Source organism: Dendronephthya gigantea, unplaced genomic scaffold (genome assembly GCF_004324835.1).
Source record: "Dendronephthya gigantea isolate DGI-Jeju-01 unplaced genomic scaffold, DenGig_1.0 000164F, whole genome shotgun sequence".
Lineage (NCBI taxonomy): Eukaryota > Metazoa > Cnidaria > Anthozoa > Malacalcyonacea > Nephtheidae > Dendronephthya > Dendronephthya gigantea.
Window position 1 is genome coordinate 150,732 of NW_021163174.1, and position 143,620 is coordinate 294,351.

The 143,620-nt window shown below is 36.7% G+C and overlaps 13 protein-coding genes and 1 pseudogene across 14 annotated transcripts; 10 read left to right on the plus strand and 4 right to left on the minus strand.

Moving 5' to 3' along the window:
* The first annotated feature begins 7,398 nt into the window (after window positions 1–7,398).
* On the plus strand, window positions 7,399–14,565 carry LOC114537791 (nuclear factor NF-kappa-B p105 subunit-like). The gene is made up of 12 exons (XM_028558883.1): window positions 7,399–7,589; window positions 8,619–8,741; window positions 9,797–9,831; window positions 10,153–10,251; window positions 10,644–10,795; window positions 11,103–11,287; window positions 11,644–11,802; window positions 11,937–12,041; window positions 12,351–12,383; window positions 12,561–12,625; window positions 12,756–12,894; window positions 13,244–14,565. The coding sequence occupies exons 2-12, from the start codon at window positions 8,627–8,629 to the stop codon at window positions 13,594–13,596; spliced, it is 1,440 nt and encodes a 479-aa protein (XP_028414684.1). The 5' UTR covers window positions 7,399–7,589; window positions 8,619–8,626; the 3' UTR covers window positions 13,597–14,565.
* Window positions 14,566–31,478: 16,913 nt separating this feature from the next.
* On the plus strand, window positions 31,479–38,720 carry LOC114537753 (6-phosphofructo-2-kinase/fructose-2,6-bisphosphatase-like). The gene is given in 20 exon segments (XM_028558845.1): window positions 31,479–31,800; window positions 32,478–32,602; window positions 32,604–32,622; window positions 32,938–33,034; window positions 33,427–33,493; window positions 33,746–33,820; window positions 34,087–34,146; window positions 34,492–34,610; window positions 34,939–35,000; window positions 35,280–35,353; window positions 35,543–35,614; window positions 35,813–35,866; window positions 36,042–36,134; window positions 36,281–36,385; window positions 36,792–36,833; window positions 36,928–36,969; window positions 37,200–37,245; window positions 37,711–37,773; window positions 38,191–38,258; window positions 38,457–38,720. Coding segments are annotated over 20 exon segments (1,467 nt in total). The 5' UTR covers window positions 31,479–31,664; the 3' UTR covers window positions 38,505–38,720.
* A 237-nt stretch (window positions 38,721–38,957) lies between these two features.
* On the plus strand, window positions 38,958–47,247 carry LOC114537793 (sphingosine-1-phosphate lyase 1-like). Of its 2 annotated transcripts, none has more exons than XM_028558885.1 (21): window positions 38,958–39,131; window positions 39,892–39,966; window positions 40,219–40,312; window positions 40,563–40,630; window positions 41,065–41,145; window positions 41,802–41,865; window positions 42,192–42,271; window positions 42,381–42,435; window positions 42,702–42,775; window positions 42,874–42,965; window positions 43,177–43,213; window positions 43,297–43,404; window positions 43,824–43,886; window positions 44,091–44,170; window positions 44,358–44,424; window positions 44,620–44,803; window positions 45,542–45,596; window positions 45,791–45,937; window positions 46,215–46,335; window positions 46,938–47,068; window positions 47,174–47,247. In XM_028558885.1, the coding sequence occupies exons 1-21, from the start codon at window positions 39,039–39,041 to the stop codon at window positions 47,196–47,198; spliced, it is 1,794 nt and encodes a 597-aa protein (XP_028414686.1). In that variant the 5' UTR covers window positions 38,958–39,038; the 3' UTR covers window positions 47,199–47,247. The 2 variants fall into 2 exon arrangements, with proteins under 2 accessions (XP_028414686.1, XP_028414687.1); XM_028558886.1 differs by having other exon boundaries at window positions 46,938–47,073; window positions 47,174–47,241.
* A 3,809-nt stretch (window positions 47,248–51,056) lies between these two features.
* LOC114537758 (fibrinogen C domain-containing protein 1-like) lies at window positions 51,057–53,307 on the plus strand. Its single transcript, XM_028558851.1, has 5 exons — window positions 51,057–51,144; window positions 51,566–51,777; window positions 52,068–52,107; window positions 52,303–52,686; window positions 53,034–53,307. The coding sequence occupies exons 2-5, from the start codon at window positions 51,736–51,738 to the stop codon at window positions 53,291–53,293; spliced, it is 726 nt and encodes a 241-aa protein (XP_028414652.1). The 5' UTR covers window positions 51,057–51,144; window positions 51,566–51,735; the 3' UTR covers window positions 53,294–53,307.
* A 1,745-nt stretch (window positions 53,308–55,052) lies between these two features.
* LOC114537783 (UDP-glucuronosyltransferase 2C1-like) lies at window positions 55,053–56,789 on the minus strand. Its single transcript, XM_028558877.1, has one exon. It carries the CDS (start codon window positions 56,771–56,773, stop codon window positions 55,151–55,153), a length of 1,623 nt encoding a protein of 540 aa, XP_028414678.1. The 5' UTR covers window positions 56,774–56,789; the 3' UTR covers window positions 55,053–55,150.
* A 964-nt stretch (window positions 56,790–57,753) lies between these two features.
* LOC114537784 (UDP-glucuronosyltransferase 2C1-like) lies at window positions 57,754–59,518 on the minus strand. The gene has a single exon (XM_028558878.1). It carries the CDS (start codon window positions 59,382–59,384, stop codon window positions 57,771–57,773), a length of 1,614 nt encoding a protein of 537 aa, XP_028414679.1. The 5' UTR covers window positions 59,385–59,518; the 3' UTR covers window positions 57,754–57,770.
* A 3,634-nt stretch (window positions 59,519–63,152) lies between these two features.
* On the plus strand, window positions 63,153–68,758 carry LOC114537773 (STAM-binding protein-like A). Its single transcript, XM_028558867.1, has 12 exons — window positions 63,153–63,186; window positions 63,314–63,462; window positions 63,777–63,841; window positions 64,038–64,113; window positions 64,460–64,561; window positions 64,687–64,967; window positions 65,722–65,765; window positions 66,080–66,201; window positions 66,452–66,589; window positions 66,705–66,817; window positions 67,278–67,380; window positions 68,056–68,758. Exons 1-12 carry the CDS (start codon window positions 63,153–63,155, stop codon window positions 68,113–68,115), a joined length of 1,287 nt encoding a protein of 428 aa, XP_028414668.1. The 3' UTR covers window positions 68,116–68,758.
* Window positions 68,759–69,686: 928 nt separating this feature from the next.
* Window positions 69,687–74,665, plus strand: LOC114537774 (putative leucine-rich repeat-containing protein DDB_G0281931). Its single transcript, XM_028558868.1, has 5 exons — window positions 69,687–69,750; window positions 70,266–70,397; window positions 71,320–71,696; window positions 71,818–72,927; window positions 73,877–74,665. The coding sequence occupies exons 2-5, from the start codon at window positions 70,295–70,297 to the stop codon at window positions 74,663–74,665; spliced, it is 2,379 nt and encodes a 792-aa protein (XP_028414669.1). The 5' UTR covers window positions 69,687–69,750; window positions 70,266–70,294.
* Window positions 74,666–77,747: 3,082 nt separating this feature from the next.
* LOC114537775 (putative leucine-rich repeat-containing protein DDB_G0281931) lies at window positions 77,748–81,384 on the plus strand. The gene is made up of 2 exons (XM_028558869.1): window positions 77,748–78,122; window positions 78,664–81,384. The coding sequence occupies exons 1-2, from the start codon at window positions 77,748–77,750 to the stop codon at window positions 81,382–81,384; spliced, it is 3,096 nt and encodes a 1,031-aa protein (XP_028414670.1).
* Window positions 81,385–82,766: 1,382 nt separating this feature from the next.
* Window positions 82,767–96,037, plus strand: LOC114537756 (TPR repeat-containing protein DDB_G0287407-like). Its single transcript, XM_028558849.1, is given in 26 exon segments — window positions 82,767–82,830; window positions 85,133–85,582; window positions 86,196–86,264; window positions 86,400–86,506; window positions 86,826–86,959; window positions 87,110–87,243; window positions 87,788–87,904; window positions 88,119–88,211; window positions 88,419–88,475; window positions 88,975–89,120; window positions 89,321–89,429; window positions 89,794–89,898; window positions 90,116–90,289; window positions 90,437–90,624; window positions 91,045–91,178; window positions 91,181–91,372; window positions 91,550–91,709; window positions 91,824–91,929; window positions 92,021–92,149; window positions 92,590–92,705; window positions 92,793–92,925; window positions 93,366–93,482; window positions 94,394–94,522; window positions 94,918–95,007; window positions 95,173–95,331; window positions 95,557–96,037. Coding segments are annotated over 26 exon segments (3,465 nt in total). The 5' UTR covers window positions 82,767–82,824; the 3' UTR covers window positions 95,668–96,037.
* A 774-nt stretch (window positions 96,038–96,811) lies between these two features.
* Window positions 96,812–110,068, plus strand: LOC114537766 (enhancer of mRNA-decapping protein 3-like). The gene is made up of 16 exons (XM_028558861.1): window positions 96,812–97,006; window positions 97,295–97,440; window positions 97,588–97,645; window positions 97,780–97,838; window positions 97,968–98,021; window positions 98,141–98,188; window positions 98,315–98,423; window positions 98,727–98,831; window positions 99,017–99,094; window positions 99,386–99,507; window positions 99,885–99,920; window positions 100,043–100,106; window positions 100,363–100,527; window positions 100,742–100,782; window positions 100,885–101,020; window positions 109,757–110,068. The coding sequence occupies exons 1-15, from the start codon at window positions 96,889–96,891 to the stop codon at window positions 101,011–101,013; spliced, it is 1,332 nt and encodes a 443-aa protein (XP_028414662.1). The 5' UTR covers window positions 96,812–96,888; the 3' UTR covers window positions 101,014–101,020; window positions 109,757–110,068.
* On the plus strand, window positions 104,114–106,268 carry LOC114537767 (transcription factor Sox-21-B-like). The gene is made up of 2 exons (XM_028558862.1): window positions 104,114–104,747; window positions 104,860–106,268. Exon 2 carries the CDS (start codon window positions 105,063–105,065, stop codon window positions 105,837–105,839), a length of 777 nt encoding a protein of 258 aa, XP_028414663.1. The 5' UTR covers window positions 104,114–104,747; window positions 104,860–105,062; the 3' UTR covers window positions 105,840–106,268.
* Window positions 110,069–118,961: 8,893 nt separating the features above from the next.
* Window positions 118,962–121,240, minus strand: LOC114537765 (uncharacterized protein YdhS-like). The gene has a single exon (XM_028558860.1). The coding sequence runs from the start codon at window positions 121,202–121,204 to the stop codon at window positions 119,279–119,281; it is 1,926 nt and encodes a 641-aa protein (XP_028414661.1). The 5' UTR covers window positions 121,205–121,240; the 3' UTR covers window positions 118,962–119,278.
* A 2,940-nt stretch (window positions 121,241–124,180) lies between these two features.
* LOC114537776 lies at window positions 124,181–126,190 on the minus strand (annotated as a pseudogene).
* Between the last annotated feature and the right edge of the window lie 17,430 nt (window positions 126,191–143,620).

A 143,620-nucleotide genomic window follows, 5' to 3' on the forward strand; every position in this document is an offset into this window, starting at 1 on the left:
AACTTTCGCTTTCCGAGGAAACTTGATGGAATCACGCCAACCACGACATAGGTTTTTGCACCCATACCATTTTGCATGGCAGCTTCTTGACAGGCTTTTGCCCTTTTCATTAACTTACCCTCGGCAACCCTCCACAGGTCAGAATTGAAGGAACCTTCCTGTGGCACGGCATTCGTGTAGGCAAATGTGGCATCGATGCCATTTTGTGTTCCGTGGGTTTTTCCGTAACTAGCGGCGATCATATGACCTTTGTGGATGGCTATGAAGGGTTTGGGGTTATGGCATGGTCCCGTACCATCCCAATTCCAAAGCATTCCATTCTGATCTTCATAACAGTGATTGTGTTCACTTGCACATTTATAGTCGTCATTTTTTGGCAAGTCCTCTGGGTGCATTGACAGTGTCGTATCCCTTGTTGTTTTCCAAATGTCCTTCCGTTTTATATTTGGGTTGGCTATAAAAAGTTAGCAAATTTGTTTTGACCACTGATGAAACCCGAGTTAATAAATCTAATAAAATTTTTCGGTATAGGACCACGTCAAGCGATATGTTTTACTTTGGCAATTTTCAAGTGTTGGGGAAACTATTTGCTTGCTTAAATTCGGAATTTTTTTCGATAAGAATCAGTGAACTCAAAGAAGACTGGAACGCTTACTCTCCGACTTTTTCCCTCATTAATAAGGAAGCTAAAGGCCGGCGCACACTAGAGCTATGTGCTTAGCAAAAAGTCATTCGTGGCCATTGACGTAAGCCAGTTGCTCTCGTGTGCGGGCGACTTTTCCGGCGACTTTGGTCATTCATGCCACTTACGGCAAATATCTAGCATGTTTGATAATTTCTGCCTCGTGTGCCAAAATCTTTCCGTGTGCGGCAAACTGAAAGCTATCTACTTATGAATTGTCTTAACAGCGCATGCGTAAGATAAGAAAGTAAACATCCAAGATGGCGTACGGACGCTATTAATGGCGCTATTAATTATATTACCTGTTTGAGAAAGTTTACTAGCTTTTTTTTCCAATAGCGCATTCCCGTTTCTCTCTGTTTCTAAAATCTGTAGAATTCACATCGTATAAACACCTGTATTCTGGCCAAAGATCAACCAGTTTGTCTTCCAATATGGCCTCAGCCACCAATTCGTTTTGCTTTGTTTGCACCGCTATCTTGGATGTTTACTTTCGTATATTACGCATGCGCTGTTAAGATAATCCATAAGCAGATAGCTTTCAGTTTGCCGCACACGGAAAGATTTTGGCACGCGAGCCAGAAATTATCAAACATGCTAGATATTTGCCGTAAGTGGCACGAATGACCAAAGTCGCCTGAAACGTCGCCCGCACACGAGAGCAACTGGCTTACGCCATTGGCCACGAATGACTTTTTGCTAAGCACATAGCTCTAGTGTGCGCCGGCCTTAAGATGGCGGATCATGAAGCCTTTCTTGTAGGTATGATCCAGGTCTCTGGCGCGGAAATTTCAAAGGAAAACTCATAATTGCCGCCATTTTACCTACGGAATTTCCGCGTGGAGGCCTGGATCATACCTACAAGAAAGGTTTCAGTGTCCGCCATCTTAGCTTCAAACTTCCGACAGAGTGAGTGTTCCAGTCTTATTTGAGTTCACTGATGAAAACTCGCCCCGACTGCTCGTGACCACTTTTTTGTTCTTATCACAAATGACGCCATACGCTGATATAACTCAACAGACAACGGTTCAATGTTATCTATTTTTTAAATTGAGTTATTTCATAATATATAAACTAATGAATATACCTCCTGTAAAATAAGCGCCGTTGATCACTGTGGCAGCATACAATGCTGATCGCGCATTGCAGTCGTACAGAACAGCAACGGTTCCTCCTTCGCATATTGTTCCAACTCTTGGTATTAGGCCAAGTGCTAAAACGTCAAGGCCCGTTGGTGCAATTCCATTTAGATTTCGCGGATCAGCCTGTGCAGCTGGCAACACCATATTCGTCCCCGGATCACATCCACCGGCGAAATTACATGCGCACTTCGACGTGGGTGAATTGAATCCATCAGTTAACCACACTTTTTTTGCTGAATATAAATATAGACGTACTTGCATGACCATTCTCAGCACGAATTTATGAAAATGTAATTTTGCACTTTCTCGAGGGCGGGACGCTGAGTGAAAGTGACCGCGCCGTATTGATGTAATTCAAACATTTTTATGCATATTTATAAAATAACATCTATAAGACGCGTGTTCTGATTGGTGAAGCCCGTTTTTGGATCAGGCCATCCAGACACGGAAATTTAATTCGCTTTTTGAAATCAAACTAGGAACACCACCTTCAGTTGTTGTTATTTTATAAAACAATCAGTACCTAATGGTTTTCTGTCTTCAATGGTTTCCTGGTCCACTGAATTCCAAAAACTTGGGAATGTTGTTAGAGTTAAGAAATGCTCGCAAAGTCACGCGTTTCGCGCGCTTTTGTTAACTCTCGCAACGTCCCCGCGTCTGCATCAGACCATCCAAACACGGAAACCAGTAAGTGATTGTTTAATAATGCCATATATAAATGTCATTTGGTTTACGAAATACTATAAAGAAAGTTCTCAATACAATATAGATATAGAAGTATTTGCTTACCAAAAATCGTCACTACATTCTGTTTCATTCGTATAGGATTCCTCAGGTGGTTCTTATACGGATGAACTGATGGACTGTAGTAGACGACTTTTGATGAAGAGCCTTGACCTTACCATTGACCTTGAGCTTGGTTTTTGGCTTGGTGATAACCTTATTTACAGTCGGCAACTGCGCAGGTGGCTTCTTAATTTTTTTTCCACGTAATTCTGCTTTTACATCAAGCCGTTCACTGAAAACAATGGTGGATTCAGGGTACGTCATGGCGTAATTTAAAATACCTTAATAACAACGCTGTGGGTTACTCATTTCTAAAGAATATTTCCAGATCTGCCACTGACTTACCCTGGATCCACTGCTGCACTAGAAGTGGCATTTCTGACGATCCTTGTTACTGCAATCAAGGTTATTAGAACGGAGATCTTCATAGCTCTGTGACTGTGAGGCAAAATATTGTGCATCAAATAATTAATAAGGCACGATAAAGCGACAAAGGATCCTGCTTGGGATCAGTTGTTGATTATTGACAATTTTTTATGCCTGACTGGTCAAGTGACTTGTTAGTTTTTTTGTCACAAAAATAAGTAATTTCAAAGAACATGCTGCCTGCAATTTTATTTTTACTAAACACTTATTTACCGCGACCGAAGAAAACATACTTTGTAGACCGATACTTTTTTTTATACTTGTTCCGAGTCTTGATTTTGATCGATGTAAGCGAGCGACATCAGAATTTCGTCATGCACTCTCACGTGATTCGCCCTTGGCTTTGGCGAATTTTGGTATTCTATTCAAGGAAATGTCAAACGCGTCATTGGACCGCTTCTTTCTGACGAACATTTCGATACTATTTATAAATTTGCAATTGTGTCATTTGTGTGGCTTTGATATTTCGCCAATCTGATAATCTTTTCATATTCTTCATGATATACCCGTTCACTATTGCGATTAATGGGGGAAACTCGGAACTCCTAAAAGTCACATCTTGTACATTTTGATGTAGAATGATAAAATTATATGGATGACTGAAAGGATTAAATGGCTCAAAGTCAATCGATAGAATATACTAAATAAATACTCGCTTTTATTGCCTAACACTGCGTACCACTTGTTAAAGTTCGGTGTTCGTAGCGTTTCATTGGTCGAGATATAAAGCTGCATTGTTCCGAATTGGTTGATTGGAATTCTTTATGCATGCTTTAGCATCGATGCTGAATTCAGAACGTTTCTATTTAAAGGATTATTATTTAATATATAATTCCTGTTCGATTTCCACAGCATATCCGGCACCGGCTGCTGACCATGTTTTCACTCTTAATTCGTGACCACGCAAAAACACGCGTGTTTTAAGAAAGGCTTCAATTTCCCCCATCTTGGCTTCACTCAACAATCCGGCAAAATCAGGTCGCTGGCGATCCAGTGATATTTAAGTTAAGTACACTGGACTGAAGTTGCTACTTATATGCATAATGCCCATGAATAGAATTTCATTAAATTCCAAGCTTTAGTATATATAATATCAACCGTTATAAAGAAGTTTAACAACGTGATAAACTGTATATAGGTTTTGGTGTTCCGAGTATTCTTGTCGTGAGCATTGAACGATTTAAAACGCTAGGTGAACTCAACCTACTCCTTTCATGATCGCCCGTGAACTGGTCAAAAATAACGGTAAATTTTGAAATTCTTGAGTTTGCCTTTGTTGCCGCTTTAGCTTCAAAAATATATTATTTAGTTGCTACCTGCTGACACTCAAAATACTTCTGAAAGTTAGTCTCACCTACATCATTCCCTATTGCCATTAACTGTGATTATTCCTATATATACAGGTTAGTCACACCTACTTTAGGTTCGGAACTGTTAACGTTAATTATTTCTTTAATTAAAAATAATTAAAGATGCATATGAGAAATGCTTTTTTGGCTAATATTTTTGGGAATATTATAATAAATTACTGCTACACATGTTTGTATGAACCTTTCACTTTACATGTCATCTATATATTACCATCTTCTTACCTCAAAATTTGTGCGAGGTGAGACTTTTAGAAAAAAGAGTTTCCCTTCTGGCCAACTTCAGTAATCACAACCGTCAATTGAAATAGTTACAACGTATACAGGTTGCATGTTTTTAAATATAAAAGATTTTGGTGCTCTATTCAAGGAAATGTCCAACGCTTCATTGGACCGATGCTAAACCACGCAGGGACCAGTTGTTCAAAGCTGGGTTAGCGCTAATCCTGCATGGATCTAAAACCTACAAAATATGGCTTTTGTTGGTCCAGAAAATATCAGTTATGGTAAAAGATATTCATGCAACTTTGTAAACTAGCGATTAAAAAATTGATTGAATGATTTACTTTAACCCAGGGTAAAGCTAACCGGCTTTTGAACAACTGGCCCGGGGGAGGTTATCACAAGCTTTAAACATTCCAATCAGCCAGTTCGGAGCAGCGCAGCTTTATATCCGTGTATAAAAATAAATGAATTCGGAATTTCAAAACTGATAATGACGTTATTTTAAACCATCTAATGTCCTTCCTATACGACAGTCTGTTGTCTGTGATTAATAAAAATGGAATATTTCCTACAAAATAATCATTTCATGCATCAATGTACACCGACAACTGTCATCACCGCTGAATAACGATATATGAAAAACAGGCTTTTACACAATTTAATTCACATGTCGTAACTCGCTGTACTTCATATGATTCGTTGTTGTGCGAAATCAGTCGGACATATGAAAACCGAATTACAACGAATAACGATTAACGCTTAAAGCCTTAATGACGAATAATCGTTTTATCACTACACTCACTAACGCTACATTGCAATTTACAAAAATAATAACAAACTACATATAAGTTATAAAATCAATAAATATTTCTTAGAGCAATAATCCTCAGAGCCGACAGAGGCAATGCTTGTCTTCTTGGACTATGTTACCATAAAATAGCACAGACTTCAGTTGTATACGCCACAGAGAAAATAATAAATCATTATTATTATTATTAAAAATCATACTGACTTTGTAACTCTAAAGGTTAAATTACACCTGTAGTACTAAAATCGATCAAAAATTAGAACTACTTAATACTACGTACAGTTGAATACAATAGATATAAAATTAACCTATTTATTATTAGTGTTCCGGCTTATTAAGATACTTTGGGGGAAAAACGAATTCCTAAAACATTCAGTTCTACATAAATGATTACGATACTGATTTACATATTGGTAATATTGTAAATCGTATCCGGATACAATCAGTGTTGGTGGTAATACTCGAATCTCTCATCTCTGAGTTTTCGTTAATTATATGTCATACCTAATTTTAGTGTGCGGTGATAACTAATTTGTGCAGTGATAAAAGTGGAATGTGCAGTGATAAAGTGAGAAATGTGGATTGCGAGGTGGATTCATAAGTTGTTGATCCCCAAAATGCTGGAAATCAAGTCATAGGGACTCAAAAATACAGAAAATTTGCTGCAAGAGATCCTGTAGACCTCCTACAATTCCCGGCCCATCTTTAAATTACCAATTTCCAGTTAGGACCATTTTCATCATGCCCCTTTCCACTATACTATCGTGATGATATGTGCAGTGATAAAAAATTCTTAAAATTAGTTATAAATTATGTACGTTTATTGTTGTTCTCAAAGAACTTCTGTTGTTCACATAATTTTTCTCGGCGATCCCTCAACGACTTTGTAGTCAATTTTAGCAGCGACAACGAGTACGACTTAAGCCGGTTTTCAACTAGCGATATTTTTCGCGCGAAGCGACTTTATTCCTTTGTATTTGAGCAATCTGTTCCAGATGGTTGCAGTTGAGAGCTCTGAAACAAAAGTAAAATGTCGATTCGCGCGAAAAATATCGCTAGTGGAAAACCGGCTTTACTCTGTCGAATATTATAATGCCCAGACCTGGCACGCGTATTCATACCATCACTAATTCTAATTTGCTAGAGGTTTGTGAAGGGATAAATTCCAGCAAATTAAAATTCAGTCTGCGTAGAAGCTACTTTCTCGAACGTTCCTGTGAACGAAAATTAGATTCGCTGATAAGGCCAATTACACCAAAATATTCGGGAATATTCTCTTCATCATAAACACATTGTTGGCAGCCTGCCGGGGGGGTGGGGCAGAAGGTAGGGGGTGTTGAAGAACGAGGCGCCACCATGGTTAGCACCAGACGAGAAAATATTTGAAATTTAAAAATGGCTATTTTAGAGTACAGGTACATGACATATGTTACTATCCGACTTTATTATTTAACGTCGCTGAATAAAAATGTTACCGCTTAAAACCTTTTGTTTTCATCCCAGGGCCGTAACTAGAACGATAATTGGGGGGGTGTTTATTCATATATTCAATTCTGCCCGACGGATTTCCATTGTGAGCTATTGCACTTACAAAAGAAATCCGTCGGGCAGAACTGAATATATGAATAAACACACCCCCCCCCAATTATCGTTCTAGTTACGGCCCTGTTTCATCCTAATTGACAATTTAATTAATTCAAGTTACATTTTACTTCATTAGTATTACGTGAAACTAGAAATTTGTAAAGCTTTTCTACATGAAATTTTCAAAAACGACGTCGTTATGCAGCATATCAGCCGACAGGAATTAGATCGACGAGGCCCGCCACGCTCCAGTTTTTATACAGAGTTCGGCGTCTAAATTTAGACTTGGCGGTAAAATGATGTAATTATATCTGCGTCACATGATTATTTCGAACTTTACTAACTTTTACTAAATGAAACGTGTGGGAAAGCCCCACTTGATTTTGGAAAGCCCCTTCTTATGCTCCTACCAAAATATACAGAGCTTTCGAAACGAATACATCATCTATATCTGTACTTAAAATGTAACCGATTTGGTCTCACTTTTTCGTCGCTTTCGCGAGGTGCCGTAGTGGAGAAATAAAAGACAAATCGACTAACAATTTGGCGGACGTAAATTGATTATTCAGGTACGGTAGGTTTCATTTCTTCCTTAAAGATTTGAGCTGAAAATGTGAAAGTCTGTCTTCAAAACGAACAAAATAATATCTTTCTATTGTACTCTTCGCTTGGATACAGATTGTCTCTACTTGTTGATCACAAAATCTATTCTTTAAGGTGTATATTGCCTTGAATATATGAAGTTTAATATGGTGTAAAATATTGCTACGAATTTCATGATTTCAGGACTCTATATATATGGCTGTATTTCACATATTTGTATTACAAACATGCGTTCTAACTTTTTGTCATCCAAATGCCAGTACATTACCCCAATGTTGAAGAAACCATGATTTATAAAAGGATTTTTTAAATTCTTTCAGTTTCAACTAAACAAATGTACACTTTTAAAAATATTAAATATTAGAAGAAATAATGTTAAATGTGTAGTAGTTTATTATGTACTTCTTGCTTAAGGATAGGTATGTTTTCCACCAAACACATATTTCACCTGACTTGCAACAAACTTGTCAGAAAGTTGCAAGTTGCATTTGTGAACAAGTTGACACTCCCCTTATAAATTATTTCTATCCAAGTCCTAACCAAAGTCTGACATAACCAAAGTTATATTCACTCCAAATCCAAACTTATTCTGGCACATGTTAATGTTTATAAACTCCCTGCCTGTTAGCGAATGGGTCATTTATCCACTTATGACATTTACCACTGAATGAACAGTAGAACTAAATGGCATTGATACGTAGGATAATAAAATTATATATACCGGTATAATGGATGGCATTGAATGGCAATCAGATTGAAAAAATAAACTAGGACAAACTTGTGCAATTAGATGGACTAGAGTAACAATAATTTTTATGTCTTAGCAATTTGTGTTCCAGCTAATAGAGTAAGATGGGTTGGGAAAAATACATATGCTTAATTCAAATATAATCATAATTTTCATTCATTGATTAATAAATTTTAGTAATAATTTTCATCATTTTCTAGCTAATTTGCCTTTGCAAGTTAACATTTTGTTTCTATTTCTTGGTTAGGCTCAAACATGGCCGAAGGGTCAGATATCACGTTGCCAAACATAAATACAACAGATTTGTTGAGTATGTTTGGTGGCGAATCCTTGACTGATATATTTCCTGGGAGTATGGGTGACAGTATTGGTATGTTACAATTATTGCTGTGCTTGTATGCAGCATTCAGTTAATTATTTACTAATATTCATATGCCTAGTTCAGTATCAATTAACGTCCAAAGCAATGAGATATTCCGATGCAGACAGATTGCATCAGTTAGTCCTTGTGAGTTTTTATAGTTGACAGAAGTGCCGGAGTCCTTGAAATTGACATCATAGCTTATATTTGTAGCCTTGTACATTACAACCTATCTCAAGTTTCAAATGTACATTGAAGTTATATTCACTCCAAATCCAAACTTAATGTATAAACAAACAATGTGTTTACATATCGCATTGCTATTTTTTAAAATATTCTGTTCTGTCAGAATATTTATCACCATTTCAGTTTACTAAATTTCTAAATGAATAAGAGATAGAGTTTATGTTCAAAGAGATTCAAGACATGCTAAATTTGGGCAATTTCTAAATCATGGAGTCCCCAATGTTATAAATGAGCAGAACCGATGCACAGAAGCCACTGTAATCTGTCTTTAATAGATATACCTTAAACACACCCACATGTCTAATTGATGCTACTACTGCTATGGCAGATTGTGTGTTTATATTAATGATACAGTAGAAAGTTTTACTCAAAGAACAAATAAACATGACAATGCCACTCTGATAATGAAATATCTAGTAATTCCTAATCAAGCACTTACAAACCCAAAAAATGAGTCTTGATAAACCTTTTGTGATACTAATTTTATACCTAAAAGGTGGAAATAAACAAAGCAAGAATGGAAAACATTTGTTAAATTAAAGTGTGTCATGGCCATAGCTATAACTATCTTTATATAGTAAACCAATTTATGCTTCTATATATAATGGCTAAGATTATTGCTCAGAATCGAAGAACACTGTCATAAAAATAGTTTAATAGCATTATAACAATATAATAAGAAATACAGATGTAGTATTGCCAGTAAAATATGTCAACATTGTATTTTTGTTTATATTGTCTGTATTTGTCATCATGCTAGCTATGAAATTTTTTTCTTGATTTTATTAACAATCCTAACATATTTCTACTATGCTTAGGAGCTGAATTAGAAATATTAGAGCAACCAAAACAGGTTTGTTACACACTGTACATATCTACTTAAAAAAGTATGTATGCATGCAACAGATTTTTCGTTGGTATATAGGATTATACTTTTTACTTTTTACATGCATTAAATATTAAAGTCTAATGTATGTAAAGTCCAATGTTTAAAAAGATACTTTGATTTATTGGTGCAAAAAGTGTAAGGGCTTTAACTATATTTAAATTTACTTCTAATTTAAGTACATAGAAAAAAGAGAAACTGGCCATATATATAATTTTTAATTTTATTATATATCTCAACTATTATGTACTGTATCATATATTTAATCAATTCTTATTCTTTCTACAGCGAGGATTCCGATTCAGGTATTCGTGCGAAGGACCATCTCATGGTGGTCTTCCTGGAGAACGTTCAGCTAAAGGAAGAAAATCCTTCCCTTCTGTGCAGGTATGATGTAATGCATGCGGAAAAATTAACCAAATTTATTTTACTTCAGTGCGGGAGCAAGTTCTATTGCACTATTTAGGAGTGTTTTGATTGCACATGGCTCAGAAGTATTAAATACTTTTTTACTGCTATTGGCTATACAATAGGAATGGCAAATTTTTGCCTTATTGGTTTGTGTCTGGGTTTATCATGGGGCCTGAATCAATATGAACAGACACAACAATTAAGTACCAGCACTTACTCATGCCATGGATAATAAAACCACAATTAGTCTTTTAACTACAGTATCCATGTTCACACTTACCAATCTTCAAACCATTTCTGGCATATCTCTGACATGGTGGAGACCTTAAGCATTGGCCTTAAGTAAACCAATCTCTACTTTCATTTAGATCATTAATTATTCTGGTAAAGCGAGAATTGAGGTGACGCTTGTGACAGTTTCAGACCCGCCGCAACCCCATGCACACAGTTTGGTTGGTAAAAATGTCCGAGACGGTGCATGCATTGTTGAAGTTGGGCCAGATTGTGGCATGACAGCCAGGTAAAAACAACACAGAATATTGTTTAAAACAACTTGCTTGCAGCACTGGAGTGAAATTAATATTTTAATTCCCTTGGAAATTTTGGTCAAAACAATTCTGTGAAATTTGCAGAATTTACATTCACAGAAATATCACTTAAAAAAATAGCACTTATTATAAAGTGTCTAGGAGGAAAGTTTCTGGGGACAGATGTATATCAGAACGCTGACCGTTACAAGTTTCGCCACTTTTCCTAAATTTCTCCTTCGGAAAGTTGAAACAAGTCGATATACCACAATATTTAGTGAACATTGTTTTGTTTTTCAGCTTTCCAAATTTGGGAGTTCAGCATGTCACGAAAAAGAATGTTCTCCCTATTTTAAAAGAGCGATACCTGAAGAAACATCGCCTGGAAAAATCTTTCAATTCAGGCGTAAGCAGCGGTGATCAAGTGATGCACGTGGATTTCCACGATCCCGCCAGCAGCGGCGCGATCGCTGAAGCTATCACAAGTAAGAATTCGGAATAAAGACGCTGTTACAATATGCAATTAACTTTCCTTGCAACTTGCAATGCAATTCTACTCCTGAGGCATCTAAAGTTGTCAAAAACGAATATTTCTTGATGTTTCTTACGATCTTCTAACGTTTCTTAGCATTTCGAACACTCTTTACAGATTAACATCCCTCAAAATTATAATTGTATTGCAAGTTCAAGGGAAATTGCATAGTGTAACAGCGTCTTAAGAACCTTTTAAATGGAAAGTTTTTAAATCCAAATTAAAGTAGTTGGCTTTAATTTACCGTTTTTTGGCGAAATGAGAGTGTTTTTTAAAATATTTACCTTTATTTCTTTGCTTTGTTTTCAGATGAAGAAATGAAAAGTATCGAGGTCATCGCCAAACAAGAAGCAGATAAAATGAACCTCAGCACGGTCCGGCTTTGTTTTCAAACATATTTACCCGACCAGGATGGCCGGTTTGTCATTTGTCTCAAACCAGTATATTCGCATCCTATCTACGACTCAAGTAAGTTGATAGCATTGTTTTTCGAATCAATAGAATCAACCACAATATGTGAATCAGTGTTGGAATGAATCAGCTACAACCGTCGGTAAGGTGAGGATAAAATATAAAATGTTGTCTATTATTTTTTGCTACAGAGGCTGCGGCAGCATCCGAATTGAAGATTTGTCGCATCGATCGACAATCCGGCTTTGTGCAAGGCGGCGAAGAGATCTTTTTGCTATGTGATAAAGTACAAAAAGGTACGAGCTCAATCGATAATTTTTGATAATTTTCTAATGGAGTGTTCGCCACTGATGCCTGAGAGTTTGCCGACAAAACTGAGTTACATGCGGAGTCGCTGCGAAAGCTCATCATACGCGGGAAAAATTGATCATTTTCTAGAGGATCTTGCTTCTGATTTTTGTACTCCGATATCTAGGTCTCAAAGAAATAAACATAAACATTTAAAAAGCTTGGGTAAAATTACCCTTGCATTGCCGATGGATGCTAACAGCCTAACTTGAAAACAACCACAATTAACAGCTTGTATTCTCTCTTGTGTATTTCAGAGGATATCGAAGTGCGGTTCTTTGAAAATCAAGGTAACTATTGATAATGCATGCAGAAAAAAAGATATAGCCCTTTCTTAATCGATGGAAAGATTTAAGTTAAAACACTTAATTATCCGAGTGGAAATACTACAATGAGCTTTTAGAGCTCATTTTAGAGCTCAGCCACGTGGAGACCACTGGATGACCGATATTGTTTGTCGTTAATAGAGGAAGACCGCCCTGAACCATGGGAGGCATTTGGGAAGTTCTCCACCTCCGATGTCCATCGTCAGGTGAGTTTTAGACGATTGTGATAATCTGCATTGCAGTATATCCTCAAAAAACGGAACCCGCGTAATAGGGTTAGGGTTGGATTTGATTATATTTTCACACAAGTAAATATTTGTCTTTTTTCCGCCATAGTTTGCCATCGTCTTGAAAACGCCAGAATACTGGAATGCGGCGATTGAAAAACCGGTCAAAGTGCTTCTTGAACTAAGACGAAAGAGCGACAAGGAAACGAGCGCCCCGGTGGAATTTACTTATAAACCTCAAGAGTTTGGTGAGTACATCTTATATTGTCACCTTAAGAATTACAATAAATATTTGAAATCATCAAATCCGAGCGTTGAAAATTTCTCACTCCAGTTGCGCTTTCAGTTCAGTGTCATTGTTCAACGTGAGTGAACTTATATCGCAACTGGAGTGACTAACTTAAACGCTCAGATTTCATTATTTCAACTATTTGTTGAGATGTGTGTTGTCGCTTAGCAACTAAAGCACTTCGCTCAAGTGTGGGCAAGGCCAATACCCTGGGAAAGAGGTTGTCTCCTTGGTCAGTTTGTGTACATAACTCACTCGGCTTTCCAGGCTAGAAAGCAGGTCTGAATCAAGAGTTGTGTGTTTTTTAGATCCCGAACAGATCGGGGCAAAAAGGCGCAAGAAAATCCCACGAGGTTTCAGCGAATTCGAGACGACCAGCTCGAGTGGTATGCAGGGCAGCGATCCCGGGGCTGGACCCTCGACGGCCGAAGGTAGTGCCCCTGGTTTTCCTATGTACAACCCTGGTTTGTTCAATCCAAACTTCCTCAGTTCGTTTCTCAGTAGTGGCACTGGTTTTCCCGCTGTGCCGATGCCCTCACTGTTCCCCGGATATTCTAGTTTTCCAGGGGGCCTATCTAGCATGGGCGGTGGGGCTGACGGTAGTCAACAACAGCCCCTTCAACCATCCGATCAAGATCCTTCGACCAGCAATATATCATGATAGTTTACTCTGTTGTATTATATAAGTCGTGATGCCTGCGGGCAATACCGGCAAATGATCCGCGCGTGACAAAAACCCGGTGGAGGGAAGAATCCCCTGGATTTGTCCGAAATAAGAGAGGCCCCACGTTTCACTTTCTGGTGAAACATTGGAAATTAAGCATTCGTATTGCTTTCAGGAAGTCGAGATTTAAATGTGCGGTGACTTTATACCTATAAGGCCGTGACTTTACCTAATATGCAACACACAATCAATCTCTCAAGGTTGGGTCTGGAAATTGTCTAAAATCTGTGGTCAACTTTTAATCGATTTAGGGCATTGTTGTTTTGCCACAGCACTTATCCAATAGTATCTTTTAATATCTAACTTGCGGGAAAACTTTTAAAAGATTTGTCTCAACGATCGACGGTCAAAATTTCTCCACATCAAATTTTAGCTCCTTACGGCCCGATTTCCAGACTAGATGTTTATCGACTCTGCTAGAACGCATGCATTATCCACTGACGTTGTCATTTCTTTCTATTTATTGTTCTTTTCACAAATCTAGCAATTTCTCAGCGAATTAACGATAGACCTAGTTTGATTGCGATCAAAATTGCCCCGTGAGCAATGGCCTTTCTCAAGAAGTCTTTCAATGTTAAAAACTCCTCAAAATCTGTTCAAAAACCTCACTGGCACTTTTTTGTTAAACAAATGATATCAGTGCATGTGGTTTCTTTGATGTTGTAAATGTGGGGTGCATTATACTCTTTTATGCTGGAGTTTTGTCATCGCGGTCCGTTTGCCTCAAATCAGAACTAAATTCTTTATAAAAGGCAGCCGAAACTAAGAATGGTTGACATTTTAAAAGAACTAGAATGTTGGACTCGTCTAAAATACTGTAACGCTTCTGTTCCAATACCTAATAATTTCTGCATTATGATGTTTATAAGTGCCTCATATATAATAGATAACTGATTCTATGAGATGCCTCCACGATATACGGTATAATATATAATTACATGCATCTATGTAATGTATATCTAAGCTCACGTTATTGAAATTTTTCCTCGAGGCTCGAGCAAGACCGATACAGGAACCTAAGACAAACTACTTTTTCGTCAAAAAAAAATCTCGGAGAATTTCAAAAAAGTGAAAAAAGTAAATTTTTTCAGCCTCGAGAAAATCACCCTGTCAAATTTTCGTGAAAAAAAAATTATTAAGGTAAGTAAACATTAGCATTAAAAGCGGAAAATTTTTAAAGTTTTTTGTCGGACACTTTTAAATTTTCAGTCCTTTTAGAGGGCACATGTTTTTAAAATTTTTTTTGACTTTTGTTTTTTTTGTCAATTTTCAAGTACTTTTTTGAAGCGAAGAATTGTTCAAATGTTTCTCAATTTTTTTTTACTTCCAATTTTTTTTCAATTTTACAGTCCTCTTGAAGACTGGCAGTCTTGACTATTTTAAGTTCATAAATCATACCGAAATTTCTAAGGCTAATTTTTTTTTGCGCTTCCAGGATTTGAACCATTTGTCCTACGATTGAGAGACTAAGATCTTAAACACTAGACCACTGCTTCATTTGTAGACTGAAGCCTATTGTTCTTTAAGAATTTTAAACTGCTGCAGTAGAGCATATTTGGTTGGTTTTTTGAACATTGAAAAAATCGTCAAAATTGACCAAAATGGTAGGGCTTACCTCTTACCATTTTGGTCAATTTTGACGACTTTTTCAACTGTTCAAAAACTGTCTTAAAATGCTAAAAGTGGCTTCCTAAAACTAATATCTTTCATTTTAGAGCATATTTGGTTTGTTTTTGGAACATTGAAAAAGTCGTCAATTTTGACCAAAATGGTAAGGCTTACCCCTTACCATTTTGGTCAATTTTGACGACTTTTTGAACTGTTCAAAAACTGTCTTAAAATGCTAAAAATGGCTTCCTCGGACTAATATCTTTCATTTTAGAGCACATTTGGTTGGTTTTTGGAACATTGAAAAAGTGTTCAATTTTGCCTTGAGGTATTAGAATTTATTATTTTATGGTTAGTATCAACACACTATGCGGTGGCGTAGTGGTTAAGGCTACCCCTACCAGGTTGGGATCGTAGGTTCGAATCCTGCAAGGGAGAATTGCAATTTTTCCCACCTAAATTGCTATTTAATTCAAAATTCTGCGAATAGGTTATAACTCGAATAAAGCACACGAGCTTTTCATAAATGATGCTGTGGCCTAGTGGTTAAGGCTACGGCCTACCATGTTGTAAGTTTAGGTTCGAATCCTGCATGGAAAAGGTTCGATTTTTCCACCGAAATTATTCTTTAATTTAAACTTCATCGAAAAGGATTAGGTCAAATAAAGAACAATAGCTTTCGACAAATGATGCGGTGGTGTAGTGGTGAAGACGTTCGTCTCTCAATCCGAGGACAAACGTATCAACTCCGGGCAATGCAAAAAAATTAGCCTAAAAATTTCGGTGTGATCTGGATGCTGTAAAACAGTTAAAAGACTCCACGGTCTTTAGTAAGGACTGTAAATTGGCAAAAATTCGAAATTAAAAAAAAAAATTTAAAATTTCTCGCGTGCAAAAGTACTTGAAAACCGAAAAAAAAGCATAAGAAAAAAAGTTTTAAAAACATGTGTCTTCTAAAAAGCCTGAAGAAAGTCGGAAGAAAAATTTAAAAATTTCCCGCTTTTAAAGAACTCATGTTCACTTACCATAATTTTTTTCACGAAAATTTGACAGGGTGATTTTCTCGAGACTGAAAAAATTTAATTTTTTTCACTTTTTTGAAATTCTCTTAGATTTTTTTTTCGACGCGAAAGTATTTTGCCTTGGGCTACCTGTGTCAAGCCAGACACAGGTAGCCCAAGACAGACACAGTAGCCCAAGACTGAAAAATTAAAAAAAAAATTCACTTTTTTTTTCGACGCGAAAGTTTTTGTCTTGGGCTGCCTGTGTCTGTCTTGGGCTACCTGTGTCTGGCTTGACACAGGTAGCCCAAGACAAAATACTTTCGCATCGAAAAAAAAATCTAAGAGAATTTCAAAAAAGTGAAAAAAATTAAATTTTTTCAGTCTCGAGAAAATCACCCTGTCAAATTTTCGTGAAAAAAAATTATGGTAAGTAAACATGAGTTTTTTAAAAGCGGGAAATTTTAAATTTTTCTTCTGACTTTCTTCAGGCTTTTTAGAAGACACATGTTTTTAAAACTTTTTTTCTTATGCTTTTTTTTTCGGTTTTCAAGTACTTTTGCACGCGAGAAATTTTTTAATTTTTTTTTATTACAAATTTTTGCCTATTTACAGTCTTTACTAAAGGCCGAGGAGTCTTTTTTAACTGTTTCGAAACTTCCAGATCACACCGAAATTTTCAGGCTAATTTTTTTGCATTGCCCGGAGTTGATACGTTTGTCCTCGGATTGAGAAACGAACGTCTTACCACTACACCACCGCATCATTTGTCGAAAGCTATTGTTCTTTATTTGACCTAATCTATTTCGATGAAGTTTAAATTAAAGAATAATTTCGGTGGAAAAATCGAACCTTTTCCATGCAGGATTCGAACCTACACTTACAACCTGGTAGGCCGTAGCCTTAACCACTAGGCCACAGCATCATTTATCAGAAGCTCTTGTGCTTTATTCGAGTTATAACCTATTCGCAGAATTTTAAATTAAATAGCAATTTAGGTGGGAAAAATTGCAATTCTTCCATGCAGGATTCGAACCAACGATCCCAACCTGGTAGGGGTAGCCTTAACCACTACGCCACCGCATAGTGTGTTGATACTAACCATAAAATAATAAATTCTAATACCTCAAGGCAAAATTGAACACTTTTTCAATGTTCCAAAAACCAACCAAATGTGCTCTAAAATGAAAGATATTACTCCGAGGAAGCCATTTTTAGCATTTTTAGACAGTTTTTGAACAATTCAAAAAGTGATCAAAATTGACCAAAATGGTAATGGTAAGCCTTACCATTTTGGCCAATTTTGACGACTTTTTCAATGTTCCAAAAACCAACCAAATATGCTCTAAAATGAAAGATATTAGTCTTAGGAAGCCATTTTTAACATTTTAAAACCGTTTTTGAACAGTTCAAAACGTCGTCAAAATTGACCAAAATGGTAAGGGGTAAGCCTTACTATTTTGGTCAAAATTGACGACTTTTTCAATGTTCCAAAAACCAACCAAATATGCTCTAAAATGAAAGATATTAGTCTTAGGAAGCCATTTTTAACATTTTAAAACCGTTTTTGAACAGTTCAAAAAGTCATCAAAATTGACCAAAATGGTAAGGGGTAAGCCTTACCATTTTGGTCAATTTTGACGATTTTTTTAATTGTTCAAAAACTGTCGGAAAATTCTAAAAATGGCTTCAAAAGACCAATATCTTTCTTTTTAGAGCATATTATGTTGGTTTTGGGAACATTGAAAAAATCGTCCATTATTCCCAAAATAGTAAGGCTTACCCCTGACAATTTTGCTCAATTTTGACGATTTTTGAACTGTTCAAAAACTGTCTTAAAATGCTAAAAAAAACTTCCTGAGACTAATATCTTTCATTTTAGAGCATATTTGTTGGTTTTTTGAACATTGAAAAAGTGGTCAATTTTGACCAAAATGGTAAGGCTTACCCCTTACCATTTTTGTCAATTTTGACGACTTTTTGAACTGTTCAAAAAATGTCTTAAAATGCTAGAAATGGCTTCCTAAGACTAATAGCTTTCATTTTAGAGCATATTTGGTTGGTTTTTGGAACATTAAAAAATCGTCAAAATTGACCAAAATGGTAAGGCAACTGCAACTGATGTAACAACTAAATCAACAACTGCTGCGACTGGAGTTAAAACGAAACCTGCAACTGGAGTAACCACGAAACCAACAACTGCTGCAACTAGAGTTACCACCAAACCTACAACTGCCGCTTATGGACTAACCACTGCCCTTACCATTTTGCTCAATTTTGACCACTTTTTGAGTAAGGTAATTTTGACCACTTTTTCATTGTTCCAAAAACCAACCAAATGTGCTCTAAAATGAAAGATATTTGTCTTAGGAAGCCATTTTTAGCATTTTAAGACAGTTTTTGAACAGTTGAAAAAGTCATCAAAATTGACCAAAATGGTAAGGGTAAGCCTTACCATTTTGCTCAATTTTGACGATTTTTCAATGTACCAAAAACCAACCAAATATGCTCTAAAATGAAAGATATTAGTCTTAGGAAGCCATTTTTAGCATTTTAAGGCAATTTTTAAACAGTTCAAAAAGTCGTCAAAATTGACCAAAATGATAAGGGGTAAGCCTTACCATTTTAGTCAATTTTGACCACTTTTTCGTTGTTCCAAAAATGGTAAGGTAAGGTAAGGGGTAAGCCTTACCATAATAAAAAATTGGCCGAAGGCTTAGGCTTAGTATATATGACATTGCTTTTTGTGTTGACTGTGAGATTATTATTCGTTCACTGCGACTGCGTGGGGTTTCTTTATACTAAATTTGACTTTCTCTCGTTTTCAAAAAGCGTTTAAGTATGTTTAATAATCGTAAAGTGTCCTTTTTCACTCACTGCATTTACTATAAGCTAAAACAGGTTGATTTAGTTAAGAAATGATGTGCGCGTGAGTAAAGAACATTTAAAATTTTGTTGATTGAATGCAATAGTGCAAATAGTGGGGAATAACCACGTGCACACATCACAAACGTAGATAATTTAAGATAGTACGCGTGTCTACAAATTTCTAATTAGCATAAAAGGATCAGCTAGTAAGAGCATCAGCGCTTGGTGTTAAAGGCTACATTTATTTATTTCTACCTAAATCCCTTTTCAAAGTCATAATGAAAATATATCCGTCCCAGCATTCGAATCACCGACCTAAAAGTTACGAGAGCATTTTCTTTACCACTGGACTAAGACTGATAGGACAAGCATTTGACCATTAAAACAGCGTGCGTGGTTATCCACTTCAAAATATTTGATATCATAACCAAGGTTATCTTGTTGTTTAATGTTTGTTATGAACGCCAAACATGCTTGCAACTTTACATAGGACAAGCATTTGACCATTAAAACAGCGTGCATGGTTATCCATTTCAAAATATTTGATATCATAACCAAGGTTATCTTGTTGTTTAAATGTTTGTACATGAGCAGGAAACATGCTTGCAACTTTACATAGGACAAGCATTTGACCATTAAAACAGCGTGCATGGTTATCCACTTCAAAATATTTGATATCATAACCAAGGCTATCTTGTTGTTTAATGTTTGTACATGAGCAGGAAACATGCTTGCAACTTTACATAGGACAAGCATTTGACCATTCAAACAGCGTGCATGGTTATCCACTTCAAAATATTTGATATCATAACCAAGGTTATCTTGTTCAGTGTTTAATATTTGTACATTAACAGGAAACATGCTTGCAACTTTGCATAGGACAAGCATTTGACCATTAAAACCGCGTGCATGGTTATCCACTTCAAAATATTTGATATCACAACCAATGCTATCTTGTTATTTAATGTTTGTACATGAGCAGGAAACATGCTTGCAACTTTACATAGGACAAGCATTTGACCATTAAAACAGCGTGCATGGTTATCCACTTCAAAATATTTGATATCATAACCAAGGTTATCTTGTTGTTTAATGTTTGTACATGAGCAGGAAACATGCTTGCAAATTTGCGTAGGACAAGCATTTGACCATTAAAACAGCGTGGTTATCCATGTCAAAATATTTGAAATTCTTAACCAAAGCATGGTTAGCGCGCAGCAAAGCCGGGCAACGGTAATTCTTAAACAATCACAATTTTCTCCGCCGCTAATTTATAGAACTTCTTCAGATCTCCGTATTTATTTGGAAATAATATGCTCTTTCAAACTGTATGTAACATGGAAGTGGATTGGCCGTAGAAATATATAAAATTCCTTCTTGAAATCAAACATATTTGCAGGCGCGTCTCTTATAAACTAATTAATAATACCTGTTAGCGCGCAGAAAAGCCGGGCGACAGTAATTCCTAAAGAATCACAATTTTCTCAGCCGCTATTTTATAGAATCTCTTCAAATCTCCGTATTTAGTGTAAAATAATATGCTCTTTCAAATAGTGTGTAACATGAAAATGGATTACGTAAAAAAAAAGTGAAATTACCTTTCAAATCAAAAGTCTCGAATGCCGTGCGTACTTCACACTTTGGTGCGATTGAGTTTGAGAACGAATTTCATACATTTTGAAAGAAGAATCACTTGAACATTGCAAACTTTTTAAAAGAGTGTGTCATTCTGTACTATTTACGAAAGTATAGTGAAGTTCCACAGAATAGAGGATGAGAAAATTGCGATTGTTTAACGAGTAGTCTTTTCGCGTTTTTTAATTTATTAATAATGCACAGGCATGTCTTAATATCTCCCAATTTTCTCAGCCGCTATTTTATAGAATTTCTTCAAAACTCCGTGTTTAGTTGGAGTAATATGCTCTTTCAAACAATGTGTAACATGAAAGTAGGTTACGCCAAAAAACGATGAAATTTTTTACAATCATGTCATTGTTTTTATGACGATAAAAAATAATTTTTCTTCTTTTAGATATTCATGACGTAGTGTATATATTTATTCATATAATTTCTACAGCTAGAGGTATATATTGCATTCTCAAAATCTGCACCTTTTTTGCAAGTACATCATTATTGCTTGCATATTAAGATGCTGATGATAAATATGACAAATTAAGAAATAGAAAACATTTTCCGTGTTTCTATACAGTTATAGTATACACCCGACCATTGTCTATTACAAATCCTACATTCTGATTGGCTACTCAACCATTGTCTATTCGTGATGGTGCACGCTTGGGAAAATTTCGCTCGCGCGACCGTATATAAAATTGAATTATTTTTCGGTGTATCAATTATTTTCTCGAAATTAATATATCTAGGCAAAGGGTGTATACTAAAACAATTAGACAACTCGCCTTCGTTGTCTATGAGCGAATAGTCAACTCAGGCTTCGCCTTCGTTGACTATTCGCTCATAGACAACTCGGACTCGTTGTCTAATTGTTGAATAGAAACACGCGTGGGAGTTTGGGAGAACGAGAAATAATCAGTGGGAAAACGAGCCCGTAGGGCGAGTTTTTCCACGTTATTTCGAGTTCTCCCAAACTCCCACAAGTGTTTCTATAACTGTATAGAAACACAGGAAAAACGTTTTCTATTTCTTTTATAATATAACTCAATAAAAAGATTTTTTACAAATATTATAATTCGATTCAATTACAAATTCTTATTACATTACTTCGCTTGACAAGTTCGGCGGGAAAATTCCCGTGTTTCTATACAGTTATAGAAACACGCTTCTCGACCAATCAGCACGCGCGTACTATAAATGTTATATTATAATGTAAGTTGTATAATACACAAGAATATATAGCTTGATTCATATACCCGTATATTGTTAGACAGCTTTCATGTTGCCTGTAGCAGTTTATACCAATTGCTGCCATTGACGAGTCATTGTCATATGCATCTCATGCCAACTTGTCCCGGTCCCCTAAATATACAATTTTCTGGTATACTCGAGACAGGCGTTCTTCATTACTGTTTCGTATGTAAGTTGTGACCAATATGAATTTTTGTTTTCAATGATTGCTGCCACGCATTTTCCATGGAAGCCTTAAGGGTATTTTCGTTTCAATAAACTCCGCGAAGTTTTCATGATTTTCATCAACAATTACGCCGGTATTTTTTTTCTAAATCTGCCTATATAAAATACTTCTTCACAAGCTACGGTTTGCATTATTAGTGCATTTTTTCCTCCTACATGCATTAATCATAATCTATAAGTATTTTCCCGACTTCTGCAAGTGTACAATGCAATGCAATAAGTCGTTAAATAATAGTAAATATAAATAAAGATTTATTATGATACATGCATGTTTGAATTGTATTTAGGTCAGACCAATACAAAAGTGACGTTCATGCATCAGTGCAAAACTGGTATTTGATAATTATTTCGTAAACATTTCGCAAATCATGCTCTAAATTTTTGTACATTTTTATTTTCAATATTTGCTTGTCTTATGTTGCATATTATACATCACTTTTCTATGGTCGGTCCCATTTATTTAAGGGTAGAATTCTGATCGTTTATTTAGAAGCATTGTTGAACTGCAGGTCAAAGCACTCATGAATCCTCTACGCCATGCAGTGTTTACTACGGGGAGAAAGCTAACGCGTGGTAACGACTAACGAGTTTTTAAGAAGGTATGTATTTATTAAAACAGCGAGATTTTGATTATTGTTGATTAGATCTTAAAGATTAAACCGTTCAAATTTGTACGAGAATACGTGAACAGCGTAAGTCAGAATAAAGGCTAGGGAAAAGTCTATTTCTTAAGCAAGACGAAAGAAAAAATTCAGTTGCTTTTTTATATTCTTTAAACTAGATAGTTTACAAGTAGTTAATAACAAATATTCGCCTCAAGCTTTTTTAAAATTTGGCTTATTTGTTTATTTTTCTAACAACAATACAGTCAACTGCAGAGTGATGATTATTTGAAAATCTTGAGTCAAGAGGAACCGGAGTACCCGTTAAACCTCGCGCACAAAAACATTAAACACACGATTCCCGTAAACAATGACATAACATTCATATCATCTTCAGAATTAACTGGGCTGCTTGTCAGATTTCGTCCTGGAAGACTAGCACGGCAGCAACAGAGATCGTGAACATAAGGAAATAAGATGCCATATACCAGTACAAATATCATCGGTTTAAATAATCACAATTACCGTCCAGTTTTTCTGCAGTCATAGTTGACAACATAAATAAAGACAGAATTTGATGTGACAAAACGGACTAAAAAGAATATTTATCTAATAAAGTTAAAATCTAATCTCAGTGCATCATGCGCTGGTTCTAAAAGGAAGCACCTTCACAGTAAGTGCAGGAGGTAAGGTAAGGATTTAACAAGCTCGCATCATTTTGTCGCTAAGGAATCGTCAGCATCACTTTATAGCCATTGGGATTGTCTCTTCGTTCTCACTGATATTCAACGATCTCGTCTTAATCTTGAGAATTAGCCAAATGATACGGATGAGGTGGTGATTAACAGAAAATCTTGAAGTCTTGAAGAACACTTATTCCACGTTTAAAGTCATGTATCTAGAGAATGTGGTCGTTCTTTTATAAGCACCAGGATGAGGAAGTATTGCATTTCCATTTGGCTGTATCACGTCTTTCAAAATCAGTAAAGTGCTCATCAACAACTCGTGAAGTGAAATTATAGTCTAAAGACTAAGCTTTGCATGCTTTAATTGAAGAACACGAAGCTTATCGCAACAAAGAACAGTGTTCCGGGAATTGAACCCAGTAACCGTGTGTACAAGTCAGCTTCCATTAGACCATATGTTTTCTATTCTGAGGGCGCTTACCGTCAGAAATTTAAGTCTACTGCATGGGTTGCGAAAATATTCTAAACTTTTTATCGAGTATAACGAGACATACCAATTATGCGGATATAAATTGTCAACAGAAATGTTTAGCTTTCATGCAATTTTGCTCGTGAAAAGTTCAATTTTCGTATGGAAAACCAACCGTAAACACGGTTCCGAACACACGGACACTGTTTTTTTACGAGGGAAACCAGAGTGCCTGGAGAAAAACCCTCACCGAAAGCCGCGAAATCAAACACAAAGTACACAAGTTTGAGATTTTATTAAAACAAAGAAGTCATGTATTACAACAAAGTGTGTGTGTGTGTTAAGATATTGAAATCAAGAGAGAGGAGACGGACAATTTTGGTCCTATTTTTATTAATACTTCACTAAACATGTATTACAAAGCGTGTGTGTTTTCTTTACATATAGTACATCATTATTATACGAAGACATTAAACTATTATATCTAAAACCGGTTACAAAGTAGGTGCGTTCAAGATCATGTCATTTAAATTTATAGAACAGTGCAGGTTAAATGTTTGGCATATTTTAGTATAAAATTGTGCATGTCTTTTACAGTGTGCTATTGTGTTTCTTAATGCTCAAGTCTGATCATTAAAACATGCATTCATGTAAGTAAGTGTTTCTAAAGTTATCGTGTATTTTTTTTGTTCTATTAGACTTAACCCACTAACTCTGGTACAGAGCTGAATAAAGCTTATGAGATCGATGATCTAATATTGTAATACATAAAAATGCCTAAGTTTCAGAGCACTTAGATTCAAGTTACTTTCGTTCAAAAACTGAAATTATTCTGCTGACAAATCATAGGCAGTGTTCCTAATATTTTCGTTTTAAACTGTCAAACCATAGGCGGCCCAAAATTGGCGGCGAAAACTTTTTCGGCAATTTGTCAATGGTCAAACTGTGCATTTTCAAGGATCGAGTTAACTTGAAGATATTTCATGAGCCCTTATAGAAACAGCATGAAGGTATACACAATTGTCCTTGAAAACTTCATTGCACATTTTAGAGCTGAGGCATATAGCCAGAGTATGCTGCCCTTGTAGAAACAAGGTTTAGAAAAAATCCAAGAAATTGACTTTATATTTTTGAGGCTGAGGCATATAGCCAAAGCAACAAAGTGTCGAAACCAAGTGCAGCATCGAATGTAAATATTTTTTTCTCAAAAAATTCAGTCAACATTCTTTAAACCAAGGGATATTCCCAAAGCAAGCTGCCCTTATAGAAACAGCACCAACTCCAGAGTACAATTTTTTTCAGAGAAACTGGACTAATACTTTCAAAGCCAAGGCGTATAGCCAAAGCAAGCTGCTCTTATAGAAACAGCCCCAGGAGTACATTTTTTTCTTTGAAAAACTGGTTTAAAAACTTTTAGAGCTAAGGCATAAAGCCAAAGCAAGCTGCTCTTATAGAAACAGCAATGAAAATAACACTGCAACGTTATTAGATATCCCAAGATACCTGCTAACACTTCGAACCACATAGCAAAGTCAAACAGTACAGACAAAAAGTGGCGCCTTACTTTTCATAAGCACTGCTCGACGAAGCTAAAATGATTGGAAATCTCACAGAGACCTTGGAAAAATAATAAAGTTACAATGCCACTGCCAATGTTCGTCTCGTAATTGTTTCTAACTATAGTAGAAATAAAGCATATATATCGTTTCAAGATAACAGCATGCACCCCCCACCTTTCCTCCCCTTATTGTCTTCACGGTAAATTCAAATTCATTAATTGAGAGCATGTGTGTGTGTTAACTTTGATTGCATAAATTCATGTATTTCAGAATAGCAAGACAGTATGAGATATGCCGTATAAAATCAATGTTTCTGGCTTGAATATTAACTGCATGTAGCCTTAAGTGAATGCAAGAGATAAGAGAGATATAAACTAGAAGCCATTATATAGGCCATGGTTTGCATCAATGTGTTTCCTCGTGTGCGTGTCTACTTTATGTGCAGCTACAAGATCATAAGGTATAGTGCATGATGTTTTGTATCTGTTCATATTTTGATATAAATCATGTTTTTTCATAAATATACATACACAATATTACAGGTTCAATTACAAAATATAGTAAAATAAGGCAAGATATAATCGTATATTTACAATGTTTGCTGAGAAATCAAAAACGTATTTACATACAAATAATTTTACAACCAGACCGAATGGTGACCCTATAGTTATCATTTTACAATGTTAATTCCGAAAGCCGCAATTGACCGGATTTCAAGAGCCGAAGATGATTTCAGTCAGGACAAGATAGAAATAGAAGAAAGAACCTACGGGATTATGTCTGCCATTGGTGGCTGTGATTTGTGTTAGTGCATGTGTATGGCTTTTTAGCCATTTCTTATGTGAAATATGGGTATATATAACAGTTGTGATGTTTTAAGTTTTAACAAGCAAATTATCAACCTAAACCTTAGCGCAGCCCTAAGCACAAGCGAGCAGTCCTAAGCGCAAAACCGATTAGAATATTTAACCGAATTTAAGAAACGTTTGCTCACATGCATCATGCATTAGCTATGTTCCTGGTGGCCAGAACCTAGTTAACTGAACGTAAAACTTTATTTAACTTAAGTTCGTTAACTAAATTAGTTAACTTCGTTAAGTTAATCATGCACAGACTAACCCCTGCATGCACATTTTTTGACCACCAGGCTACTCTAACCTGTACGATGCTCGGGCATCGCTGATGCGTTGCTGTTTGGCGTCGATTTGGCGTAGTTATGGCGTAGAATTGGCCTACATTAGGCGTAGATTTGCCGTCGAGTTGCCCTACATTAGGCGTAGATTTGCCGTCGAGGTTGCCTACATTAGGCGTAGATTTGCCGTCGAGGTTGCCTACATTAGGCGTAGATTTGCCGTCGAGTTGCCTACATTAGGCGTAGATTTGCCGTCGAGTTGCCTACATTAGGCGTAGATTTGCCGTCGAGTTGCCTACATTAGGCGTAGATTTGCCGTCGAGGTTGCCTACATTAGGCGTAGATTTGCCGTCGAGGTTGCCTACATTAGGCGTAGATTTGCCGTCGAGTTGCCTACATTAGGCGTAGATTTGCCGTCGAGTTGCCTACATTAGGCGTAGATTTGCCGTCGAGTTGCCTACTTTGACGTAGATTTGCCGTCGATTGGTTGTCGGTAATAGCTCAACACAGCCCATCAACCTGAAATAAGATTAAAGAAATAAGCAAACTTTTTCTTATTGAGAAACACGCGTAAAATCGGGATTGTAAACAGACCCAAAACAAATCTATAAAACCCTCTGGGATTTCAAGTATTTCCTTGTCGTTATTCATATTAAATTATCATGCGGCCGTTGTCGTTCTTGACCTGAATCATGCATAAACTCCCATTGTTCGGTTTATCTAAAAATGTTAATTGCTTAATACTCACGTTTTATTATGAACAGGTTTTGTCGTCGTTTCAAATAGCTTGACCCGCTAAATCGCTACCTGCAATAAAACCAAAGAATGCTTGTTATAGACAGCGATTTCAAGGATTTACCTTCGATGAAGGGAGCTTAAATATCGGGAGAAAACTTGCGTGTGATTATTCAGTTGAGAGACGCATGATGCCTGATCAAGCGTTTCAAGTTTTCCCATCCTATTTTGAATAAAATAGACCCAAAATTACCTGTTCATTTCAGCAACAAGTGTTGAAGAGCAGCTTTGGACTTGCGTCTCTTTAAATGCGAGTCATCTCGGGGAATTTCAGCATGCATGGGTTTTCTTTCCCAGCTCATTTCTATATTCGGTTTGGTTTTGCTTTTAAACTCCACCTGAAGAACAAAAGGCAATGTAGTTTACTGGTTTGGTCTTTAGAACTAATTCAAAGGTAATTGCGTGCGATTAGAGCATATGATTGAGCAAAGGTTAGCGTCTCACATACGATTTAGCGTAATTACCTTTCTCATATCATCAACTTGTCCCCAGAGAAAGCTTAGACGTGCTTACTTTTCGAAGGCGAAGTTATCTTGAGCCATTTCAGCCACTATTCTTCGCGTCAAATGCAAGTCGTCTCGAGCAATTTCAGCGGCTACGGTAACGGACTTCTGGCTCACTTCACTTCATTCAGTTTGGTTTTAAGCTCTCAAACTCCACCTGGAAGAATAAAAGGCACCATTAGTTCACTGCTAGGTCTTTAGAACTCAATTCAAACGTAACTTGCGCGTGGTTAGAGGGAAAGTTAGCGGCTCAACGGTAAGATTTAGCGTATATTACCTTTCTCATATCATAAATAAATCCCCAGAAAAAGCCTAGACTTGCTTTCTCTTCAAAGGCGACTTATCTTGAGCAAGTTCAGCCACCATTCATCGGTCGCCAATCTCTTGTTCACAAATTTCATCGTTTAACTTTAATTTCGCTTTAATTCATCAAAATTCTGCATGAAAAGAATATAAAGCAACGTTAGTGTTATTTAAGTTTGTATTTGAAGCTGAACACAACAAAAACTCCACGAGAGAGGCATTACAAGACGTGAACTAAAGACACGTGGAACCACAGCCCAAAAGCTCACGATGAAACAAGCTGATAAAACACGCAAAGGGAAAGGCATATTACCTGGTATAACACCAACGACAGTCTGTCAGAGATAGTAAACTTCTATTAAACCTCTCTTCTGCTGAAGACGATAGCAATCTGATAGAAATTTCTGTTGAAATTTTCTTGGCATGATGAAGACTCATCTTTATTCTTCGAAGACCAGCGTTGAAATGATGTCTCAAACTGGAATCAAAAGCACATATTATTCATTTCACCCGCTCCTCGTGTCTGCAAAATAAAGTCATCCTATTGGATGAACACTCCCGGCCTGACAGCTCAACAACGCCTCTGATTGGATGTTCATAGTAATTTAAATAATATGATTAATTCTCTCCTCCTGAGCCTGGACATCAGAAATGAAAGGAAAGAATTAATCATATTATTCAAATTACTATGCTCGCCCAATCAAAAGCAATGTTGAGCTGTCAGGCCGGGAGTGTTCATCAAATAGGATGACTTTATTTTGCACGAGGAAGGGGTAGAATAAATATATAGCTTTGATTCTACGCAGCGTTTCCACAACTTATTTGCACAAGGCTGTCCTCATGGGGAGATGGTAATGAAAAAGAGAGAAACAAAAAACGTTTGAAAAGAATGCATAATATATCCTATTAAGACTAACCCTCCCTCCCTCATTGTTGACATTTTGAAGGAAATTTCCTTCAATTGTGGAAACGTAGAATTTCTACGTTGCCACATTGCTTGGGCGCTGATTTTCAGAAACAAAACCTTCTGAAATTACCGAATGCTTGGATATACGAAGCATAGTGATGGAGATTTTGGAATAAAATATCAACCTATAATGCAATATATTTAATAACCATTCGCCGACGATTAAAAATATGCTTGTAAATTTTAGTTTTAAATGTACTCAGCATAAAGGCATGGTTTTAAAGTCGAACAATATAAAAACGAAACCGGGACACAATTTACAGAAATATTATATTATATAAATTCCACACAAAATATCAGTCGCTAATAGTTAGGCAAAATATAGCGTCATATTTGACGACGTTATCTTTTGTCGTTTGGCTGAACGTTCTTCTCGTTCACGTGACTGTTAGCTGCGTCCCGAGGGGAGGGGGGAGGTGGGTTTATGTTCACAGACGCGGACGATAGTTGACGCAAACGGTGAGGTTTTGAAACGTGATGTGCTTCTTGCATCGCCGAAACTGTTCCCCTTTCGCTCGCCCTTTCCTCTGTATCTCCTGCTATTCCACCCTCAGCATCATCTCTTGGAGTCGCCCCTCTCTCCTCTGTTTGCTTGTCCCCCACACCTTTCGAGACGCTTCTCTGATGCTCCTGTAGAATGCGCTGAAGTTCCTTTGGCCTCGGGGCTTGAAGCTGAAATGTTTTTCCGTCACGATGTTGCTTGAGATTCTCTTCTGTCGTTCCCAATAATATTTCATCAATGTCGTCTATGGCTTCCTGAGGCATGAAGAAAGAATGGGCAAATCTGAGTAGGCCTGTGTGGGAACAAAAAGAACAGCCTAGACCAGATCCTCGTAAGAATTATAAGTTTCCTTGGCAGTAGGAACTAAATCGAGTGTTCTAGAGCTAGAGGCGCACCCAACGTAATTTTATATCAAATAATTGAGTCCACGAAAAACTTACTTGAAAGTTACTTCTTATTTAAATATTTGGAGCTGATATTTCTTGATGTATTACAGACAAATTGCGTGCAAAAGTCGATAACGAACCTTGAAGATCATCACTCATTACCCTGGCAAGTAAACGAAGCAACAATTTTACCGGTTCTCTAAACACGCTATCTATACAGCCCTTGCTATAGGTTTACTTAGACGCTTGGTGATTTTTTTGGTAGTGCTGATATTTGGAAGACATGAACTTATGAAAACTATACTAAACACTTACATCATCGTAAGGAATTCCTTTTTATAACTATCTACCAAACAAAACATTGTTCCCGCTTTCTCCTAAAGAAAAATATGAACAATTTTAGATATCTATTGTATTCTTAACTGACACAATAAAAGGGGCAACCTTGGTTGGATCCAGGCCCTACCTTCATGTCTAATCCGATACCATGTGCTCGACACATTTGAAAGAAGACGCTGTAATGAATCACACTCAAGTTGCTGTGTTGGAGCCGGGAACTGAATATCGCATAACGACATGGACTTGGTGAAGGCTGGAAAAAAATGTCGACAAAAGTCCGTCAAAAATTCAAAAAAGAAGCCAAACTTATTGAAAACTAAGTCAGAAAATACCGGAAAGTAAATGTGTTAAAATGCAACGCAAAACAAGAGATAGAAAAATGAAAAGTTGAAATGGAAACTCTTGGGTGGGGGTTAGATTTTTCTCACCGTCTCTGGGTCGATGAAAGTGACAAAATCTATGGAGATATATCCATAATGATGTCCCGTTGTCGACACGCACTGGCTAATTGGAATTAGTAATTACTTTTAAGAAACGCGCGAGCAAATATGTTTCATTTAAAGACGGAATTTCATCGTTTTTTGGCGTAACCCACTTTCATGTTACACATTGTTTGAAAGAGCATATTACTTCGAACTAAATACGGAGTTTTGAAGAAATTCTATAAAATAGCGGCTGAGAAAATTGGGAGATATTAAGACATGCCTGCGCATTATTAATAAATTTAAAAACGCGCCGGAAAAGACTACTCGTTAAACAATCGCAATTTTCTCAGCCTCTATTCTGTGGAACTTCACTATACTTTCGTAAATAGTACAGAATGACACAAGGTATAGAGTTTAAGCTCCATTTGATCGATTTAGTACATTATTCTTTTTAATAAATGTTTGGAAAGGGTTTTACACAATATTTGAATTTCGAACGTTTGAACGATGGAAATGAGTCATATGGTGTTTTTGAATGCGTGTTGATTATCATGTTGAATGTCGTGTTGAATGTGGTGCGTACCATAGGTGCGTACTTCACAGTGGTTCAGTGGTCGTAATAAATTGTTAATTGTCAACTGCACAATATTGATAAGTTCGTTGATCTGGTTTGCTGAGAATTGATAATTAAAGAGTGAGAAATATCTCTTTCATGTTGGTGTCTTCAGCGTTTCTTTGCGAAATCGTTTAGTATGTCGAATCAGCAAGCTCAGGCAGGAGAGAAAGAGCCGGGAACGAGTCAGCCAGATGCATATTTCGACGAAGTTAGCGGTCTAAGGGAGAAATACGACTCGCATATATTACCGGCTGACTATAAATATAAAGTTGGTATGTGGTCATTTTTGATGTTTATGTAGTATTGAAGTTATCTAATGCTTATTACGTAGCTATGCTGTGCTTATGCAATGCAGGAACTCGATTGTTCAAGTTGACCAAGTTGTTTCAGCACTGTCATGGCAGGTAGTCGCCGTATTAACATATATACAGGCATTTTTCACAGCGGGACATCACATGCCACTGTCTTCTACAAAAAGTGCTTCATCTGAATTATAGTAAAATAAAACTCTGATGAGAAATCATTTTGCCTAAACGGATGCAAGCCATGCAGTGTTCCAAGCCATGCACTGTTGCAGGCCAATTCTACTTAAGGTGTTTGGAAGCTAGCCCATGGCAATGTTATGGAAAAAATTTGAGTGAGCTCTTCTGTCAGAAATTGTTATTATGAGAGCTTTCAGCTGTGCAACCATGATGTGTATATCAAGGTACATTGAGACTTATACCCAGCCTCTATGTTCCTTATTGTTGTACCACAGGCTAAATTCAGCATAGTTAGATCTGGAGTAGCCTGCTTTGTGGACACTTCTATTTTTGAAATGAAGTAGGTTGTAGGTAAATAAAATCTTGCTATCATTGTTATATACAAACTTACCTACTTATAAAGTATTAGTATATATCCTTATTGGCACAGCCAATCATCATGCACTAAATCATTTCATCTTTTTCAGAACACCATTACCCAGACTATTACAATCCCAGATTTGTGAATATCCCGACTGTCATTGTTTTGGTTGGACTGCCTGCAAGAGGAAAGACATATGTTGCAAAAAAATTGGGACGATATCTAAACTGGGATTGGGATTAAAACAAAAGGTTTCTGCTTAGATATTGCATGTTGGAAATTATTTACTTACATGCAGTGCTGTAGAAGCTTTAGGGAGGGCGGGGGCAAATATTCATCCTATTCCTGATTGTGATATTGATTGCTTTTACCCTGAAAATGAATATATGAATATACCCCTTCCCCCAATTAAGCTTCTAGCTACGGCCCTGTTTGCTTTGAACCAGAAAAGGTGCTTCAAGTAAACAGAGATTGTGATTTCATCAGTTGACCTGAATGTACTCCAAAAGATTGATTTTGTTTGCAATATATTATGCGTTTGCATAAAGTGTATTTTTTTCCATAAGTCTTCAATGTCGGGGAATATCGAAGAAATGTTGTTGGAGCTGATAGAAAACATGACTTCTTTCGTGCAGATAACACTGAAGCTATAGAAATACGCAGGTATTAAAGATAAATCGTTAATGATAATATGAATTAAGTCCATGCAGTTTACACTGTTGTCTGTGTCACAGCTGGAATCCTTTAGGGGTTAAATACATTTATATTTAAAGTTTTTAAAGGGTCTTAATTTTGAGTGGAAGCATTACACAACTCAATTCAAGCCAGGAAAGTTATTAAGACCCTTTAAAAACCTTTAGAATTTACCTACTTCGAGTGAAGTGCCACAAAGTGTAACATTTATATTTAATTATATTCAATTTATAATTATATTTGGAATTGAGGTATGCAGAATAGTCTAGGAGGAGTACGGTATGCACCCCACTGAAAATCCGTCTATGCTACGGTAGTTTGAGGTTTTAATCTGAAAGTAATACACATGTTTCGCGTACTAGAGGATGTGCTATGGACGCGTTAAAGGATGTCGCTCGGTGGTTTTCAAATCGTGAAGGATTTGTTGCGGTGAGTTATTAAATGCATGCAAAGGTGCAGATTTTAAATTGGAGTTTGATTTCCACTGTATCATATGATTGCAACTGGCAAAAAACAAAATTTTGATTATAACCTGCGATAAAAACAAGTAAACAACAGCTTTCACTTTCTGTTTAAAAAATCTGCGTGAACAGCGGGTGTTCCACGGTGACATTGCCTATATTTAATAGCTATATACCACGACGGGTTTAATGATTGTTTTTAACAATTTATTTACGTAAGATATTCGATGCAACGAACACAACACGGGAAAGGCGTAAAATGGTTCTGGATTTCTGTGAAGAACGCGGTTATAAGGTAAGGAAGCGCGACAGAAAGACGCCAGGCGCGACCAAAAGGCGCCAGGCGCCACGAAAGAGGCCGAACTAGGCTTTTGGCGCCAAGCGCGAAAGAAGAGCTTGTTCTAATTACTACCGCCCTTTTGTTGTTCTAATACGCTCGTGATTGGTTATTCTGAAAGAGTTATCGCACTTGATTGGTTCATATTTTCTTGGAGGTGCGGTGGTGGAAGTAGCAAACTAGCAATCTCCAGCCAATACTATTTTGTTTATAAATTTTTTTAGGTTTTCTTTATCGAATCAGTTTGCGAGGACGCCGAGATTGTCTCCGAGAATATAGGGCAAGTTTTTGATGCCGACAGCCTACTGACGTTTTTCGCTAAATTATTCTCAGAATTAATCACAGAGATAAAAGCTTGCTTCGTATCCTCTGCAGTGTCGGATCATTTTTAACTTGGTTTACGATTTCGGGAAAAATTCCATGTGCAGTAAATCGTAAATACACAAATTTAATCCTGATTGATTGACTGATTTAGGTTAACCCTAATCCTAAATCTAACCCTAATGCTAACCTAATCTGAGAGATTAAATTCGTGTATTAAGGATTTACTGAACGTAGAATTATTACCAAGATATCTGTATCTTTAAGCATGAGGACGATTCTGAGGCAGAATAATTAATGTTTAGGAGGTGAAGGTTTTCAGTCCGGACTACAAGACAATGCAGAGTGACGAGGCGGTCGAAGATTTCAAAAAACGTATTGAACATTATAAAGCAACATACGAACCATTATCAGTGGAAGCAGACGAGTAAGGAATCTTTCACCGATTTTCACCGTTTGCTCTGTAAAAAGGTATATCCAACCCTACTATATACCCAATACCAACACCTTCAAACTGCCGTATCTTCATACGAGGACAACTTTATTGTACAAATATCTCGGAAATGTGGACATCTTTCTGAAAAAAACAACTTTTGACAACAAACATCACCTATGTATCGCACACATGCAGCACATCTCACGATCATGCACCCATTCTCAAAGTAGCATGCATGCTCTCTATTATGATATCCGCTATTATACACCACATTTGGCATTAACCACCTGCATTAACTACCCTGCTCTGTCTTATGTAGGCAGTTATCGTTTATAAAGAATATAAATTGTGGTCAACAGTTTGTCGTTAACAGGAGCCATGGTAAATGTATTCATGGTTTAATTAGAATATATACGCAGAATGTTGTTTTCAGATTTCCAAATACATACCATGCATAAAATCTTGCCTGCTTACCACTGCTTACCAATTTTGTCGGGTCTGTTTCGCATTGCAAGTGAGCAGACAATAAAGCATCCATCAAAAGTTAATAATTCTATCCGACAAAGTGGATAAAACACCTTTCTACGATAGAGTGGAAATCCGGCGAAAACTTTGTCTTGAGGATGCTTCCGATTTTCATCCCTTTGCATACTTTTCTAGGCTATGTCCAAAGTCGTGTCGTCTATTATCTCATGAACACTCACGTTCAACGAAGATCTATATATCTTACAAGGGTATGGTAGATTTTTTTGGTGTGCTGCTGGTTAGTGGCAACAGAGGTCTTTGGCGAGCAAAGCGCATTTACTCTGGCTAATTAGAATATGACCCTGTGAACCTCATATATAGTATATAAACCTGGGTAAGGTCTTTCGTAACCGTTCACAGTAAGGCTCTGTATATAATGATAAAACTTCTTTCTTAAGCACGGAGAAAGCTTGTATAATCTTGAACAACGAATTGGGGGCAATCCAGACCTAAGTCCAGGTGGTAAAGAGGTACAGTAAACTAGCTTTTTAATCATGGCAGCATTGAGCATTGTTAAAATCGTGAGTGCGGAAGTGGTTCAAATTTTGGTATCAATTCAAATTTGGGGAGATCATGCATGTGTATGAAAAATCAGTGCCCATTATGTGTGTGGGGGGGTGGTGCTCTGTATCTACCCGTGGTGCTAAATCCTTTTATATTGATTTCAGTTTGCGATGAGACTTGGTGAGTATATGAACAAGCAGAAGATTCCAAACCTTAAGGTATTGTAGATTGTGATAAGATTTGCCAATCAGAATGGTCTAAAGTACCCAAATTGTAATCCCCAATCCCCAAAATACCCAAATCCTTATTATTTTGTTTCTTACTTACGTGGTCGTTGTATAATTAATTGGGATTAGTCCAAGTTGTCACTCCTGGATTCCTTGATGTTTTCAGGTGTGGACAAGTCAACTGAAGAGAGCTTTTCATACGGCTGAAAGTATCGATGCCCCCATTGAACAGTGGAAAGCCTTGAATGAATTAGAAGCGGTACGTTTTATTTTCGTCAAACAAGAGTTTTGAAGAAGCGAAGGGCTATGAATTTTAAATACCCTATTGCTACCAGAAGACCCCCGAAAGAGATTTCCCCCCACCTCCGAAATTGGCTGGCTAAGTTTCAGATATTATTTTCCCAGGGCATATTTGACGGTATGACGTATGACGAAGTGCAGGAGAAATATCCCGAGGAACATGACCAACGGTATCAAGATAAGTTTAAATACAGATCACCGCGAGGAGAGGTTTGTATAACAACTTTTGAAGAATGAGGTCTATTATAGTTGAACCAAATGCTCCTTTTTCGCGGGCACTGCTGATTTTTGTTGTACTTGCTCTAAAGGCTGTTTTCACCAATCAAAACGCTTTCTCCAATGTTTTCATCCAATCAAAATGATTCATACATGTAGGCTCTTTTCAAACAACTTGTGTTGTTGCATGTCACTCGGTTTATTGTTCACGTCTTTGATTAAAACAGAGCCTTGATTGGCTCTTAGTAGAACCAATCCAATTGCTCAGAATATTTTAATAATTATTCTTTGCTACAATCAACGTGTCAGAGCCTTAGAAGAGCTAAACCCACTATATTTGAGAAAAAACATGTCTCAATTTGCAATTTCTTAACTTTGCAACGTTATTAATTGTATTTAGTCGTACAATGATCTGAAAGTGAGATTGGAGCCAGTTATTATGGTAAGTGCATCTGTGCATTTCCAGATTTTTGACCGGTTGGATAGCGTCAGAAAGGGCTGCTGTATGTAGCTATTTTGCTTTTATTGTTCTTTAGGAGCTTGAAAGACAGCAGAACATACTTGTTATTTGTCATCAGGTGCGTTGAATTTTTCAGATTTGTTTAGGGAGTCTTAGGGCCAAACGTAGATCTGACCCTCACCTCAACCCTCCATATATTATGTCGGTGTCCAAATTAAGAACCCCGCACCCCACCCATGCAAGAATAAATATGTCTAATCACGTACCACACATTAAATACCATTGTAAACAAGAAATCTCTTTGGGTATGAATGAGGAGACGATTAAAACTTTTTTTCCTTTTACCAGGCAGTTCTTCGAGTTTTACTTGCATATTTTTTGGATCATCCCTCAGGTTAGCCCCCGTACCTCCGCTGTCACGATCGTGGCGGCGTGTGTTTTGCAGTCAACCATCCAAGTATACCATATAAAATTCCAAAATTCAGTCAAAAGCTCATGCAGTTTAGACTATCTTCGATTTTTTACTACGGCTGTCCTAGGTTGCATATGTTGTCATAATAATTTCGCTCAGTGTTCTTTTAGGACCGGTTTTGTAAGCCTTCTTCTAGGACAAAACCGGTCCTAGAAGAACAAAATCGAAAGATTGCCATAACTTGAATTGCATTCGACGCGGCCAAAATTCGACGTATAAACTAGGCATGAGGTTAATTCATATTATACATTCATATTCATTCTTTCGTTGTTTGTTCAAGAAATAACCTAACCTCACAGTACTTTTGATTTGATCGTGTTTATCCTGATAAGTTTAATCCTTGTTTTGCATACAATTCATTCCTTATTTCAAATTATTTGTATATAGATCAGTTGCCTTACATGAGAGTCCCTCTTCACACTGTATATAAACTTACACCCATAGCCTTCGGTAAGTTTTGGATATTAGAATTAGTATATGGTAACCCCCCTTGCCTTATACCAGCAGGGGTAACCCCCCTTGCCTTATACCAGCAGGGGCAAGGGGGGCAAAGATGCCCTTTCATTTTAAAGGTTATATTCTATATCCGAAGTAGAAGCACAGAAACAGAAATGCGAAGTTCAAGAGACGGTGTTTTTCAAATATTCTTCACCGTTTATCTAACCATAAACGAGGTTTAATATAAACTTTTCTGGCCCCCATATTACCAGCTCTCTACTGGGAGTACTGCAACTTATATATTACGTTTTAAAAAATATTTCAAAATGGTGCATAACTTCCTCTCACTTTTTTACGCGGTTTCGGGGTGATTTACGTGAATGTTGTGATGTTTATAATGTGAAATCACTGAAATGGTTGTCATTTCAGGATGTCGTGTTGAAAAAATTGCTATTGACGTTGATGCTGTGGACACACACGTTCCTCATCCCAGCAGGGTAAACACATTTTGTTACTTATGCATTGTGAAGCGTTAATATAGGTATATGCACAGGGTTTCTCATCAGTCATACCTTAGGATGTGTTGAACATCGCCGGGTTTACTGCATTAATGCATGCACAAACATCTCCTCTAAAAGATCGACCACTAGCTAAAAAACACAGACAACCATTTCTACATTTCTTCCTTTTTCAAGGCAAGCAAGGGAGAAGAGTCGCCTCTTAGCCAGAGCCTATCGACATAGACTGAAGTTAGCTATCCACCGTGCAGTTATACGGATCATGTGAACTAAACGTATTTAACCAATCTGTGCTTGTGTAAAATTAATGCTATTTTATAAAATATAATCCGATGTCTCTAAAAATACACAGCAAGACAACTATATAAAACATTTAGCCCTATTTATCAGAAATATATATGAACTGCCTGATTCATCGCGTGTAAAAATTACATTTTAAAATAAAATTATTTTTAAGCACTAAAACATAAATGTGAGTTAGCTTTTAAAATACGGTAGTAAATAATTATGAGATGAATGGCATACCTACTTAAATGAAAATGGCACTGACCTATACTAGAAAATGGTCATCATCATCATCCATTTGTCATCATCATGAGAAGACTATCCGTTTATCCGATCAGTGAATTGAACTTTGCCCTTTGTCTCTTGTTTATTAAAAATTCTGTAATTGTCGTAATTGTCTTTGGTTCGAACGTCACATAAGAGTTTCAAATTTTGACATTTTTTCACTTGCACATGTTACCGTTTTTGTGAAGCATGGCTTTGGAATATTTGGAAGCCTATTGGGAACGATTCCTAGGCATCGTAGAGCCTCATTTGCCTGAATATTTACACTGGAATGAAATATGTGTAAGTATATGTACATCCTATATATAAAATGATTCCATATAGGCATACTAATGATAATACGATTTTACTTTTTTTCAATACGTGTACATCAACTGTTTAAATATAGTACTTTGACACAAGGGCCGCCAGCTTTGTGTGATAAAATTTAATTCGACGATCGTAATGCGTAATTAAATAAAAACAGGTTATTTTGCAAATTTTGGTTAACCTGTCATGTGATGTTCTGTAACCATTTGATTAAAGTTGAGTTCACCCAATCGCTCTGGTTTTTGTACTTTTGAATTTCTTTTTGTTGAAAACAAGTCAGCTTGGCAAGCAGGCCATTGTGTAATTGTTTTGAGAATAACCCCATATGGGCAGCACATTTACATTGACAAATATTCTGGATTTTCTATCTTTATACTTGCTTGTGCTGTTGTGCAACAAGTTGAAAAATTAAAATTTGACTGGTTTTCCTCTCAGGGTTTATTTTTTATCCTATAGAAGCATTCATCCATCCACTCTGATTTATTAATTACATTACAACAACATATACCCAGGGAAGCATTACCAGATTTTGAACAAACCTCTCATTAATGGAAATTTCAAATTTTTTTGCATATACATAAATAAAGGGAATTTGACTTGGCAAGGCAATATGTTGATTGGCAGTTTGAGCCTCGAATTTTTTTTCCATAATATGTGTATATAGTTTCCCATTTTTGACTATATATCTTACCCTAAATGATGCTCAATTTCCTTACACTTATTAAATTTGTAGTGGACATTTGTCTTTTATCTTGCCGAAGCCAGGAGACACATACACCGGTGGTGTCGTGGCTTGGATTCCTGGGAGGTATAGAAATTTTCATATTACAGCAGGTTTTAAAATTTGCAGAATTAATGGTGCTGGATATCATATCATGTGCATGAGCATATAATACACTGCGAGTCTATTGAGTAACTATTCGACATACATTAAAATAATTGATAGTAAGATGTAATAGTAAGATGCTGTGCTATGCAGGTAGAGGTGACTTAATGCCTTATGACAGTTATGTATTTTTGATGTTATTTAATATCATACCATTTGATTGTTCTTGTCTAGATTGTGGTAAACACTGTACTTGTTTGTCTGGGTGTCTGGTTTACTGTTGAGATATTACGCTGGTTATATTCCTGGATATTTTGTCAAGATGAAAGTAAGTTTGCAGGGCCGTAGCTGGAAACTTAATTAGGGAGGGGGTGTATCTTCATAAATTCATCTTATGTGGCTTAAAAGTTTGATGACATATTTATTAAAGGGGTCCCTGATATTGGGAGATTGATGATCCTCACCTAATTCTGCTTCATGATGAATTCTCATCTTGGAAATATATTTCTCAGTTTTTAATATATCCGAATGACATTAATCATTCAATTAGGTGCTCATCAAGCATTTATCTCTGTTAGGTTTTTTAACAAGAGTCAAAAAAGGTTTTTTCAAAAATGTTCGCCGTATTCCCATCATAAAGGATAAGGTACCAGTAAAGTAATTATACAAGTTGTAAAAACACCTTTTCTCTCCGAAGTTTAGTTGCTCTGATAATGGAAAAATAAAAAATATCACCTATAATAACTGCAAAGCAATGATACCAAACCAAGTAAACAAACCAGCTGCAAACCTGCTCCCAACAGCAGCTTCCCTCCTCCTGCATGCTGCTGAATATTAAGCCCTATGCATGACGTTTCCACATTTTATTCATTTTTGTATTTAATATGTATGTAAAATTGATACCACTCCTGGAATAAACTCGACACTCGTCCATTTCTTTGCTTATTACGGGAAAATACAAAATGTCATATGGACTGTATTTTCCTGATATTTTACAAAACTCAGGGTGATGCTTCCAGCTCTACCAATTTAAACTTTTCTCAATACATAACCAGTCCATTCACTGTGCTTTTCCCTCAGATAAATGCAGAATTGGAAAAGACAAAGGGAGAGATGCGCCAAGCCCTGACAAGCGGTGATTCTGGTAGCTATTACACTAAGGTAAGCTCTCGCTCCATTTTTGTTAGGCAAAGTCGCTATATATAATATATTCAGTGGGATGCCCGGATAGGCGGATACTGCTACAGACTCTTTGTATCAAGAAATTTGAAATAAATAAGATATTCCCAAAGATTAGGCATAACTTTAAAAATTACAGCTTATAAATAATTTGCAACCTACAGAATTTGGTTATTGTTTTTCTGCCTGAGAATTCAGAGTGACAAAAGTACACGTATAAAAGACGACAAGTAGAAGACCATTATAAAAGCGAATATTTTTAAATTATAGCCTAAACATTAAAGTAAGAATAAATTATACTTATCTAAAAATGTCTTTCAAATGTTTTCGTTTGTAAATCCAACGTTATTTTCGTTTTATATACGAACCAAAGACCATATGTATTTTCACAACAACAACAATGAAAATGGCGGGAAAAACTTGACATACGAAAAATATCCGCACTGAACCCGGATGTAGTGCCGTATGAATTCTACGAGTGTTTTAGTTCTCAGTAAAATACCCCCATCCATATAATAATTCGATATAAGAGACCCTAGACTGTCAGTACAGGTGTAAAAGTATTATATATTATAATTGTTCCCATACATGAATGCATGCATGATATCTATTTTATCAGGAAACTATTTTTTAACTAGCTTCCAAATAAAGGAATGGGCCAAGAGGCCTTGATGAAGGAAATAGACAAATATGAGAAGTTGGGTAAGATTTTGCGTGTAGACACCCGGCCTCTATGCATTACCTTCTAATTTGGCAATTCTCTAATATAAACATATTAAGAACATCTCCATAGTTCTGATATCCCCATACGATCATCTTTCAAATATGAACCTCTCTAATGCACACACCTCTCTCAAACACAGACCTCTTTATTGCACACCTGTCTCCATCACCGAACTCTCTAATGCATGAATCTCTCTAATACACACCTCTCTCCAATAACACGGCACGGTCTACTTTGATCTCTAGCAATAAAGAGTAAAAATACTTATTCCATGATAACTAACGATGTGACTACCTTGCTTCAGGCAAAATTGACTGGAACGCGGGCAAAGTATCTGGTACGGTTTATCATGGCGGGAAGGAACTGACTGATATTTTGACAGAGGTGAGTGTACATATTTATACCATTACCGATTTTCATAGTGATTTTAGTTCTCTCGATTCCAGATGCTAGTGCTAATTCCCAGAACTGTTTTTTTCTTGCTTTTTTTTAGGCATACAAACGTTTCACATGGGCAAATCCACTTCATCCCGATGTTTTCCCGGGAGGTATAAACTATTGATAATTTCCAAAAGTCGGTAACAGTTGTGGATGGATGTTAAGTTTAGGAATTTCTTGAAAATTTAAATAGCAAGCAACAATATATAAATTATTAGTTTGTAGGTACCACCCATATCTATATCACTGAAAAACGTTCTAAATGAGCCAAAATATCTATTTTTCAGTAAACTCAAAGATCCCCGACGGTTTAGGGTGTTACCACCTAACCCAATCTAAGAGCTTATAGTATAAACCAGCAACCATATCGTTTTAGTTCGTAAAATGGAGGCAGAGATCGTTCAAATGTGCGTGGAAATGTTTAACGGCGGCCCTGACGCTTGTGGCACGGTAAGGATGAGTTAGTCATTTGCCTTGCAATAAACTGGAGTGGATTATAGAACTTGTCTGTACCAGTAATTAAGAGAACATGCGCGTTTCTTTCGCAGACCACCAGTGGTGGAACAGAGAGCATTCTTTTAGCTTGCAAGACATACCGCGATTGGGCCAAGGAGGAAAAGGGAATAACTAAACCAGAAATGTAAGGGATTTCGTCAAGATATAATCATACTGCATAGAAAATTATTTCAAAGTACGCTCTTTCTCGCGAGTGGTGCAAACTTCAAAATAACAGGGCGGAAAACACGCAAATTTTGCAGGAAAGTCAATTTTTAATACTGGAAACGAAATATAGCGATTTTCAGACCGAGAGATGAGATTTTGTAGAATTTTTTCATTTTTCTTTTTTAAAGCGTTGCTCCTGTCTCCGTTCACGCTGCATTTGAGAAAGTAAGTAGATGTGTTTGAAATATATTTTCTCTTTCAAATTCAGTGAACAACAGGTCTAAATTGAAGTTTCTCCATCCTTTTAGGCTGCAGCTTATTTTAAAATGAAACTCATTTTGGTTCCAGTGGATGAAAAAACACGAAAGGGTGATGTCCGAGCAATGAGACGAGCTATCACAAAGAATACAGTTTTAGTAAGTGATGTTTGATAAAAATAACATTTTGGTGATTGGAGGAAAAACCCTGCAACCTCACATTGGCGGTTGATCTTTAACTCAGACCGTTTGACCATAGAGCCAGAGCTTAATCCTAGCCAAAAATAATCTTGATCCTTACCTAATGCCAATCTTAATCCTTTGAACCTAAGAGCCTTCGTTCACCTCAAAAAACCTTGAACATTTTAGAAAATACATGTGCGAAAATGTGATTGTTGTGAAAATGTGACTCTTAATCTTAATCCGACTGTAATCTAAATCTTACCGTAATCCTAATCCTACTGAATCCTAATCTCTTCGTAATCCTAATCTTAATCCTACCGTAATCCTAATCTTAATCGTAACTTTCTAAAATGTGACGCATTATTGTAAATTGTAATTTCATTGTTTTTTCGTAGTTGGTTGGTTCATGTCCATCCTTTCCTCACGGCATTATTGATTCTATAGAGGAAATTGCTAAGGTGTGTTATCTCGAATCAACTTCAACAAAAATGATCGTAATATCCTCTCTTGTAATTCCTTTCTTCGAAATTTGTATCTAAAAAGCGGGCTTACATTGTTGAAAAAGGTTAAAAGAGGTTGCATGTATAGTAAAAAAGATTTTCAATACAAAAGCTAAAGCTAAAGCTTTTCTTATTCAATCAGAATATATTCTTTTGTTCCAGCTCGGTAAAAAATACAACACTGGTGTTCATGTCGATTGCTGTTTAGGCGGGTTTCTTGTTCCGTTCATGAAAGAAGCAGGGTAAATACAATCGGTTTTTAGTTTATTACGAACACGAAAAGTTGTTTGGACAAGTTGCATTTAAAAATCTTACAATTTTGTCTTGATGCATCCACTTTAAGAACATTCATTCGGGAGGATTTGTTTTAAAAATTTTGGTGTCATTTTCAAAGTATTTTTTCTTGAATTTCCTATGTTTATTTTTCAGTTTTCCGTTGTCGCCCTTTGATTTCTCAGTTGATGGCGTGACCAGTATTTCTGCCGACACTCACAAGGTAACTCAAAATTTTAACTCTAATGAGGAATGTTTCTTTTATAAGCTTAAATATTTCTTCAGTGAAGAAAAAAACATCTCTTTTATAATGAAAGTTATCTGAGTATATGCTTCAGCGCCAAACACATTTACTAAAGTGTTTACACGCTTTGAGTTCATCATCTTTGTACAAACTTTATTTTCTGGCATTTACCAGTACGGTTACGCTCCCAAAGGATCATCGGTCATTCTGTATCGTTCGCAAGAATTACGTCATCACCAGTTTTTTGTTTCCACCGATTGGACTGGCGGCATCTACGCATGTCCCACAATCCCTGGCAGTCGTTCTGGCGGAGTTATCGCCGGATGTTGGACGGCTATGATGTACATGGGTCAGAAAGGTGGGTGTTGTGAAATTGGTAAATAATGTTATTTATAATATAAGTATGATATAACGAGCAATTTGATTGGCTACCGCGCGTGCATTGTGAGGCCATAATGCACGCTTCTGGCTTTGAAGTCTTTGTTGCTAAGCAACATCTTAAATAACATGTAAGAAGAATTTCATTATTGATCAAATAAATAAACTTTGTTGTTGCCCTATAATTTCTTCTTATATTATAAAAGAATTAAAAAAGCTCGTCGCGTGCCTTTATGGTGTAATAATGCACTCGGGGAAATGTTGGAAGAATACTCGAGAAGCTTGTAAAACACTCGGCTACGCCTCGTGTTTTACAAGCTTCTCTCGTATTCTCCCAACATTCCCCCATCGTGCATTATTACACCATAAAGGCACGCGACTCGTTTTTTAATTCTTAAATCAAAGGACTAACAAGGAGGAATTTCGTTATAAACCAATCTGCAATTTTTTTTCCATTTTCAGTTACCCAATCAGAAACTATAAATATTGATTACTTCCAGTAAAAAGGTACATTATTGACCGTTTTACATGAAGTATAAAAAAATTAGGAATTTTGATTGGCTTATAAACAAATAGGTCAATTAGTTTAAAACGAAATTCCTCATTGTTCAAGGGACTGCTGGTAAGGAAAGTCCACATTTAGCGGCAAAATCTAGCGATTCGTGGAGTCCGCGCGTGTGCTTCTTTCAATATAGATCTATTTGATATTTATGTCTAGGTTATGTTGACTGTACCAAGAAGATTATTGAAACACGTCAGTATATCGAGGAAGGGTAAGACTGTAATATATTGCATGTAATTTATTTTTTTTGGGATTTTCTCGATTCTGGTTGGGTAAACACCAGAAAATTATAAATATCATAAAAATACTCTCTTGCCCTTTTAGTGTCTCATTTTTCTGAAAGCGAAACATGATTTTAGAATGAACAAATGAATCAGCATACAATAATCTTGCTGTTTATTTCAGACTTCGCAAAATCAACGGCGTCTTTGTTTTTGGAGAACCTGAGGTGTCTGTGGTCGGCATTGGATCAAACGATTTTGATGTATTTGCTCTGGGTAACGAGCTCACGGATAAAGGATGGAATCTGAACTCATTACAATTCCCCTCCGGGTATGACGACTTTTGCTTCCATTTTGGTCGCGACTTAGGTTATATTTCCCCCCTGTTACTCCAAAGCTCGCATCTAAATTCCAAAGCATGAAACTTAGCATCCATTGTCAAATATTCCCCTTCGTTGTTATAATGACGTCGGAGGCAACTACAATCTATAGATTTAGCAGATTTTCTTCCTTTTAAACCTGACGTATTAAAACCTTTTCGGGTTTTATTGTCTTCAGCTATTGTGATGAACACGCAATGCAAGCTGTTTGTTCTTTTTCCCCTTTAGCATTCATTTGTGCGTGACGATGCCTGTCACCCAACCCGGAGTCGCCGATGAGTTTATTAAAGATGTCAAAGAAGCCGCCGAAAAGATATTAAAGAGCCCGAAAAAGAAAACGACTGGAGGGGTAAAGTATATTTTAGTAAAATATTATTGCTTTGCAGTTCGCTCTTTAGTGTATCAAAACAACTTCGATGTAAGTTGCAACTCGAAGTTTTTCGTTCGAAGGTTTGTAAGGCATTGTTTACACTGTCAAAGTTCATGTGTTAATTCACAGTTAGAAATTTTCTTTGGTAAATCCCAAAATATTTTAGTTCTTAATATTTTGCATTGAGTACATCACGATAAATTAACTACCCATCGTTAACCACGCGCTGTTTTAGTTTCCTAGAATATTTTTTACCAATTACTTTGAAACTTAGGATTTGAAAACGCGAACTGTGGTCACAGAGTTTGATGTAAACCGGGCCTAGCTTAAACATTGTTCTATTTTGTAATCAAAATTCATGATAAGAATGTATAGTAATAGACCTGGTTCAACACTGCCAAATTTTCTGCGATCACAAGTGGCATTTTTAAACGTCAATTCCTAAGTTTCAAAGTGCTGTGTCAAAAAAAGCTGACTGTACATCTGTTTTTTGTGTATACGACTACATTCAGTCACAATATTCTCCATTTGTATCGATGTATAGGGAATTTTGTATAATGTGACGTATCGTGTATTGTTAGGGAGCTATTTATGGTATGGCGCAGCAGATTCCAGACCGTTCTATGGTTGCCGAATTGGCTTGCAGTTTTATTGATAACCTGTATGCGACGGAGAAACCACCGCAGCTCGTTAAAAATGGACACGCCAAGCAGTAGAGTATATTGTATATTTCCAATCATCTCCCAGTTTTAATATATATAATGAACTATTTCTAAGTCCAACAGTCGCATTTTAAGAAGAATTAATATCTTGTTAGGAATCATGACGAACCTCAGCAGTAGCGTGCAGGTTTTGAAAAAAGTTGCTCAATTGGAATAATTGTTAAAAAAAAATTATTTTCTTTTCTATTAAATTGTCTAAATTAAAGTGTAATAGAACTTTTTTACTTACACGTCTTTCTGTGAATAAAATTGTCATGCAAGAAAATGGCTCTGATTAGACGATGACATGCTCACTCCCAAGGATCTAGAGCAATCGATTTTCAGAAATATTCTATGTCCATAAAATTGAATTCTGCTGCAACAGATAACTGTACAGAAATAATTAGGTTCCAAAGGATTAAATTTGAAAAATGTTTCCAGCTTTGGCCACTCAATAGATGGGCACTCGTACGAATGCGATGCCAAAGTCTCTCAATATCAATCAACCAATAGCTTTGTTAGTATTTCATATAAAATCTAGTTTAAAAGGAACAAAATTATACTACTAGCACTGATGGCCGACTGTTTAAGGCACAAGAATGGTGGTATAGTGGTTAAGACGTTGGTCTCTTAATCCAAGGACAAATGTTTGACTTTTCACATACACGTTTGACATATCTGACTTTTTTATTTTACTGCAAAGCTGCAGTTTTAATGGCACTCTTGCCAATTTGTGTTTACAAGCTACATGCACCTACGCTGAACAATTGCATCGAATTGCAGAAAGGCAACAGGAACATATGTCTATACTCTATACTAAGACAGCTCGTCTATAATAAGAGCTAAAATTAATATAGGTTTAAAATTTTTGAAATGCTATACATCGCGCAATTATTTGAGCCGGCTGGGCTATATGAACTCATTAAAAACTACCTTAATGGGCTAATGGAAAAATATGAAAATATCATAGGAACCGGTATATATAGTGCTCAAAATTGTCGTTTCCCACACTGAGTAACCAATTATTATGCCTTAATATTATAAGAGATGGGATTTCTAAACACTTGCCACATGCTATCATGTCCTTCTCGACATGCATTTATCTACGCGTTTCTGTATAAACTGATTTAAAAATGAAAATATGCATGTATATATACAAGTAGCAGATGTACAATTAGTTATTCTTCGCAAAATAATGTATACATTCTCATTGCGTTTTTCGTCTCCTCGTTTCCTAACCGATCGTATCGCTATGTTTAAAAAAATAGGGGTGATTCACCCTTGTAAGGCAGTTAAAGCTACATGTATACAAACTATATTCATGTATTTCCATTATAGGCAAAAAGCACCTTAGCCTACATGCGACTTATGGGAAATGAATAAATTTTTCCCTCCGAAACACTCCGGCCTACTAATATATGCTATAGCTGCAGTGCGCACATGCATTTTTTAACTAAAAAATTAGAATGCATTATTCCCCTCCAGCTGATCTGAGTATAAAGCTCAACCAATCAGAAGCCAGATCTTCGACAAAACTGAATTATCATTTCCTTCATTGCATATGACTTCGACACTCGAATATATCAAGTAATTATTTATGTCAAAACACGTTTATTTTTTCCCAACTGTAAATTAGAATTTAAATTTTTTACCCTTTATACTATTAGTTGGAAGAATAGGGACAAATAACACCAGGAACGTGATAACTAAGTTTTGTCGAGACGCTTAACGACGTCATTATCTCAGATCAGCTGGCTGCTCTAATTGAGATTGGTTGACTAACTTAATAGACCTTTTTCATAATGGCGTCAAACGCGGAAAGTCTGATGTTACACGAAGTTTGATTGGCTCGATAGTTTTGTGGAGCCAATTAAATTTCGTTTAACATCAGACTTTCCGCGTTTGACGTCATTATAAGAAAGGTCTATAGGGTCAATTAGTTGTGGATGAAAATATCGTTAGACCAGGTTGTGTTTATTTACATTATAGTCTTTTTTCAGTAGCCAATCATAATGCTTTGTATTTAAGAGATGGGATTTTTAAACACTTTTTTCTCCATTTGCATTTGTCGGGACACCTTATTGAATGACAAACGAGATCCAGTGAAAAAAGCATACTTTATACGCAGCACTCTGGTGCCCGGCGGTCCTGTTAGAGAATAAACATAACATAACCTACAAGTAAGTTACCTATATACGCGTATACAATAATCTAAATGAGTGAAATCTTCAGTCGTGTTTTCGCATCGGTTCTGCTCAGAGAAACAACGCTGCATGCATGTCAATGCAGGGTCTGCTAATCTGAAAGTTAGCGTGTTTCTGATATTTCTAAACACGAATATATATATAGATAGAAAGGCAAAAATGTTCTCCGTGTTTACCATACTTACCCTTGACGGGCATATTCAAACCTAAGAATGTAAATTTGTCCCTTTCCCTCACCAGATCACTCATTATACGAGTGCCTAGGCCTTGGGACCCTAAGATACTCACGGAGGAAAGCTTTTATTTAAAGAACGTGTAGCGAACGAGCATAAATAAAACCGAAGTTAGCTGCATGGCACACTTTAGACCTGACGAGAGAGCACTCGCTAGAGTGCTGTCGTAACAAACATATCAAACTCTTTCCCTATTGAGATGAACATTTGCTCAAACTAGTGTCCAGTTTTTTTCTTTTACAAAATGCGCGCCTTGTAAAACAATATGGTGTCTAGACCAAAGCGCACATTATGCAAACCTCAACGTTTTGTCCACGAATTTGCGGTTCGATGTGGAAAAAAATCATTTAAACGGGAGGCGAAAGACAATAACCTCTACGAGGTTGAGATTAAAGTGTTGATCAAAAAATAAACGTGTTCGTACGCATTTTAAAGGATACGATTCGCGTTTTGATGAATGGCGACCCTATGGGCTATGGCAAAGATAATATATTTCCCGTTTCTTCAGTATGAAAAGCCTCGTGTTTTGGCCGCCGCGCCAATATAGACGATAGAGCCGATAATAACAATAACAATAAAACCTTTTGATTAAAATTCGCCCTTACACGCGCAGGTAGCCGATGTGAACGATATTAATGTCCCTTATTCCAGCATATTATATATATACACAATATATCAATAAGAAAATCACTGTAGCAGCGTAGGCTATTGCCGACGCTATTTACAGTATATACTTAGACAGCATTTGTCAGGCTTAAAATTTGTCAGAATATACACAACTGTGGTATTAAACAGTACTATATTAAAGCATACAAGGAAAATATAAAATTCCCTTGCCTGCTTATCTCGTAAGTAAACGGCGGGCCTCCATTCTGATTGTGTTCACATCACCAACAGCAGAGACTGCATTAATGCGTGAACAACATATGTAAATGCCGACCAATGTCGCAAAATACCTACAGTTCATGGCCATCGGTCCGAAGCTAATTCACGTTGGTCGTTGAATATGTACGAAATTCATATCAAAATACGCGCCAAAACATGTAGATTTCAATTCCGAATGTAAGGAAAAGAAATATTGTATAGTGGAAGCAGTACGAGAAGTTTTCCCGCAACTTCCGCTCTAAACGGCGATTTTTGACCAATATTCTTATACAGCCCGCAACATTCAACCCCCAAAGTCCGACTCCGGGATACGAGGAATCTTTACCAAAAACAATAAAGAATGTGCGGCATAGGTCTAAATTTAATAATCGGTGTGTAAGTGAAAGATAGCTTCAGTTTCTAAGGCACACGAACAGAAAAAGCGCTTATTTTGGACGAGTTTGTATTGCGCACTGCTGGGGGTATCCTCGCTTGTAACGCGATATAGACTATTTGTATAGCGAGAGTTTGATATGTTTGTAGTTTTTCATGTGTAAATTTTTTATGTGTAAATTTTTTATGTGTAAATGTGTAATATAGGCGTTTTGTCATTTCGGCGATTTATATATTTATATTTAAACATTTTTTATGCATTTAGAAACGAAATTGCTGTCTGCTGTTGTCATGAATTACCGTAGAATTCTGTCTGTCTTTCTGCTGTTGCACTATACAAGCAGATCTGTATTTCCTTGGTTTCACACGCTGTATTCCGATTGACCTTGTCAGGCAAGTGTTGCAGTCGTAATATTAAAATTCATTATACATCTATATTAAGAGCTAGTTACTTGTTCCCTTTTTTTCTACAAGGCTTAAAATTGCTTGGTTAGCTCGTTTTAATTAGTTTATCTCCATTTCCAGTTAAACTGCATGACATTTTCATTGTTCAAAAAATTTACCTGCAAATAAAAGCATAATTTATCCTTTTCAATTTAATTCAGTGTGCATAAGGTTTAACAGGAAATTTAGCGAAGCAATTTGAACACAACTAATTTACAGCAAAAAACATCATGCCGTGAGCAACAGCTGCAATGCGCGCACCCAGAGGAATCGTTCAATCGTTGCCTGCGTCAGTGGCGTAACTAGAACGATGATTGGGGGGCGATAACAGACGTTCTTCAATATGTTCCTTATTTTAAATTTGCCGCAGGTCATCGCCTGGGTGGAAATGTCATCAATGAGTTTGACACACATGATGTTTTGGAATGTTGTCTACACTGTCTCAAAAAATCATCTGTGTGCAAATCAGTCAATTTTAAACGAAATTCAAAAAATTGTCAACTCAACAACGCCACGAAAAATACGCATTCTCACGAATTAATGTCCGATGAAGACTACGATTATTATGAACCGCTGAAAGAGGTAGGAAAGATATATTTGTGCGTATATTTACAGTATATTACTGCATGAAGCATTTCTTCAAAATATGTATGTATGTATGTGTATATATATATATATATATATATATAATTATATATATATATATATATATATAGTTTTTCGAATAAATATAAAAGTGGCTGTACAGTGTAGAATACAGTATATATATATATATAAGGAAAACTATTTACGGTCATTTTATTCTTACAAAAACATGCAAGTGCATGGTGACACGCCGGTGAAATTTCTGCCAATATTTTTTTTATTTTTAGTTGCAGAGAACAATAAAACGAGATTCTACGTTAAATAACGGTAAGATTAAATACGATCAACCGAAGTTTTAATGAATGTCATACCTGTCATACTAATTTACTTTTCTATCTCTTTAATCTCGTCTAAACATGCATATACCACTACATGTCGTGACAGTGAATTTCCAGCTTTGTATACGGATGTGCCTTCCATGCCAATTTGCAATATTTGAATTTTTTTTCATATTTTTCCCAGAATCTTGTGATACTTTGTACAAATCAGGCAAGGTAACCACTGGCACTTATACAATCAACCCGGATGGTTTGGGAGATTTTGATGTTCGCTGTGATATGACAACCAGCCCAGGAAGAGGCTGGACCATTTTCCAGCGACGTGTTGATGGATCAGTCGACTTCCACAGAAATTGGTCTGATTACAAAGTTGGTTTTGGCAATTTGACTGGTGAATACTGGTTAGGTCTTGACAAGATCCATCGTCTGACAGCTAGCGGGCAGAATACATTGAGAGTTGATCTCGAAACATTTGAAAATGAGACAGCGTACGCAGTTTATGAATCGTTTACTGTGGCGAACGAAAGTCACGGTTATCGCCTAAAATTGGATAATACTTCATTCACAGGTAAAACACACAGATATATAAACAAATAATGTAAAAATTTACTTCATTTATATTTTTCATTGCATTTATACAACGACGGATGAAATACACAAGAACAATGAATAATTATGTTTCTCAGGCTAAGCTAAACATGCAGAATGCCTAAATTATTTATAAACTTCATGTAAACTGATCGTTCTTATTCTCACCTCCGGAGTTTGAATAAGGTTCACAATTGTAGAAATATACCATCATGACAATGTTTAATTACTGTAAATCTGATATAATCAAGCAATGACAGTTCATTCAATCTCAGAATTACAATGAAAGTTTTAGGATTATTTTGAAGAATTTTATTTCACATGCAGGTACTGCCGGAGATTCTCTCGAAGGAAACAGTGGGATGAAGTTCACCACTCAAGATGTTCACAATGACTTTTTGCCGAAAAACTGTGCTAAAGAGTGGAGTGGTGCTTGGTGGTTTCGTAGGTGCGGTGCTTCAAACCTGAATGGGAAATATTCAAAGGCTCCGGAAGACGAGTTGGCTATTGGTATCCGTTGGAGGAGATTTAAAGATAATTTTTCTTTTAAAGTTGCTGAAATGAAAGTCGGACCTGGTGATGTCTAAAATAAGGGTCATAATTCAAGACAATTCCGGCTAACCGGATGTTATATACTAAAGTGATGTTACATAAATATAACATATTTAATCATTATCGTTTAATAATTTACTCAATGGATGTAGTTATCATTTCATAATTTACTCAATCAGTGACATATGATACATAGCATATAGTTTTATAGTATAGTATAGTATAGCTTTATAGTAAAACATTTGATAGCTCTTAGAAGTAATGTATGTATAGAAGTAATGTATGTATAGCTAAGTCCCCTAAAGTTTGTAATAAAATTTGATAAAAATCAAACTTTAATATATACTAAGCTTTGCCTTTGTAATGTAAAGTTTACTTATATATTTAACGTTCGTTTTCAAATGCATGAGTGAAATGTTTATACGGTAACGCAGTTATGCCTGCATGTCGTGAATACTTATGCATTCAGACCATAAACATTACATGCATGGTGCTAAGTGCCTGAACCGGTTTCAAAAGAGGTCCAATTTTAGACGTATGTGTAGATCATGATGCTCTTCAAATTATGAAAAATTTATATGAAAATATAGCTTTTTTATAACTGTAACTTCTTTAGTAGGTATATATCTTTATGTGCTTGTCCCATGATGTACTGTTGACAAAAAGCAGCGAGTGGCTTTAGCACAGCTAAAATTTGAGGGGATCTTGAAGACACCTAGCCTGCAACGCAGACTATATATTGGGGTATATATAGAAGGCAAGAAGACACCCTATGATTGCAGTGGTGTGATTCACTCTATCCAATCAACGTTGTATGTTACAAGTGTGAGTTGGAGTTAGAAGTTCGCTCCAGCTCTCGATTTTGTTTACTTAAGGGCGTTGACGCACTAGTCGAGTTGGTCTTTTGCTTAATCGATCATTGTTAAAACTTGTTCACAACTTAAAATATTTATCATCAACTAAAGTATAATTACCAAATTATTACTCTGTGAACCATATTTCAAACTTATAAACTATTTTACTAATAATTTTGCTTAGTGTAAGTGCTTAACCGAGCACTGATATAACAAAGAAATGATCGTTTTATCGTTATGAGTAATAAACGGTGTAATAGGTTCGTATAAAACTGTTAAAGTATTGGATTCCCTTGACCTAACACAATTTGTTTTGCGAGAACAATATACATGGTGTCTAAAAAAAACGCAAAATGCTAAAAGTCATTTTAGATGAACTATGGTGCAAACATGAACAATATTAATATTCTTGCATATTTAAGTGGTTGCGTTTTTTTGAGACACCCTGTACAGTATGATTATTGACATTATATGCATAAATTAAGTGGAAACACGGACCAGGCGACAAACCTAAAAATAAGAAACACGTTGTTGTAATTAAAATCAGGAGTTTTACGATGTAGAGTATTAGGCCAAAGAAATCAAATAAATACTTAGATATTATATGATATTTGGAAAGTCTGTATGATGATAGCTCTGCATCGCTGGTTGTTTAATTCTGGCGAGCCACAATTAAAATCGAGAGAAAACTTCCATTCCATCGAAAAGTTTAGCCTGGTACGTGAAAAACACAACGGGCGTTCTGTTTCAATGTGATATATTTCAGAAGTATCATAAATACTATTACTACCAAAACAAATCGATAAAAATTGGAAGTCGCATCTGATATACCCGAATTTCAAAATTTTCAGTTTGAAGCTTGTCCCTATAACCCCCCAAAAATGCTTCATCCCCGCTCTCTTTTTTCAATTGAAATCCAATGAACTCGTAGTCGTGGTATTATTTTTATTTAATTATCATCTACTTATAATTTATTTAAATCAACATTAGAGGTGACTTTTTACACTTTTTGTCTCATAAATTGCTAGAGTTATTATATTAGGCTTGTTTCTTTTTAACCTGCATCCTTTTGGCACAAGCACCCAATAAACAGTAGCACAAACGTAGTAATAAATAAACTATGAGACATACTACAAGAATAAGAAAGATAAAGACATCAAACATGTGCAATTTATACTGTGGTAAATCAATAGCTTCGCTTGTGAGAAAAGAGGCTCCATCATGACGCAAAGCATATTCGATCCAATCCGCACCTTCCTGGCTTGGGCTCTGCTTTCTATCTTTCATTATTGTTGAGAGTCCTTTGACATTCTCCACATACACCTTGTTACTCAACACCTCGTTGATAGCATCTCCCAATATTTTGCGATTGGCGATTATATCCGTCCATTGGATAATCACACCAAGCCCTTTATGTTGTATCAAGTCTGCCTGTCGGTATTGGTCAGCCATCATTGGTATGACAACCATTGGCACCCCATGGTACACACTTTCCTGATAGCTATTCAACCCACCATGGGTGACAAAAACCTTGGTGGATGAATGCCCTAATAAGTCGTTGAACGAAAACTCGTTTTTAGAAAACCATTGAATTATCTTGATATTTTTACCAATATTTTTCGGCATTTCACCAGAGTATTTCCATAAAACAGCAGTACGAACCTGGCTCAATTCATCAGCGATAGTCTGGGCAAGGCCTGGTGGATAGTTCGAGTAAATTGTGCCAAATGAAACTATTACAACGACCTTATTTTCATTCATAAACTTATCCAAATGCTCCGGAAGTCTCCGAGCAGGCTCCGATAAAAGTGCACCGATAACTTTGATATTCGCCCCAAGAGGGCGCGACTGTTCGAGTGCAAAATCGTGTGGGACGAGTTCAATACCGTGCGTTCGGCGTGCGATTGTGGAGCTCGGGAATTTCGAGTTCGCTTTGCCGTACTTTTCCCAGAGATCTTCTATTCGAGAGTTATAGTAGGTAAGAATATTCCAAAAGCAGACACAGGTCACAAAACCTTTCAGACGGTTCATAAATGAAAATTTACTCTCGCTTGGCAAGTGTATTGAAGCTCCCAATGTCACATATACTGATGCCTGAGGATAATCAGATAGGTATACGCCAAACAGATTAAAAAATCCTAGAATGGACACGTCTACGCGGCTTACATTCAACATATCAGCCAGAATATGGCAACATTGGTTTGTATTGTCACACAGCACTAAATCAACGGATGATTTGAGTTCTGAAATCAAGCTTCCGTGTTTTAAAAAGTCCTCACAAGCCTGTCGATGAATCCGCTGGATTTCTGACGCTATCGTGGTCACACCTTCAAACAGTCGGGAAAGGTCCTTGCCGAAGTTTCCTGCGCTCGCGTAACGTAAACACAGAGCCATATTGTCCTTGTTGGTCACTGACGAATTAAACATTACCACGTTAACATCATCGAAGGTTTCCTGTGCAAAATTCGGTAAAATGTGAGAGTATTTGTGGCCCCTTGTCTGGAGCTCTTTGCCAAGTTTCCATAACATTCTGTGATGACTGACATAGTTCAACGATGCGAAGCCAACTATATGTGCACATTGTGTTTGCATGATGAACAAATGTACGCATATTAAGATTAGGCAAGGTACACGGACAGATAGAGTGTAGCTGTAATTCATAATAAAAACCTGCGCGAATTGACGAGGACCAACTGCACATATGTCTCTCCTATTACCGTAGGTAGATAAAGAAAAGTATGTAAATTAACAATCAAGAATAACAATATTGCAGTATAGATGTTCGTCATACAATGCCATGGTAACAAAGCCATACGCATGGCCCGAGTACACCATACCGGATTCGCTGGTCACGACATTTTCGTTTGCTGCCGAAAACAGCAATTGGCAGCAAATGCCTTTTGGTGTAACATTTTTTTGGTACATTTCTTTGTTTCTCCGGCATTTAAAACTTCATAGCTTTTCATTTGCGCACAGAATTTTCTTGAGACGAGAGAAATTAATTTTCGGAGTGATGCTAAATGTTATAAAATCACAAGTGGTACTAGAACACTATATATTTATAGATGTCACTGATCTGCTGAGCGTAACTTTGGAATGTAACTTTGGAGTTTCGCAAGAAACCAACATTGAGCTCAAGCCAAAGTACATAAGATTTTAGTTCCCCAGAGCCAATCGTATTCAACGGCCGGTTTTACAGCTGTGTATCGATCCAACAACACATTAAATATTCCGATCTTTTGTGAGCGAATAGGAAGCCAATATTCATGAATATTTACTGTTGCGTTTGTTTATCCACCTTGTATAAAACTGTTAAAGCTGGTCATTTAGTATACAAATTATAGGATTTTAGAGACCCTATCACTGTATTGGAGTTCACTGAGGCAAAGCCGGTTTTCCACTGGGCGAATACATCGATCAAGGGAAAATGTTTTGTCTAATTTTCTTTTGAATTGTGACAAGTCAACGGAAGCGGATTTTGAATGACAAACTAGTATATGAATAACCTAATGAAGCAACAAATTTGGATAGTGGCGACGAGAAATACTTAGTGGGGGGCTAATATTCATTTATTCATGTTAGCAGACTGTAAAATACATATGATATAAAGACATCAATGTATTCTAATTTGAACAGATGACATTATTTGCCAGGGTTATTAGGTCTGCTTCTCTTTAACCTGCATCCTGCTGCCACAAGCACCCAATAAACAGTAACACAAACGTAGTAATAAATAAACTATGAGACATACTACAAGAATAAGGAAGATAAAGACATCAAACATGTGCAATTTATACTGTGGTAAATCAATTGCTTCGCTTGTGAGATAAGAGGCTCCATCATGACGCAAAGCATATTCGATCCAATCTGCACCTTCCTGGCATGGGCTTTGCTTTCTGTCTTTCATTATTGTTGAAAGTCGTTTAGTATTCTCCCCATAAACTTTGTTATTTAGCACCTTGCTAATAGCATCTTGCAATATATTTCTATTGGCAATTAAAGACTTCCATTTGATAGCAACACCAAGCTCTTTATGTTGTACCAAATTTGCCTGTCGGTATTGGTCACCCATCATTGGTATGACAACCATTGGCACCCCATGGTACACACTTTCCTGATAGCCATTCAACCCACCATGGGTGACAAAAACCTTGGTGGATGAATGGCCTAATAAGTCGTTAAACGAAAACTCGTTTTTTGGAAACCATTGAATTATCTTGATATTTTTACCAATATTTTTTGGCATTACACCAGAGTATTTCCATAAAACAGCAGCATGAACCTGGCTCAATTCATCAGCGATAGTTTGAGCAAGGCTTGATGGATAGTGTGAAAAAATTGTGCCAAATGAAACTATTACAACGACCTTATTTTCATTCATAAACCTATCCAAATACTCGGGAAGTCTGCGAGCAGGTTCTGGTGAAAGTGCACCGATGACTTTGATATTCGCACCAAGAGGGCGAGACTGTTCAAGTGCAAAGTCATGTGGGATGAGTGCAATACCGTGCACTCTGCGTGCGTCTCCCGCGCGCGTAAAATTCGAGTTCGCTTTTCCGTGCTTTTCCCAGAGATCTTCCAGTTTAGAACTGGCAAAAAAGCTCCAAAAGCCTGTACAAGTCAAAAAACCTTTCAAACGGTTTATGAATAAAAGTTTGCTTGCCCTTGGCAATAATAGTGAAGCTTCTAGGGTGATATATATGGATGCTTGAGGATAATCGAACAAGTATACACCATGTGTACTTGCAAATCCTACGGTAGAGACGTCAACGCGGCTTACATTCAACATATCAGCCAGAATATAGCAACATTCATTTGCCACATCACACAGCACTAAATCAACGGATGATTTGAGATCCACTATCAAGCGTTCGTGTTTCAAAAGATCCTCACAGAATTGCCGATAGAACCGCCAGCGTTCTGGAACTACTGTAGTCAGTGCTTCGATTAATGCGAAGATGTCTTTGCCTACGTCGCCAAAGGTTGATAAATTCAGATACCAATCCAGAATTTCCTTGCTGGTCACCGATGAATTGAACATCTTCACGTCAACGTCATCGTAGGTTTCCTTTGCAAAATTTGGTAAAATGTGTGTATATTTGTGCCCCCTTGTTTGGAGCTCTTTGCCAAGTTTCCACAACATTCTGTGATGACTTACATAGTTCATCGATGCAAAGCCAACTATATGTCCACATTGCGCTTGCTTGACCAAAAATAGGCATAAAAGAATAAGGTAAATTATAAGAAATGGCAGTGTGTTCGTTCGCTCCATTCTGAGAATTTTCCCAGTGTTTCCACCAGTGTTTCCACAACACACTTTTCAAACTTCTATAATTTCGTCAATAATTTCAAATGATGGGATGTGCTCTATCTTAATCTCGAAAAACCGTCTCAGACTAGGTTTGCACGGATTGTCTTTGGCTATCTTTAAAACCAGGAACGGGGAATCGAGGAAGGGAACGGGGAAGGGAACGGGGAATGATAAAACCAGGAATGGGAAAAGCCGGAATCTTTAAAGCCAAGAATGAGAAAAGGCGGAATCTTTAAAACAAGGAATGGGAAAAGCCGGAATCTTTAAAACAAGGAATGAGAAAAGCCGGAATCTTTAAAACCAGGAATGAGAAAAGCCGGAATCTTTAAAACCAGGAATGGGAAAAGCCGGAATCTTTAAAACCAGGAATGAGAAAAGCCGGAATCTTTAAAACCAGGAACGGGAAAAGCCGGAATCTTTAAAACCAGGAATGAGAAAAGCCGGAATCTTTAAAACCAGGAATGGGAAAAGCCGGAATCTTTAAAACCAAGAATGAGAAAAGCCGGAATCTTACGGCCGGAAGTTTGTAACTAAATTAGCTACAATTTCCGCGCGTAGTACAAAATATGCTAATTTGACATATTTTGCTATATATTATGCTATATTTTCCGTATTTACCAAATTTCGCAGCCAAACTTAGCATTTCCACTCATTCAAGTACGCTCAATTCTTTTATCTGTTATATGGAACATAAACTGCATTCTTTTGTGGGGGAAGGGATCAAATACATATATAATTATACAAACGATGAAACGAACACAAGGACTGACAATTAAGGTTAGTTTGTAAACAGTTAAATTTGTTGATTTGGTCTCATTCATAAACCTACAAAGTGGAGCTTTGCGCGTTGCTATCTACCGTTTAATATCTACATTGGTTTTGAAATTGAATAATGTTTGGTTGGAAATGAAAACTTTTTGGATCCAAATTTGAATTTCCAAATTTTCATATGAATTGCATACTGCATGATATAAAATATGCAAGAACAACTTCATTAAATACACAATATATTTTATCTTTTCTATATTCAGTACATTGTATTTACAGCTACTTAATATATCAGTATAAATCTATGCGAACAACAATTTTTCTCCATTTAATACATACATATTAAGCTTATTTTGCAATATATATTTGTCATAGTTCATGGTAACAGCTTTTCAATATTGAATCAGATTACCCCTGAACAATGCACTACACTTTTGTTGTCCCAAGTATAACATAATTTTGCTTGTAAGTAAAATTGTATAGAAAATGAAAATATTTTAGTGCATTTTGTACCTTAATTAACTCAAATTATAATTAAACAGTTACCATTCTCACCCAAGGTTTTAATGACTAGAGGCTGATTAAAAATATACAATAATAATCTGTAAGTAAGTAACAGTTGAAATAAATTAAAATCTTGGCTCTTTGAGAACTACTTTGTGTTGGGATGGAATTTTGGAATATATCCTAGGTCTTGTTTAGAAAAGTATAGCCAACCAGCATTTACTTTTACAAATAATTTATTCAAATAAAAATGCTTTAGAAGTTGTGTAGGGAAAACCTAGCTGTGGTTTTCTAGGCTAGCATGATTCAATATATGAAAAGCTTTTACTATGAACTATGACTATATAGTGCAAAAAAATGTATTAAGTGCAGCAATATTGTTGTTTGCATAATTATATATGTATTTATTATATATTCCATCAATAACCTTCCTCCACAAAATAATTCAGTTTATGTTCCATATAACAGATAAAAGAATTGAGATATGTTGTTAAATTTTGGAATATTACCAGTACCTTGTATTTGCTCCTACTTAATATAAATCTACTCTACAGTATGTAAACAACCATAGGATATATTCCAAAATTCCATCCCAACACAAAGTAGTTCTCAAAGAGCCAAGATTTTAATTTTTTCAACTGTTACTTACAGATTATTATTGTATATTTTTAATCAGCCTCTAGTCATTAAAACCTTGGGTGAGAATGGTAACTGTTTAATTATAATTGAGTTAATTAAGGTACAAAATGCACTAAAATATTTTCATTTTCTATACAATTTTACTTACAAGCAAAATTATGTTATACTTGGGACAACAAAAGTGTAGTGCATTGTTCAGGGGTAATCTGATTCAATATGAAAAGCTGTTACCATGAACTATGACAAATATATATTGCAAATAAGCTTAATATGTATGTATTAAATGGAGAAAAATTGTTGTTCGCATAGATTTATACTGATATATTAAGTAGCTGTAAATACAATGTACTGAATATAGAAAAGATAAAATATATTGTGTATTTAATGAAGTTGTTCTTGCATATTTTATATCATGCAGTATGCAATTCATATGAAAATTTGGAAATTCAAATTTGGATCCAAAAAGTTTTCATTTCCAACCAAACATTATTCAATTTCAAAACCAATGTAGATATTAAACGGTAGATAGCAACGCGCAAAGCTCCACTTTGTAGGTTTATGAATGAGACCAAATCAACAAATTTAACTGTTTACAAACTAACCTTAATTGTCAGTCCTTGTGTTCGTTTCATCGTTTGTATAATTATATATGTATTTGATCCCTTCCCCCACAAAAGAATGCAGTTTATGTTCCATATAACAGATAAAAGAATTGAGCGTACTTGAATGAGTGGAAATGCTAAGTTTGGCTGCGAAATTTGGTAAAATACGGAAAATATAGCATAATATATAGCAAAATATGTCAAATTAGCATATTTTGTACTACGCGCGGAAATTGTAGCTAATTTAGTTACAAACTTCCGGCCGTAAGATTCCGGCTTTTCTCATTCTTGGTTTTAAAGATTCCGGCTTTTCTCATTCCTGGTTTTAAAGATTCCGGCTTTTCCCATTCCTGGTTTTAAAGATTCCGGCTTTTCTCATTCCTGGTTTTAAAGATTCCGGCTTTTCTCATTCCTGGTTTTAAAGATTCCGGCTTTTCCCATTCCTGGTTTTAAAGATTCCGGCTTTTCCCATTCCTTGTTTTAAAGATTCCGGCTTTTCTTATTCCTGGTTTTAAAGATTCCGGCTTTTCTCATTCCTGGTTTTAAAGATTCCGGCTTTTCTCATTCCTGGTTTTAAAGATTCCGGCTTTTCCCATTCCTGGTTTTAAAGATTCCGGCTTTTCCCATTCCTTGTTTTAAAGATTCCGGCTTTTCTTATTCCTGGTTTTAAAGATTCCGGCTTTTCCCATTCCTTGTTTTAAAGATTCCGGCTTTTCTTATTCCTGGTTTTAAAGATTCCGGCTTTTCTCATTCCTGGTTTTAAAGATTCCGGCTTTTCTCATTCCTTGTTTTAAAGATTCCGGCTTTTCCCATTCCTGGTTTTAAAGATTCCGGCTTTTCCCATTCCTTGTTTTATCATTCCCCGTTCCCTTCCCCGTTCCCTTCCTTGATTCCCCGTTCCTGGTTTTAAAGATAGCCGATTGTCTTTGGATTAGTCTGAAAACGGTGTAAAAGGTATCAAAACGGAGTTGCGTTTACACTGCACCGGAGCGGATATGTTACGCGGATTTCTTCGAAAACGTCCAGCTTCTGCCACACTTTCTAATGAACGCAATCTGCATTCGTTTCGGAAAACGTCCAGCCTCAAAGTTGGAAAACGTCCAGCCTCCTTCGGTAAAGGTTTAACTTTAACACACCCCTCGGTGCGTAAAAACCTTACACTATACTAGGTTTCTATTGGGAAAACGCTTCAACATTAACGATTCGTTCAACCAACATGGAAGTGAAATTTCTATATACGCGAATATGGAGTAAGCACACACAAGTTAATGACTGACAATCGTGACTGTCTGTATGAAACGTACCTTATTCGGGATTTTTAGTTTTTTTGCTGACGTTGCAAACATTAGAAAATGACGTAATGTTTTGATCGAGAAGACAACAAATATGGCGGCCATCACGGTACCGCAAAACATCGATCCGCTTCGAAACTTCGTAATTTGGGTAAATTAGGCTCAGCCGTTTCTGTTGAGAATGATGTGCCGGCAAGAAGATATTTAAGATCCGGTTTAGAGATGGAAAGAATGGTAAAACTGATAAGCAATTTTTGTATTCTTATTATTGTAGCATTTTATTGCTTACAATGTTTTAATAATAATTATAAACAGTGGTTGAAGTTTGTTCGTTTAAATGTGTCGCCAGTTTGTTCACTAATTCTGGTACTATAACGATAAAGTTTAGCTTTCGTGGTAAAGTTTAAGAGAGATAGTGAAATGATGTGCTAGATTTTCGGCAAATAATATTGGTTGTCAAGTTGACAACGATTCTTCATAATACTTCATACAGAATTTATTGCAACATTATATTAAATACTAATATAAATCTCGATTTCTCACTTTAGGCGAATATTTACTTGGAGGAAGGGAATCTTGAACATGCTTTTATTTTGTACACCAAATTAATAACGTGAGTTTGTACAAAGTCTTAGGATATAAAGTAAAAGTGTTGTACATTAGAACAGTTTCAATTGTGAATTTATTTGTAATATTTATTTGTTACAAACAATATATTTGAAATAAAAAGCCTTGAATCTGACCCTAAGCTCCAACGTTGCAACTATGTATATACTGTACAATTTATTTTTATTGGTCGTGTTTTGTAGATTGTTGGTAGAGAAACTACCACACCATTCTCAGTATAAGCAAATAACAACTGCCAGCATAGCTGATGGGAAAAAGGTACTATGATCAGATTCCACAGATATATACCAGGGACTATAACTGGATCACACATCTACAGTGATTGTGAATAAACTAAGTCACATATATAAATCTATATATATATATATATATATATATATATATATATATATATATATCATTTGCTTTTGTCAAGATGTCTAAGATAGAGTGTTAATAATTGGTGTCTGGTATTGCAATAGACAATATATATAATGGTAATACAGTACTTCAAAGTATATAGTACATACATGATACATTACTGGTATACAATCAATTTTATGTGGACTAAGTACTAAGCTACCATACAATATTGCATGAACTGAAACTGCATGGTGGTTTACAGAGAGTTAATAGAGCGTTTAAAAGAGCTGAGGAACTAAAGGAAATCTTGAAAAAACGATATGGAGAAGAGCTAGAAATCTGGAAAGTGAAGGAAGCTGAACGGGTAATTGCTTTTGATTTCAGTTAAGTGAAAAGAGAGTAAGATTGATTCATAAACCTGTTGTCTGTAAAGTTCATATGTTAACCAGTGGGCTAATTTCTATTAAAGTACTGAAATGTTCTGTTTAGATACAATTGGAAAAAGAAAGAGAGGAACATGCCAGACTTCTCCAACAAGAAAAGGAACATGCTGCACAACAGGAGTTAGAACGGCAAAAACAATTTGAGCAACAAAAAGATGAAGAGAGAAAACAAAGCGCACAGGTGGCAAAAAATAACTTACCTACGGTCATGCCTAGCGCACCTCCGCTCGAAGTTAAAGATTCTGGAAAAAGTTCAAACACAACCAGTAAGGTGTATTCAAGCCTAAATGATGACTTGTCGCAAGTTCAGACATCTGAAATTGAAAGGTGATCCACAATACTTTTAAAATCCTATAGAGTGCAATACGTCACAAACATTAAAGAAATACCCTCTTTTAACTTCCTATGCATTAATATTCATCAAGTAAGATGTAGAAAAGAAACCACTTAAGATCTTGAATATACGTGCTAAACGTTTTTCTTTTTTTACTGATATCTTGATCAGTTTTAATCTGCTCTCTCCAGCATTTCTGTAAACTCGGAAGTTGTTCTAAATTCTTTAAGTTCGTTATTACAATCGATAATTACGTCACAACATTATCGTTTCAAATTTACTTCAACACAAATTGCATGAAAAATATTTTTTGTTTTGACCAATAAATGTGAAAATAAGCCGTAACACTAATACAAGGCTATCAGGCCACGACCAGGAGCCTCGTTCTCGAGTAATGGCTAATTTCCACACTGATTTGTCAAAATGAGAAATTCTTTTTCATGCATGTGTTGAAGAAGGATGTTTTGCATCTTGCACCTGGCTCATGAGAGTAAAACTTGAAGCCCATCTCAGTTAAGGTGATCCTAAATTTAAATCGATAATTTTGTGACGTAATTATCGAAAGGGTCTATTGGTTCAGAAATCAAAAGGATCCAAAGAAGTGCATTGTGAATTTTTGAGTTTTGTCACAAACTTGCGAATTTTCAAAATTCCAAGTATTTGTGCGTAAAGTTTGACTGTGAAAACTTATCAACTTTCGCCAGGCTACTTTGACAGGGGCTTAACAATGGAATATTTCTTTTTTAGAACTATTCCTTCTATTGATAGAACTACAAAACCAAGCTGGTTAGGTTGGTTTTATTTCCCACGTTATTTCAAACGATTTCTACTATCTATATATCGCCATTTCCTATGATGTTGAGAATGGAAGTTTTTACACTTTTTATAATCTGCACTCTGGTGGTATGTAAAATGGAGGAAACGCTCGGTACACTGCAGGAAAGACCGTCTTACAGTCTCGTTTATCGAGCCCACGATCGTTGACTCGAGGAACGAGGTTGACTGTTTCGGCTACTGTAGAGAAATTTTAGAAAGCATAGTAAGGATTTTTGAGGGAGCTTTTAAAAATAGTTTCAGAAAAGCGCATTTTTATTACTTCTTGTAGATTTCGACAGCGGTTTGCGAACTGTAAACGTCCCAACGGAATTAATGAGGAAATTTATTGATGTTGCATCGCCAAATACCCGTCAGAATCGGGAAACCTGTGGGATATTAGCTGGCAAATTGGTAAGATTAAAACTAAATTGAAGCTACCCTCGAGGCTCCCCCTTCCTAGGTTGTCGCGGTTAACTGGTCCGGCCGAGTACCCGGGCGTTATATTAGAATATATCCGGCCGAGTACCCGGGCATGAAAGATCGGATTCAGCTGCTAATATGGATATCTGTGCCCTTCGCACGCCAGGATATCTATATTACGAGCTGAACGCGATATATATCCCGGTACACGTGTACAATTTGTCTACTCGCCTTCATTTAGAGCCATCATGCGTTCTATATATCTCATCTGGTCATTCCAAAGCAAACGTCAACGTCCGACTCATGTACGACACTCGGTGAAGAAGATATATTCACATACCTAGATGCGCATGATTTGAATACGCTTGGCTGGATTCACGTAAGTGCATAATCATTACTCAAAGAGAAAATGGCTTAACTGCCTCCTGTGAGTCAGCTCTCCAGTTTACTCATAGTTCAGCAGTTACAACAAATATTCGTGTACTTACATTTAGACTCATCCATCTCAAACGGCGTTCATGTCCAGTATCGACCTTCACACGCATTGTTCATATCAACAAATGCTGCCTGAAGCTGTTGCAATAGTCTGTGCTCCAAAACACTCACAGTAAGTTGAATATCTTGTTCCCAACTCGTTTTATAGCTCGTGTGGGTGTCACTGAACTGTAATAACAACTGGAGCGATACGTGCCACATTTTCCCGAATTTTAATACTTTATCTTAAACGTTTAACTGTGGAGAAACAATTGTCAGGTTGCTTCTTTATCAAAATATTCCGCACTTTCTTCAGGTGCCAATTTAGCACTAGCATACTGAAAATAAGGGGAAATTTGACAGTTAATATGCGATTCCATGCGTTGAGATAAGTTTATGCGCACAACCGAGGGCCTACACTTCGCAGTTGCCCTTTTCGCTACAGGTTCCTTTTGGGTCCAAGATATACAATGTCATCAAAATTTTGTATTTACTCCCATTGGTGACTGATTCCATCGACAGAAACGTTGCATGGAGTGATGTATATCTCTGAACCACGACTGAAAAGTCTTGTTTTCGGCTCTTGACTTTAGAATCGGAATGTACTCCCTCACGAGGGAATATGGTTTGAAATTTATCCGCGCGTGTAAACAAGAAGGATTCCATCCCCATCCCAAGGAACCGCCGATATACGAGGTAAAATGAAATGTCATAGTCAGTAGAGACTCGGCTAAGCCTCATACTTTCTCTAAGCTTAGGCCTGTTTCAGACGTCGATCCTTTCATGTGCCAAATTGAACCTAAAAGACTTTTGTTCATTAACATTAGGTTCTGCACATGAAAAGTTCGACGTCTGAAACAGACCTTAGTTCTTGTTTGTCGACATCATAAACAATTGATGTCTTGCATCATAAAACATCATTCCATAGCATCACCTCGCCAAACACGAAGCCATATACTGATATATTTTAAAAGTAAAATCTCAAATAGCTATTATATATATAAATGATGGCAGAACTATATGGGCTTGAAATCCATTTTTCGAAAATATAAATCATTCCATTCCATTCTGATGAAAAAACAATTTAGAAATATTTGTCATGTCACATCAATTTGACTAAAATCTTTTTGATTTCGAGTTTTGTTCTCGGCATGCCGTCATATTTTTGCCAAAAAAGGCGTAATTATTCTCTCTAAGCTGAAAGATGTCAATATCGATATCAATGAACATGCTTTTCTCGCGAAAAGTAAATTTCATTATTAGCATAAAGCAATTCCTTTCGGACACAAAAGTTCATCAAAAGTTACTCGATCCTAATTTAATTTATGTGTTTTGGCGGGGTATCTAAATGTTTTTGTACTCTTCCTTCAGGAAAGTGGTCATATCAAGTTAGATGCGAACATGTCAGCCATAGTAGCCGATTTACGGTGAATCAATTGAATGGTAATAAACTACTAAGGAAAAATATACTTCTATGACGAAATAAACTAATATACCCCGACAAAATATCAACTGTCCACAGGAAGATCGACAAGGACAATTTGACGAAGGGAAACTGAGAAAGTGAGAATGTTATCCCTTCGAAGAGATTCTCGAAGAGGCCACTCATTTTATACTCTTGTAACCAGACACTCTTGTGCTTCGTCTCAATTCAGACTAGTCCCTAGTCCTCTTTTGCGCGCTTTGTATTCTTCTGGCTTCTTTTCACTCCCTGCACAATTTCCAGCGCGTTAGACAGACCTGACACAAGGCTGGTCCCGATTGGTTTACTCTTTGACTTGTCTGCCCGACTCTGCCACTCAATCTGTCTTACTGTCTCAATCTGTATAGGCCTAATATATACGAGCCACAAATACACTGTACATTTGTAGCGGGTTGAAGGGGACAGTAAGAAGGCTTTAAAATATAGTTAAAACATTACCTTAATATGCCGTTATCCTGATCAGACTTTATCGATTTTAAGATAAAGAAAAAAAACCACATTTTGTAACACTGACAGGTCCATGCATTGCGAATTATGCAACGAAAAATTTTGTTCAATCGGAATAGTTTGCGTCGACAGCGTCGTGCATAAAAAAAATTTGGAATTCTGTCGTGGTATTTAGCCCTGATTTTTATCTTTATCCTGCGTGGAACACCATTCTTCGCAAGTGATTTAACATTTTGTAATTTGAATATTAATGTGGTATGGGTGACCTTTCAGGCATTAGGGAATACTACAACTCGTTTGCGCATATGTATACTGTAGTTAATCTAGGGGGAAGTTAAAGAATATTTAGCACTTTAGCCAAGCGAAAGGAAGTCCTAAACGTCAATATTATAAACGACCGAAAAGGAGCAAAATACAGGAAAGCTAGTAAGTTGGAATGGTATGAACCACAATATTTAAAACTAGAGGGAGCAAGGCACGCTAAGACCGGTTTTCCACCAACGATAATATTCGCGCGAAGCGACATTTTCAATTTTATTCGCTCTCAAGTGGAAAAAATTGCTCAAATACAAATAGCACTTGTGGAATATATCTAAAGTAAATACTTCGTTGGGGGAATGTGTTTTTCGAAATTTTTTGACACGGACCAGTAGTAGTAGAACATGATGTGGGCTTTATTATCAACGAGCTACCAATATTCCACAAAACATGTATATTTTGCGGAGTCTTGGTCATGTTTTGAACTACCTCAATTACGATTACTTGTGTACAATTTTCATTCTGACGAATGCTAAACAGGGTCTATGCCAAAAACGTTTTCATTTTTTTGAAGAACAGAATTTAAAATGTTGCGTTTAAAATGTGTCACATACTCCAGGGTAAGAATCCTATACGATAAGTCGCCTTTATATTTAGTCTCAGCAGAAGCGGATGTCTCGCATAATAATAGCAGTTCAAAGTTTAACAGAAAAGGTCATGTATCAATATGAGTACCGTGCGGATATATAAGTGGAATTATAATCTTATATTTTTTATAAAACAATCGAGTTATATGATAAGTTAACCAAGAACAAAGGATCATTTGTTGTTTCATAAAGAACAGAGACCTTTTCAAGAAGGGAAATAATGTGACTCAGGTATATGAGTTGATGTTGCTACTTTGAGTAACCAACTGAGCAAGCTAAAAAGTTAGTTGATGACGGTGGGAATTGAACCTTGCTTGTCCAATGCCTTTTCAACTGAGCTACCAGGTCAAGACTGTTCGAGTATCGAACTCCTTTCTCATCCAGGAACTCAATACAGTTCCTTGCATATATCTGTGCGTCTTAGAGTGATAGTGATGATGCGTGTAGATGACTCAGGGATATGAATTAATATTGTGATTCCGGAGTAACCAACTGAGTAAGCTGAAATTTAGCTTGACCACCGTGGAAATCGAAACCGCGACATCAAAATATGAATTTCTTTACCCGTGAGACTGAGTGACACGCATCATCACTAATTCCCTTAAAGACGCACAGATATAGAAAGGACTATGGATTGGGTTCCGAAATATCACAAACTCGAACCGTCTTAATAGCTCAGTTGAATCATCTGCAACATAGCACAGTATCACGACATGCCTTTTCAAGGAATTGTACTTCATTTCCAGTTGGCCGCGTTACAGTCTTATCGGGCGAAATGATTGGGCGACTCCATTTGATGATTAAATGTGGTTTGGTGGTATTATGCCTTGGGAAATACAGTATTGTTTTTGATAAACAGACATTTAGTCATGTGAATGGTAGGTTTAATTAGTATTCAAACTTCAGGGGCTTATCTGCAATGTAACCTAATTCTACTAAGATCTGTCCCCGCTTTGCACTTTGACGTACAAACCCATGCATCTGTATTCTGTACATTACTAGATATACATTTAACAGTTATTCTGCGAACTCGAGTCGTATATGAGCTGATAGCCGACGAGTTGGCTATCGGCCATATACGACGAGTAAGTCAGTAAATATTGCCCTTTCGGTGCATTTTGGCGTGCTATTATCAACTAAAGTTTGGATTTCTATTTCACTCAACTCCCCAAATCTTTCAGCCATTTTGTTTACTTTCTCTACTAAACAGATATGAGCTAATATCTGTCTAGTAGCCAACCAATGAAATTGCAGCATACCTTATATCTGGCGCTTGTGTATATAATACTATATATACAATACTTTATACTTCACTAATTCAACGCGGAATGCTTCCTGGGTTATTTATGATACATAGAAAATAAAGCCGGAATTTTGACCCGACTTCCGTTATCACGTTTCCTGGATTTCTAGCAGATATTAGAATGACTTTCACGAAAGTACCACTCTTTGAAGGTATACATTTCAGCTTCTATTCGGTAAATCTCTTGGAAACTATTTAGTAGACATTTTATGTGCGGTAAAACTTAATGGTTTTGCGATATTGATGCCCCTCCTCTCCTCAGAGTCCATATAGAGCCTGGTCTGAAAACACAGCAGTCGTACACATGTCATTTTGCATAAACATGAACAAAAAGACAGAAGCAAGACTTTAGTAGAAGGTCAAGACAGCATGCCTACTAACTGTATCCTTATGCAATCATTAGTTCAGGCATCTGCTATCCAAACTAGTGAAACAGCTTCATTCCTTGTAACAGATATGTTTATATACACCGTCCTTTCATTTTTATTTTCCCATAGATTCCACTGAGCAATCATGGGATACATTAAATTATCCCCACGAAGTAAGATTGTGTATGCACGATCTTCCAGTTGTCCCCAAGGAACCTTTGATTTTGAACAGCACTTTTAATGCCACCGTCGAGCGGGGCATCCTTTTGGAAATCTACCGATTGACCAATGGGCTGAATTGGACGAATAGTTCAGGCTGGGGAGGTTCAGGCTCTCATTGCCAGTGGTATGGAGTTGGGTGCAGTAATATAACAAATGGACGTGTCACAGTTTTGACTCTTGAGGCCAACAGACTACAAGGTACACTTCCTTCGACGCTATGGATGCTGAGAGATTTGCAAGGACTTTGTTTGGATGCAAATCCTGGGCTCTATGGAAAAATGGGGGTGAGTAAGTTTGGACGAAAGTAAGAAAGTTCGTTTTAGCTTGAACAAACTGCAATAATTAATTAATTTCAAGATACTCTTCTTTTTCTGGCTGTGGTGCAATTGTTTTTTTCATTCCTAGGATTTTCTTTCTTCAAATATGACGAGGTTAATGAGGCTCGATCTTGCTAGCTGTAATCTCGATGGTGTTATTCCAGATGAAATCATTGCAGGTTCAAAGTCTTTGGTAAAACTTCAGTTAAGCGGAAACAAGCTTAGCGGAGTTATTCCACCATCTATAGGCCAGCTGACCGAGCTTCAGGTATTGAGCCTAGGAGAAAACACCCCAATTACCGGTAAAGTTCCTGAGGGAGTCGGTAACCTTTCGAAACTTTGGTTTCTCGACCTTGAATCTTTGGGAGACCTTGATACCACAATAAAACCGTTTCTGGGTCTTTCATCTTTGAAATTTCTACACATGTCAGAAAGCGGTATACATGGAACATTGCCAGATGACTTCGGATCTTCATTTCCCCTTCTGTGGGAATGTCTGCTAAGCAGAAATTATCTGCATGGAACCATTCCAAAAACAATGGGAAAATTGACTGCTCTCGCTCACTTAAATCTGGCCGGGAACAAGTTCAGCGGACAGGTACCAAAAGGTTTGGGCGAACTTAATAATTTGGAGGTCATTGATCTGTCAAATAACTCGCTCAGTGGATTCGAAGAAGGATTCAGCTTCAATTCTAGCAAGCTCGCGCTTTTAACTGTTGCGCAAAATAGAGATTTTTCTACCCAGTTGTCTCGTGTTTTTAAAATACTGCAATCTGCAATCAATTCTCTCAGAAGGCTCGACTTTGGTGGGTGTCATCTGACTGGAGATATTCCACACGTAATGTGGTCGTTTATGAACTTAATTGAATTCAATGTCAAAGACAACTTGCTGTCTGGATTCTTACCGTTGCCAGGCCAAAACATGTTGTTCCTTATTACGCTTGATTTCTCAGGGAATAAACTTATGGGAGATATTCCCGAATATTACGCCGATCTGTTAGGTCTTCAAACCTTTGACGTGTCTCGTAATCCATCACTCAGATATGCCGGGGGAGATTCGCCGAAAATTCCCAGATTTGCGAAGACGGACAAGAGCACGATGATACGGGAAAACAAAAACGATCATTACACGTGTCCTGTGATCAGGTTTAGGTACAACAGTGGCATTATTAAGATGGATTCGACGTATTACGACAAAGTATTTTGTGAGTGTGACGAGAATTACTATGGAACCAAAGGACGTTGCCTGTTGCTGCATGTCCGGAGGATCGTGTGGCAACCGTTCTGTCATGCGAATCACCTCTGGATACTGGCCTTCTCCCTCGTGGCACAACACAACGCATCTCGTATCGTGCCAAAACGCTGGAGAAATAAGCACGGTTTGTACTCCGACCGGAGAATGCAACTGCTCAGTTAACTCGACCAGAGATGGAGATCTAGTCACGGTTTGTGATCCGGGGTGTATTTGCGGTAAGGGAAGTGGCGGCAGGTATTGCTCAAAGTGCAAGAGAAACTATTACAGCCACAGTGGTGATTGCAATGAATGTCCGTCGAAAGACTCTGAAAAAATCGAAATTCTTGCTCCTATAATGATCGCTGGGTTCTTGACTTTGGTTTATGTCATATTGTTAGTTTACTCTGAGAAATCTCTGAAATGGCCTGTCTTTGTTGTTTTCAAGCAGATTCTTTTCGTAACCCTTTTACATGTTTTCAATTTTGTTCCATCCTGGTTGCTTGAGATCAACATCGTGGTTTTCATTCTTGCGCTAGTTGGACAGGGCAGCCGGGCTCGCGGTGTTCTTAAGATTTCATTGTTTTATTTCCAGTTGCTCGACGCCATGATAGGAAACTACCACCGTTGGCCTTCCGGTGTGCTGAAGATTCAGCGATATTTTAGCAACGTGTTTAACTTTAAGTTTGAAGGCCTCGAGTGTTATCTTCCAAATCTGTTCACCCCGGTTGGAAAATTTTCCTCCCTTCTGTTGCTACCACTTGGCGTGATAGTTGCAACGTTTCTTGTGTTTCTTATCATCGTTATCGTCTACAAGATTTTCCACTTTGACGATGAGAAAATCAAGAAAGCCAGGCACTTTTCCTTCAATATAGTGATTATGTTTCTAAATCTCACCTACTTTCCAATCGTCAAGCGTTCTTTCTCGGCCCTCGCACCTTGTTTGGAAGACATCGACCGTCGGTACATGGGCCAGAATCCTTGGGTCGATTGCCCAAGTCACGAATATAGGGTCATGCGAATCCTTGGTTACTGTTCCTTAGGGGCGTATATTTTAGGCGTTCCTTTTATCTTGTTCCTTCCCCTCTTGATCTGCGCTTTTTGGAACAAAGGTAATGGAGTTAACCGTGAAGGAGCTGGCGGTGAAAGAAATGAAAGGGACTTTTGGATGGGCTTTTTGTATCTGGCATATAAAGAGGAATTTCGAAGTTATATTGAAATCTTTTTCTTGCTTCGCAGAGCTGTATTTGCCGCGATCCTCTCCTTCATTTCGTATCATTCGCCCTTTCAGGTGCCTGTTTTGACGGTTGGCTTTTTGATTTGCCTGCATTTCATCGTGGTGTGCAAGCCCTACGAATGCTCGTCATATTTGAAAGTTGGCCGCTTTAAGGTCAACGTGGAAAATGGTCTCGAATGCTTGATTCTCGTCGTGTTGTTGCTATCGTTCGTTTTCCTCGGTCAAGAGTCTGCACGAAAGAGCCAAAATGTGGCGTTGCTTTGGCTGGTTATTGCGGGCAACAGCCTTGCTACGGTCGTATGTATCGCCGCAGCTGTTATGAGGTTGGTCAGAAAAGTAGAGCAACCGACACCTCCGGCAAGCGCTCAAGCTTCTGAAACACAGAGCCTTCTTCCAGAAAATGGACAAACGAGTGGTAATTATGGTTCTACGGATAGCGCAGCATCTGCTGTCGAAGATGGGCAATAGTTTGATCTCCACTCTTCAAGATCGACGTGTTAAAACACGTGGTTAAAACGAATAGCGAGTTAAGATGCGCCAAATCTACGACGCGGACGTGACATGAAAACAGCTGCTAATCTTGGAAACCCAGTTTTAATTTCTTTTACATTCGGCTCGGACTTTGTTTACCAAAAGGAGTCAATAATTTTCACTCCCTGTTGTGAAACTGTAGAACTAATGGCAGCATTACTTCACATTCGCGTCGTAGATTTGGTGCGCATCTTAAACTCACTGATATATTTTCCTCGTTCACTGGAATTTGGAGGAAACAACAAAAACGTATAACAATTACAATGATTTCTGTTAACAATGAATATTGTCCGTAGCAGATTAAGCAGAAGGATGTATTATTTAGGCCGTTTCAAAATATGTGAACAACTTTATATTGTATTGTATTATAGTGTATTGCTTGTTTTCGGAAAAGAGCATTTTTAGGCGCATTTTAGAATACAAAACACTGATTTAGTTCTTCAAAATAAATATGTCTAGTAAATTCCCGTACCATTACTGCGTAGTATAAGATTTAAAGTATAGTTTATAAATCATATTTTATATTGTTGTAGAATAGTTTATTTTTAGTATTGTAAATGTGATTCGCATTGTAATTTAGTAATATTTACTACTAGATGTGAATTTTTTAAATAATAATAATAAATAATAGTAATAATAATAATAAATAATAAATATAAAAAGTTGTAATTTACGGTTCCTTAAAAGTTATTTTGTGTTCGATTTATCCTCACTTATACGGCCTCAATGACATTAACTTGTAGTAGATAAATTCAAAATTATCTCTAGATGACCCCAAACACTAGATGAATAACAACAACCAAGTGTTTCTTTTCTAAACATGCGAAAGTACCAACCATGCAATAGGAATCAGCAATTTTGTTTATGCTTGTATGCGTCTCGATTATGATATTAAAAAAAGTCCGCTTTTGTCCTTAAATGCAGATCAACTAAAATACAAAACTGCTGACGGTCACTGGCTTTCCAAGAATTTGGCAAATATGGGCAGTTCATTCGCGAGACACTGACAGTTTAAGGCCGCGTATAGACAAGTCCTAAATTCGCTCTTACAAGTCCTAACATTGCGTTCGCCAACATACAAAGATCAGCATACAGAAAAGTTGGTAAGTCATTAGGATGTTTATTAATCACAGACATATAGATAAAATAAACTCACTAACATAATATTGCAAGCAAGCCAAGGCTGAGTACACTTATACACGCATTCGTCAAGGCTTAAGTGCTCACGCCTACGAGAAAATTGTCTTCACTGATTGTTAGTTTTACAGTTAAATGAATATTTTGTTGGGATCCATTCTAGTCTGGGCGCAATGTATCTCGTATGGTGACGCAGACAACAGAGTCACATACACTTTAGAATAAAGCGAAGTTGATGGCTGTAACATTCCAGTATTAATTGAACAGCATTTCCAGTAGATATAGTACTCGGAAGTCGGAAATAGTTTATTCTACTTAGCAATTATAATATTCTTCACTCTTAGATTAAATTCCTTCCTAGCCGCTGAAAGATTCTCCGCTTTACTTCAAAGCTAATTTAAATATTTCAGTCTGATTAACGTTTAATTTTGCTGACGAACTAGGCAAATTCTGAATGCAACTGTTAGGTCTCAACACTAGGGTTTAGAACCGGAAATATTGAATGTTGTGTGCGCGACTGCGTGTAGACGCTAGTTTTGTGTGATAGGCTTTAGAAACGGAAAAACAAGCTTTCCTTTGATTGTAAGACGGAGTCAGATATGTTGTAATGATTAAAAGAACTTTGGAGTGCATTTCTATATATCCTGTGTGGCGTATAATCATTGGCATAAAAGAACAGCGGCAAGGGTAACACAACAAATTTACCGAATTGTGCATGAAAAAGTCAAAGAAACACTAAAAATGTCATCGTCGAATATTCACACGTCAACTTGACCTGACCTTAATTTCCTGTTATTGCTATATCACGCAAGACGTCGTCTCAACGTTATGAAAATAAGCTTGAACTTAGGTTAAACCAAGGAAAGAACGGCGGAAGAATGCTAAGTGAGAGATTGAGGGTGGGCTAATCCTTATATATTCATGTTAGCAGACCGTAACTGAACAATCAATTTCAAAATGAAGTAATGCTGACAATAACTTAACGATCTTCCGCCGTCCTTTCCCTCACTTAACGATCTAATTAAACATTAAGTTCAATCAAGTTTCAAGGTCATAAAAGACTTGCATTTATATAAATAACTCAAAACGTTTTCTGTAATTAAGCGAATCAACGCTTCCACGAATTGTCTTTTCGAGGAATTGTTCTTGATCTCTAGGTAGCTGTATTGTCTAGTCGGGCGAAATGATTGGGCGACTTTATTTGGTGATTGAATGTGGTTTGATAGTATCATGCTTTGGAAAATACGGCGGTATTGTTTCTGATAAACAGACATTTAATCCTGTGAATGGTAGGTTTAGATGCTTTAGAGGCAGGCCGTAGCTTAATATGAGGGGGTGTATATTCATAAATTCATCTTATGCCCGACTGATTTCGTTTGTACGTTATTGTTCCTGCGGTAGATAAACTGAATGTATGCATGTACATGATGAACATGAACATGAACAATTAAGCTGTCTAGCTACCGCCCTGTTTAGTGGTCTGATATTGTTGTGAAAAGCCCTCTTCTTTCATGATCCATGTCTGGAATGAATACTTTCCTTTACACAATTACTTCATATATGCTTTCATAAGCATGAACAAATGAATTATTCTAAGGAAGTTTTGTAACTGCACAAAAGTGCAAAAAATAGTAAAATGTGTGTAAATATAATATCACGTTGTTTTATCTTTTATGTAGCTTAAAATTGACATGATTAACTAATTCTATGCATCCAAATAACTTAATATTTCCTGAAATACACTTTTTTCGGTCTCAAATTTATTTTAGAGTTATATAGTTCTAATAATTGCAAAGGTTAATTACATAATCACAAAGTTTCGACTATCTGCGAGATCTGCTTTATGAGTAGTGCACCCATTCCATCTTTATGTCCTATAGAGATGGCTGGACAATCATGGCATACATTAAATTATCCCGACGAAGTAAGATTGTGTATGCACGATCTTCCGGATGTCCCCAAGGAACCTTTGATTTTGAATAACACCTTTAATGCCACCGTCGAACGTGGCGTTCTTTTGGAAATTTACCGATTGACCAATGGGCTGAATTGGAAGAATAGATCAGGGTGGGGAGGTTCAGGCTCTCATTGCCAGTGGTATGGAGTCGGGTGCAGTAATATAACAAATGGACGAGTTACAGTTTTGAGTCTCGATGCTAACAAACTGCAAGGTACACTTCCTCCAACGCTGTGGATGTTGGGAGATTTGCAAGGACTTTGTTGCGGTGCAAATCCTGGACTTTACGGAGAACTTAAGGTAAATAAGTAAGAAAGTAACTTTGCATGGAAACAGAGCTACCCCAATAAACCATGATAGAGCAAATTAAAACCCTGGAGTAACGAAATTAGAATATTAAAATTCTAAGTCGTTAACTGTAATGTTTTAGGGCGGGTTTTTTTGCCTGTAATTTTGCATCCTGTTTTCAAGAGATGCAATGCTCCCTCTCCTTTTTCACACCACACGGTGCGCTCGTTACTGACTTAGCTTGCATTTCACGAATCCTTAAATATGGCTTCTTGCGTCATTATTCGATTGGTATCATCATTTATATCTGCCAACCAGGACCTATCACTGAGCTATATTAGCATGCTCAATCATTTTCTGAATAGTTTCGCGACCCTTGCCTGCTTCGACCAAGTTAGTTTTTGTTCGAGTATATACTCGATGGAACAACTGATGGAAGGCCGGGTAAGTGACCGTGGAACACTTGGAGAAAGCTCATTGGTCAAGTAACATTCGATATCAGTAAGTTGGTTGACAATGCATGTTTTGTAACTAATATGATTTCTATTCCTAGGATTTTCTTTCTTCTAATATGACGAGGCTGATGAGGCTAGATTTTGCCAGCTCTAGCCTTGATGGTGATATTCCAGATGAAATCATTGCTGGGTTAAAGTCTTTGGTAAAACTTCAGTTAAGCGGAAACAAGCTTGGCGGAGTTATTCCACCATCTATAGGTCAGCTGTCTGAGCTTCAGGTACTGAGTCTGGGAGAAAACACCAAAATTAACGGCAAAATTCCTGAGGGATTCGGTAAACTTTCAAAACTTTGGTTCCTCGACTTTGAATCTTTGGGAGACCTTGATACCACAATAAAACCGTTTCTAAATCTGACATCTTTGCGATTCCTGCACATGTCAGAAAGCGGTATGCATGGAACATTGCCAGATGACTTCGGATATATCTTTCCCGGACTACTTGAGTGTCTGCTCGGCAGAAACCAACTTCATGGTAGCATTCCATCAACATTTGGAAAAATAACTGGCCTTGAAAATTTAAATCTGGCCAGAAACAACTTCAGCGGGAAGATACCGAGAGGTTTGGGCGAGCTCGGAAATTTGGGGGTTCTTGATCTTTCGATCAACTTGCTTTCCGGGTTCGAAGAACGATTCATTTTTAATTCTAGCAAGCTAACCCTCTTAAGTATATCACAAAATAGAGGTTTTGCCACGCTGTTGTCCCGAGTTTTCGAAACACTGAAACCGGCTGTGAAGTCTCTTAGAAAACTCGACGTCAGCGGTTGTCGTTTGTATGGAAATATTCCAAGCGCCTTATGGTCGTTTACGAATTTAATTCAAGTTAACGTCAAAAACAATTCGTTATCTGGACCGTTACCGTCGCCCGACGACAACATGCTGTTTCTTTTTACGCTTGATTTTTCAGGAAACAACCTTACTGGGGGTATACCTGAACCATACGCTAAGCTGTTGGGTCTTCAAACCTTAGACATCTCTCGCAACCCAGAAATGAGGTACGCCAAGAGTGATTCGTCAAAAATTCCCAGATTTGCGACGACGGACAATAGCACTATGATACGGGAGAACGAAGACGATCGTTACACGTGTCCTGTGATCAGGTTTAGGTACAACAGTGGCATTATTAAGATGGATTCGACGTATTACGACAAAGTATTTTGTGAGTGTGACGAGAATTACTATGGAACCAAAGGACGTTGCCTGCATTGCATGTCCGGAGGATCGTGTGGCAACCGTTCTGTCATGCGAATCACTTCTGGATACTGGCCTTCTCCCTCGTGGCACAACACAACGCATCTCGTATCGTGCCAAAACACTGGAGAAATAAGCACGGTTTGTACTCCGACCGGAGAATGCAACTGCTCAGTTAACTCGACTAGAGATGGAGATCTTTTTACGGTTTGTGATCCGGGATGTATTTGCAGTAAGGGAAGTGGCGGCAGGTATTGCTCAAAGTGCAAGAGAAACTATTACAGCCACAGTGGTGATTGCAATGAATGTCCGTCGAAAGATTCTGACAAAATCGAAATTCTTCTTCCTATAATAATCGCTGGGTTCTTGGCTTTGGTTTTTGTCATATGGTTAGTTTACTCTCGGAAATCTTTTAAATGGTCTGTCGTTGTTGTTTTCATGCAGATTCTTTTCGTTACCCTTTTACATGTTTTCAATTTTGTTCCATCCTGGTTGCTTGAGGTTAACATCGTGGTTTTCATTCTTGCGCTAGTTGGACACGGCAGCCGAGCTCGCGGTGTTCTTAAGATTTCATTGTTTTATTTCCAGTTGCTCGACGCCATGATAGGAAACTACCACCGTTGGCCTTCCGGTGTGCTGAAGATTCAGCGATATTTTAGCAACGTGTTTAACTTTAAGTTTGAAGGCCTCGAGTGTTATTTTCCAAATCTGTTCTCCCCGGTTGGAAAATTTTCCTCCCTTCTGTTGCTACCACTTGGCGTGATAGTTGCAGCGTTTCTTGTGTTTCTTATCATCGTTATCGTCTGCAAGATTTTCCACTTTGACGATGAGAAAATCAAGAAAGCCAGGCACTTTTCCTTCAATATAGTAATTATGTTTCTAAATCTCACCTACTTTCCAATCGTCAAGCGTTCTTTCTCGGCCCTCGCACCTTGTTTGGAAGACATCGACCGTCGGTACATGGGCCAGAATCCTTGGGTCGATTGCCCAAGTCACGAATATAGAGTCATGCGAATCCTTGGTTACTGTTCCTTAGGAGCGTATATTTTAGGCGTTCCTTTTATCTTGTTCCTTCCCCTCTTGATCTGCGCTTTTTGGAACAAAGGTAATGGAGTTAACCGTGATGGAGCTGGCGGTGAAGGAAATGAAAGGGACTTTTGGATGGGCTCTTTGTATCTGGCATATAAAAAAGAATTTCGAAGTTATATTGAAATCTTTTTCCTGCTTCGCAGAGCTGTGTTTGCCGCGATCCTCTCCTTCATTTCGTACCATTCGCCCTTTCAGGTGCCTGTTTTGACGGTTGGCTTTTTGATTTGCCTGCATTTCATCGTGGCGTGCAAGCCCTACGAATGCTCGTCATATTTGAAAGTTAGCCGCTTTAAGGTGGACGTGGAAAATTGTCTCGAATGCTTGATTCTCGTCCTGTTGTTGCTATCGTTCGTTTTCCTCGGGCAAGATTCGGCACGAAACAGCCAAAATGTGGCGTTGCTTTGGCTGGTTATTGCGGGCAACAGCCTTGCTACGGTCGTATGTATCGCCGCAGCTGTTATGAGGTTGGTCAGAAAAGAATAGCAACCGACTCCTCCGGCAAGCGCTCAAGCTTCTGAAACGCAGAGCCTTCTTTCACAAAATGAGCAAACGGGTAGTAATTATGGTTCTACGGATAGCGCAGCATCTGCTGCCGAAGATGGGCAATAGTTTGATCTCCAATTTTCAAAATCGACGAGTTAGAACAAATAGCGAGTTAAGATGCGCCAAATCTACGACGTGGACGTGACATGAAAACAGCTGCTAATCTTAAAATATCTTTTACATTCGACTGACATTGTTTACCAAAAGGAGCCAATAATTTTTATCCCTGCATGTTGGGTAACTGTAGAAATAAAGGCGACATTACTTCACATTCGCGTCATAGATTTGGTACATCTTCAACTCGCTGATATAGCTAATTTCCCAGTTCACTGGAATTTCGAGAAAACGACACAAACTTATGAAAATTACATATATTTCTGTAAACAATGAGCACTGCCGTAGTAAGAACAAAGAATGTTCAATGCTCCAAGCTAGAGTAGTTTATTATTTAGGTTTTGAAATACGCGATCAATTTTATGAACTAGAATACTTATATGTGATTTGATGGAAGACTTCATCTTGTGACAGTACATCTAATAATAGAACGGAACGATGCTGGGGGAATAGAGTAGTTTGACATGGAGCGATAGAGATAAGTAAAGAAGCGAACTTTGAGCCGGAAGAATAAAGAGAAATAATAAACTGAGACAGTTTGAACATTTAACGGCCAGCGATTTTAATCATCCTTTCTCTGATAACGATGTGCCGGCAATTTTTTAGCTGAAACAATTATTATGATCTAATATACGTGTTTGTAAAATAGCATTTTAGGCGCATTTTAGAATGCGAAACACTTATTTAGCTCTTTAATGGGCTGGTAAATTCCAGGTCGCACTTCTGCGTATTAACTTGTAATTTATAGTTTCTTAAAAATTGTATTATAACGTTGTCGTTTTTAGAAAACCGAAAACGGCCTCTCGAGTTAATTACCGTAATCTGTCTTCCAACCCTCCGCCCCTCGGTAATAATGCCATGTTCATTAATTAAACGGATTTATCATATAAATCCTTGAGATCAGGGCGAGGATTAGTTCTTAAACCGGCTTTCCACTAGCGATATTCTTCGCGCGAATCGTCATTTTACTTTTGTTCCAGAGCTCTCAACTGCAACCATCTGGAACAAATTGCTCAAATACAAAAGAGTAAAGTCGCTTCGCGCGAAAAATATCGCTAAGTGGAAAACGGGCTTTAGATTAGGTTTATGGTTGATTAAGATCAACCTTAATCCTAATTTAGGATATGAAGTTGTGTTTAAATCCCATCACGGAATCATGTCATTTTCTCAACTTTTCGTGGAAGCACAATGTTGATAATGCGGTACGTATTCTATTTTTTTTTTTAATAAACATGGTTTCTGCGATGAAGATGGAGGGAATGTATTATGCAGGTAATTTGGATAACTAATCACAACATCAAATACATATAACTATGTTGCCATAGCGCTGCTAGATGCTCGCTTTTGTTTACGCTCGCGAAAGAGGTGATCGAAAAAGATTTGCTTTGTTGAGTGGCAAATTTACGCAGAGGATTTTTTATGCTGTTATCATCTAAGAAGTATGTAGTTTATACACCAAATATATTTGTATGTAACACCATAATTTTTAGGTCATATTCCCAATTTTACGACTTAGTCTCAGCGTCGTTAAGTTAGCGGATTAATTTGATGTTTATTCGTATGTAACGTCGCCTAATCTTTAGTATAATAAATGTGTCAGAATTTTAATAATATGTCAAAAATATTTTCCGGCTTGTTACTGCAGACATTTATAAAAGTATACCTTGCTAATTTGTGAATATTGACATTTATGTGATCGGTTTTGATACATATGTGTTAGCCGAGGGCAATATTATGACAGTGTTCCCACAAAACCATGCTACATGTATCTACTGGTCCTGGTCCTAGACCTAGGAAACCAATGAGACTTCAAACAATTTAGATTTTTATTCCTCATTTTGAACAAGTGTAGCTTGTACCAAATTCTTTTTCAAGAGAGGTTTCAAGTTGTTTTATTTGAAACTCAGCTAGCTCAGTGTGATAATTCACATTTTGTGTTGTCAAGACAAGAATGCTGTATATAAAACCTTTCTATAAATTAACATTTGCAAAACTTGAAGTAGCATGAGAATCTTAGCAGCAATATTTTAATACAAGCTATTTGTTGCCAGATGATGACCGAACAATTAATTTCAGTATTCATTTCAGTATTAATTTCAGTATTAATTTCAGTTTCCTTCCACTCTGGATGACTACAGTCAGGATTGAGAAAAGCATACTTCGAAGTTCGAATAGCCTAGCTAGGTTCCAGGCAGCACAATAGCTAAATATGCCATATTTGGGTTAAATGCTAGGCAACAAGCTAAGAGATGCACCTAGAAGTCACACAACAGGGATCCAAGTTCTCAGGGGCCAAAATATGGTGTTTGTCTATCAATTTTGTACACCCTCAATAGACCTTATGCATAATGATGTAATAAGCTGTGACACCTGCAGGGAATTCTGGTTTTAGTAGTCACAGCGGGAAATTTTGAAGTTTGAATTTTCGCTGTGACTACTAAAACCAGAATTCCCTGCAGGCGCCACGGCTTTATATACATCATTATGCATTGGATTTAAATGAATTTAAACCTCACTCTGGAAAACTCTGCCTTCCTTTGCGAGCAAAACTGTTGCCCATTGTTTTATCAATCCATCACCTTATAGAATATTTACATTATATATATATATATATATATATATATATATATATATATATATATATATTATATATATATATATAATTGTTTTTATAATGTAGGTAGAACTTAATAATAATAAAATGTGCAAGCTTTTATTTAATTTTTATCACAAAATTCTCACTGTATTACTGGCTATTTCCTGGCTATAGCAAATCACCAATATCATTTATCAACCTTTCTCACCTCTATTTTTGGGTTCCTATTTTCACCAGCATAGGATTGTATGCATGTAAATGCATGCATAGAATATGAAGGTCTAGATATATAAAAGAATGATAAGTGGGTTTATTCACGCGGAAAAAATATCCTTACACCCCCTAAATATTTCATTCTTGTAATAAAAACTAAAAATCAAACCATGAGAAAGGTTTTTTTATCGCATTTCTTAATAATCTTTGATACCACGGGCGCGTGGGAAAACATCTACTCTTAAGCCTAATTTTAAGAAATATTTATCGGAATTTTTTGTGCATTTAATCGTCAATTGTACGCAATTGTAGCGTTTGCATGAAACGTTTTGCCAGTCGTCATAGAGTATTGATATTTTTCCATAAATAAAATTAAAATTGGTCCAAATTCAAAACACTGAAACAAAAATAGAACTAGCGGGTGAAACTATATATTATATTCCTTGAAAATTTCAAAGTATAGCTGCGGAGCTTTTACTATAATACTAATGTATGATTAAAATAATCACTAAGGGAAGAGGAAAATACAAAGAGTAGCACTAAAACAAAAAATAAAAACTTTAAAAATTAAAAAAAACTTACTTTTCAAAGACGACAATGAGACGATGAAGTTTCCCTCCTTTTTCAATTTTTCAGGTGCACGTGAAACAGAAATACTTCATGTTATTTTGCCCTACAGAGTACCGTCACATCTCTATTATTCTCACTATTCTTCTTGTTATACGTATTTTTTAAAGCGATTTCATTACGATTGTTTTTTTTAAGCCAAAGGGCTGTATGGGTTGTGGAGGTTCAAAGTCTCAGCCACTTCTTGCATCGCAACCTAAACTTGCTCCAAACAAGTGTCCCCCATCACCCCCGACCCAGGATCATCCACCCAGTACCCCAAGCAAGCATTCCCCCTCGTCCCTACCTGCTCCTGCTGAAACCAACAACAATCACCCTCTTCCCAATCAGACTGCGAAAGATCAAGAACCCGGTTCAGAAACAACTTGTTCTGATCTCGATTCCTTGGAAATCTCTTTTGAAAAAGCTGCATCCCTGCGCCTCGAAACACCGGCACAAATGTGGGCCGCCGTGCGGAAAACGTGCTCCCCGAGTAAGAAGTGGACGATAGAAAAGAATAAAAGTAGGCGAGGGTGGAAAACCATTCGTCTGTTTGTGTCCTCGACCTTCAAAGACTTTCATGTTGAGAGAGAAGTTTTAGTTAAAGAGGTGAGCTTTTTGAGCTTTGCTTTTTGAGATGTCAAAACACTCGTGATCCGAACTTAAACAAGCCTATAAATGTTGCTTAATCTTATCCAAATACGTCAATTTTTGTATATCTTATCCAAATTTCATTCAAATTAAACTAAAATTGGGCCGTGTCCTTTAAATTTTGGGGATATTCGGCTTACTGTCAGACAAACAAACAAATCAACTTCGCAAGTGACTGCTTTCCCTTTTATACAAATTTTAGTAGCTGAATTTTAAAATGGCTTGCGGTCTTAGATTAATATTATATTATAGATTTTTTAAGCCTGCTTTTGCCTTCCCATTATAACTTAGCATATATAAGCACAAACATTCAAATATATGCTTTTCAAATTTCTTTTATCTTAGCTAATGACTACCGCTTGGAGTTTTGTGCTTATTCCTTGTGTTTATGTCAATGGTTGAGTCGCACGTTACATTCCCTTTTATTGTTTTGCTTTTGCCTTTCTTTGTGCTTATGTCACAAGAGAAGACCAAGCTTTAGTCGAACGCACGCGCTCATTAAATCTATAGGCAACCCCCCCCCTGAGGGAGGGCATGCGTCATATTTTTTTAATTGCATTATCGGTTAAAGGTGTTTCCCGATCTTCGTTTGTGGTGTGAACAACGAAAGCTTCATCTCGTGGAGTGTGATCTCAGATGGGTACTTGCATTTTTATTATTTCCTTATTGCAGTTTGTATGTATTGTTGAATTATTATTTCCTATACGTCTTCAAAAGTTTCAACATTTGAGTTTCCCGTTTCCGCTAGTATATTGACAAGTTTCTACTGTTACAGGGTGTGCCGAAAGACTCTACTTCGGAGGAAACAATTCGAATTTGTTTGGAGGTTCTTGATCGTTGTCACGAAGAAAATGTTTTACCATATTTCTTAAATTTAACTTGGTAAGATTCAATTCAAGATCTGGTGATAAAACCACAGCAACAGTTGCATGTATAGGGTACAATATCCCCAATGTTTGAGAAATATCTTTTAAGGGCAAAGACATGAGTTAAGAGTATGTTACTTAAGCTCAAACTGCACATGCAGTGCAGGATATTGTTTTGCTGATAATAGGTGCTTAAGATCCTTCTCCAAAAGTAGAGTACCAAGAGTACTTTTAAGGAACTATAGAACTATAAGGAACTATTCAGAGAGAGATCGAAGTTCTGCCTAAAGAACTTAGAACTCTTTCTAAAGATCTCTTTGTGTGTGCTTTGACAGCGAGAGGGCTGGTTGGATACCAACGTTTGGCGATCTTACGTACAACCTTGCTGCTCAGTACGGATGGGTTTACGGCCTCTCTGTTACAGAAATGGAAATTGTTCATGGTGCATTTAGAAAATGCAATCCAAATGGTAAGTAAGCTGGGGATTTTAAGCATAATGAGCCTCAGTGTTTGAGTATGCCTGATATATTTACTATGGTTTAAGCTAGTGCCTTTTATTGTTTGAGTTGTGGATGTATATAGGACTCCTCAAATATAAAGATTTTCTTTCCTTCTTTAGCTTTGTTTTTGATTCGCGATGGCGAATTTGCTTCAAAACTGCCAAAAGATGTAAAAGAGGCCTTTGTCGACGCAGACTCTTTCGCACAAAAAAAACTTGTGAAATTAAAACAGGTTATTTGCGAGCAATTCCCGGTAAGGATTTCTTCGTTTAGGCGTGTAGATCAAATAATGTTAGTTCGGTTGAGGTTTTCTACGGAAGTACCGAAAAAATGGGAGGTTGCTGCTGATATTTGATGAAACTGAAAGTGAAACCGATACCAGCTAAAAATTTTGAAATATACAAGACAAAACAAAATCCGAAGATTACCATCTTGAAACATAAAATATATAGCTTATATGATTTTTCCATTTTATTACAAAATCATCATCGGACTAAGCTGTTTCCCGGACACAATTAACGATTCAGTTGAATGAAATCAGCTGCGGTTTGTCTTTTCTAACCATGCATGCATTGACCATGGATTACTCACTAAAAATCTTCGGAATATTTGTCAGTTGGGTGGTTTTCCAAAGACAACGTCATGAACTGGATTCAGCTGTATAACGACTGAGTTCATTGATTGGACAGAATGTTATATATATTTAAATACATATATATATATATATATATATATATATATATATATATATATATATATATACACATGCAGTGTATTTTACTGTCTATTTCTTGTAGGAGCCAAACATCCATCATTACCAAGTTGAATGCAGTGATGAGCAGGTCGAGGGAATGACTGAGAGAGATGTGAAACTGAAGGGCCTGAGCGGTCAGGGCTCTTTCTTTTATAAAACAGTAAGTAGACATTAAAGCGTTCAGTGCTTCCACATTTTATTTCAATAACCAGGCGATCTGAAATAGCGTGAAAGGACGGAAAATAGGTAATCGATTGTGACAATTATTATCTCTTGAAATATGATTTATATTCTAAATCTGAATACTGAAGTACCTTACGTTACACGAATGAAAATCATCATTTTGCATCGAAACGATTTTCTGCGTGTTCTAGGTGTACGAATTCTTTAAGACAAGGATAGAAGAACAATATCCCCTTGATCCAACCCCAGAGGACCCACTCGAGGCCCAGAGGACTGCGCACGAGGTATTTACGTTGGACGTTAATATGCCAATAGCCAATAGGGTCATGTTTTTAAAAAGAGGTTTATAAATATGCATTAATAGTTGAAAATTTTGTTATGCCGTACAAAGCTATGCGATCCTTTTGAAGATTATTTTGTACATTTTTATCTGCATTGCACGGTGATTTAATGCGGTCTTGTGATGAGTTCATTTTTGTTTGATTTTTTAGTCATTTCTTGATATCAGGTCGCAGTGTGTTCTGGGAAGAGACGGCGTACTTGCCAAGGTAATAAATGCCCTGACATGCTATTGATTTCCATCGACAAAAATGAACTAAATCAAACTATTATAATTAAACTGAATAATTGAACTAGTCCTGTGCTGCGTTTGTTAATTAGAACTGAAGAGCCATCTCTAAACACGTTGTCGTTATATTAGATTTTTTGTATTAATGAGATTATATGGTGGCTAGAAAAGACAATTTCATTAGCTTATCAGATGTGTGGTCAGGGCAAAATAAACAGTCCAAGTCTCAAGATTTGAAGGTTTCTTCATCAATTTAGACTGTTTAAAAACTTCATTTAACCAATTTTCGCCACTTAATAACTAATACACAGTTGCTTGTTTGTCGCAACATTTACTTCCCTTACGATTTGCGTTAACCATTTAACGAAAGGAAAATTTCAACATTGATATTTTTATTATTTTTGTTATTTGTTCATAACTAAATTAAAGTAAAGAAAACCTAAAGACCAAGATTAGATGTTCATTGAAATATCTTTCAGATCGAGGAGTATATTCGTAGTAATCCCAGGAATGCTCCGTTGTTGCTTGTTGGGAACGCAGGCTCAGGAAAGTCGGCTATTATGGCAAAGTCAGCGCACGACGCCGTAGAAAAGTCGCATAATTCGACGGAGATCAATTTCCCCAGGTATGTTCTAGAAAGGCGAGAAGTATACTACTTTTATAATCGAGTGTGACTGCACTTTAAAGACGTTGATTGTAATGTGTATATTTTGGCTTTTGAATTGGTTTACATTGTGAAAGAGCAAATTTAGGAAATGTCTGTACGTTGGATGATTCTTTTCATAGAGTGAGAATGGCTTTTTATTCTTCTTCCCGTCTATATAGACAAATGTTAAAGTGGAAAGTTTACTTTCATTTCGTCGGTGCCACCCCTGGCTCAACCGACCTGGCATTTTTCCTTCAACGTTTAACAAAAGAACTTAATCCCAGAAAGGTAATGACGTCTGCCAATTCCACATTATGTGGCGTATTTTTGCCATCATTTACATGAAGTACAATATTTGTCTACGGCATGCGTGGGATACCACAGTTTCACGATAGAGATTTTAACATTGGAACTTACTGCAAACAACCATTTTACTATATTCTCAGAAGAAATGTTAATGGTTGTGGCTGCAAAAAAGGCAAAACCTACTTTTCACATTTGACTTTGAAGATTTCTGTTTCCGGTCTGCCGTGAGCAACTGTGTTACTCAAGACTTTCCAAACATCTCCCCAAAGCCAAAAATAAAACACTTGGAGAAGTATAAAGAGTTACCAACCCAAATAACAAGAATTTTATTTTTTTTTCTTCTAAGACGGACGTGGTCAGTGATCTGGACTCTCTTGTACAGTTGGCGAATTCGCTACTTTCTAACCCGAATACTCCGCCAACGATTGTCTTTGTTGATGCAATAAATCAGGTACTCCTAAAGTATGACAGTCTATGTGAAACAAGCTACATATCATCTAGGTCAAATGCAGGGTGCAAAAAGTTACTTTTCAGAACAATTTTGTGGCCGTGGTCGCATGTTCTTAGGTGTGGGCGTGATGTTTCTATCAATGCTCTAGTTCTTCAATTAAGTTATATTCATTCATATTTAACGTGTTCTTGACGGGAAAGTTTTCGTTCCTTCATAGATGGACAGTGATAAACTGCAGTATCTAACGAGATGGCTGCCGGAGGTCGTCTCTCCGAATGTTCGCATTGTTCTGTCCATGATTGACGAAACGGATTGTCATCGTTTACTGAGGGCGTACAAAACGAACCCTACGGAGATTGTCGTTGGTGAACTGGATTACGACTCGAGAAAGGTAACAGTGGCTCAGGTTTTGATGACTTGAATAGTAGAGTTCCGATTGGAAAAATATATTGAGAATGGGAAAATATGAAATTCATTTTCAGTTTGGCAGATAACAAGGTGGCATGTAAGATGATAGTCTTCGTATTATCTCTTTCAGGCAATAGTCGTGAACAATCTTTCTCGTTACAATAAACGGCTTGACGATGAACAGATGAAGCTTCTTCTTAGTAAGAAAGGTTCAGCCAATCCCTTGTGGTTGTCTCTCGCTTGCGAGGAACTTCGCGTTTACGGAGTATTTAGGATGGTCAATGATAAGATTCAGTCTTTATCTGATGATTTACTAAGGTACTGAATAAGACGGCCTGCCTTAAGGCATTCGTCCCATATGTTTGTGGCTGATAAAACTTGTCTGTTTGGTTTGCCAAGTTTTAGTGAGTATTATGACGATATACAGGAAGTATTAAACCCAAGCTAACCGGGTCATCTTAGATGGCGGGAAAGGACTGGGACTAGTTATGATATATAAGTCAATTTCTCGGTTAGAACAGCTTAATATCTCATGAAGTATTCTATATTTCGGGTGCAATTTATGTCAGAGCTATAGTTTTTACAACCAAACCAAAATTTCGACTTGTTTTAAAAAATAACAAAAGATATTATCGTTAAAATACTACAGAATGGATTTCTATAAAACCGGCTAAAATCCTGTTTTCGCGGTGGTAGTGAAGAGGGAAATAAATTGTTAATCCGAATTAATTTTTTTAGTCTGGAGGAACAAGTGTTGACTCGTTTTGAGGAGGAGAATGGCGGGCAACTAGTCATAGCAACGGTTTGTTTATTGGAAACCTCGCGTCACGGCCTCTTGGAAACCGAACTCCTAGAGCTTCTAGCCGATGAGAGCAACTTAACCCCCCGGAATACAAGGCGGGCGATGACGAAGTCTGCAGTACGAAAGCGGAAAATTCGTCCCAGGGTGCCGGCATGAGTGACGCGACCGAGGCTCTGGCTGATAAACTACAAGAGCAAGTTAACATTGCGTATGTTCAAACTGCAGAGTCTAAGGACGAGGCGAAAAAGAAGGAAGAGGCAGAAGGTAAGGGTTATGGTATAATGATATGTATATTCACCAATGATCTTTATAATTTCTTTGGACGGGCTGTTCATTTAATATTTCGTTCAAAGACAATCAGTGTGGGCAGTTGTTAAATTCTAGCTTGTTTAAAAGGGGTTTTTAGCTGATATTCTTTTCAATCTGCAACAACAACTGTAGAAGCTAGTTCATCCCAGAAACGCCGGCGAATTCACCTGCCAGCGGTCAAGTGGGCCATAGTGTACCGCGCTTTGAAGCCGCTGTTGAGACCGTGCGGGGACTTGGGCGAGGGAAGATTGGACTTCTATCATCGATCAATCAGTAAAGCCGTAAGAAGAAAGTAAGTGCGATATTAAACGATTTTTTCTGTTCCGTATTAGACCTGCAGCGGTGTTGCTGAGCTAAATAGAGGGCTACTGCATGCTTTGATTTTCGTTTGTTACTCTGCCTACAGATATTTTAGCGGCGACGAGGCTTACAAGAAACACATGTACACGTTTTGGCACGGACGTCTTGCAGAGTTTTTTGAACACTGCGAGGATTTCGATCGCAAATCTGAGGTTAGTTCTACTTCGATGGATTAAATTGGCATGGTTTGGGCTTGAAAACATTCTGTTCAAGGACAGAACTTCTATCATTTTTGCCCGCTAGGAATTACCGTATCATCTTGAACAATTGCTGGACAACAACCGTTTGACTCGTTGTCTTCTTGAGTGGCCCGTTTTTGAGCGTCTGTTTTCTGAAGACTTCAGCGTTGACTTACTACGTTCCTGGCAAAAGGTTTGTTTTAGCTGGTATTTTGTTTCACGGAATCATTGCCCATTTCCTGTCTATTTTATATCCTGCTATTTGTTTTTTAATAATATTGCTTCGTCGAGTAGGTATTTTTCGTACAAAGAAAGAGTTGTGCATAAAAATGTGCATATTTTCTTATGAAAATTAGAGGAGTCAATTAGAGGAGTTCTTTTTATATCTATTGACAATAATTGTTTGACTTCTTTGTTCAACCACATTAAAAGTGGCCTCATTCTGTTTTCTTCCAAGAACTTATATAATAGCTATATTTATGCATGCAGTTCGCAGAATTCAAAATAAAATATCAAAATGTGTCGCTAGCAAACTAGCCCGTTATAGGTCTTTTTCTGTTATACTATACCTGTGTTTTCTTTTCTTTTTATTTTACACTCACAACTTGTATATTTTCATCTCGTTTTCTAAAGGCTGGCGGCTATGCAGCAGCTTCAAATCTCTACCGAGAATCACTCAATATCCTCGAAAGTTCTGGTGCGTCCGCCGCCGAAGTTGCCGAGCGGAAGTTTATGGTCATAACGTTCTTGTAAGCAGGCGGATTGCGTCATATTTACTGTTCATATTCATTGGTAAATGCGTCATATTAACATTTTTAAATGCGTTTTTGTCGCAGAATCCAAGCCGGACAATACAAGGAGTCTCTTGAACTTCTGGAGGAACTCAGAAAGATTGAAGAAGAGCAGATGGGTGCCAGAACTGAGAAAATGGCAGAAATTTATCAACTCATGTCCAAGACAAAAAGCGAGGTACGATAAAAATGTCTTCTGAATGATTAAAAATATCATGCATTTGGAATCATGAAATACAGAAGGAGATAAAATTTAATAAGAATACGCCGTGATTTTTTGTGAAAATTCCGAATGCATCAAAATTTGGCACTGTATGTGACATAGAAATCGTGTTATCACTCTATTACTAAGGCAAAACATTAAAAATCACGCTCACGTGAAAATACCGCAAAAGATTCGTTGTGTTTGAAGTGTTTGAGATCTCCCACCCAATTAGTTTGAGTGTTTTTTAGCCTTCAGATTACAGGCGCGATATTATATACTTAGAACCTAACTTTACAAATTTAATTTTGCATCGATACTCTCAATTTTGGACCTTCAGATTTTGTATTTAGAACCTCGATTTGGAACTCGTAGATCGTAATTATGTTCCCTTTGTACAATCACTTCTGTTTTAGATTGTCAAAAACTACAACTTTGTGACTAAAAATCAACTCAAAGAAGATCAGGAGATTGTTAGATTTTGTCAAAAATGCATCAGTTACCGAGAGAAGTTGACTGGGGACGAGAATGAGGTAACAGTTAAGATTGAGTATTTTCTAACTGCTCTGACATTCATTTGTACACAAAATGGGAATTAATACGAGCCACACAACCATGTACCTATTCTTGGGTTTCATGTGACGTCATAATTCCAGGGGGTCATCTCGAAATCGAGACACGGTATAAATTGGAGTGAGTTAAATGTTCACTATATGCATGTGTTGGCTTTGTGCTTCGTAGCAAATATACGCAATTTCGTATAATTTGTTCACTCCTGTTCGGCATAAGGATCGAAGCAATTAAGGTTGACCCCATCAAATCACTATGAAAACAATACGTGAAACCCACCAATTGCACAAATGTTTTACCCCTTGTCAATATTTTTTTTCTTTTCTTTTTCGCAATTCTGTTCGTTGCCCTAGTTTGTTTGTTGTGTAACCCTGTGGTGTTTGCTTTTGTTTGTTAGATTTGATTGGTTGGGCTAACGTTTTTTGATTGTTTATGAGTTCGATTCGATCATTTCAAATGTTTGTTTTGTAATGTTCAAGATGTGTTTCGTTCTCGTAGTTTAAGTCTGCAATGGTGAGACTACTCATAGCTCATCATCTAAGCATTGTCGCCGAATTGGAACACAGCCAAAGCAAGCGAAACGAAGCTTTTGCCACAATTGAACGTGCTATTGAAGTATTTAAAAAGGTAGTGCATGCGGGATGGTCTAAAAGGATACGCAAGTCCAACTAAGTACAGAGTCCTTATTCGTCTTTCGTGAAAACATGCGATATTTTTTCACGCCCAGGACCTACGAATCCTACATCAGGAAGTTTCTTAACGAAAATGAATCACGAGCAAACCTCGTCAACAATAAACCGGATTCGACCTCTTTAGTTGGACATGCGTAAACGTAGATTACAATTTCTGCATGTTATTTATTATCTATTTGCAGAATAAATTGGGCAATATATACATTATTATGACGCACCATCTCAGTACAATATGTGATATTGAAAGCTCGAGTGATGTGCGAACTCAGGCTTTTGCTTCAGTCGAGAACGCAATAGAAATCTTTAAAAGGGTAATATTCTTTTGCTTCCATCGCCCGTAAAAGTTAAATACCCCCAATGCAGTGTTCTTTATAGGCCAGAACCTCCAAAAGAATTCACTAATTAGACCCATGATTTGTGCTAGGAGTCACCGGTAAAGCTGTACAGTTTTATTCTATCTGGATCGATAATCCAAATTTGATGCATGCGGGGCAACAAGGGAAACTTGATCAAGTTTTTCCACGCACAATCTGCAAATCCTCGATTTAACAATGTGACATTATACACATGACTCAAATTTAACATTTACCTGATGTTTCGAAGTAGCTATGTTCTAGCTGTTGCATGCTAATTTCACACAGTTGTCTCCTGAAAAGATTTTTAGTCGTTTGTCACCGTTTACAATCGTTTAATTGCATTTGTTTAGCAAAATGATATGGGTCACCTTGCTGAGGCTATCATGACGAAGTCCTTTATAAATCCCCGTCTAGCTAAACATTTTGCGGAAAAAGAAAAGGTATACTGTGCGATTTGAATTGTCAAATAATTGCATACAGGTTAACTTTGCAAGCCACGGCAATTTGTTTAAATTGTCCCTTGGCTAGGGGAAGAATTTGCTTCAGGATTAGGAGATTGTGTTTGAAAATTGACTCGAAACATTATCACGACTTTGTCGTTTTAGATGCTGATGACGGCCAAGGAACTGTGTGCCAAGACGTACGGTGAAAAACACATGTTAATGTTGCGTCTTTATCTCAATATTGGTATTTTATATGAAGATAATCGAAATTTCGAGACAGCCTACGATTACTTTGTAAAATGGCATGATACGTGCATAGAGGTATGGTGCAACTTCACTTTAGCTGCTTTTCTTGTCATTTTTCCGTCGCTCATTCCGATGAAGTAGCGTTACTATACAAGAGGAGATTTAGATAAGTTGCCGATTCTTTAGTAACTCTCTCATCTGTAAATTGCTCCTCCAGAAACGCAATAACTACAAAAGTTGTTATAAAAGTCCATTTTGTTCAGTTGGTGTCAAACGCTAAACTGTGCTCCACTCTTTCAGGTGCTAGGGCCCAGTCACCCGAAGGCAAAACGCGCTCTGGATACATTAAAAGAGCCAACATACGTAAGAATTGCGAGCATGAGAGAGCAATTAGCTGCTGGTACAGCTTAGAAATGAAAAAGATTACCACGAATGAACATTTGCAATACTAAACCGGCTAAAGCGATGCAGCTAGTTAAGGTCTCCGTGGTTACCTGGGCGTTATTATTCAAACGTGAGAAATTTTTCAGGGATTTTAAGATTTTGATATAATCATGACAAAATTACGGGAAAATTTGTTGCGTTTAAATTATCACGAAAATTTGGGCTGCGCATTACCATCGTATATCGTGATTATGCAATCCTATAATTGCCTTCAAACATGGAAATAACTCATTGTAATTTTATAACCTTAACAGCGAAAGCTGATTAATTGTGTAAATTGTATAAGGATATGACATTTCTTATTTATTTATTTGTTATTATAAGCTGTTACTGTGAATTTCAGTCCGTTTCTCATTGTTTTTTATAATCTATATACTTTAGAAATGAAAGCATTTCCCGTGTTTCTGCACAGTTATAAACACGCGTGAGAGTTTGGGAGAACGAGAAATAACCATGCATGCAGTGGATCTTTAAGTGATGTTTCCAACGTCGTGTTTCATTAGAAAACATGCATTTAAAACAATCAGCTCGGGTGACTCACTATCTTTTTTTATTCGACTTTGGCACACAAAACAGGCTTTACTGTTAAGTGTCATGATCATTGCAAGTGCATTGTCCGTTACCGTTGGAATGTTCTTTGGGGTAATAAAAGTAAAAATATAAGATAGTATGACGTAACCGCATTGACTGGGTTATATGGTCAGTTATGGACTGTCTATAGTCAGTCAACGGCATTTCCGTTTCGGCAAACTCTTGAAGTTATATGTTTCCTGTTGTTGACAGAGGTAATGTGTACGACTTAAATATCTTCGCAAAAACGTCTGATCAAAAACTTTGTCGCAAATATTGACAGATGCTTGATTTTTTTGAGAAATAAAATAATGAAAAATTATACGATGAAAACCATTGGGTTGTTCTTGTAGCGGGAGTTGAGCCTTGGTGAGTGGTAACTACCTTGGCAAATAAGAACAAGACACTGCGACACTGCGTCAATCTGGTGCCAGGAAACGAAATCCTAGCTTGTTGTAGTAACATGAAGTATCCGCGGTTGATATTTCACGCTGACCACCTGTAGAAACAAAACCACTGATTGCACTGAACAAAACTCAAAGAATTTAAAAAACAGAACAATTTTTAAAAGGTTTAAAATTCAAATAAAATAATTTACCTCATTGATATTTTTATGCAATGTCCGGAATGAGTTGGTTAGGATGTAGAGTTGATGTGGATTGTGGAGAAATTGGAGTTTTTGCGGGTAAAGTCACGGAGATCGATGACCAAATTGATTGTGTGAAACTTAAGAATGGTGGGTATATTTTTTAACAGAATATTCGTGGAGGTTTACTTTGTTGGTGTAGATTTCTAAATACTATTGTCATTTTGTCTTTTTATAGCACAGTAGTTAGGATAAATGAATTTTAGTCATATTTGTATGGTTAATTGAATTATTATTATAAATTTGTTTACAAACGAATTTAATGAAAAGTTTGAACTGAATTTGTTCTAAATAAATTTGTACATAATAAGACGAAATCTGCGAGTCTGCAAGTTTATCTTATTGTATATAGCAATGTATGATTCAATTACTTTCCAGCATCTCTTGATGGTAAGAGCTTACCGTGTGGTGATGTGACATTGAGGATGTCTGAAATAAAATGTTTGAAAATAATCTCTCTGGAGGAGACTGATTTGGAGCAGAATGATGGAAAGCAACTGCAGTTTGAGCTAGAAACTGTAATGGTTTGTGCCAATATGCTTATAAATTTGTGGCCTGAACACTTTTGGAGAAGTGAAAAATAAGGCACTACATGAACTATCCTCTCTAATCTGCCACTGACCTATAAACGAAGTCTTATTTTGAGCAATATATGTCTATTGCTTTCACAGGAGCAGCCTATGTCTCCAAAGAAAACTTATTCAGCGTCAAAGAAATTTAACACCCCAGGTAGGAGTGTACGGCATATTTTCTTATAGTCTAGCACTCTAACAAACTAACACTAATCCATGTAATAATGGTAGAAAAATTCATTACCGGTACCATGTGCTTTTTTTTAATTCTTGTAATATTCAAATTTCTAGAGCAAAAAAGAAATAGTGGTAATGAAAACAGGAGATCAAGTTTTAAAAAGAAAAATAAGGTTTTTATAGTGTGTTTATAGTATGTTAAGCACATGCCACAACAATGACTACTACATGTGCACAAATTTGTTCACAACTTTGTAATATGTATCAAATAAAATTTATAAAACCCCCTATTGTTCTCATAGGAATGTTTTGGAACACCTCTGGATGACATCAAAGTACCTGATTTCGATTTTGAAGTAAATATATTTTGCACACAATTCACTATATATATATATATATATATATATATATATATATATATATATTTAAAAAGGGTTGTTAAATCACTGTATCTAAAATTTCTCTTTTCTGTCAGAAAAATCTGAAGTTGTTTGATAAAGAAGCTATTTTTGAGGAATTAAGGGTAAGTATAAAGAGTGTATATTGGAATACTATTATATTATTAACACTATATATACTAAAAATTCTGTTAAAGGTTATTTCATCTTATTGTAATTTTATGGCCTAACACACTATGTTTATCTTATAGGGAAGCAAAACAACGCCCCTAGTGAAGAAACCTCAAGGAAAAGAGAGAAAATTGAGACATGATGAAAATGTCTTGGAACAAGAACAAGAACCTGTTAATTTAAGGCAAAGTAAGATTAAGTTGCATTCTGGTTGTTTGATAAGAGTTAATTGAGTCACTTTCCTGGGCACTTCATAAAAAACATATAGGTTGCATTCAGATGCCATATAGAGATCAGTTAGCTAAGAATAGCCATAATTTGTAATTTTCCTTTAGGTTTCCATAATTTAATTGCATAGCTTTGCTTGCACAGGGATAGGGTTGGTGAGCAGAGAGAAAGAAAGAGCTTGTGAAAAGAATGCATAATATGTGCAATTAATAATGACCTTCATTTTTTTCAGTACCATTAATAAAGTAATTTCGCTTCCTGTAGTTGTTGCGCCGTTAGAGCATACAGGACGAGAGTACCACACGGATGAAGGCGTTATAGTGCCTTGTATATCAGTACAATTGAGAAATAAACTCTTTAAAGTATCAGGTGGGTCTAGGATATCTTTATCTGCTCCGTTTAGTTCACCTATTCGGGACTTTACAATCTCTGGATTGCTTGGAAAACTGTATTGTATGCTTTTTCCGTCTGGAACCCGTGAAACGTTTTGAGCTTAAATCATAGAAACTTAGTTTTCAAAAAAGGAATATAACTATTTTCGCTAAAATTTTCAGAAAACATGGGATTTAGTGAGGCACAGAGGGTTGAGAACGCAGGCCTGTGCGCATGTCAGATGGCCCTCCAACTAGTGGGTAAGTACGTGGTGTAAAAACGGCCCAAAGTTTGGATTTCAAATTCGACCTTTTTACTGTAATTGTCGCCAAATTTAGATTAAATTTAGAGTAGAGGAAAAAATATTAAATCTCTTAAAAATTAAATCCCTTAAATCGCTACTTATCGTTGATATTTACTTTATTTTAACACAAGAGGCGCTAAATCCAGTGCTATATGTGGGTCAGTGCGCGCTCTCCAGCCATTGTTTTTAGATCAGTGTAGTACATAATGCGTGCTGACTCGACGTTTTCTTGACTTGTTCTACCCAGGTGGCAGTAACCGTCTCACTCAACGTAACGCTCATCAAACACCACATGTCGTGATCTTGGCTGGACCAAACGCTGTCGGTATTCAAGCAATTTGTGCTGCCAGGCATCTGGCCAATCATAAGGCAAGTCTTGCTATGACAATCAATGATGTAAAATAATGATCAATGAGTGTAAAATAATGATCAATAATGTAAAATAATGATCAATGAGTGTAAAATAATGATCAATAATGTAAAATAATGATCAATAATGTAAAAGTGAAAAGTCGCTATATAAAACGTATTATATAAGAAAGGTGTTCGGACACTTTCCAGAATTTCTCTAATATTTTTTTGCCCTTATAAATGCGTTTAACATCCATCGAAACTGATTTTTGAATATCTAAACTTCAAAAGAAGGAAGAAAATCGGGAAGATGTTGCAAAATTTCAGTTTATAGGACTTCTTCATTGTCAAAAGCTTATTGTCAAAATTTTATAAATGACATTCTCTAATCCTAGGTTCAAGTGACTTTGACAGTGCCAGTGAAAACAGAAGTAGGTATATTGTTGTATTTATAGTGCAGTGTTCCATATAGATGTTTCTTTGTGAATATATTAGATAATAAATAGAGAATTTCAATTTCTTCTTGCCATTAAAAGACAATCTCTATTTCCAGAATCTAGTCCAGCATCTTGCACTGTTTTTCCATACTGGTTCCAAACTTATTTCAAACGTTGCAGGTACGGTATAGGTATAAATCTTTGCGAGGTAATATTGCCATTCATTGAGTCCACACCACTGAAGTATAAATAAACTGGAATGCTAACTCAGCGAGGAATTGAAGCAAATGCTTTTAGTTTTTCGCAAAAATACGTTTTGAGCAGAAATAATTGGTCGACACGCATATAAGTCCTACAGAACCTAAATAATTTCCTTAGTCCCACGTGTACCTTCATATACTGTATAAGTTCATGTTGAAATGCATTTTTTCTCCAGATCTTCCCAAAGAGCCGGTGGACCTTGTAATCCACGCGCTGTTTTCGCCAGAGGATGAATCAAGTAATAAAATATCACAAGAGCTTACGTCAGTCAATCAATGGGCCAATGAGAATAAAGCACCAGTTTTGTTACTAGACCCCTGCTCTCGCTCTCGGATGCTGGGTTAGTGGAGTTAATGTATCCAACTTTTGTGCTTCTTTTGTTAAGTATTGTAGACAAGCTGTTTGTATTTTTGAACTGCCTGGCAGCTTTCAAACGATTCGATATTTTGTCTCCATATCCTTATTGTAATTATTTTAGTACAGCATGGGTGTGCATCGCATTCAAATGCCATCCAGCGGTGTTTCTAACAACCATTGTCTTACACCTGTTTTAGGAGTAGAATCAAAGTGGTCATTGTCATTTGGTTTACCGCTGGTAAGTATGACCGTGACACCTGAAAATGACCAAAGTTTTCCCAAATTAATATGCACAGGATTAAAAGAAATTTTATCTTACACTTCGATTATTTGTCTTTAGATCGATGTCCCAACTGAGTGTCGGACGTACCTGGCCGATCTGGGCATGCCAAAAGGAATATACACCGCTGTTAATATTAACTACACCTCGCCATTCGGAGAGAAGTTTGTAATTGCATTGAATCAGTAGTGACAAGGTTTGTTGAATTCCTTTCTTTGTATTGTTATGTCGTTCTTTATCTTATACGAATTTACGTCGTTCACCGAACGCTTGGGGGGGGGGGGGTTAGGGCATATTTTAAGTCACTGGACGCAATACTCCTTTTGTAACTGGAGTGTGGACTATCGAAACTAAGGATTTCGAAAGTACTCATTCTCAGCTAAAAATATTCACTTCGGAGTGCATTTGATTAATTCGGATAGATATTTGAGGCGTGGGTACCACAATATTTTTTAGTGGTGCATGTTTAGGCAGCTACGTGACCATAGAATATGAGCGGTGTGTGAAATTTAGGGTTTCGTGTAACCTCGTTCCTCGTGTAAATTCTAAATACACGAATTTAATCGTTGCCGATTATGTTAGGATTAGGGTTCGATTTAGGATTAACCTGAATCAACTGTAAACCTAATCTACTGCTTAATCCTACCACACCTCGTTGACTTCGTAAGAATACAAATATGCTACTTATACCAAATCTATATACTCGTTTTATATTTATATATTTCTATTATTACGTGGCAACTGAGGTTTAAAAATCACTTAAGATCGTTCATCTGCGTTCATCGCATGCTTATCGCTCGAATTTTATACGCTTGTTGAATTGTGTGGGCCAACCACAGTCCACAAATGTGAGTACGTCTTTAAATCGCTTTTATTGAAGACAGTTCAATAAACCGCGAATTCGGGCGAATTATTAAAGAAGGTGGCAAATCTAGTTTCCAGGACCAGTTTCTAGACTCGATTTTTTATCTGCTCCAACACTAACTTCCAGAAATTTTGGACTAGATCTGTTTCTTATCAACTGTTCAAACTGATTGTGGCTGCTTGGCGCGCTACAGCCAGCAGTATCTGCCTATAGTGGTCAACTATTATATATACGGCCAAGTGCAATTCATCGTGGTTATTTTCGCTTGAGGGATTGTCAGACTAAAGTACACTCTATGTATGTCGTGTATGAGTTTTAAGCATGCAGACTTGCTCCCCTAACTATAACCTTTTATAGACACAAATAGGCCTGGGCGACAGTCTTTACATTATTGCATCAGTTTGCAAAGAAGGTCAAGGAATTTAAATAGCGAATTCTCGACTTCTAGAACATTTTAATGACTACATATATTGCTGCATTGAGTATTCCTTATTACAGGTACAAGGATATTGGTATTCTTATATCCTTGTGCATGCAAATGACCGTAATTTGTGAAACGTATTGATACTGATTCGATTACGAAGATTAATATATTTGAATTTGACGTACGTCGTTGCAAATTTATGTCATTCCAGCGGCAAACAATTGTTGCTCTTGAAAGTCGAATTGATTCTTCTCTATGTACTTATCATATATTCGCTACTCCCGTACATTGTACCTTATACAGGCGAAACAAACAGTAAAACAAGCAAACGACTATCTTTTTTGAAATGTATCGATGCTCTATACAAAGCCGATATTTGCCCACGGACAAAGAACGCGTGTGTCGCTTTGAAATAATAATTCGTTTACATATTGTTTTGTCAAGCATTTCGACAATACCGCGTCAAAATAAATACAAAATTTCAATGGCTTTCTGATAAATATTTTCAATGCTTTTCTATGGAAAATTACTGCTTGTAGTCATTTAATTCACGTCATGCAACTGCAGCGTTGATTGTAGCAACGTTTTGCGAACCATTAGACGCAGGTTTGAAACTATTTTGCCGGTGTTTTTTTTCCAGATTGTTATCGGAATAGCTCTTTCATTTCTGTGACGATGCAGTTTACAATCACAGTGGTATGCGGAGCGGCCCACCCTATAAAGCCGCGATTATGCAACATATATTTCTGGGGCGATCAAGATTAACAGTAATCGATAATTTCTATGGGGTATAGTTTAATGTGTTAAATATATAATACATTCCGCCATCTTTGTCCCCGAGTGCGAAGCATTTGATTTGTAAATTGAATTCAAATTTTCGCGTTTCAAATTTTTCCTCTTTCAAGTCGATATTAATGTGTATTTTGAAGGTATACATAATATCGCTCGCTTCAATTAAGAAATGTCTCCTTGTATTCAAAATCGATATAAAAGCGAACATTTTTCCCTTCATAATTTCGACTGTTCGTTCTGTTTTCGTCTGTTCAATTTTAAATGATTTGTCACCGGAGTAGAAATCCTTTTAAATCTAATTTAACAGGAAAGCAGGAGGATTAACCACTTATAGTGTTAAATAATCTAGCTAATAAGTTGCTCCAAGTTTAGAATCACACTATAACCGGAGTAGAGATTAAATGTTTACGGCCATATAGTTTTTCCCATCACTAGACTGATCCGACGAGAACGTGGGTTTTTATACCAGACCAAGAAAATTACAGATTTTATGATTTCCTTCAATCTTCAATAAGGCATACACAAAACTGTGCAAAGTAGATTTAGGAAAACTGTTAACTAGTTATGAAATTGAGCATTGTTACCACTTAATAACTGAGGAACATTATTGGCAATGATTTTAATTGATTTTACTTGTTTGTGCCTGTCACATAAAATTCAATTTCCGCTCGGCAACAGAGCGAAACGTGCTTTGAAAAGCGTCAAACAATCTAGCGCTATAATAGTTACATGTTTTCTATGAGATATTTAAACAAAATACATAATATTTATATGCTATGTCTAGCGAGCAGTCTGCGAAGATGCAGTTAAAAGCAATAAAGCTTTTAGGCAAATTTTCAACCAGCCATCTACTCCGCTACTCAATGAACTTGGGAAAGAATTCGTCGATAAAATATTTATCGACCCATACTCAATTTGCTTGAGAAAGCGTTTTAAACGAGCCTAAAAGCCTTATGAATAATTTCATTAAACGATGCATCATTTTTTCAAAGTTTTCTCCAAACTTCGCGTTATTTGAGCATACTTTTGAAATACGCCGCAAAAGCAATTAAGCTGCGTTAGGGTAGCAAGATATATAAATACCAAGAATTGTGAAGTCTAGCTTAACTCCCCTGCTGGGAGGCAGGCAAAATCTGCACGAAGTTTTGGTGCTTTCCGACGGGTTGTTGGTGAGCTGTCTTTTGAGAAAGGGCTGGTTTTAGCGAAGCCTATCGCGGGTCGCGTTTGTTTTGAGCGAATTTACTGCGGATTGAGTGAAGTTGTCACCGTTTAATTAATTATTCAGAGTAAATAACCTACGCTTCTTTTGTCCCGAGCGCATTATGGAGGCAATAGTTATGTTAATTACCATTTGAAAACGTGTATTGTGTTCAGTCAAGGGGTAAACGTTAAATAGCTTTGTTCGTAGCTTACTAACTCAGTCTTTCGTTTGTTTGCGATGTAAAGACAGTTGAAAAGATCTGTTAACTATATTCTTTAACACATAAGAACGTTGACAAAGGGAAAACAGTCAAGTTTTCACAACAGTATTTGCACAACGGACAGCCGGACTTAAAAACTCTTACGACGCGCCAAGGGAAGGAAACGTGCAAAGCGACAAGGATTAGCACAGATTTATTTCGAGGACAAATTTCGCCTCGCCACTTACACAGCTATCGCGTTGCATCCCGTGTCGCTTGGTTAAGGCGATTAAAAACATTACATATACAACAGCGCTTTTCTCACGAGCGCCTGGACTTGGTGTTAGGACCAGACTTACAGCACCACACAGAATTTGTTCTCGCTGAATTTTCACGCGAAGAAGGGACTCGTCGAAGGAAACCTGCGAACACAGTCCCAAAGGTATTGTACAGTTGTCTTCATTGAAATACGTGTCGTTTAGGGTAAAGTGAGAATTTTAAAATACGTTTAAATCTTGTGCTATTGAAATTAAGAAGAAAATTCTGCATTCCAGGACTTTGCGAATACTTATACAGCAAAGGAAAACTGTCGGTAGAGTGGTGACAATCTCAAAGGCGAACAAGAAGCGATATTTCTCAAGTGTTGAAGAAGTCGTACTGGGAAGTATATATTCAAGGCTTCATACAGACTTAGATTTGAGGATTTAAAACATTTTAATCAAATATTTAAACGAGTTAAGTGACTTATCGATCAGAGATGGCAACCACAACTCAGACACAGACTGGCGCCGCGGCGACGAACAACGAGCAGCCATCGACGAAATCCGAACAACATATCAAACGACCAATGAACGCGTTCATGGTCTGGTCCCGTGACATGCGTCGCAAGATGGCCGCGGAGCACCCGAGAATGCATAACTCAGAGATCTCGAAAGCATTGGGTCTGCAATGGCGAGTATTGCCCGAGAAAGAGAAAGTCCCTTACATTGAAGAGGCCAAGCGTTTGCAGGCCGAACACAGCGTCCGCCACCCAAACTACAAATATAAACCCCGCCGACGAAAACCGAAACCCGTGAAAAAGGACACTCGCTTCCCCTTTCCTTTCCCACCCACGGCAGATAACGGTGCATTAAAGGTACCAGGATACCCACAATCCATGCCCCCAGAAGGCATGTACCCCTACTACCAAGTGCCCTCAAGCACCTACATGCAATACCACGATCCCTATCAGGCTGCAAGGCAAGCTTCATTTTACTCGCAATCTCAAGGAAATGTCCATTCTCCAACTGGGGTCACCCACAGTGATATAGGCCGCGACCTGACGGGGTACAGACCTGATGTCGTCCAGATGCATGGAGCCCCACCCCACCTATACCCCATTGACCCAATCAACGTCCCCACCCAAGCCACGTCGGTTTATAGTGGCACCACAACGTCGCTTAGTAGCCCAGCTATGCCGGTGAACTCCACGAATTCCGATAACCCACAAATTCACTATCAACAATACTTTACCCAGAGACATATAAACTTATAGATTCGTTTAGTTCCTAGTGGTCACTGACGGCTCGTTTTTAAATCGTTTATAAAGATTTACAGACGTTTAGTGAAATTATTTATTGATCGAGAATATCATTAGGCAGTTTTCGCTTCCAAAAATTCAACTAGCTTGTCCAACAAATCTGTTCTTCAGTGCTATAGATATGGTTGAAGAAAGACATCGGCGGAAGCCATTGTATATCTAAGGCAGAAGAAACACTTCAAAAACTGAGTTTTACATTGAACTTTGTGTGAATGAATTCCGATTTGTATTTATGTTACACTGCCGGCAAGAAACTCGTCGGATTGTGCTGAAATTTTGTGCTTTGATAACTGTTAATTTACGGCATATACTCTGAGCAAGGGAGTGTTGCAATTTGTGTGATTGATTAAATGTATTCTAGTTACTCTGTACTGTATTTTTGTTACTTTCGACCTGGATACATAAATTGTGTATATATTCTTACGGAATACATAAACTAGCGATATTCGGTTGTTCTGGGAAAGATCAGGGTGTGAATACACGTCAATTCATTGTCCGTTTTGCTTGCATAACCACAATATTGAGCTGCGTTTATTCATGTCCTATATCTCGAACTTCGGGGTGCCAATGTGTCGGAGTTCTTCAAGAAAGCGTCGAGAACAGCATGTACTCGAGAACAGCAATCGCTTCGAGCCAAAATTATTTTGGCAACGATCGAAAGATCACTAATTATCAAGTCTTGTGAATGTTGAAAGAAGCATATATATGCAGCGCTAATAATGGGCTTAGACGCCAGTGTGACTCGAAGGGTTAAGTTTTATTCGTGCAATTAGACGATCATTCACTAAACCGGCCAGAACTAAAAGCTTCTTTCAAACAACAAAACACGGCGCCTATAAAGAGAGATTCACGATTACTTCACCAATTCGTTCCTTGTTGTCGTGAGCAATTTGGAGGAATTTAAGTAGCCTCGTTGGCAAATATAAAATCCGTCTTGGCTAAAATAAAGATTTCTTGAGGCTTAACCTCTTCAAAGATAAGTGCTTGTTTATGTATTTGCTTATAACGGTACTCTAGTGTGCACAACTCGTAACGAATAAGGGCACTTATCCTCTTTGTCACGACCAAAGCTATATAGACTGCCAATAATCCTCTCTCTCTCTAATAATAATAATAAAATCGGGGGTTTTGTGCGATTTATGGGACCATTTATATAAGCGCTACCTTTTCAAGAACCCCGCTATACTTTTCAAGAACTTTGTTGCCAATATTTCCGAATAAGATGACTATATATACTGGAGTTTTATGATATATATAGTAGCTCAAGCGTTTCGGTCTTCGACTGAGAATAGCTTTGGTTGACTATTTTTGAGGGTTGACTCTCGCATCAGGACTTGAGAGCAATCGTCAATAAATATTTTGTTATAAGGGCGTTGAATTTCTGACACTTCAATCCGTCGGCATATTTGCATACCTTATACATAATAAGTCTTTGGGGGTATTATGTCAAACAGCTACGGAAATTCCTCTGTAAGTTCACTAATACACGTATATATTTATCTATATCGTGGGAGTATCGAAAATATTACGTTGACAGCGAAAGTCCTTCTTTTATTATTGTAGAAATTCTCTTCCCGTCGGCCTGTCTTAAAGCTTTTCTGGCTTCCCACGTTAAAGTGTCATTAGTCTCGCGTCGAAAGTTTCAAAACTCGTGTGCGACGTGGCAATTTCACACACACATAACAGAAGTGTAATAAATTTAATTGCATGCATTCTGGTTTTTTACCTTACTGTTTAACAATACTGTCTTACTGAGCTATTATCGCGGGTAACTCGGTCGATTTAAGTTGGCCTTCTAGAAGTATATTTATAAATGTTAATTAAGACAAAAAACAGTCAATAGAATAATTTGTGGTGCTTCGTAATATGCTTTCCTATATATGCTTTGACTTTAAAACCATCTCAGTACCGAGGCTACGAACCTGTTCGACTTAAAATCGTGGATGGGTATGCCCCTTTATTTATTCGCTAAACTGAATAACGTTAATTCAAAAGGTCCTCGACACACAATACGGCTATTTAACAAGTTTCTTAACCATGTAAATGTCAGGAAAGAAAAGCTTTATTCGCGAGCACAATGCGTTGGCAGCCGCAAGACAATACGGCATTACATCTGCAAACAAATATAAAACATTGTGAGGATGGGGAAATAGGACCTCTTTTCAATTTGCCATACGATATGGGGTTATTATAAATCCGCATGTATATAAACTAAACAAATAAACTTGTTCAGTCGAAACGAAAGCTCGTTGTTTGCAGAGAATTATACTGTATAGCGAGGTGATTTTCGTGATGTAACTATAGTCTATAGATCATGCATGGACATGAAATTCCGCATTGTCAAAGAAACGTATATGTCTTTGATCACTTTGGTTATATATAGTCGAAGAAAGGCTATATTGGGAACTTTACGTGGTGCACAGAGCCAAAGGTATACGTGTACATAATAATTCTATTTCCTGGTCGTGAAAAACCACCTTTTGTTGCACGTGTCTTGAAATGCACTTTAGGCGTTACGTTTCCACTACTTGTGGCATATACGAACTTCAGAAGGCTTATTTCAACCTATTTAAAACCCTTGGAAATGCTGTTTGTGTAGATTCTCGCTAGGTATTATAGCCTATACTTGAAATGGGCGGTACACGATGCGTGTAATTGTTTTGAAATAAATGTGGTTTACGATTATAAGTTGTTTCTGACAAATCTTCAAACGGTTACGGATTGATTTCTCAATAAACTAATATTATAGCTGTAAGTCTTTGTGAAAGGGTATATATCACTGAAAGTTCGTTTCGACGGTTATAAACGTGATGGTGCATTGCAGTGTGTTGATTTGTTTTGATTTACGCTTCCTTCATCAATGCGGTTGTGAAAATTCTCGTTTCAAAGCGTTCTCAACGGGTGTGATTTTTACCGTATTGAAAACGCTTCGGCGTCACTTGGAGGAATTGTTTCAGACTTTATCGCTACATCATGTGTATATCTGTAAATAAAAGAGTGGCTTACATTACTTTAGTACACCATCGCTTGAAACAAAAGTTCCCTGTCATATTGTTAAACATGGCACATATAGGTGCAGACACTATATCACATTTTGTGGTCGCCCTCAAAAGCTTCCTTAAACGGATGCGTCATTGTATACTCGCAGATGCGTAGGTTAAAGGAGAGGGCTCATTCAAATTTCGTTGTTGTTATGCATAAAATATGATTATTTCAGCTTTTCAGATCTTTTGACTAAATCCCGTTCTGTGCTTTCAAAATTGCATATTCCTGCATACTGAGTATAGCATCGATAATACACAACTATAGCTTTAAGTCCTAGGTTTGGAATTTTCAAATGCCACGCATTTTTGCAGGCACATTTGAAGTTGTTAGTTTCGCTTGGGGGCCAGCAACCCACGATTTCCTCTGTATTAGATTGCAAATCATTTCAAGGAGCTGATTTTTACTTTATATTTCAGCCCCTTGTAATTTACTGATACATTGATGCATGTTATGAAAATATACCTTGAAATATCCCGAAACTATAGGACGGTGTGAAAGATAGTGCAACGAAGCCTGGGGTTTATATTAAATCTTACATATATAACATGATATAATCTATAATTTAAATGGGGGGTGATATATTTCGGTCATAATTTCTAAATATAAAAACGAAAATATTTTTTCATACAACGAGGTTAGTTATTGAATGAAAATAAGGAAATCAAAGATACAAGCTGTACATCATTTTTAACCCTGGTTTATTTTTAGAGTAAAATTTCGTGCATGCGATTTCCCTTGCACTCACACAGCCTCTTCAGTAGGTCTAGAACCGGTATTCGTACTTAATTTTTTAAGGTGTCGCAATGTCATCTCTGTTTTTGTTAAAGGGGAAGGAAGTGAAAGTCTTATCCGATTTTAACAACAAGACAAATGAGATTGGGTCCCGTTTTTGAAAAGGTGACGAAGATTTTGAGATGGAAAAGATGCCTGTCACATGTACAGGAAGGTCTTGAGCTAAGTTTTTTTTATCACTTTTGCATTACTTTTGCTGAAAATTGTACTCCGGTTCAATAATATATGTCTTATTCGACATATAAACTAACAAAAAATTCTTAACAACGGAATTAAAAAATGGTCAAAATTTATTTGCGATGATCTTTGTAATAATCATAAATAATGTGTCTAGTCATCCTAAATACATTTATTTTCGATAATCTATTAAATCATACTTCCTCAGCAGCTTAGTGTTACAAGATTAGATCATGCACTTTATGCGAAGTCAAGTCTATGCACTTGCAATCTGCATGTTGATTAGATACGAACTTTTAACCTTGCAGTCAGTACTGTACAACCTTTAAGATGGCTATAAAGGTAATCGACAATATCTACGCCAAAGCACTTGCTTTTTATTATCTACACATGCATGCATATAAAATAAGTCGCGAATTCTGCATATAAACATTAAATTTCTTGAAATCACAGCTGCATATAAGCCTATACATATTAGTCTTCAAAATCTAATTGCCTTATATATATCATCAGTTACTATATATAACATTGCATGGTCTAGGATAACCAGTTTCTACAATATGCAGTGAATTGCCTCTCATACACAAAATATCCTTATAGGGTAAACCACATAGCCTATGTCATGCCTATATGCATTTACTGTTCCTGCACAATACAATATAATCATTTATAACTCGCAGTGAGTTCTCTACATTAGACTTCTTACTTCAAGACCTACAGTACCTACTATAGGTTTCTTGTCCCTCATAATCCTAATCATCTATAACTTGGCATTGAGTGCTTTAGGTAACCCTGCATGCACATACTACATGATTTTGTCATCATCATCGCGCTGGAAGCCAACATTCAAATTATGTAATATAGTTGTTCACAGCAATAACCATTAATGGTATTAAAGAACTCGAAAGTAAATTATCCGACAGTAACAATTGTCCATCTTCTAGACAGTACATTCTATATAATTGCATGTTATATCATGCTTCAACACAGCCGTGAATTCATTAAAAAAGCAACCCAAAATTTAAAAAAAATGCATGCTTTACATGTGTATGGTCTTCACTCTGTTTCAACACTGACAATATATTGTGTATATGGTTTAAATAACGCTTTGAATCTTGGAGTGGCACGAGCCCCGTGTAGCATCAATCAGGTAAAATTGCACATTCGAGACAGGCGAACAGATGCTTGCTCGCAGGAAATCAAAGATAAAATAGAACAACCAGGAAGGTTACGAATTAATCTAATTAAAGTTTAACCCATGGTGTTTTTACCAGACTGAACATTCGAGAAAGCGACCTTCCCTGTGTGACGTAATCAGTAGGTAGGCATGAGAACTTCCAAGTTGCTTCTAGTTACAAGATGATTGTATCGATATAATCGAAAAGAATTATTCCGCTTGTAGATAATTTTGTTGTATCAGTAACAGATTGGATACCGACCGATGTCACTGCCACTGGATCTCTGGCGTGGAGAGTTAACAACTATTGGAGATACCCAGGAAATACAAAGTGCATTTAGTTTGAATTCCTTTTGAATGGTACACTGCATACGTAGGCTAGGAAAGGATTTTCACGCTGAATTCGGGGAAGAAGACCTGCAGTTTTGCAGTTTTGGAAAACCTCGGTATAAATTAAGTTAATTAATTATAAACCGTGCACGGGCTTGTCTGGGCGTTCCAGCAAATTGCGGCGTTTCTTTCTGAAGCTTGTCCTTGGCCTACACCAAATGCATAAATTATTTCCTAAATTTAACTTTCCGCCTTCGGGGTACACGCTACAATGGAGGCAGTGCAAAAGCCAATATTCGCTTGCCAACGAGTTGATGAGTTGGCTGCATTTTGCGAATGTCAGGGTCGTCCAGCGAAACGCCGCTGCGTCGATACCCAGGGTGGCGCGCGTGATAACGGTATATTAAGGTTATAGCGCAGCGTGACAGCGATTTTCTTAAGCCCCGCTGCTAAACCAACCCAAAACAAACCCTTTTGTCTAATGCGGTTATAATTCTTTGGATTCCTCACAAATTATGAACAGCGATTTCGAAAGCGTTTGATTACCTTGCTATAGAACACGAAATAATTAGTTATTGTAAAACAGAGCTGTCTTTGTGGAAACCACCATCATTAAATTGTGATGCAGTTGTTTTTGAAATTCCTACCTAACCGGATCAGTTTTGGCCGAGAAAAAGAATAGTAATCGAGAACAGATTTTCGTGCGTTCCAAAGTGCATTGCTCGCTTCGTTGATTTTTGCTGAATAACAATTCGGACTTTGAAGGCTCAGGAAATCCGTAAAACGTTCCATTGAAGTTTTCGATTTGTAAACTTGGGGAAAAGTTTAAACTTTAAGTATGTTTTCCGTTTAAAGTGTGTGTCGCGTGAACTTTCTTGCGTTTTATATTGCGGGGCGGGTGATATCTTCCCAAGTATTTGGATCATTTAATTATGATAAGATCAGTAATGAATTCCCCCAAGTGAGTTGGGCACTCCTTCAAAGCAACAATTTGAATCGGACTTTGTTCCTTTGATGCTGCGACTGAAATCCGACAACCTCGAAATATGCCAAGAAAGCTGGCCAAAGTTCCAGCCAATATTCACGATGGCCACTTGTGAGACACGTGTACTTGTAAGATAGTCCCGTACAATTATTCCCCTGTTTAACTTATTTATACTAAGAACAATATGTAATGGCAAATTTTCAATCGGTTTTTGAAAATGGTATAAAGAGCAGCAATTTGCGTGGGCCGGTTTTGATCACCTTGTGAGAGTGTCGGATCGAAGGCTGTTTAGAATACAAAGAACTGACATATCGACTTAGATAGCAACGTTTTGAAAACCTATTATTAATGGTCGGAAATACAAATACAAAAGCCACATGCAATAATAACACGTTCGTGCATTTGTGTTCGGAAATGTTATAGTGCATGTACCTTCCGCTTAATAAATATTGACTTGAATATCATGATAAAAATCGTGTGTAGACCGATTCTAAAATCGTGCTCGCTATTTTTTGCGAAACGTCAGTCATTTCGAATGGAAATATTGTGGTTGGGTAGATTTTATTCGATCCGGTTGCTGAACGTATCAATATGTTGCCCAAGCGCTTTGTTGGAAAGCAGAAAAGATGGCGTTCACCTGCTATATTGAGATCAGTGGCTTGTGAACCTTTTCCTCGTTGTTGCAACCGATCTCTATGTGATAAGCTGAACGGGTGTTAGTGATGGAAAAAACCCTTTGTTTTCAGTCGTTTATTTGCGTATGGCGTTAATCAATCACAGCTGTTCACAAACAATTGCTGTTTGTTGCTTGTAGTCACCATCTAAACTGCTAGAATCGTATGTCCACGATTGTCTAAGAAATTAAAGTTTTCTAAATACACCTTGCTCGCATATTGGTATTTGTTCTGGGGCCGGTGGTATAAAACTCTTTAACTACATTTTACATAGTTAAATCCTAGTTAATTCAGAAATACACAACTCTGATTGGCCAATTCGGTCCTACAGTTAACTTTTAGCTAGTCTTTTATACAACTGACCCCTGTCCATGCATTATCTAACAAAATTAATTACAAATGGTACAATCATTTAATATATACATGTTTTCTAGTAAAACTCTATTACCCTTCGAGGGTTCGCATAAGCCATTCTCGTGCGCGATATAGACTATATAGTTCGTTAAACGAAATATGGGAAGTTACAAAATAGCCGTTAATGCAGATTTGTGGATATATATTGGACATGCATGTGTATTAAAGTCATAAGAACTACTTTCTTCTTAGGACTACCTTAAAAGAACGGACTTTCAGAGATTTTGAAAAATAGATAGAACAAACTAAAAAATCGCTCATAAGGAACAAACTTAGAAAGACACGAGGGACTAAAGTGTGTTCATTGTGTCTGGTACTGGTGCCCGTCTTCTTTGGCGATCAGGTAAACACATATGTGTATACGTCTTTAAGAACGGGTACTACCTCCGTTATGTTCAACGAAACTGTTTTGACTTTGAGCAAACAGTCTAACCGCAGCCTAAGTTAATCCCTGCCTCACAATTTCTTGTTTCAGTTTATTTCTACGTAACAATGAGGAATTTCATTTTAGACCAATCAGTATTTTTTTTACATTTTCAGTAACCCAATCAGAATGCATAAATATTGATTATACTTCCGGTAAAAAGGTACATCATTTACCACTTTATATGAAGTATTATAAATTTGGGCATTCTGATTTGTTTAGTTCAAAACGAAATTCCTTCTTGTTTTCCTGCGTTAATTTGTCAAAAATTAAAAGTCATGCGTTAAAGAAGCAATCATGCACTCCCTTCACAAAGCCCGTTTGTCTTCTACCGTTTGTCTTCTATTGCAGTAAGAAAAGTATTTTTTCATTTTCATTTGACCACATTCCATTGGATTCATGTCGTAGTTGTCTTTCATTTGTTTTCTCCAGCAATATCATTGCTTTCTGCACAAGTGTTTCCAGAGATGCGAATCTCCCAAAGGTAATCTCGGCTGTTTTTCTAGTTTGCACATATTGCACTTCGTTTGGCATTTCTTCCGAACTGCAGCTGACTTCCTCTTCTTCTTTCCTGTCCATATTTTTAAGTATCTTTCAGTATATTTTTTGTATCTGTGTCTAAATTGAAACATGAATGAAAGTTGTATAGTTTGGTTGTTGATTTGTTACTAGCCACATTTTTTAAGCATTAATAATATACTTTACTGTTGCATTAATAATATAATTTAAGGTTGACATGATCGATGAGCGTTGTTATTTTTTAATATAACTGATCGAGTATTCTTTTTATAGATGATATTTATTTATACGTCTCACGTTCGCCAGAATATAAATGTGCAAAATTTGAAAGAGTAAAGCTGTATGGTGCAAAGGAACTTTAAAGTGTGTACCAATGGCCGCTCTGACGTTCAAAATCATTTATGGCCTTTAGTAATACTCTACTAAATCACCTGCAAATTCTCAACAAAGATTCATAAATTTCTTGAATAATCGTATCCTGCACGTCACTAGAAGACAATGATATTGATGAACGCGTTCACTTTCATACGACCGTCTTTACTTCTTTTCACTTGCTGGTTTTCTCTCAGGTTCAGTATGGTTTAGGTTCAGAGAAGAAGGACGCCCTTTTTAAAAAAGTTTTTTTAAAAAAAAGTAAGTTTACAAACTTTTTAAACAATAAATGTTAAAATAAGCTACAACATAAAAACAAGGTGCAGAGGCCAAATTTAAGCTGGAGCCTTCAGCCGTATTTGTGCTAAAACACATTTTCTCCTTCATCAAAATTATCGCTTGAAAAATGTCGTTTTCTTACGCATGTAATAAAGGATGCTGAATTTACATCTTTACACATGCATAGGTCGTGATAATAAATTGAAATCTATTTTTCATTTAAAGTGCTACTCAATTTGATTTATAGCATGCATACTAACTTTTTTGACAATTATGCACAATTACCCAAAGGTGTTAGCCCATTGAGCTGGCAGATTGATATTTTACAGTATTTCTGGCAGATTATTTTACCAGAATGGTATCTAACAGTTATTCCTGGAGAACTTTTCAATAACACAGCATGGCACTGTTGGTAAACTGCATGGTAGAAATGTATATATGGAGGACCCACAGGTGAACCCATTGGAGCTCCATTGCTTTGTTGTAGAGCTAATATTGTTTTAGTAAATGCCCCTAGTATTTTACCATTTCCTGTCATTCGTCATTCACCATCTTCGTGGGTATTTTAGCTTTTAAAACCTATTCTTTTGGAAAACTTCATTCTTTTCAGGCACATCGACAATTTTATTACGGCCGGCACGGTTTATCGATCAACTGCCTAATTTGTACGCCACAACTGAAGTTAGGGCCAGCTGTTTGAAAGGCGTTTAGCTTAATTGAAAAATAAATAAGCCAAAGTATATAAATATATACTATCAGACATCTTGTGGATGGTCAACCTAAATCTTATGCATTGACTATGTATACTTTCAATGAATAAAAACTATTAAATGAAAATATAATCATCTCAACTGTTCAAAAAATAGATAATTTTGTTTTCTATTTCGAACTTATGTCTGCTATTTAAACTAAACGCATTTCGAGCAACAGCTTCTAGTTTTGAGGCAGTGACTTTCCAGGGCATGACTACGAAAATATGTTGTCTTTGAACTCTATTCCATTCGCTTTGAGCATTTAATATTTATCTCACTGGTATAAATATACAGTTTAAAATACATTGTCGTGGGAGTTTGTTAATTTCTGTTTCCCTGCTGTTAAAAACATACATGGAATGTCTCGAATGTAAAATTAACATGTTTTTTACGGTCTTGGTGATTCACTTAATTGTCTGTTGCAGTCAGTCTCACGAATAATACGAAACCATCTCCTCTTCTTTGAAACACGGGTATCATGTGGCAGGCGCCTGAACACTGGTTTTATGCGATAGACGCTATGCACCCTCACTTATTAAAGGGATACGCCAAAAAAAATTATCTTTGTCTGTTTTAAAAGAACGTTATGATTATGTACAAAATTTGCTTATGGATTTTTGTTAATTTATTACTTCTCAAGATATTTTTGAATGAAATTATCTTCCATCCGCCATTTTGGATATGCGTGTTCTTGCTTTGATATGCATGACGTCACCAGCTGGGTAAAAATAAGTTCTGTAACTTCAAATAAACGATCCAGCAAAGTGACAGTTCCATGGTATTACAATCACACTTATCTCAAATTATGACGTTTGAATTGTAAGAGTTCTAAATTAAGCGTAAACATATGTAGTTGTTATTGATGCATGGCGGATATATCTCGATAGTCGATGTTTTTGATCGCCAATATCTTGCGAAGTAAGGAAGATAAACAAATTTTGTTAAAAGGCTCTATAAGAAGTGCAAATTTTCTTTTCAACAAAACATGCAGAAATAATTTTTATTTCTACATCCCTTTAATTATTTCCATATCCCTTTAAGTATAGGATTTGTAACCGTTATAATATGTTCCCGCTTATATCATTAAAAGAATTTGTAGGCAAACTGAAAAATCATACTATGTATCCTTATGGTGCTATTAAAAGTAGAACTGCAGCCATGATAATCTCGACACTGCTTATTTCCAGGTCCGATGAAAACCAACTCCTTGCATAAATAAAAGGGTATATATTTCCAAGTATATATTTGAGTATATTCTCAAGTAAATAATCGATAAAGAAGTGAGCATTTCATATTAGGTACAATTATATATTAGACTTGTGAATATCACTGAGGTATCATATCGCTTAGCCCTTACAAGCTGAACGATTTCTTACTTTAAAAATAGGAAAAGTGAATGAAACCTTACCTAAAATGTGCTTTTTAAGTTGTCCATGAACTGTAAATCTAAAATTTGCACCACAAACGGAATGCAAAATAACGGGTAATCCCCCTCTACGTATGTCAAAAATGTACCTGCACTTTAAGTACTTTCCCCAAAATATAAGGCGCGTGACAAGCTAGTCGAGATTTTCACTACAACGGCGAAGACTGGGTCAGGCTTCAGAGTATATCAAGAATTGCTGTAAAAGTGTTAATTTAGCGGTTATAAGACGTTAAAGCATTCTTGACTTGCTTGGATTAAGTTGTGTATGATTCCACCCGAAATTAAGTTGATGTTTGGGATCAATTGTATAGAGCCTAGTTCGAGGTAGCGCCCGCTGCGTCCTGAAATGCAGACGTTTTGTGCAGGACGTGAAAATCGGAGATTTGCAGTTGTATATAAACAGAACGTATACGGCGTCTAGAACTCCCACTATATTTAATTATTCATAAACTCCATATTAATTAATTATGAATTCCCTTTCAATGAGCCATTTTATTGATAGCCACCATCGTAGTGTAAAACAAAAGCATACAACTTTCCGCATGTTACACAGAGTTGCAAAGAGTTCCTCCGGTAGGATTTCAAGTTTTGAAAACCTTCCTCAAAATGACGTTACGTCACTGAGTCAAGTGGCAACCAGCATAAAGATATAAGAACACGTTTTCTCGCACACTATTGAGCGCCTGATAGTTAGGGTGTTAAGTGACAGTGCGGGTTAAAGTTAGAATATTTTTGTTGCGGCTTTTTCGGTTGCAACAGCGCCCATGCATCGGTGCAGACAGAAAGAACCGTGCAAGCAAAACAAAAATCGTTGCTAGGCCACAATGGCTAGGAAAATAATTGTTCTCAGATCAAATAATTATCGATATTTATCAGATGATTAGGCGGACGAATAAGCTCAATGTATGTATATTTCAAAGGTACAGCTACATGTTAGTATTAACTGCATTTAATCCATACGAAGAACGTCTCATTTGATTACGCTTCAGAAAATTTTGAGTTTGTCTAGCATCGTTATAGCTTGCTTGAATGTATAATGCATTTGTCCTAATTACGAACTTTATGCATTTTCCTGCCGGCGAAATTCCGAGAATTCGAAAGAAACACAGCCTCTTTTGATAGATTTAAGAAACCAAGGTTTTGTTCGTAAAGAAGGTTGTTGGGTTTTTACATTTGTTGTTATTCTAACACAAAAACTAGGGTGATTCTTACTTGGAATTCGCACTACATTCTTCGGCTATCGTTTCCCACATTGGGATTCGACAAATATCGCGTATAACATAATATCATACTGAACTTACCACTGCAGAATAGAAAACAGCCAGGTTATATCTCGCAAATATATCGAGGAATAACGAGACGGAATGAGTTTCCAACCGCACAATTGCAATTTACAAAGAATAAAGGTTATATTTTCTAAATAATTCTGATGAAGCTGTCGCATGTGGTTTTGAATCAAAACAAACGCACAGGTCACGCTTGGAAGAAGATTGGCGGAGACCGAAAAGCACCTGTATGTATACTAAGTGTCACTCGGTATATCCTCTGAACCGTTCTTCGTTTTGCACGAGTTTAGCGGAATAACGAAGAAAAAAACCTAAACAAAAGTTCGGTTTTCATTATAAATTTTTCTATTTGTCGATATATAAGGGTTGGAACGGTGAATTTTTATCAGCAACTTTTGAACAGCTTTTAATCAACTTTAAGCCCTTTTATTAAAATTTTACATTTTATTTAATGTGCAACAAGACAGGCATTTGAAGCCTATCTTGACGAATGTGTCATGGTAGATGGTTATGCTAAGAAGGTTAATACGTGAAAAATGATAGTATATACAACTATGGCGGAAAGAGATTGGGTTGGAGTTGGACAACCACGAAGCTAACGAATAAGTGCTTATCGCGAAATTTTACCAATTATCCGCTCATCTTGTTTCTGTGCATTGAAAATAATTAATTTAAAAAATCGGTTAAACTAAAGCAAAAACTACAATTCATCAGTTAGAAGATGGAGCAGAGAATCTTCTATTTATATATAGCCTGTGCGCTTTAATTTTTCTGTCATCAATCTCATCTCGGTGTCTAAGTCACCTTTTGCATTGAGTTGGTCGCCGTCCATCTGACGAGGATCTTCTGAAGAAATGGCATCCGTATCTTTTTTAAGGATTTTTCTTTTTACCAAGTCGGAAACTGAGCTCTCAGCCGCTGTAGTGACGACACTCAAATCTTGTGGAAAGGCAACTTGACCTTGCGTAAAGGGTCCCATGTAGTAAACTGGACAGGCCGAAGTAGCGTCGGTTGAAGGCACCAGAGAGTAGTTTTGTTTATCAATACAAGCTCCGTCCGGGCGATAATAATAGACTCCATCCCTCTTAACGACGCGAGGGTGTTCGGAATGGTTTTGTGCATTTTCCAAATCGTCAAATGGGACGAGAACTTCTTTGAGAAGGTTATGCTTCTTTAGGGATGTAGTCAAAGGCGATGAATCTTTATCAAAATCACTACACTGTCCCAGCGCGTCAATAACCAAGTCATGGGTGTTTTCCAAACATTGATTCCGTTCGGTCCACGAAATCTTGATTTGCTTGGACTCGGGTGTTTCAGTAATTGTGTACTGAGTACCGAGTTTTTGAATTTCAAGGAAGCCACCCTGCATGAGAGCCAGTATCTTCTCTGCATTTTGCACAGGAAAGGGCGCAAGTAACAAGTGCAACTCGGTTTTCACGTTTTCAAAACGTAGTCTATCTTCAGCAGTGAAATATGTCAGCAATTCATCAAAGATGGCGTAGGACTGGAAGAAGACATTCTGCAGAGGTAAAGGGATACCACTTTTTAGGCTCTCTTTCGCATCTTCTGTTTCTTTATTCAATCTTTCCTTGTAGTCGGTTTCTTGTAGGTACATATCAAGTTGGTTCACTGCTTCTTCAAGCAAGATATTTTCCCAGTCTTCAGGGAAATGTGGGTGCAAATGGGGAACTTCATCATAGATTTCTTTTTTCAGAAGAGACCAAAGTTCGTCTAACGGAAGTTGGCCGTTGTTGACTTGAATTATGGGCATTAGCTTTTCCGGTATTAATTGCTTATATGAAAAAATCTTATTGACGCCCACGCCCAATACCTGGGGAAGAATTGCTTTGCGACCATACATTATCATCTTGAATTGGTGCTCTCCCGGGTGAGGTAAAAAGACCAGTTTTCTCTGCTCTTCATTTCCAATTTGTTGAAAGTCACCCTTTGCTTTCCCCAAAGCTAGTGCGGCGTCAATAGCGGATAAAGAACATCCCAAAATCCCGATGCTTGTCTTCGACTGTGATCTCTCTTGCAACACGCGTGGTGGATAAACTGAAGGTATCCACGCTGAAAAATGTGGATAGCGATTGTAACTCCAGTGCCCCGTGGCGATGAAAAGAACGTGAGTAAAGACTTTACTTTCATCATCCAATTTGATTTCATAGCCAAGCTTTGAATCATGGTCAGCAGGCTGGACTGAAATGGCCTCTGTATGATTCCTCAAATCCACTTCAAAACCTTTACGTGTCAGCGCATCACAGAAGGAATTGAATCTATCTTGAAGGTACAAACCGACGATCTTTCTGGGAAATGGACGATACACCCAATCCGTGTTGCTCTGACTTTCCGGTACGCCAATCGAAGCACGGTACTCGCGAGTTAGCGACTTTAGCCATTCAATGAAATCGGATCTTTTAGACATGGGAATGTAGGTGGCAGTTATCTGGGTACAACCCCCTGCGATATTCATAATATATTCTGGTATGTTCATTTCCTCGGAGTAGGGTAATCCTGAACCAAGTTTTGCCATTCTTTCGACGACAAGTATACGAAATGATTCTGTGGTCTTTTGTAAAAGACTGAGCTGACCAAGCACAGCTGTACCAAAAGCACCTGCTCCAACAATCGTAATATCGTAATTTGAAGATGGATTTGTTTTATTCATTTTTAAGCCTTGTTTAATTGCTTCAAAGTTGCGTTGATTGTGCTTTGGAAGGAAAAAAACTTTGTCAAACTCGCCAATGCACAACGGGTGCAAAGTAATGATGTTTATTATAGGTTGTTTATTTGTTTGATGGGGTATTTTTCTCACGAAATACACAACAGACGTAACCAACCTGCCAAGAACCTTATTAGTTTTCACAGCAGGTTGGCTACTGTAGTCTTTTGTATATATTTTTCAGTGAAAAATACCGGATCAAACAAAAAAGCAACTTAATTAACACCAACAAGAATCGAGGAATTTCGTTTTAGACCAAGTGGCAAATTTTTTTACATTCCAGTAACCTAATCAGAATGCACAAATTTGAAATACTTCCAGTAGAAAGGTACATTATTCATTATTATTCACTATATTTATATTAAAAATTTATAGGCATTTGGCTTTGCCTGAAAAATGTAAACAAATTTGCCAAGTAGTTTAAAACGAAATTATTCGTATTTATTAACACCAAATCACTTTATAAGGTAATTGGACTTTTCAACTAAACTCTAAAGATGTCAATGGCGACTAATTTCGCATAACAGAACCTAAATATAAAACAAAAACCTGCGAACATATTATTTCCAGTATTAAAGACCGCGATTACACTAAACTTCCTTCACGATATTAGTTCTAGTAGTTCTCATTAGGAAGCAATGACAAATACTTTTATTAGCTGTAATATATAGTCGTTAAGGTATACCTATTCAATAATTTGCAACTTCGCGCAAACAACTAAAAATAATAGGTTATTTTAACCTATAGACTATATATTTGGATTGTTACATATTCGATGGTATTCAACCTTTTAGAGATAGATTATTTTAACCTTTCAGTTTTTACGGTGCATTAATTCGTATATCTCATTTGTGCCTGATTTACTAATTGTTGCATGGGGGCGATAGGAAAGGCCTTCTGTGCCTTTTGAGTCTTTACGGGGGAATATTTCTTAATATACGTAACACAACTATAGGTAAATTATATACCGTATAACCGCTATGAAAATCATGAAGGGCCTCACTGGTATAAACATGCACTGTCGTAGTTATTTAAGATGTTTAGGTATTAAACGCTAGTTTATTCTATGCATGAGAACATATATACACTTTGCCTAAAAGAATTACAATTGATGACGAGTTAAAGACGGTCAAGTTATCGATAACGCTGATATTGTTAAATATACATGCAGGTCGCGTTATTCGCATATATACTTACAATTTCGAAGCTGCTGTAATTGGCCACAAACTTTATTCTTCCAACCAGATTTGAGTTTGAAATTATAGTTGAATGAACTAGTATTGCTGCATAAACACTATAATAAACTATAATATACCTTTAAGCTAATTTAATGACGTTTATATGGCGTTCTTTCATTATATTAATATTGCGGAAATGATGTCATATCGATCATACCAAGAATCATTGAGAACTGAAAGTGAAAGTTTATATTGTGAACATTTTTAAAAGTGTTCTCATCATATATATATATATAAGGCTTATTTTACCTTAGACTCTATAGGCAGCGAATAAGAAAAGAAAGGTGACTAAAATAACGAAATATATATAGAATAACGACGTTCTTTTTAGAAAGAACGAGTTCGAAATATTAAAGGAAACTTGATAATAATAAACGGAGATTAGATTGTAATATATATAGCTAACTTAACATGCAGTAATTTCTGTATCACTGATGCCTGACGCGATTTTTACGAATGTTTCAGTTTTCAAAAGCCGCTAATTTTGACGATGTTAATATATTCTTGGTAATTACCGATTAATGGTACATTTTGACTGGTCTGGTACCCATATCTCGCAAAATGTTCTTTCAGAATTGAATTTATTCGTTTCTGCAAATAAAAAATACGCGTCGCGTTAGCGAATGGCGTCCTGTGTGTGTGGGCCTTAATTCGAGGTAGCGTGCGTTGCGTCAGTCCTGAAATGGAGAAGTTCTGTGCGAAACAGCCAGGTTATATCTCGCAAATATCGAGGAATAACGAGGCGGAATAAGTTTCCAACCGCACAATGGTTATAAAGGTTATATTTTCTAAATCTGATGAAGCTGTCGCATGTGGTTTTGAATCAAAACAAAAACAAACGCACACGTCACGATTGGAAGAATTGGCGGAGACTGAAAAGCACCTGCATGTATACTAAGTGTCACTCTGTATATCCTCTCGACCGTTCTTCGTTTTCCATGAGTGTAGCGGAATAACGAAGAAAAAAAACAAAACAAAAGTTCGGTTTTTATTATAAATTTTTCTATTTGGCTGGGTTGGTATACGCTGGATTTCCATCAGCATCTTTTGAGCAGCTTTTAATCAACTTTCACAAGCCTTTTATTAAAATTCTATTTCATTTAATGTGCAACAAGAAAGGCGTTTAAAAAATGAGAATCGCGGTTAAACTAAAGCAAAAAACACAAGTCATCAGTTAGAAGATGGAGTGGATTATTTGGGATAGAAGATAGACTGGATAATTTGGGATTGATTTGACAGTGGCGTAGCCAGCATCGATAATTGGGGGGGGGGCTATATTCATGCATATTTTCATGTTCTTCGTTATCAATTTCTTTTGAAATCTTCCTTTGCAGTCACTTAACATGAATATATGAATATTGGCATCCGCAATTATCGATGCTGGCTACGCCACTGATTATTTTTACTTCATACACAGTATCTTTTGTTAAAAACAATTTTTAAAAATAACGAAAATTTGACAAAAGTTTTTGATTTTACTATGATTTTTTTCTTTGTGACGATGCGGGATGTGCAAGGCCGAAATCTTGTCAGCAATTTAGAAGCAGCTTTTAACTAAATTTCTATTTTCAAAGCGACTGCGTATAGTTGGACAACCACACAGCTAATGAATAAGAGCTAATCGCAAAATTTTACAAAGCATCCACCTATCTCATGCCTCTGTTCATAGTTTACAAATAAGTTAAAAAAAATTGTTTAAACTAAATCAGCAACTACGAGTGTTTCGTTCGAAGATGGAACAATGAATCTTCTATCAACCTATCGTTTGTGTACCTTTAGTACTTCCGTCATTAATCTCATCTGGCCGTTTAGGTCACCCTTTGCATTAAGTACCCAGCCGTACATCGGAGAAGGATCTTCTGGAGAAAAGGTATTGATACTTTTCTCAAGGATTCCCCGTTTCACTAAGTCGGAAACTGAGCGCTCAGCTGCTGTAGTGACAACACTCAAATCCTGTGGAAATGCGACTTGACCTTGCGTAAGAGGACCCATGTAGTAAACTGGATAGGCTGAAGTAACATCTGTTGAAGGTACTAGGGAAAAACTACGTATATCAATAAGAGCACCATCCGGACGATAGAAATATCTACCATTTCTCTGAACAATTTGTGGATGTATGGAATGGTTTTGTGCATTTTTCGAATCGCCAAACGGGACGAGAACTTCTTGGAGAAGGTTATGCTTCTTTAGGGATTTTGTCAAAGGCGATGAATCTTTATCAAATCACCACATCATTGTTTTTGATTCTTCTCCCAGCGCATCAATAACCAAGTCAGGGTGTTTCCAAACATTGATTCTGTTCGGTCCACGAAATCTTGATTTGCTTGGTCTCGGGTGTTTCAGTAATCGTGTACTGAGTTCCCAGTTTTTGAATTTCAAGGAAGCCACTTTGCATAAGAGCCAGTATCTTCTCTGCATTTTGCACAGGAAAGGGCGCGATTAACAGATGCAACTCGGTTTTCACGTTTTCAAAACGCATTCTATCTTCAGCAGTGAAATAACTCAGCACCTCATCGAAGATGGCGTATGATTGGTAAAAGACGTTCTGCAGAAGTAAAGGGATGCCACTTTTTAGGCTCTCTTTCGCATCTTCTGTTTCTTTACTGAGTCTTTCCTTGTAATTCGTTTGCCGTAGGTACATGTTGAGCTTGTTCACTGCTTCTTCCAAAGAAATAGTTTCCCAGTCATCGGGAAAATACGGGTGCAAATGGGTAACTTCGTCATAGATTTCCTTCTTCAGAAGGGACCAAAACTCTTCTAAAGGAAGGAAACCGTTGTTTGCTGTGATTATTGGAATAAGCTTCTCCGGAATCAACTGCTTGTATGAGAAGATCTTATTGACGACCACTCCCATCACTTGAGGAAGAATTGCTTTGCGACCATACATTATCATTTTGAATTTTCCCTCTCCTTGGAAAGGCAAAAAGGTCAGTTTCTTTTCCTTCTCTTTGCCGACTCGCTGGAAAACACCTTTTGTCTTCCCCAAAGCTAGTGCGGCGTCAATAGCGGATAAAGAACATCCCAAAATCCCGATGCTTGTCTTCGACTGTGATCTCTCTTGCAACACGCGTGGTGGATAAACTGAAGGTATCCACGCTGAAAAATGTGGATAGCGATTCTGGCTCCAGTGCCCCGTGGCAATGAAAAGGGTGCAAGTAAAGACAGTACTTTCATCATCCAATGTGATTTCATAGCCAAGCTTTGAATCATGGTTAGCCGGCTTGATTGAAGTAGCCTCTGTAAGATTTCTCAAATCCACTTCAAAACCTTTACGTGTCAGCGTCTCGCAGAAGGATTTGAATCTATCTTGACGGTACAAACCGACGATATATCTGGGAAATGGACGATACACCCAATCTGTGTTGCTCTTACTTTCCGGTACGCCAATCGAAGCACGGCACTCTTGAGTTAACGACTGAAGCCATACAAGAAAATCGGATCTTTCAGACACAGGAATGTAGGTTGCGGTTATTTGAGTACAACCGGCTGCAATATTCACAATATGATCTGGAATTGTCATTTCCTTGGAGTAGGGTAACCCCGGACCAAATTTTTCCATTCCTTCTACGACAAGTATGCGAAACGATCCTGCGGCCTTCACTAAAAGACTAAGTTGACCAAGCACAGCTGTACCGAAAGCACCTGCTCCAACAATCGTAATATCGTAATTTGCAGATGCATTTGTTTTATTCATTTTTAAGCCTTGTTTAATTGCTTCAAGTTCCGTTGATTGTGCTTTGGAAGGAAAAACTCACCAATGCACAACTTTGTCAAACTCGCCAATGCACAACGGATGCAAAGTAATTATGTTTATTATAGGTTGTTTATTTGTTTAATGGGGTATTTTTCTCACGAAATACACAACAGACACAACTAACCTGCCAAGAACCTGATTAGTTTTCACAGCAGGTTGGCTACTGTGTCTTTTGTATATATATTTCAAGTGAAAAATACCGGATCAAACAAAAAAGCAACCTAATTAACACCAACAAGAATCGAGGAATTTTGTTTTAGACCAAATGGCAAATTTGTTTACATTTCAGTAACCCAATCAGAATGCATAAATTTGAAATACTTCCAGTAGAAAGGTATACATTAATCAATAATTTACATATATAGTATTAAAAATTTAGGCATTTGGCTTTGCTTGAAAAATGTAAACAAATTTGCCGAGTAGTTTAAAACGAAGTTCTTCGTATTTATTAACACCAAATCACTTCATAAGGTAATTGGACTTTTCAACTAAAGATGTCAATGGCGACTAATTCTGCATAATAGAACCTAAATATAAAGCATAAACCTGCAAACATATTACTTACAGTATTATAGACCGCAATTACACTAAACTTCCTTCACGATATCCTATATAGTTCAGTAATTCTCATTAGGAAGCAATGACACATATACTTTTATTAGCTGCAGGTATATATAGTCGTTTAGGTATACCTATTATCAAATAATTTGCAACTTCGCGCAAACAACTAAAAATAATAGGTTATTTTAACCTATAGGCTATATATTTGGATTGTTACGTATTCGCTGGTATTCAAGCTTTTACCTCTTTCATGCAGTTTCAGTTTATTCGGTGCATTAATTCGTATATTTCATTTGTGCCTGATTTACTAATTGTTGCATGGGGGCGATAGAAAAGGCTTTCTATGCCAATCTGATCACACTTCCTTTTGAGTCTTTACGGGAATATTTCTTAATACGTAGCACAACTAGGTAAATTATATATAAACGGAAGTTCGAAGTTGTATAAAATAGTTTTAAGATTATGCCGTATAATCGCTATGAAAATCAAGCAGGGCCTCACTCAGCCTAGTCGTCTCACTGGTAAACATGATCTGTCGTAGTTATTTAAGATGTTTAGGTATTAAACGCCAGTTTTTGATATCAGAACATATACGCTTTGCCTAATAGAATTGCAATTGATAACGAGTTAAAGACGATCTAATAATCGATCGATAACATTGATATTGTACATATACATACAGGTCGCGTATATATACTTACAATTTCGAAGCTGTTGTATTGGGCCACAAACTTCTTTCAACCAGATTTGAGTTCAGCTGAATGAACTAGTATTACTGCATGTATATATTATAATTTACCTTTAAACTAATTCATCAAGTTTATATGGCGTTCTTTCAATGTAGTAATATTGCGGAAATGATATCATATCGCGATCATTCCAAGAATCACGCGTTGAAACTGAATGTTTATATTGTAAACTTTAATTGTTCTCATCATATAGGCCTTTTTTATCTTACTCTAGACTCTAGAGGCAGCGAATAAGAAAAGAAAGGTGACTAGAATAACGAATTTTAGAAAGAACGATTTCGAAATATTTAAGGAAACTTGATAATAATAAACGGAGATTGGAATGTAATGTAACTTGACCGTCATTTCTTTATCGCTAATATATCTTTAGAGCAGTTTCCACTTAGCGGAAATTTTTTATTGCTTCAATTGTGGAATTTGGCCTTAGCGGATTTTCTTGGCCGGTCACAATAAAAAAAATCAAGACAAAGATTTTGTTCGATCGAAAAATCGAGCTAAAAATTTACTAGACGATGATCTGTGCCGTTTAAACCAAACGCCTTTCGAGCAACAGCTTCTAGTTTTGAAGGAGTAACTTCCCAGATCGGGGAATTACTGAAATACTTCATGCACGATTATGACTACGAAACTATGTTGTCTTTGAGTTCTATTCCATCGCTTTGAGCATTTGATATTTATCTCACTGGTATATAAATACAGTTTAAAATACATTGTCTTGGAAGTTTGTTGATTTCTGTTTTCCTGCTGTTTAAAAACATAGCGTTCGAGAATCGAAGTTTGCAATGTTTACCGCGACCATGGAAAAACAAAACCAACTTCAAGATATAGCAATACGGAAAATATAGCCATACGAAGTTGGCAAAGCCAATATGACTTGTCAATTTGAGATAACTGGGAAAAAAGCCCTTTCCAGAAGTATTTCCCCACATGCATGAATACTAATTTTGCAGTATATTCGGATAAGGTTGGCAATTGAATTCATTTTCTCATCACCCTTTTTTTAATTTCTACACCATGCAGTACATGTTTACTTGAAAACAATTATTTTTTTTTAAATGTCGAAAATTTAATTTCCGTTTTGGCTATGAATTTTTTCTTTTGACGAACTCTATTGGCACAGTAAAGAGAGTATACTTTTATCACTCAGTCTATTTCATAGTTAATTAAGCTAGAATCATGGTCAAGCAGGTATGACTGAAGTGGCCTCTGTGACGATGCCGTTATGGAATCGTTAAACGAAATTGTTTATTATATTTGCATATTAAATTTGTTATATGTATTTCATTAATTTAATATTTTAAATTACAATATTTACATGCAATAGTAGAATACAATAATTTATATACATTTAATATTAATAAAACCCCGCTTGGCGTGCACGTATATATAGTTTAGATCCGTGTTTATAAGGCTCGCATACATCTAATTTTTGAGGGCCCGTTTAGTCCGTTTGATGGCCTCGTTACTATATAGTCTAGTAGAGCACTATGTAATAAATTGAAAGGAATTTAGAATGTGACAGTATTTTTAAGAACGCCCATATTAATTTTATGATATACCGATTACTGTGGTCTAGTTGGTGTTCAAAATTTTCGACTGAGTCTATTTTTTGAAACAGGTCTGTATTTTTGCAACCATTTAATTTAAAAGTATAATTTTGGTGTGTACGTTAATATAAATTATATATGCGACAGTAGCGACTGTCTCGATAGACTTTTCTCAATCAATATTCATTAGTTCGTTTACTTTTTTATTCATGCCAAGCATATCTCGAATGCGTTTCTTCTCCTCATCATTGAAGTCGTCAGGAATCTGGGTTTTTATCACCTCACGATCAACTTGTGGATGTGCAAATTTCCTTCTGAACCCGAGCAGTTTGAAGAACACTTTTTCATGTTCTTCCGACCAGGAAAACTCCTTCTTCAAATCATTCCACTTCTTGTTTGCTTCACCTCCTTGTGGTGTCTCCTTTTTCATCTCCAACCAATTTTTCATGCTCGTAAATATTTTTCGGGATCCGTATTTCTTACCGTTTGGATATACGTATGTTGCAAGATCCTTTTCGAAGTCAAATGCGATCTGACCAGTTTGGAGAGAGTAATTTTGTTTTTCCAGTTCGGTGACTCGCTGTTCCAAGAACTCTATCCTTCCCTCTAGTTTTTTCACATATTCCCGGGAAAGCTGAGGGCATTCTTTGATTTTCTCTGTGATCTGTGGTACCATTTCCTCGCATTCAGTCAAGGTGCGCTTAAGATTTGGCATTTCATCATCCCAAAAGCTCTGCTTATCAAGATTGTGAATTTTACCATTCTGGATCTGAAGCTTGTCTTTCAATTTCTTTAGAGCAGGAATAGCCTCCATTTTAAGTCTTCACAGTAATTCAGTTAGCGATATCTTATCTATTACTCTTGCTCCGTGATTTTGTAACCTATAAACTAATAAACACACATATGAATAAAAACGTCATTTATATCAGTCTTTTTTTCGTATAACCTGTTAGCTAGTAGCCAGAAAACAAATGATTACACATGCATGCAAAGTGTATTAAAATGGCATTATAAATTCGCGTGCAACGGTCATAATTAACAAATTTCTACATGACGTTCGCATGTGCATCCATGCAGCTAATATAGGCAATTTACGAAGAACTACGACGCGGTTAGCTCGACGTCGCTAGTCAATTGTTTTGCTAGAAATAAGCTACGGGGAATTCAGTAATATGCTGACAGAGCATTGAAATAATCAAACAAACGTTTCAATTGTGCTAAAAACGCTGTTACACTATGCATTTTCCTTGCAACTTGCAGTACAATTATAATTTTGAGAAATTATGAAGAATGTTTGAAATGCTAAGAAAACGTTAGCAGATCGTAAGAAGTGTTCTTATTTGTCAACTTTAGATGCCTTAGGAGTAGAATTGCATTGCAAGTTGCAAGGAAAGTTGCATAGTGTAACACCGCGTATATCAACATTTACAGCACGCTGGTAATATATTTGCATTTGCTGATAAAAAAGAAATAAATCCTAGACCTCGTATTTTCATGTTAATGTTTTCCCCACTATATATATATAGTGCAGATCAAAGTATTTTTATTGTTACGTCAAATGAGTCCTATTTAGGTTGATTCTTATTTATGTTAATTATAAAGCTACAATCATATTCATATTCAAGATAAGATAAGATAAGATAAGATAAGATAAGATAAGATCTTTATTTAAACTGATAAACCGGTCAGTCAATCATAGATTGACTGGTATCATCTTGTTCGTAAACGTGTTTGGATTTGAAAACCAACATTGATTGGGGAGAGGGGTGGGGGTAGATGTATGATAATTATCATATAGTAGATTTTAGTTAAAAATAGCAAGTGTTCGAAGTTCGAACTACTTTTGAAAATGATTGTCTGAAAGCATAGTTAACAATATGGAGTGGAATTATGCATCGAGTGAAGCGCCAAAAATCATAAATGATTAACAATATGGATTAAATTGTGCGTATGTGGTTTAAGAGGAGATATTTTTCTATGTCGCGTAATATATTCTCAAAACCCCAGTTATATCTTCATGCAACAGCACTAAAATTTTCAGCATTAAAAATGTTTTGCAAACCTGAAAAGCATCCACAAAGTATGTTTACTGTATAATCTCAAAATATTGTGAAAATGAAAAGATTTCTCGGGATACGCCGAGAAGAAAATGACACTTGAATCGAAGCTTCTTTTGTATTAATTTCAGTTATAATGGCGTTGACATTATAACATTGTTGATAGCCGCCGCATTATATTTTGTAATAACTCCTTTGTTTGGTGTTTTGCATTCACCAAATACAGTTCAAAACTTAGTTCACAACATAATCTAAAGAATAACGGTAAAATAAATGGTTTTGAGTGGTTTAAAGAAAAGATTTTAGGTTTTGAGCGTTTTCCCGCCAAAATACGCGACATAATAAAAAATCTCCTCTTAATATGTCTTGCTATACAATAGTGGGCGAGACATACATAGGATCAACCGTTTCCTCGATATCCTTTATATATAATTACCAAAATGGTCTTCGTACAAAAGATTTCTGATGAAACGCGGGCACTTGTTCGATTCTTAAGTATAGGAAACTAAGTACTATTCAATTCATGAAATTGCTAAAAAAAGCTAAAATCTCTAAATCCATGGCCAGAAATTGCGGACATGGAATATGCAGATTGCCGTAGCAAATTTGCATATCTGTTCAAATATTATTCGTTTGCAGAACTATAAATTATATTGCGCATTCTTAAATTTTGCAAAATTTAAGAAAATCATTGCATCTTTGCTATTTGCCCTGGTTGTTTCTTGTAACTCGTGTCATATTGAAGATCCTGAGGTAATATTTTGCTGGCAAAGGTTTATGTCGGCTCTGCATTTTTATTTTATTTCTACGCTATTACGGTTTTCGTTTTATATGGTATTCAACGTGATAAATGACCAAAACTTTGTTTTGAAAATGCAGAACGAATATTGATAAAACATTTTGAAATACTATATAAAAATATTAAGATTAACTTGCTCTGCAACGAGCAATTAAGGCAAATTATAATCGACCTACCTAAAGGTGTATTTTTAGCGTTTAGTACTGTGCACATTACAGTTTACTATAAACTCACGAAGCTTTATTTTGACACCATATGCAAATTTAGGCGGAAGTAGAATGTTAACTATGTCCGAATTTTCTGGCCATGAACTGTTGCAAGTACTGCATGGGCGACCTAATTTGCTTCTCGCGAAAACTATATCATCGATCGCTAATGCCCGTAATGGACACAAAGACAGTCACTCTTTTTCTGCAGTTGTGTTATACGAAGTATAGCGTTTTGCGCAAACAGTTTTCTCACGGATAATTGTCAACGACGTGTGCCGGCAGGCGTGCAATATGTATATATAGACTATAGTAGACTTTCATGCAGTATTTTAGTTCATATTGTCGTCTATAAGCACGCGAGTGTAATGTATTTAACCGATATATAACTATAGTATTACCATGACATGCATGTATTTTACTTCTACTTACCAAATAGATTTTCATATATATAGTCAACCAAATAGAGCAGCGATATATGTTTAGAAGTAATCAAGTAAGCGAAACATGCAGCTATATATATATATAGAGAGAGAGCAGGACTATATAATAGTCATTTTATTGATTTCCTCATATATAATTTATAATAATAATTGAAAGTAAACCCGCAAGGTGATGGATAGTCATTAGTGTAATCTAAACAATCTAGAGTCTGCATGTGTAGACCAAGTTCAAAATGATTTCCAAAAGTCAGGTCGGCTTAATCGCCCAATGCTGTCTGCAGGAATCTGATAAGATGTTGAAACGTATTTTGAATAAACAATTTGAAACATAATATTATTTTGAAACGTAACATAACATAAGCAGTCAAATATATGATTGTCAAAATATAATTAGAGCAGGCGCTGTAAAAGCGCTGTAAAATAAAAAAAAACTGTCACATTAGACTTAAAGAACCAAAGAAGTGTCTGCCAAGAGATTTTCAAGGTTTTCGAGAAACGTATCAAATCAAACGCAAATCAGCCTTTTAACGGCAATCAGATAGAGTTTTCAATTCTTAGAATTGATTATATATATTAATAATATATATTACTAGTGAAACAATCCATTTGCCGGAATGGCCGTCACGTGCAATCTTTATAGTAATCTTTATATTTATCGAGGTAGATTTAGAGGGATGCTACGTTATTTCCTGTATGTAATTGAAGAGCCACTTAATTCTATTTCCATATTTCTTCTTTTGAATTATTTTTATTTTTAACTCCATGCATGCACACAGTCTTTATTTAATTTTCCGCGGCGGGATACGTACATCTAATAATTATTGAATGACCACATTGCGATGACCGGTGTAAATAAATTAAAACCAAGAAATGAAGATTTATGGCAAGTCTTTGCCATATATATCTGTCATATGCCAGGCGTTATAAGTTGTAATTAGGTCGAAGCTATATATTATGATGAGTAGGAAAATAACTTGTATATATGAATTTCTTTATATAGTCATGCCGATCTAAAATTAAAATGGAAGTGAAGTCCTTTGCGGTAAGCCGCAAGGTCCTCAACAATTTCTCATGTTTTGAACTTTTTTCATCAAAACACTAGTTCATCATATTAATTTAATTAAAAGCATAGCAAACCTAAAAATTTTGTAAGATATTCTGACAACACAACGTATTTTAAACAGTATAGAAGTTCAACGAACAGTTTGTTTATATATACTTTTTTTTCATGCGGTCCGAATTCATATTTTAGCGGTTTCCTGCAATCTGATTGGCTACGCGAGCGGTCCGTATGAGGCCGTACGGACCGCGCGAGATTTAAAAGCACAGAAGCAACGCTAAAATATGAATTCGGAGCGCAAGAAAAAAAAAGTATATATAAACAAACTGTTCGTTGAACTTCTATATTTACCAGTTTAGTCGGTCCGTATAGGGAAATATTTCCCTCGGTCTCAAAAACGTCCCTCGACCTCCAATCTGGTAAATAACATGCATATATACAGGGTGTCTCAAAAAAAACGCAACACTTAAATATGCAAGAATATTAATATTGTTCGGGTTTGCACCATAGTTCAGCTAAAATGACTTTTAGCATTGTAAATGAAGGATTAAGAGCCATTTTCAATTCCCAGAGGTGCTTATCTATAGCTGTATTAATGTTCTGCATATTTAGGTGGTTGCGTTTTTTTTTAGACACCCTGTATATATAGAACTTTACTTCCACTTTAACTATATCTACATATGTAAATAAGTTTAAAACCTGCGAAAGTGTCTAGCACAGGTCCAGGCAACACCAATTTACAAAAAGAACGCGTCATGCTAGAATAAAGGATTACCAAAGGATTTTCCGTGCAGGATTGCGTGATCCAAGCACGAGGGATGTTGCGAGACTTTTGGAAAGCGTAAAAATTGATTATTAATAAATTATTATTATTAAAAATATACTTGAATGGCAGTTCAAGTGAAAAACATTTCTGACATTCGAGCAACATCACGAGTGCATGGATGACGCTATCCCGCACGAAAAAAGCATTTGGTAATTGTTTTATAAAATAACTACAGTGCATGAAAAACGATGTTTTGAGAATCCAGCAAAAATCCCGCGAGTGCTTTAAAATTCCTCTTGCAGGATTGCTTATCCTGCACGGCTGTTGACCAATCAAATTGCGTGTTTCACTCTAGTTATTATAATTCATTATACTTGCCTTCGACATTTATTTATATATAGTCTATACATAATTTTGAAATGTTAACCCATGCAAACTATGATAGTAACCGGCTAGACAATTTTTTAAAAAGGACAAGATGTAGTTACTATGAATTTTTAAAACATTCACTTCTCGTATTGCATTGTATGTTGTATAAAGGAATGTAACCCGGAACACCCGATTTTTTCCGGAACCGCGTGAATGCGCATATGCTAATATCAAGATAGGGCCATTCATAGACAGGGCTTCCACAACTTATTTGCATATGGCTGTCCTCATAGGGGGATGGCAATGATAAAAGAGAGAGACAAAGAACTTTTAAAAAGAATACCTAATAATATCTATTAACACAGATCCCCCCCTCTCTCGTGGTTGTCATTTACAATAGGAAGGAAATTTCTTTCCATTCTGGAAGCCCTGTTCATAGGAGCCAGAAAGTGTTTTTCTAAGACAATTGAGATTATGTAAAATTCATAATATTAACACTTTTCTGTTATGCATTACGGCCATTCTGTCAAGGGGTATAGATGCCTGTATATATAAGATGCCTTTATAATTTTGATAATTTCACAGTCGTGCCAATAGAAGCGTTCCGAAAAATGTTGACCAGTTCATTCCTAGCTTGAAGGAACACATCTGAACAAATCCTCAACAATTACGGAATTCCCCAGCGATATCACTGTCGTAATAAATCCGCCATGTTTACAAATGGATCGAAATTAGTTATGTTCAGTGCATATGTTGGCCGAAATAAAAAAAAGGCCAAAATAAAAAAAAAACATAGAGACAAAAACGTATCTACAATATTAATTTATTATTGCATGCCTGGCGTGAATCTAAGAGTAGAAACAATTGATTATTTCCATGCAGGAAAATTTTCCACTGGATTAAACGGAATAGTATAGTGTCCAAGTCACTCAAACATATTTTAGAACAAATAAACAATAAAAAATTTCTAATCTGACCGGTCCGGTAGATAATTTTCCTTGATTGGAACCAGCCTTAAGAGAAGTTTTGTTAATTAAAAATAAAATAAAAGCAGCCTTTATATGGTATCCTGAGGTTAAATTAAAGCAAGCACAGTGGCTAAAGCATGCAATACGTACATTTAAAAATGGCGACACACACCCCGTAATTAACCATCCTTAGCACTATTGCTTGTCCACGTTCCAATAAAAATAAATTAGACGAAAAATCTTTGCATTGAAGTCCCCGCGATGTCTGTTTTATAATATGGGTCAATGTTTGTGCGGTGTGCCTTCCCTTCTCACAGTCGTTCGTACGCATGAAAGAATAAATTACATGTTCAATGTATAAAACTGTCTAAACTGTGAAATGGACCTTATGCGTTTTTGCTGATTTTTTTGTCTACAAAATTTTGCGACTGAGCTTTGCAATTATTCTAATCTTTGCGTGCTCATTCATTTCCATCTCATTGCCCAGATCTTACACTTGCGATTTTTGCTGCGATTTTATGTGCGATTCTCCTCTTTTGACAGATGCGTATGAGTAATCATTTACGAATGTTCTGATTAATAAGAGCTCTCATTTGAACGTAAGTAACTAACTAACTCGTTCACATCTATCAAAAGAAGAAAATCGTACATAAAATCGCAGCCAAAATTGCAAGGGCCTTATTAAAAGTATAGTCACATCGAAATATGCTGTTGCACTTTCTCGTAAATATCATTTCATTCTAAGAAATTATTAACTTTTGTTTCTATACACTGATAAGCAGTCGACTGGGTTTCGCGTAAACTCTCCGGTTCCTCTAGAGAATTGCAATCACGGCCTCCGATGTGAAATTTGATAGTACCTTTTAACGTTCTCTTTACCATTGCATTTATTACTACATTTAAGGGCCAAACTCTTGCTAGTTTTAAGTTTCTTTGCACCACAAGGGAGATTGTTCCAATGATCAGTCCCATCACAAGAAACAATATCGTTATTGTTCGCAGATTGTTAACATGTGGCACGTCAGGCCTCGATATCACAAAAGACAAAGTAACCATTGCGATATTTTCCAGAGATAACACAACGTAAATAACAGACAATTGGTAGTACATTCCTGTTTGTTTACGGTATCCACACCAGTTAAGCGTCGCTTCGGAAGGATGAAACACAAGAGGGAAAATGAACAAAGGCTTCTTTAACAGAAACACTAAACAATCACGCAAGTTTTCTTTTTTCCTGCAAGTTTTGTCGATAGTCAGTCCGACGTTTACAATGACTAGATGAATACAAAGCAGAGTAAAAATATGCTGATGAAACACATGTGCGAAGATCATTATTGCAGCGAATCGCGATACGAAACAGGAAAGTTGCCATAGCGAAAAGACTATGCTCCATTTTGGACCTCGTTTGTATTTAGTGTCCCTTTCTGTCCTGCCCCTTTCAAGTGTGGTTACATTCCAAGCTAAAGAGAGTAGAGAAAACACTGCTGAAAGCACCGTGTACCGTGGAAATTGCCACTGTCGTAACATAATGTAAATTTGCAGACACCATTGTGGGGCGGACTCGACCATCGCCTCAGTATAACGAATCTTAGAGAATATATACACAGATTTAACCCAATTATTGTCTTCATTACGATACGATTCACACAACTCGCAGGACTCCCGCCCGCACTTATCCTCGCATGGACCCGCGGTATCCCAATACCTACGTTTCCACTGCCTAAACTGATGGAGATAACACAAAAATATCGATGAAAACAGTCTCACGCAAGTTTCGAGCCTGCTAATTTTCTTTGCTTCTATCGTTTTGTCACGAGCGACGATTGTAACGATCAATAGACTGGCACATACTAGAAATACATGCATGCAGCAACCCCTCGCTATTTCAAACCAAGTACACAATTTCCTGAGTTAACCTGACCTAAACTTATATTATGAAATGACACAAAACTCAAATCAGTCTTTATATTCTACCGAGTATATTATAGCTAATGTTTCCATCATTCAATACAAAAATAATCATAAAGCTTGTGTAAACATTGCCCGTTCAATTTTGCTGCATTATACCATGCCAGCAATTAAATAACGGTTTAAAATCGAAGTTTCAAACGATTAAAACAGTACAAAATCTTCACAGACAAAGAAAAAAGTCGACGCCGGCGGCTAAAAGTTTTATACTTTATAAATATAGTGCGTATTTTTGATACCAAAATTCAAATTAAACTTTCAAAAACACTTTTTGAAGTTAAACCAAAGGTGTAATAGCCTTTCACAGGTTTATGCGTTTGCATAAAAAGCTGAAAATTTAACAAATAAACGGCATACAAAGCTGAAAAGTATACAAATACGGCTCATTCTTATCGCGAAACAAATACGAAATAAACAAAGTAAACACGTACCCTTTGTCTTTGAAAACATTTATAAGTTTGCAGATTATGAATTATTCCTCTTACACGGCTTTGTCTTGACCGTATCCACGTTCATCTTTGCTAACTGTCATGCTTCATATATCTTGTTTCTTCTCGTTTTAGTTTCTTTGCACAAAGTTTATCGAAACGCTTTTACAATTATTTACAAAAATGTTTACGAAATGACAGTTAATGTAAATTGCTGACGTTCTCATTGAAATACAAACTTTCTGTCTTAGCCAATCAGAACGTTCGTTGATTACCAGACGTTACTCGTGCATGCGCATAACTTACAAAACCACCCAACGTCGACCGTCCGACCGTCCATGACAAAGAATTTGGACAACTTTGGATTCGGCTATGTTCTACCGGGTTCCGGGTGTAATTCCTAATCTCCGAGCGGAATTAGTACCCTCGCAGGCGCTCCGCGCCCGCTCGGGGATAATTGATACCGTCGCAGCGAACCACGCAACGTCTCCATTTTTCCAATATTTGACGGCTACGAATGCATCGGAACCCAAGTCCAATATGAATAACAAAAAACCCGTGATCAATAAAAGAAACTCCTTTTTTCCTCTCATCATGAATTGTTATTGTCATTAGAATGAACGTATTCCACATTATACTACTTCTGAAAACACATGCTTCAGTTATTTCTTCTCGTTTTGAATGTAAATAAACTGTTTTGTTGACTAAGGTCGGCCATCCAATTGAAGAAAATACATCGCATATCAATCCGTTATATACTTTAGCATTAAACACCCTTGTTCAAAACAAAGAATTTCTGCATATCTTCTGCATGGAGCCTTATAAATCAATTAGCATCCTTTTATAGAGTAATCTCTTGTAATCTCTCTGTAAACAGTTGTCATGCAGTTGTTAAGTGCAAAAGGGATGAAATAAATTCAGTTGTCTGGCGGTTTCGAGGATGCGCGCCTGCTTGATATAGGATAGTTTTGCTGAAGTAAACTGTATAATGTTTGTATGGGCCCGGTTGTATCAAGCCCGTTTAGCTTAAACGGTGGATAAGTCAAAATTAAATAACACTCTTACATCTCTCTTGAATGAGTCAACTTGAATATTAGCATTATCATGCACTGAATATGAAGTTGTGAACAGTATCTTTGTATTAAGGTTAAAAACATTTAGTTCGCTTGTTGAATAAAACGATCGATAGACTTGCTTTCTATTTTGAACTTATCCGTCGTTTAAGCTAAACGGGCTTGATACAACCGGGCCGTGGTGGAAATCATGCATGTCATAGAAATGATCGATGGATCTTAATCTTTGATCTTGATTTTTTCACATCTGGATTTTAGGGTCTTATCTGACGTATGAAACATGATTCCTTAAAAAACTATTTTGAGATTTTGATCTGAAATTTTCACCCTGACCATGTATTTGGCACTACCTAGCTGTGCAGTGGTACTGTGAGTACCCATCTTAGCCGTGCTGTGCCAAACAAATTGACTGTATTGTAAACGGGGCTATATATATACAGGAGGTGTAGCTAGACAAAAATTCATATATTCGTCTTAACCTCTGGTTTGCTGATCTCATTTGAAACTGATTGTTTTCACCGTAAATGGACGATCATGAATTTACCGACATGAACCCATTCTAGCAGCGCTACTGGACCCACACATAAAGCATTTGTGTACATTACTGCTGGAAATCCTTTAAACTTTGCTATCTTCTGACAAAAGAAAAGTACTTCCCGGAGATTTTCTGAGATTGTCAGATTTTCTCTGCTGAATTTAAAGTCATTTGTTTATTTTCTTACTTTTTCGCTGGACCTGTTGCAAGCTACACAAAAAATGATTTTGGAATTTTGACAGCAGAAAACCGGACTAGCCTATAAGTCAACTATTGAATTCCGTGAACGGGTCACGAATGCACTTGCTACAGCACTGAAGCACAGAATAGACATTATACCAGAAAAATACTGTCGTCCGCTGACCAAAAAAATTGTCAAAGTTGGGCTTACAGACGAACAATTTAAATTTGTCACATAAAAACTTGTCATAGAGAACTCGCTCGTCTGTAAGAGGCTTTAAAGTGTATAAATATGGCAGAACCAACATCACATAATAGTGTTCAATCACAACTGACAACCGCCGGTTTACTTTGTCTTCCGCATACTACCTCTATTGCATTTCTCGATATATCAGGCAGGTAAGTTCACTTATTACCATTTAACATGTCCATGTTTCATATTTTGTTTCTTAAGTAAAAACATTGATTGCGCTCGGCGTTTGCGGTTTCACGTTAACGTAAAGTTTATAAACTCTCTAGTAAAAAAAAAATGCCCGTGCGGTAGTCAAATCTACGAATATCAATATTTCTAAGTTAACGTATGTAGTTATTCACGACCACTCAGGTCTTTTAAAATACAGGATGTATCATGTATAATATATTTTCCAAGTACTCCACTTTGTCCGCAAAATTAAAAAGAGTTTATAGTTCCTCTGCGGCTTTTAATTAAACTTTCGAAAATACTTTGAAAATAAGTTCAGGTTTTGTGTTTTGTGCGGAGACTCTTCTCCAGATCTCTTTTTGGACGTATGTGGATTAGCGAAAGGAAACTTGAATTTTGTCGGACGACGTTAACATTTTTATAACGTTTTTTGACGTATTTTCGTAGAATGTTTTTATCGATGATTTATTGCTTTTGTAATTAGTACACCAACTGAAGTGAGTCGTCGAAGAGTAACCAAAACCGCAGTGAGTACCAGTCTGGAGGAGTACTACAAATTTAGTAATTTATACGAAAACTAAGACTAATAGTAATAAGCTATTAGATTATTTGATCAAGCAAATGTCGTTGTAGTCCTGTAGTTCCTGAACTGTCATTTTGTTTGTTTCCGGAGGATTTAGTGATTTTAGATCAAAAGAGAACGGAAGTGTAAATTCTGTTTACAGGCTATCGGGTCACATGTGCTCGCTTACCACATACAGAACTCAGTTGAATTTTATATACGTATATCATCATTAAAACTATATCCATCTAGAGGTCGGCAAACAGTGCTCCAAGTCTGTGGCTTTGACGATATTACGGCATATTTGCACTCAATGTTTTTTATAGTAAAACTCAAAGGCCATTATGTATAGATGAAATGCAAATAAGTCCACAAGCGACGGCCAATTTGTCACTAATTTCTTTAGTATTGGAAAGTGAAAGTTTATACTGCAAATATTTCTTTTGACTATGTAATATAGGCTACCTCTATAGCGACTGAGGAAAGAAAGTCGACTATATATATAGAACTAGATCGAAATCGCCAATTTGTGGTCACGTGTCTTCTCCAGAAATTTGGTCATGTGCACCATACTAGTAACCCTTACAATTCAGTATATCATTTTCTTATAAAGGAAGCAATCTTACTCAATGGCATAAACTCCTGCAACAAAACCATGGAAAAACATTTTTATTAATTTATTCCGACTTATAATTAGCCTCAACAAGAAAACGAAGTCTTGGCCTCTGAGCCTTTTTTCAAGTGATGGCTTATTTGCACATGCACCGTGTTTTTATGCAGTTATAGAAACACGCGTGGGAGTTCTGGAGAACCAAACTCCCACAAGTGTTTCTATACCTGTATAGAAACACAGGAAAAAATGTCTTCTATTTCTTTTATAATATAAACTCAATAAAAAATTTTTGTACAAATATTATAATTTGATTCGATAACAAGTTCAGCGGGAAAAGTCCCGTGTTTTTATGCAGTTATAGAAACACGCTTCTCGAGCGTACGCGTGTGCGTATACTGTAAATGTTATATTATAAATGTAATTATAAGGTTCACAAAACAAAATAAAATTGGAGAAGAAAATTTATATCGTGCAATTTGGTATACGTGCATATACAGGGTGTATAAAAAAAAACGCAACCACTTAATATTCATGAAAATCCTCTTTGTTCTACAACACAAAAGACGTTTGGCCCCTGGAATGCGAGAAAGCTTGTAATCATATTCTAGCGGCACAATCGTCGGTAAACAAAGTCGGGTGCGTAAACCAACGAGCTGAATTGAAAGTATTTAACGAGTAAAATTTTATTTACAATTTATTTTACAAGGTCGACAGTTAGCATTCAAGTTATCATGCACGACAATAAAAAGTCGTTGTTCGGTTGTTATAGCTGCACCATTATTAGTTTAGCTGATTTGACTATTAGCAGTTGAACTGTACGATTAGAAGCCATTTTAAAATCTCAGGGGCATAAAATCTATTGAGCTTATGAACAATATGAATTTTAGAATATTAAGGTTGCCTTTTTTTGAGACACCCTGTATATATATGCATGCATATATTGCTCCTATAAATATAACTGTTCCAAAAACTTCCTCCTCTAAAATCTTTACTCTGATATTTAAAATATCCTTTTTCGAGAAATTTCCAAGAAATTTAAGAATAGTAAATGTTTTTAAAGTAACTGTTTTCAAATACGTTATTAATATACGTCATGCAGTTTGGGACTATCGTATACTGTGTATTACTATAAATACATAATTCGGATTTCAAAAACTTTTCCTGTAGTAATTTGCGTGATAAAAGTGGGTTTAATATTTTACTTGATATATATGTGAGAAAGTGTTGTTATATTTTTCTTAACCGGCCTAGAACATTTCGTTCACTTTTGTTGTGATGTTAATTATGGTCTGAATGCGTTGCTTTTCTTCATCAGTATATGTTTCAGTAGCCTTGTTTTTGATCGTTTCCGGATTAGCAATCGGCTGAAATTCTATCTTGCCTTTAACCATTTTTAAAAGCACTTTTTCATGATCATCTGACCAGGAGAACTCCTTCTTTAAATCGTCCCATTTCCCGTTTGCTTCTCTTCCTTGTGGTGTATTTTTTTCTTTCTCCAACCATTCTTTCATTTTCCTAAATATTTTACGAGATCCATACACTTTACCTTTTGGATAGATGTATTTCGCAAGATCATTCTCGAAGTCAGTGGCAGCTTGACCAGCTTGACCTGAAAAACGTAGATTCTTCAAATCTTCTTTCAAATCTTTAATTTCATCATCTTGCTTGAAAATTACCCCTTCGAGTGCGGCGATTCTCTTTATATCACTAATTTCGTTTTCTTTCAAGACTTCTATTTCACGCTTTAAATCTTTTACGCTCTCAGAGGTAGACATGTTGAGGATTATATTCAATAGCTGTACTAATTTTTCTTTGTCTTCATTCATGTCGCGTTTAAGGTCTGCTATTTCTTGAATCTGATGCCCGATGCTTTCGTCGCTTTCCATCTTTTGAACTGTTTCGATCCGCTTTCCAAGCCTTTCATTCAAGTTTAACACGCACGTAGTCAAATTCATCTTGCGTCTTCGATATGGCTTTAAGTTATCTGTTATTATATTTTCCTCGTTTCCTTCGCACCTGGGAAGTAAAAGTGAAATAGTGCTACTATAATAATAAGTGAAATAGT

Excerpts from the sequence above, each read along its gene's own strand:
- LOC114537767 (XM_028558862.1), top strand. The coding sequence starts at position 105,063 with ATGGCAACCACAACTCAGACACAGACTGGCGCCGCGGCGACGAACAAC.
- LOC114537783 (XM_028558877.1), bottom strand. The coding sequence starts at position 56,773 with ATGAATTACAGCTACACTCTATCTGTCCGTGTACCTTGCCTAATCTTA.
- LOC114537758 (XM_028558851.1), top strand. The coding sequence starts at position 51,736 with ATGTCCGATGAAGACTACGATTATTATGAACCGCTGAAAGAG. Across the intron at positions 52,108-52,302 it reads AGATTCTACGTTAAATAACG|AATCTTGTGATACTTTGTAC; the intron begins GTAAGATTAAAT and ends TATTTTTCCCAG. Across the intron at positions 52,687-53,033 it reads GGATAATACTTCATTCACAG|GTACTGCCGGAGATTCTCTC; the intron begins GTAAAACACACA and ends TTTCACATGCAG.
- LOC114537774 (XM_028558868.1), top strand. The coding sequence starts at position 70,295 with ATGATTGGGCGACTCCATTTGATGATTAAATGTGGTTTGGTGGTATTA. Across the intron at positions 71,697-71,817 it reads GGCTCTATGGAAAAATGGGG|GATTTTCTTTCTTCAAATAT; the intron begins GTGAGTAAGTTT and ends TTTCATTCCTAG. Across the intron at positions 72,928-73,876 it reads ATTCGACGTATTACGACAAA|CGTTCTTTCTCGGCCCTCGC; the intron begins GTATTTTGTGAG and ends CCAATCGTCAAG.
- LOC114537775 (XM_028558869.1), top strand. The coding sequence starts at position 77,748 with ATGGCTGGACAATCATGGCATACATTAAATTATCCCGACGAAGTAAGA. Across the intron at positions 78,123-78,663 it reads GACTTTACGGAGAACTTAAG|GATTTTCTTTCTTCTAATAT; the intron begins GTAAATAAGTAA and ends TTCTATTCCTAG.
- LOC114537784 (XM_028558878.1), bottom strand. The coding sequence starts at position 59,384 with ATGGAGCGAACGAACACACTGCCATTTCTTATAATTTACCTTATTCTT.
- LOC114537793 (XM_028558885.1), top strand. The coding sequence starts at position 39,039 with ATGGCTTTGGAATATTTGGAAGCCTATTGGGAACGATTCCTAGGCATC. Across the intron at positions 40,313-40,562 it reads GATATTTTGTCAAGATGAAA|GTTTTTTAACAAGAGTCAAA; the intron begins GTAAGTTTGCAG and ends TATCTCTGTTAG. Across the intron at positions 43,214-43,296 it reads TTCACGCTGCATTTGAGAAA|GCTGCAGCTTATTTTAAAAT; the intron begins GTAAGTAGATGT and ends CCATCCTTTTAG.
- LOC114537766 (XM_028558861.1), top strand. The coding sequence starts at position 96,889 with ATGTCCGGAATGAGTTGGTTAGGATGTAGAGTTGATGTGGATTGTGGA. Across the intron at positions 98,189-98,314 it reads CTATTTTTGAGGAATTAAGG|GGAAGCAAAACAACGCCCCT; the intron begins GTAAGTATAAAG and ends TTTATCTTATAG. Across the intron at positions 99,095-99,385 it reads GATGGCCCTCCAACTAGTGG|GTGGCAGTAACCGTCTCACT; the intron begins GTAAGTACGTGG and ends TGTTCTACCCAG.
- LOC114537791 (XM_028558883.1), top strand. The coding sequence starts at position 8,627 with ATGGCCGAAGGGTCAGATATCACGTTGCCAAACATAAATACAACAGAT. Across the intron at positions 10,252-10,643 it reads AATCCTTCCCTTCTGTGCAG|ATCATTAATTATTCTGGTAA; the intron begins GTATGATGTAAT and ends ACTTTCATTTAG. Across the intron at positions 11,288-11,643 it reads GATCGCTGAAGCTATCACAA|ATGAAGAAATGAAAAGTATC; the intron begins GTAAGAATTCGG and ends CTTTGTTTTCAG.
- LOC114537773 (XM_028558867.1), top strand. The coding sequence starts at position 63,153 with ATGGAAGTGAAATTTCTATATACGCGAATATGGA. Across the intron at positions 64,114-64,459 it reads GCATAGCTGATGGGAAAAAG|AGAGTTAATAGAGCGTTTAA; the intron begins GTACTATGATCA and ends GGTGGTTTACAG. Across the intron at positions 64,968-65,721 it reads CAGACATCTGAAATTGAAAG|AACTATTCCTTCTATTGATA; the intron begins GTGATCCACAAT and ends TTTCTTTTTTAG.
- LOC114537765 (XM_028558860.1), bottom strand. The coding sequence starts at position 121,204 with ATGAATAAAACAAATCCATCTTCAAATTACGATATTACGATTGTTGGA.